General features: G+C 42.1%; 3 protein-coding genes across 7 annotated transcripts; all 3 read left to right on the top strand.

Moving 5' to 3' along the window:
- The first annotated feature begins 6,335 nt into the window (after positions 1-6,335).
- On the top strand, positions 6,336-70,030 carry ITCH (itchy E3 ubiquitin protein ligase). Of its 4 annotated transcripts, XM_076352490.1 has the most exons (25): positions 6,372-6,421; positions 11,791-11,923; positions 34,022-34,112; positions 36,633-36,771; positions 39,951-40,075; positions 41,329-41,466; positions 43,682-43,724; positions 45,806-45,975; positions 47,186-47,420; positions 48,719-48,814; positions 50,134-50,308; positions 51,293-51,359; positions 53,271-53,355; positions 54,750-54,878; positions 55,547-55,619; positions 56,589-56,660; positions 58,753-58,841; positions 59,512-59,671; positions 59,941-60,074; positions 62,165-62,305; positions 64,104-64,224; positions 64,996-65,100; positions 65,332-65,428; positions 65,801-65,873; positions 66,559-70,030. In XM_076352490.1, the coding sequence occupies exons 3-25, from the start codon at positions 34,043-34,045 to the stop codon at positions 66,656-66,658; spliced, it is 2,637 nt and encodes an 878-aa protein (XP_076208605.1). In that variant the 5' UTR covers positions 6,372-6,421; positions 11,791-11,923; positions 34,022-34,042; the 3' UTR covers positions 66,659-70,030. The 4 variants fall into 4 exon arrangements, with proteins under 4 accessions (XP_076208607.1, XP_076208606.1, XP_076208605.1 ...); XM_076352492.1 differs by lacking the exon at positions 11,791-11,923 and having other exon boundaries at positions 6,336-6,421; XM_076352491.1 differs by lacking the exon at positions 11,791-11,923 and having other exon boundaries at positions 6,368-6,421; positions 47,219-47,420.
- Positions 70,031-72,526: 2,496 nt separating this feature from the next.
- On the top strand, positions 72,527-77,733 carry DYNLRB1 (dynein light chain roadblock-type 1). The gene is made up of 4 exons (XM_076352434.1): positions 72,527-72,600; positions 74,433-74,508; positions 75,939-76,106; positions 77,224-77,733. The coding sequence occupies exons 1-4, from the start codon at positions 72,598-72,600 to the stop codon at positions 77,265-77,267; spliced, it is 291 nt and encodes a 96-aa protein (XP_076208549.1). The 5' UTR covers positions 72,527-72,597; the 3' UTR covers positions 77,268-77,733.
- Positions 77,734-83,426: 5,693 nt separating this feature from the next.
- MAP1LC3A (microtubule associated protein 1 light chain 3 alpha) lies at positions 83,427-102,870 on the top strand. 2 transcript variants are annotated; one of them, XM_076352433.1, is made up of 4 exons: positions 83,427-83,476; positions 94,695-94,750; positions 100,991-101,097; positions 101,643-102,870. In XM_076352433.1, the coding sequence occupies exons 1-4, from the start codon at positions 83,437-83,439 to the stop codon at positions 101,803-101,805; spliced, it is 366 nt and encodes a 121-aa protein (XP_076208548.1). In that variant the 5' UTR covers positions 83,427-83,436; the 3' UTR covers positions 101,806-102,870. The 2 variants fall into 2 exon arrangements, with proteins under 2 accessions (XP_076208548.1, XP_076208547.1); XM_076352432.1 differs by lacking the exon at positions 83,427-83,476 and adding an exon at positions 85,403-85,594.
- The last annotated feature ends 10,343 nt before the right edge of the window (positions 102,871-113,213 follow it).

Consider the following 113,213-nt stretch of genomic DNA (forward strand, 5'->3'; position numbering starts at 1 on the left):
TCTTCTCCTCCCTCTCACAGTTGTAGCAAGCATGAGCATAACATGAACTGAGAACCAAGCCCTGAGCCTTGTAGAGCAAGTTTAACCAAGTAAATTCTCCCTTAATCCAGTCTGGGAAATTATGAGCACTGCACCTGGTATGTTAATGGCATGCGATGGGACTGGTACAGCAACCTTCCTGCCCCTTGCTGTTAGTCACCTTAAGTTTGCAATTCAGCTGCCCAGTTACTTAGTGCACACTGAGCATGAGAAAGGCTGGATAAAATAAATAGAGTGAATGAGCAAGATTACTACTCAGCAAGGGATATTCAAAGCCTGGGCCTGTTAGCTTCCTCGCAGCCCAAGATGGGAGGTTTGGTTCAGAGTTCTTGTTCAGAAGTGTAATGCTGCAGCTCCAAGGGACAGACGGACTTAGTGAAACACACAACTTGACCTCTTACTCAACAGGATTGATAGCTTGGGTGGTTTTGTTCTTTTTAGTGGAGGGCATTGGGGTTTCCTGGTACGAGGGACTACATAAGGTGAAGAAGGTACAGACCCCCAAAGCTGATAAAGACTTTTAAAGAATTCACAATGGAAACCAATTCGTTAGCTTTATTTGGCTTTGGATCAAGCCCCAGGTATTTAAATCATACCTTCTCCCTTTTGTATTAGTTTTGACGTTACATAGCTTTTTATCAGCATCTGTTCTGCTCTGAAATGCAAGCTGATTTATACCAGAGCAATTTGCAAGGAGGTAAACCACTCAGGGGATGAGTCAGCCTTTCTGATGTAGATAATTTACAACCGTATAAATAAGGGAGGTTATCGGGGTAGGACAGGAATAAACCTGGGTCTAAACAAGATAAAGACTCCCTCTCTACTAGCATCTCCATTTCAAAAACTCTTCTCAAAGAGCCTGGCAGAAGCAGGCATCCAACTCACGCTGACACTGAGCAAATGCATGTGTTCCCGCTCTTTAAGAGTCCTAGATGCAGCATCCAGAGAGCAAAGCCGTAACTGGGATCCAAGTGGTGCCTGTGGGTACCCTGCGTATCTGCCATGCTGTCTCCCCATGGGCTCAGCTGGCCTGAAGGCTGCTTGCAAGGTCTCTGTGTGGACAAGAGCTGGGTGCATGGTGCATTTCACATATCTCAGCATCAGCATGTCATGTCTTTTTCTGAAAACTCCCCAGCAGATTTATGGTATCATGTTCTTCAGTCCCGGGGAAAAATAATGTTCAGCCTTTTGCGCAGGGAAGAGAGGAACAATTTTCCCAGTATCTTGTTCTTCCTTTAAAACATCTACACATCTTGGTTGTGTCATTTCCGTTCTCAAGACACCTAATCACTCCCTCTCAGTTCTCTGATTATGCACTGTAGAGCAATTGAGTAATAAAATACTTAATTAAATAGCCACATGTCTTTGTTTTACCCTTTAATTAGATTACTCGGAAACAATAATAGTTTCTCACCAACCTGAGGGTTTCCTTCATTCCTTCTCCAGATAACAGGAAGTAATTTATCTTTTCCTATGGATACTTTTGTAAACCCAAGTCAAATTAATCAATTCTGATTTTAAAGTCAATTAGAAATAGGTACACTCTGACACTGCACTGTTATGTTCATGAGTGAAATCATGAATTCAGACTCTGATAACAAGGCAGCACAAAGAAAATTCTCTTTTTAGGGATGACAATTTCAAGATAACAAGTCTGATTTTAAAATATAAAGCACTTGCTGCAACAATTACCTAGTTAACAAAAAGCTCCAGAAGACTTATTTATAAGAATACTTACTTTATAGTTTTTTATAAAGTACTTTGAAATCCAGTAATGAAAAATTATGTGAAAACAAAATATTCCTGCATTTATAAATCACCGATCTTACAAAGCCTTAAGTCAGACAGAAGTGTTAAGCCACTGTTAAAGATTTAAAATAGCTTAGCAGCTAATGGATGCTGATGACATCTGATGACTATTCAACAGTCATTGTGTGATATTTGCTTGGGGCTGTGTCTAACCCAAAGTGGGTAAGCATTCACACTATCAAAATTGCTTCCATGGAGAGATGGTCACTGTGGTCTCTTCAGTACCAGGACCAGCTTTATGTTGTCGACTTATATAGCGTTAGTGGACTGAGGTCCTAAATGAAGGTGGACAAAAACCTCAGGAAACTCAACAAAGACAAATGTGGGTGGCCAAAGATAGTTCTGTGTCTGGGAGGGGGTAACCCCAGTTCAGCAGGACATGGGGTCGGCTGCCTGGAAAGCAATTTGGTGGAAGAGGTGCTGGGATCCTGGTAAACAAGTTGAGTAGGAGTCCACCGAGTGCCCCTGTGATAAAGAAGGGCACCTGCATCCACGGCTGTGTCATCAAGAGTGCAGCCAGCAGGGTGAGATAAGGGAACCTTGCCCTTTACTCTGCAGTGGTAAGAACCCATCTGCTAGTGCTGGGTCCAGTTTGAGCTCCCTGGTGTAAGACAGGCACTGATGTACCAGAGTCCAGGGGAGGCCACCAAGATGACCAGGGATGGAGCACAGGACGTATGAGGAGATGCTGAGAGAGCTGGTTCTGTTCAGCCTGGAGAAGGCAAAGGGGGATCTTACTGCTGTCTACAACTGCCTGATGGGAGGGTGTAAAGAAGATGGAGCCATACTTTTTGCAGAGGTGCACAGGGACAGGATGAGGGACAAGAAGCAAAAGTTCCTACAAGTGAAATTCCAATTAGATATAAGGAAAAAAAAAAATTCACTATGCAGGACATCAAACACTCAACCAGGGCATGTAGAGGCTGTGGGATCTCCATCCTTGAAGATATTTATCTCTCAACTGGACAAGGCCCTGTGCAACCTTATCTAAGGACCAACCTTGGTCCTGGTTCAAGCAGGGGGTGAACCTAGAGGCCTCCAGAGGTTCCTTCCTACCTAAATTATTTTGTATTTATGTGATTGTGTCTGGATTTTTGTGTGCTTCACTAAAATTAAAAAAAAAGGTCATTAAACACTTGTCGAGCTAAGAGACCCAGTTCTGTTTCCAACTCTGACAGCAACTTGCTGTGCAACCTTTAGTAAACTATGTAATCTTGGAAAGAATAGGTTTGTGATATGCGAGGTCAATGGGGACCTGTCGGTTGAGAGTGGAAAAAGGAGGTGCATGAAGGCAGGGTCTGTTTCAGGAGAGGGGATCCCATACTCTAGGGACAGCAGAATAATAAGGGTGTTCAGCACCTCTGTTATGCAGTCTAGTCCCAGCCCTCTAGCTGAGGGAGCCTAGGGCTTTGAGGTATCAGAGAACAATCTCCATTTACAGACTCCTGCTCAAAAATCTAATACAATCGCAAGATTTAATGATCCTGCAGGATTTTTTTATTACCACATGAAAGATCCAAACATGGAAGTGATTTACACAACTCTGCCACACAGACCCTTATCCTCAGTGGTTTCCCAGTCAACTCCTGGCACCAACAGCACTAACTTAGTGTGCTAGTTCTGGCTGTAACAACACAGTTAAGACTGCATTAGTGATTTGAATATTGTTACTTACAATAGCCCAACTGAGAACAAATGCTATACATATTTTGCCACAAGAAACAATCTCTGTCCCAGTGACCTTTAAATCTGGATTGGACTGAGAAAGAATGGAAAAAATATTATTAATATTATTAAATATTATCTCTTGGAAATTAACTCCCAGAAGCACTGCTTGACCATATCAAACCTAGGAAACCTGAAAAGCTATAAAGTATACAGAGTTTTCCTAAAAAGCATTTGTACAAGATCATCCTGCACAGTTGTAGCAAACTTTGCTAATCTGTTGGGATTCTTGCTAGTCAAAAGAAAGTTATGACAGGGAATAGCAAGAAAATTCCATCCTGCCTGAGTATCTTGTAGTTATAGAAAGTCCAGGGAAAAAGAAAATAATCGAGTAGTCTCCTCCTTTCGCCAAATAAGCAAACAAAAGAAAGGTAACATCTTGGATACGTAGCTCTTCTGCCACTCAATTATATTCACCTGTGCTTGCTGCGTTGTTCTGGCATGAATTCATTATTTGTTTTTCCAGTTCACTGATAGGCCATGATTTTTAACAGGGAAAATGATCTCTGAAAGCATGTGAATGTGAAGATTGTTCATCTTGTCCTAGCAAGCATACACTAATCAGTAGTCTGTGCACCTGGAACGCATTCTTTTTCTCATGAATTTTACAGAGCAGATAGCGCCAGTGGAACTTGACTTGAGGCATCAGAAGCTGAAAAATAAAGAGATTGGGGTTGCTGGGGTTGAACAATCTCTTTTCTGAAATGCCAGTTACAAAAGGAGGAAAAAAATGATAACACAGAGGACAATTTATGTGGTGTCCTTGAAAAGAGACACTGAATGTTATTAATTCACATCTGCTTTAGCAACCTTTACCTTGGAAACCTAAAAACCATTAAGACCAAAACAGCGACTGCAAATGGCCACTAGGGATATATCCACATCTGTTGAATTCAATAGGAGTCACACGTATGTGTACTTGGGGTAGCATTCAGCTTCTTCCTGCAAGCACTAAACTTCTACTAGAGTTAAAATTAATTCAGACAGCTGGGGTAAAAGGTCATGGTACACCTAGCTGCAATGTTTCTACAGCTTTGGGAATCAAACCACAGGCAACCTGCAAATACAAGCCCAATGTCATATACCAGCTGGGAGACAGAACAAATATGCTGTAAAGGAAACCCAGCTATGCAGATGTGGAACTCCAGCTGAAGTCAGCCTGAGCCTTACTGTCCTGCCAGGACGGGAATCTGTACTGCAACAATGGATGACAGATGACTATTTATGTAGGTGATGCATGAGAGAGAAATTTCTGTTAAGTAAGGCTTGCAGAACTCATTTTTATTGTTATTCATCTGAATGGACTATTTAAATATGGAACTGTAAATATGGTCAATATGTGGTCAAATATCTGTAAAGGAACGTAAAGACTTAAAGGTGCACAGAAAAGCTTTAGAGGAAAAAAAACCCTCCAGAACTTATTTCAGCTGTTCAATTTGGTTGGTTCTTATACTGGGCTGTAACCTTGGCTTCAAACTTGCTTCCCAGAGACGCACACCTTTCTGACAAAGCCACACACTTCTGACTTTTCAGTACTCACAGGCTCTGACTGAGCAGCGTATATTGTTCTGTGTTGGAAGTAAAGTGGTTTCTGTGCTTGAAGATATGTGCATATATACCTTGGTCAATCGTAACTGCAGATGGCTAAGTGGCATTGAAACATGTATGTTATGCTCTTAGGGGAAAACAATCTGAGTTTTCTTGCTTAGGCCTCATCAACAGAAACGCTCACTTAATTGGAGCTGTGGGATCTTTCTTATTGGAGTTTACGTGTGAAACAGGGAAGACAAGATGGATTTTCACATCCCTACCAGTTGTAAGAAAATGCTAAACTTTGCACTTGTAAAGTATGTAATTTTCCTGGAAAATTAGTGAGGATATTCTCCTACTCTTTGAAAATTAAGGCGTCTTTTCTCTGGTTTCAGTGCATGGAAACTGAACTCTCTCAATCCTCACTGTCCAAAGAAGAGGTGTATTATGCAGTAGTGCATTCTGTTTAAGAAAAAAACACACTTGAAACAAGAAAGGTTTTATGTAAAGGTTAAGTAATATCAATAGCTTAAGTATCTGCAGTGGATACATTAAAACTGCAAAATTGTGTGTCACAAAGCCTGCACTACTACAGTGATGTCCCAGTTGCCTGACCGGCAGAAACTCGGGTTACCCTGAATGCCCCTTTGTGCCGTCAGAACTTGCCGGTTATCAGCGTTACCGTGGCAACCCAGCACCACGGATGGCCCTCGGCCCGTTAAGATATTCTTGTAACTTCAGAGGAGCACTAGCCTAGCCTGCAGGGTTGATTTGACAATCCGTGATTTTTACTGTAGTGTGTGTATACGTGTATACACACGCACACACACACACACATATATATATATACTCTGTGTGTGTATATACACAGTTCTTTCCAGGGACGCGGCCCGGAAGGTTGCTGTGGGAGGCGAGGGGCTGACCGGGCCCGAACGACTCCCTGCTGCTCCGGGCAACCTCAGCGCACGGGCAAAACCCCAGCTGCGGCCTGGGAACCGAGCGCTATTGCGAAGCGTCCGCCTGAGCTTAGCGCCAAAGGCGAGGCACACAAACCGCAGCCACGGGCGAACCGGAGGGGAAGCACCGCCGCGCCGCGCCGCGGCCCTCACGGCCAGGTGGCCCCTCAGGCCGCCGCGAGCATGCGCAGCGCCTGGCGCGGAGCACGCCGGGACTTGTAGTCACCGCGCCCCTGCGGCCGCTGAGCGACTCGGCGCGTGCGCAGATCCCGCCCGACTTTGTAAAGTCGCTGCCTCAGGTTGGGCCGGACCGGCTGCCATCTTGGCCGAGGGACGGAGGAGCTGCTACGCCGCCGTGCCCGGTGAGGGGAGCGGGGGTCCGCGCTGCGGGCGGGGCGGAAAGGAGCAGGCGAAGGCGGCGGTAGCGTGGGGACGGGACCCTGCGGGGCACGGCACGGCACGGCGGCCCCGCCGCTCTCCTCGGTTCCGGGCGGCCGTGGCGCGGAGGCAGGGGGGCGCGGGGGACCCCGGCGGGCGTAGGCCTGGCTTCTTGAGGGGCTTCTCGCCCCCGGGAGGGCCTCGCTGAGGGAGGCGCTCCCCGCGTGCTGCCTCCCCGGGCCCCGGGGGGGACAGTTCTTGGGCCGGGGGCCGGGCTGGGGTGGCAGCATCGTTCCTTCCCCGGCGCACGGGGCGGCGGTCCCGGGACGCCGGCGCTCCCCTGCGAGGACTGCCTGGCCCCGCCGCCCCTTCTCCGGCGCTGCCGGCCTGCGCTGCGGAGCCCTTTCTCTGCTCCGGCTGGCGGGGGCACCTGCCCGGACCCCGCGCTGGAGTGCCCGTTTCCCCCAGCTCTGCATCGCTCGCTGCAGTTGTCCCCAGCAGTATTTGCTTCCCCTCCCCGGTCGGACCCTGCCATCCTTTTCAGGCTCCTTGTCGCTGAGATCAGCCTCTAAACCTTCGCCCTCTTAAGGCCTTAGGGATTCGCTCCCGTCAGAGGCTTTGCTTTCCGGCAGTCGTTCCGTAGCACAGCCCTCTTTCCAGCCTCTGTATTCAGCCCACTCTAAGGAGCGCGTCCCCTCTGTCCTGGGGTCTCCTTCCAGATGAGGCTGCTGCTGCCGCTTTACGAGGGTTCGCTGCCTTTGTCTTGTCAGGGTACAGCCGTGCCTTGAAGTAATGTTTCCCAGCGATAAAGCATGACTATAGCTGGAGGTTTATGCTGAACTGTGTTCCCTCTTGTAAACACAAGAGAATGGCAACGCTAGTGCCACCCTTTATTTTGGAAACGCGGACAAGTTCTAGCTGTTAACCCTCCCGCTTCTAAATATGGTGTCTTTGACCTTGTGTGTCAATAGTATTCAGATAAAAGCAGAGGAGGGTGTTTGAGGATGCCTTTATCTAATTGGTTCTGATATCCAAGAATTCAGATTGTTTGAATAGCTGTAATTTGTGATGTTAAATTGACAAAAGAACTTCAGGTCTGTGTGTGATGCAGAGAGAAAGGCGAGTGTAGCATTTGGGATATCTGTTGTCATTTGTGTGGCATCCTTCACCCTTGAAGCTTCAGAAAATATCCCCAGCAAAACTTAACTTTATAGCTTAGTTAGAATTGAAGAAATCAGAAACCAGGGTATTTTAGACCATCTTTTCCCAATATATTATTGCTTATTTTAGTGAGTTTCTCATTGTTTTGTTTGGTCTCTGCTACCCTGCCACTCATCTTTGTCAAAGTGAAAAGGAGAGAAATCCGGACTGATATTTGTAAGAAGACAGTCTGTGTTGAGAGAATGACGGTAGATCCAGCTATTGCTTCCTTGTATTTACCTGAAAAAAGGCATAGATGTTTAAGAATGAAACATGAACTGCAAGCTGTCTTCAGTTCTGAGGATTTTAATGCTTAAAAAAAAAAAATCTTGTTTGAAAAAAACAAATTTAAATTATTTTCTCTCTTACAGCAAAAGTCCCAAGCAGTTCTAATTTAATTACAGTTACATTGTGCTTTGCTACAGCCGTTTTAATCTGAACTTGGTCTAGTGTGCATTCTTAGTTGTGGTTTGGCTGACAGTTTTAATTGCTACACCAAATGCATTCACCTCCAAGTGATCATCGGAATAATATGTAGCATTCTGATCCAAAGTGAATTTTTTCTCTTTAAAACAAAGAACCGATACAGTACATGTGAAAGATGATGTTACAGTGGAAAATAACTGAGACTTCTGAGTGCTAACTTTGAAAGCTTCTTACAGATTAAACAGTTATTTTGGGGCTTAAGAGAGATTAAGAGAAGATTATTTATATGAATTTATTAGTTAAGCAGCATCACCTCATTTTCTTCCCTCAGTTTTCTCTCCCTTCTTAAAGTTCTGTTTCTTCTGTGGTGAAACAGACCTGAAATATGAAGTTGTCTTGTTTCCTTGTTTCTAAGTTTCAAAATGGTTTGGGGAAGTTACCTACAGAATAAATAAGCTACTAGGATGGCACGTAGTAAAGTAGCATGATGTTTCTCTTGTAGAGTTTAAATTAATCATTGTTTATAAGAAAGCTTGCCTTAGGACTGCTTGAAAAATATGTTTCAGGAGAGATTTACAAAATAAATTAATTTTCTTCTATTTTACAGCATATGCAATAGATAAGTCGCTTCTCAACAGCATTATCAGTTAGTATCAATCGATGATAGCATCTGAACAAACATCTTTTGTAATTTTAAGCTTTTAAACAAAGTGGTAAAAGTATTCAACCATAGTGAAGTGCTTTTCATGTTGCAGCAAAAACAATTTGATTTCTGCTTAAAAGCAAAGAAAAGAGTCTGTAGGGTTAGAGCAGAAGAAAAACTCCTTGCAAATGGTAATGGTGAAGCTTCTGGGAGTGCTATCACTGATGCTGTTTATTTTTAAGCCTTTCTGTTTGGCTATCCAGTTATGTTCATGTAATGTTCTAATTTCTGCCAGTCTGCTGTACTTATATGTAACTGAAGGAACTACTTTGTGCCCTTACACCTAAGGAAAGCCAATATGTGTGCATAACCTAGAGGAGAGTATTTGCCTCAGCTGCTTACTGTAACCGTACTTTGCCCAACTATAGAAGCACTTTAAAGTGTGTGCTCACCTCAGAAGAGGACAGACAAGCCATGATTATGGTCTACTTTGGGAGTATTCTGTTTTTCTAGATATTTACTTTTCACTGTCTCATAAATTGAGTATTTTTAAAGGTTTTAGGCAATCCTTCTTGGGCTTGGTTTGACTGTTACCTGAGCTAATTCTGTGTCCACATTTTGGAGAGGGAAAGGTAGTTTTTCTTCTTCATCCCTCTCATCTGAAGAATAAAGCAGTATGGACTTGAGCATTTTCTGTAAGTGACTGGCATTCAAGTTTTACTTATTGTAGCGCAGAGTTGCTGCAGTTGAAGGATTGATCTTTTTCTATATAAGAATTGCAAGTTACACGTAATAGAAATGAAAGTATTGTAACAAACAGGGAAAGAGCATTTTAAAGAAACGAAGGCCCTGTTTCATATGACCAGCTCTTACGTTATGCCTCGAATTTCTAATTTTACTACAGTGGGACGTAGAACAAACTTCCTGGTAAAACATCAAGGGCAGATTTCCCCCCCATCCCTGCCCCATGTCGGGGTTTAACCCCAGCCAGCAACAGAGCACCACACAGCCGCTCGCTCACTCCCCTGCCCCTGCCGGGCTGGGGGAGAGAAACAGAAGAGTAGAAGTGAGCAAACTTGTGGGTTGATAAAGACAGTTTAATAATTGAAGTAAACTAAAATAATGATAATAGAATATGCAAAGCAAGTGATACACGATGCAATTGCTCACCACCTGCTGACCGATGCCCAGCCAGTTCCCGAGCAGCGGCCCCCCCGGCCAGCTTTCCCCCAGTTTCTGTACTGAGCATGACGTCCCATGGTATGGAATGTCCCTTTGGCCAGTTGGGGTCAGCTGTCCCGGCTGTGCCCCCTCCCAGCTTCTTGGGCACCTCCAGCCTGCTCAGTCGGTAGAGCATGGGAAGCTGAAAAGTCCTTGACTAGTGTAAGCACTGCTCAGCAACAACTAAACCATCGGTGTGTTATCAACATTGTTCTCATCCTAAATCCAAAACGCAGCACTGTACCAGCTACTAGGAAGAAAATTAACTCTGTCCCAGCCGAAGCCAGGACACCCTCTGAGGAAACACGATACTAGATCTTGTTACGCTGGTTATTCAAATCATTTTTTAAAACTTGGCAGTATGTTAATATACTGTTCTTTTTTTTAAAAAAAGTTTTATTACAGTCCTCCCATTTAGAAACTGATAATGCCTGCCTTCCACCCACCTGCCTGAGCTATTCTAAACTGTGCTGGTAGGAGAGGCCTGTTGTTTCAGTCATGAACAGAACTACTTACATGTTTGCATTTCGATCATTGATTTTGAAGTTCACAGCTTAGACTCAAATGGTATTGTTGTTGAGCAAGAAAAGGCCTATTCTTTTCAGGTGGATTGTTAAACTTTTATTGTATGGAACCCTGTTTCTAATAAAAAAGTGAAAGTTAAGTGACTTACCTTGTACCTGAAATGTGGAGATCTTGGGTTTTGGATTGGGTAGGTCGTGATATAGAAGCTGGAGCTTTGAAGAGGGGGTTAATATTGGCCTCTCTAAAATATTTATGCTCTGTTTTCTGTTCTTTATAAGTCTAGCGTTTTGTCAAGGGTAGCCTTTGGACATACTTTTTCTCTTTTAGTATTAGCTAGATACCTGGTAATGTTTTTAGAGTTTAATACTAAGGAAAAGAAAGATCAGTTAAGGTTTAAAGCGATCTTGAATAGAAAAAGACAAAGTAAAGACAAGTCTATAATCTGGTTTTGATTTATTCATTAATTCGTCAAATGGATAGCCATTTGCAGTGAAATATCCATCAAGAATATAAAATTTGTGACTGGGAGCGTGTTCATTTACTTAAAAATAAAACGGGCTCTTTGATTCCTTCAGTTTCACATGATTGTGATGGAACTTTTGCCTGTGCAAGTCATTTGTAAGTGGTTACTGCCCTTTTTAGCTTTGCCTCATCCAGTACAGTGAAAAAAGCTAAGGAAGACTAGATGCTGAGCAAGTTGAAGAGTATGTACTGAGACATAGAAGAGTGGATTGTGTTAATTTTTAACATGCTTTTGGTCAGTATCCATCCCTAGTGCCTGCTCCTATCCCCAGTGCTAGCTGTCTTTTAATTACATATTAATAATAGTTACTGTTGCTTGACAGCTAGAGTGGACAGATATCCACATTTTTATTTCTTCACTGCTGGTTTCATAAACATTTGAATGGATTAAGACCTGTTGCTCCAAATACTACATCTGTACTTTTCTGACACATTAATTTTTGCTCTGCCAGTGCCATGAGCTGTTCTTCTCTTGATTTATTTGCAAAGCAGCTAGATGGAGTGAGTTTGTTCTTTATAAGGATTCCTCAATTTTAAAGATATTTTACTTTGGCTTGTCAGAGCCTGAGTTAATTGACCTTTGGATCACTCTGATTAATTTCTTTTCATAGGGTTTGCCTCTACAAGTGCATGTGTGCCTTGCGTGTATAGGTATGCATGTATTTCCTACTGCTGTAAATATATCATTTCAGAGATTAGATAAAAAATGTGATGATTAATATATAGAAATGTTCATAAGGTTATAATGTGTTTGGTCTAATCTTTAACCAGGCTTGTTAACTTCTGTGAAAGTGATGAGCTGCATATTTTCACTAGATTTTACCTGAAGTTGAACACCCTTTCCTATCTATTAAGACAAGACCTCCCGGGGCGATCCTGCATATGAAGGGCACTTCACTCTACAAAGGAAGTGAGAAAAAAGAAAATACAGGAGCTTGGAAGATAAAAAGTAACAGTGTGACACTGACTTGTTTTTTGTATAAGGATAGCAAGGCTGCTTCTGTTCTTAAATGTATGCGATTCATCCAGTGCATGTGTTGTCATCAATGACGCAGTCTTCAAAGCAGCTTCTTATTCCAGCAGTTTGAAGGGGAATAATGTGTATAATGATAACAGGAAAGAGGAAGGAAATACTGAAGGTTCAGGAAAATGCTCTGACCACCTCAATCTACATTAAAAAAGTTTCTATAGCTATCCAAACTAAATAGCTGTCACCTGTGTTTTCAAGGTTTTTTTACATTGTGTTATTTAGTAAATACTGGCCATGTGTAACATTTCTAATTCCATTTAAAAGTGTTCATCACCTAAAGATACAGAGGAAAACTTACTATCAATGGGCAGTACTTCTGCAGATAATTGGCGTACTCCATTTTGTGCTTGTTAAATTGAGTTTACCAGTAAGATATTAGAATATCTTTTTTGTCTTTTGCAAACGCGGCATGTGCTGTGTATTAGAATGACCAATTTCCAGAGCAATGCTACATTTGTTAAACATTTGCCTGAACAAAATCTCGTTCAGGTCAATGAATAAGCTATCACAAGGCAATGGTGTTCTCATTGTTCTTTTTTTGCACCCATCGAATCAGTGTATTTAACCCCTGTTCTGAAATCTAATTTGGGCAAGTGGATTTGCTCTGTATGGAAACCTGTTGACATTGCTGGTGGTTTATTTAGGTATTCTCAATGGTTTAAAGGTTTTAAACATAGTCCTGTGAGGTGTGGCATATCATTACTTTTTTCTTTTCCCTTCCTTTCCACCCCTCATCAGGCCCTCAGAACTACAAGATGTTTATGGCATTAGTGACAATTTGAGTTATTAAGGCAAAAGACAACATTTAAGAAAAGTCTTGCTTTCATCTGGGATGTGAATGTCTGAACAAAATTAGAGGTAAAAATGCTTTCAGACTAATGTGTGTTCACTTCAAAGCTGTGAACTTCTCAGTGAACTGTATGTTTGAGCGTAGAAGATACCAACAAAATTAAATTCACAGTTAAGGGTGGACGATGTGGGAGTTGAGAGGGGAGAGACTTTGTTAGACGGTAATGATAGGGATGGGATCTATTATGAGAGAAAGCCTGTGCCACAGCTGGGATTTCTTTGGTTTTTGCAATTTCACTTCCTATTTTTGAAATAGTAAACTCTGTACTTTGTATTTTGTATTTCTGCCTTCATGACTTATAATCAAACACAGTTCTTATGCATTACAAACTAAATAAACAAAGTCTGAACAAAATTTAGAAGAACAATTGTCAGAACTCTTCATGTGACTTAGACTCAGGGTTTGTATCTGGAAGAATGCTTTGCTGATTAAGAAGGTCATTACATAGCATTGTAACCCTATGGGCCTATACTTTTACTTCAGTATGTGAGTACCTTTTTGGTTTGCCACATAGTGCGTGGACAGGTAAGCCGTGAAGGGGTGTATGTATGGTGTAATAAGTGTGTTCACACTGAATTACACTCCTTGTATAGAATACTTTGCCAGGGCATGCAAAGTATGCCTGTGTTACTAAAAAAATAAATAAATTGTTTTGTAGTTATCAGGGGCCCTAGGCTTTTTTTTTAATGAATTTAAACAGGTCAGTAAATGTCAATTTAGCACTAGAATTGGCACAAAGATAGGGAGGGACTCTGTGACTGGGAGGAGCGTAAAGGGGAAGGTGGGACCACCCCTTCAGCAATATACAAGCTGCCACAGTAGAGCTCACCATCTGCGCTCCCCTGATAGCTGCAGCAACTGTATTTCTGTCACTCTTACTGTACAGTTACCTCTGACTCACTGTCAAGTTTTAGTTTAGGAGACAGTTCTAAGCTTCTTCACAGACCTGCGGGCTTTAAGCTGTATCCCTGCAGTATGGCGATTCCCTTGAAATTGAAGGATGCAATTAATGTTTGTTGTTAGCAGATAATCCTGTTCTTTTTTTAAATGTGCAGTTGTCAGTACTTCATATAGAAGATCTAGGACGTAAAGACTGAAACTTTAATTCAAGGATTTTATTTATTACTACAGTCAGAAGTCTTGGGTAACCCAAGATTTCAGAAGAGAAGTCTACTTTATCTTCTGATAAAGGGTAAAAGGGCTTTAGGGCAGCCCCACAAAAAACAAGTTAAATGGAAGTGCTGAGAATATTGAAATAGTGGTGCAGTTCTAAGCCATCTTTTTCTTATAGTTTCTGTTTTCTTTTTCAGAGAGACATGAGCTGGAATGTAGCAAGCAGTTGCATTTTGCAAGGTTGGGATGGTTGTATTGTCCACTCCTGGCTATGCTTTCATGTTGCTGTCTGGTCACTTGCCAAAGATTCCTAGGAAGCAGGTGATGGACTTCTGTTGCAATTAGAAAACATGAAGATGATTCTTCTGGAACTGAAGATTTTGCTTGCAGCAGTTTGCAGTTTTAGAAAAGACAGCAACCCATAGTAGACTTTCAGATACCTCAGTGTTTACTTAAATAATCTCCTTTTTTTTTTTCAGAAATTCTCATTTCCATTACATCTTTTGGATTTGTGTGCTTTACTTTAATAATGCATAATTTAGGTTGGAAGGATGAAACCTTTATTTCTGGCTGGCATTGAGTTTAGCACACAGGAATATTACTTCATTTTGTTGCAAATACTGGATTCCAGTTCTAGTTTCTTTGTTTGTAATGCTTAAGAGCATTCAGAGAAGCAGCTTATTTTTCTTATGGGGCAACGTATGTATATTCATACCTTGGTAACTAGTTAACTGTAAGAATTTCAGTGCATTGGCTACAGTAGCTCTTTTCCTACAGCTGAGTTCAAAGTTAATCAAGAGGAACTGTGTTTTATACCATCTAATTTGCTAAAGCAAGTACAAGCAGCAAGTGACAAAGAACTTTCTTTTTCAAGAGATTTCAAATGATCTGCAGATTTGTGGTTGTCACTGGTAGTAGAGAACGATTCATCATTTCTTTGATGAGCCTTGCCAGGTTGAATTGCAGATCTGTGCAGTCTGTTTTGGATTATTGCTCAGGTACCTACAGTGGCAATCTGTTTAGCAAGATAGTTTTTGTCAGGCGAAATCACTTGCCAGTGTCTTTCTACGGATACCTCCATGGCCCTTTTATCTGTGTTCTTGGGAGCAAAGAAACGGAAGTGTATCTGGGGCTCTCTTCATTGTTATACCCCCAGAGGGAGGTACCTTTGTACATGTGTGAACCTTCATCAGTGCTATTGAACACTTAAACAAGGTGTGTTGTGTGCTGTACGGTTCTGTACAGAACATACTAAAGAATCATGTTTAGGTTAATGTAGATACCAGCTTTATTATGCTTTTGAAAAATGTATCTGCTAGATTTGAGTCTTCCGAGTGATAGGATCTGGTTTTGGTTCTGGGTTTATAGACTGCTGGTAAACAACAGCCTTTCAAAAGGCTACTTTTAAAAATGTTCTTTAAAACAACTGTAATAGTGGGTGAAGTCATTCTTAGTAATGAATACAGATAATAGTGTAATTTAACGGTCAAGCTTTCTGGTTTTTTTTCCATTCCCCCCAGAGTTAAAAACTCTATGTAGGTTTGTTTGAATAAGGGCGTGCATCAATAATGAAATGTAGCACTGAGAATGGAATGGGGAAATATGCTGAAGCAAGCATTGAGCTGTAAACAAGAAGAAAAACTAATGGCCGGAGATTACGAAATCCTCTGTAGATGCTGTCCTCTGTTAATAACTGAATACATAACTGCTTCTAAAGTGACTTGTTTAAAAGCTGCAAGGTGGATGGTGAAACAGAAGGTGGTAGCCTTGTATTTTGTTTTACTGTGAGAGTTTATAATATAGAAATTTTTTCTTATTGACACTTCAAAAATAATGCCTTTGAAATACATTTAAAAATAGCTGTAATACAAAAACGTTAGTTTTCTTCTGATGCCGAATCACAAAATAACCAGTCAAATTAGTTAAAGCTTAAGTGGTTCTCCAACATATCTACTAATATCAGTCTTTTATCTCTCTTCCTATGAGCATCAAATTAAGTTCTGCAGTTTCTGAAATTTGCTCGTGAAGGTTAATGATTTCCGCCTTTTTAATTGGAAAATAACATAAAACTGTAATCTGAACTGTGGTGCTATGTGAGTATTTCTATAATAATGAGATAGGGAAGCTAAATGTATGCACTGGGAGCTGTGAAATGAGTGAAAGTTAGTGGATATGTTAAAACCATAAGGCTAAAGTGGTAGAACAGCACATTGATGTGAATTTATCAGCTTGATATGCAGCTATATTATGCCTCCATGATCAATTTACCTGTACATATCATTGGGATTTTTGGCAGCATCATTGTTGTTTGGTTTTAGTATCAAAGTGAAACTCCATTGCCATTCTTTCCCACTGAGGTTTGGATTAATTTATATAGATATCTAGGAGAAACTTCTAGAAACTGTTAGAGGATCAACATCCTTTAAGTGACACTCCAGCCCAAATTTGTCACACATGGGATATTTTTAATGTAAAATAGAGTAATGAGTTTGATTGAAAGTGCTGCAGAGATTGGGACAGAGGCTTTATAGATGCGTGGGAGAGAGATGGAGCAACATACGGGTAACTGTCAGATTTGCTCTGGAAAGTTATCACCATATGAGTTAAAATGAAGGAAATTCTTAAAGGTATGAACAGTTGGACACCTGCCAATAGCAAAGTAAGATGTCTTTTTGAATAAACAGAATGTCAACCATGATATTCAATGATTTCCCCATCTCTGATGTTATATAAATAATGAAGGGATAACACAGGTTCCAAGGCAGTGATATGTGAATGTTTTATGAAGTTTCTTTTTATGAGAATTAAAATAAGCCAGGAAAGCAGTGTGCATATGAAGTGTACAATGGCATTCTTTCTGTTAGGACAGTTGAACTTGGCCTTGATTTTTGCATGTTTTCTAATTTCAAGTTACCTGATTGTCATTAATTGAAGTTAGCTAACACTTCAGTATGTACAGTCTTGGACATTTTGCAGAAGATTGAATCAAGCTGTGTTGCTTTGCTCTTTATAATAGAGAGCAGCAATAAGGTAAATGAAAGTAGTTTTTAAAAGTGAGAAAAAATATCTAGTGTAGGCTTGTGCATTGAATTTTAATATAGGACTTGGGAAAAGCTGTAGAAGTTAAAGTAGATGACACTCAAGATGAAGATTACTGAACCTGAAGAAGGTGCGTGCTGGCTTATGCAGTCTGTGCCTTTCTATTCACACTAGTAAAACTTAAGCTGCAATCAATAACTGGGCACTGAAAGGGAACCTCAGTTTGAAAAAAAAAAATTTAAATCTATATAACCGACTTGATAGATTTCTCTTTAGAGGAGGAATCTGCTACAAGACAGAGACCTAAAGAGAATAAGCAGGAAGAACAACAGGACAGGTACAACAGGAATTACTGACTTTGTTTTAGGGAAGTCAAAGAATCACAGAATAATTGAGGTTAGAAGAGACTTCTGGACATCGTCTAGTCCAAACCCATCTGCTTAAAGCGAGGCCAATTAAAGCAGTCAGTAAGGTGTTCAGTCAGGTTTGGAATATCTCCGAGGATGGCAACTTAACCTCTCTTGACAAGCTTCTCCACTGTTCAACCATCTCACAGTAAAATAAATAACTAAATCCCCTGTTTTTAAGTGGAATTTCCTGTATTTTCATTTGTGCCCACTGCCTATTGTCCCATCACTGAGCACTGCTGGGGAGAGTCTGCTTCATCTCTTTTAACCCTTTATACCCCCTTCAGGTATTTATACACACTGATGAGATCCTCCCAAGCTTTCTCTTTTCCAGGCTTAACAATTCTAGTTCTCTCAGCCTCTCCCCATATGTCATGTTCCAATCACTTTATCATCTCTATGGCCCTTTGCTGGTGTCACTCCAGTATGTCTGTGTCACCCTTGATTTGGGGAGCCCAGAACTAGACACACTAGCACACCAGATGTGGTCTCACCGGTGTTGAGTAGAGGGGAAGGACCACCTTCCTCATCCTGCTAGTGATGCTTTTCCTAATGCAGCCTAGGATGTTGGTGACCCTTTTTTTTTTTACTGCAAGGAAGCATTGCTAGTTCATGTTCAACAGGACCAGTGTTTTCTGCAAAGTTGCTTTCTGACCAGCTGCCCCCCAGACTTCACTGGTGCATGGGTTTATTCCTCCCCAGGTGCAGAACTTTACACTTCCCTTTGTGGAACTCTTGTTTCATCAGCATATTTGCTGAGAGTGAGCTTGGTCCCATTGTCCAGGTCATAAATGAAGAAGCTAAACAGTATCGGCCAAGTATGTACTCCTGGAGTACAGCTCTAATGACTGGCCCCTGACTGGACTGTGTACTGCTGATCACAACCCTTTGAGCCTCGCAGTTCAGCCAGGTTTTCAGTCCACCCCACAGTCCTCTGTCTGGCCCATACTTCATCATCTTGTCTATGAGGATGTTGTAGGAGACAGCGTCAAAGATAATCAGCATCCACTGCTGTCTTCTCAGTTACCAAGTCATCTTGTCATAGAAAGCTGTCAGGTTGGTCAAACATGATTTCCCCTTCATAAATCATAGAATCATTAAGGTTGGAAAAGACCTCTAAGATCATCGAGTCCAACTGTCAACACAACACCACCAGGCCCACTAAACCATGTCCCTAAGCGCCTCATCTACACGTCTTTTAAATACCTCCAGGGATGGGGACTCCACCACTTCCCTGGGCAGCCTGTTCCAATGTTTCACCACTCTTTCAGTAAAGAAATTTTTCCTCACGTCCAATCTAAACCTCCCCTGGCGCAACTTGAGGCCATTTCCTCTCGTCCTATCGCTTGTTACTTGGGAGAAGAGACCGACCCCCACCTCGCTACAACCTCCTTTCAGGTGGTTGTAGAGAGCGATGAGGTCTCCCCTCAGCCTCCTTTTCTGCAGGCTAAACAACCCCAGTGCCCTCAGCCGCTCCTCATCAGACTTGTTCTCCAGACCCCTCACCAGCCTCGTTGCCCTTCTCTGGACACGCTCCAGCACCTCGATGTCCTTCTTGTAGTGAGGGGCCCAAAACTGAACACAGTATTCGAGGTGCGGCCTCACCAGGGCCGAGTACAGGGGCACAATCACTTCCCTACTCCTGCTGGCCACACTATTTCTGATACAGGCCAGGATGCCATTGGCCTTCTTGGCCGCCTGGGCACACTGCCGGCTCATGTTCAGCCGGCTGTCGACCAGCACCCCCAGGTCCTTTTCTGCCAGGCAGCTTTCCAGCCACTCTTCCCCAAGCCTGTAGCGCTGCATGGGGTTGTTGTGGCCGAAGTGCAGGACCCGGCACTTGGCCTTGTTGAACCTCATACAGTTGGCCTGGGCCCATCGATCCAGCCTGTCCAGGTCCCTCTGCAGAGCCTTCCTACCCTCGAGCAGATCAACACTCCCGCCCAACATGGTGTCATCTGCAAACTTACTGAGGGTGCACTCAATCCCCTCATCCAGATCATTGATAAAGATATTAAACAAGACCGGCCCCAAAACTGAGCCCTGGGGAACACCGCTCGTGACCGGCCGCCAACTGGATGTAACTCCATTCACCACAACTCTCTGGGCCCGGCCGTCCAGCCAGTTTTTGACCCAGCGCAGAGTACACCTGTCTAAGCCGTGAGCTGCCAGCTTCTCTAGGAGAATGCTGTGGGAGACGGTGTCAAAGGCCTTACTGAAGTCCAGGTAGACCACATCCACAGCCTTTCCCTCATCCACTAGGTGGGTCACCTGGTCATAGAAGGAGATCAGGTTGATCAAGCAGGACCTGCCTCTCATGAACCCGTGCTGGCTGGGCCTGATCCCCTGGTTGTCCCGCTCATGCCTTGTGAGCGCCCTCAAGATGAACCGCTCCATAATCTTCCCCGGCACCGAGGTCAGGCTGACAGGCCTGTAGTTCCGCGGATCCTCCTTCCAGCCCTTCTTGTAGATGGGCGTCACATTGGCAAGCCTCCAGTCGTCCGGGACCTCCCCCGTTAACCAGGACTGCTGATAAATGATGGAGAGTGGCTTGGTGAGCACTTCTGCCAGCTCCCTCAGTACCCTTGGGTGGATCCCATCTGGCCCCATAGACTTGTGAGCGTCCAGGTGGCGTAGCAGGTCATTGACTGCTTCCTCTTGGATTATGGGGGGTTCATCCTGCTCGCCGTCCCTGTCTTCCAGCTCGGGGGGCCGAGTACCCTGAGGATAACTGGTCTGCCTGTTAAAGACTGAGGCAAAGAAGGCATTGAGTACCTCAGCCTTTTCCTCATCCTCGGTGACAATGTTCCCCCCCGCATCCAATAAAGGATGGAGATTCTCCTTGGCTCTCTTCTTGTCATTAATATATTTGTAAAAACATTTTTTGTTGTCTTTAATGACAGCGGCCAGATTGCGTTCTAGCTGGGCTTTTGCCTTTCTCATTTCCTCTCTGCACAACCCAACAAGATCCCTGTACTCTTCTAGAGTCGCCTGCCCCTTCTTCCACAAGCGGTAAACTCTCCTTTTTTTCCTGAGTCCCAGCAAGAGCTCCCTGTTCAGCCAGGCCGGTCGTCTTCCCCGCCCGTTCTTCTTACGGCGTACAGGGACAGCCTGCTCCTGCGCCTTTAAGACTTCCTTCTTGAAGATCGTCCAGCCTTCCTGGACCCCTTTGCCCTTCAGGACCATCTCCCAGGGGACTCTCAACCAGCGTCCTGAACAGGCCAAAGTCTGCCCTCTGGAAGTCCATGGTTGTGGTTTTGCTGCCCCCCCTCCTTACTTCACCAAGAAGCGAGAATTCTATCATTTCATGGTCGCTAAGCCCAAGACGGCCTCTGACCACCACATCTCCCACCAGTCCTTCTCTGTTAGTAAACAGCAGGTCGAGCGAGGCACCTCCCCTGGTAGGCTCACTTACCAGCTGTGTCAGGAAGTTGTCTTCCACACACTCCAGGAACCTCCTAGACTGCTTCCTCTCTGCCGTGTTGTATTTCCAGCAGACGTCCGGAAAGTTGAAGTCCCCCACAATCCATGCTGAGTAATCCAAATCACCTTCCTGACCATAATATGTCTGGAAATGGCTCCTATGAGAATTTGCTCCCTGACCTTCCCTGGGATTGAGATGAGACTGACCAGCCTGTAGTTTCTTGGATCATCCTTCTTGCTCTCTTGAAGAAGGGAGTGACATTTGCTTTTTTCAGTACCCAGGAATGTGGAGAGTTGAGTGACCTTTTCACTTTTACATGGCACAGTATGGGCTTCGCTGAGCTCAAACATGACTTCAGAGATTTATCAGAAATTTTAGTTTTGATGAATGATTTTCTCTAGTGCATAGAATGAATGGGAAAAGAAACTTCAGTTTTTCAGCATCTCTGTAGACGCTTAATACTTCTTGAAAATTATCTTCCTTGTGAAAAGAAACATTTGTATTTACACAGATAGCGGTACTCAGTTACTGGTCTTCCTTCCACATGAAACAAGTAGTTCTGTGGTCCAGCTCATTGCTTAGGCCTCAGAGAAGCACAATCTGTTACCCTATTTGAAGACACAAATACTTTGTTCTTTATGACAGAGCTTTTTTTTTTTTTTTTTTTTTACCTACAGCATTAATCGTTCAAGTTAAATAGATGTATGCTTTAAATGCAATCTTAATCTATTTAACTAAAAAGATCCTTATTATTTACTTAATTTTGACAGCTGTGGTCATGTATTTCCAGTAGTTTTGCAGAAACAATTTTCTAGCCTAGATGTTGTGCAGAAGAAGGGAGAAAGCAGATCTATCCCAGTGATGGAGAGTGGGAAACTTTGGGGTTTCCTTTTTATGTTTTTATAAAGGAAGATGTTCTGTGAAAGAATCTCCTCTGAAACTGTCAAAACAGAGTGAAAGGTAGAAGTCTTGAAACAAAATGACTAAGCATACTCATGCATGAAAATACCTATATCCGCATTCACAGAATTAGAGAGAACAGAGGTAATGCGAAAGAATGAGCTTGAGTCAGTGGACGTAACTTAGACCTGTGGAGGTTTTCCATATGGCCAGAATGCATACCAGAGGGGAATAGGTGAAGAGGAAAGAGGGAATGCATGTGTATTAATATTTTAATTGTTTTCATTTGGACAAGGGGTGCACTTTGGAAATGAATCCCCTGGTTGTTCTCACAGACTGCACTTTGATTTGACTTGTGAAATGAGCTTGGATCAAGGAAGCTGAATTGCTTTTGGATGAAACTAAACTGGAAGGTGCAGTCCAATTGGTGTGGGGCTGTGGTATCAGAGTAGAGCTGTTCCAAAATAAAACTCCAGAAGTGTATACAATGTCGGTACTGGGTCTACAGACCTATCGTACTTCCTAGCTCCACTTCTATCACATTGCATTGCTTGCCAATGTGGACATAGTACAGCAAATCAGATTACGGAAGGTAGAGTGAGAGTTCAAAGACTGTCATCGCTGGAAAAAGCTGTTGCCATTCTAAAAGATGCCATAATAAAAAAGAGACAGGTCAACTACTGTATTTCTGAAAGGTGTGTGCAAGGAGTTTTTAGAAAGATTAGAGTACAGGAGGTGAAAAAGGGGTCTGTCACAAAAGAGGAGTCTGTTTTGGCAAGTATTTCCCTCAGTGAAGCTTAGAAGCCATAAGACAAATGCAATAAGCTAATACAAGCTAAAAGGGAATAGACCTATTTTTAAATACAACTTTTAGAAAGGAATTATTTTAATTTTCCTTGAACGTGTACAATATGAACGAGTGTAGAAAATGAAGAAGCAGTAAAAGTCTTCAAGAAAAAAAAGAAACGAACCAAAAAAACCCCTAGATTGATAGAAAGGGAAGCATTTGTATGGATTTGTATTGATAAAAGGTGCAGGGAAACACACATCCTAAGGTGTTAAAGGAATAGCTATTACGTTCGCTAAACCCAGAGTTATTTTTGGAAAACAGTGAGATGGAGAATGCTTCAGAAGGAGTTAGCTTAGAAGCTCTTCTCAGTCTTTCAGTTGAGAGCCATATGAAATGAATGTACAAACATATATTGGAAAAATTATTACACTTCTAAGAATTAAATCGTAACAAAATAAATCTTGTCATATAAAATGTTTTTTTAGAACTATTAGATTTGGCCTCCAGTTTTAGTAAAGCAGTTTGATTTACGGTTTGCATGAAGTCCTGAAAGAAGTAAATTATCTTGACTGTGAGAAATCTCTTATGAAATGAAAGTTGGCTTGTAATTAAACTTGACTGGAAGGTGACTGCTTAGGGTAGAAGAGACAGTTGTCTTTGGACTTTACCTGTTTCACTTTATTCACTCTATTTCTCCATATTATTGCAAATATCAAGAGGAATAAAATTTATAAGGAATGCATCTTTAGGTTAACTTCATATTTTAACTTTTGTGTTAAATATGTTTTGTTTCTCTTGATACGTTTTAGTAGCAGTATGGCAGGGATATGTGAAAGGCCTGAAATGTTAGGAATGTAAGGCATTTGTGCACATTTATGCGTTAGGAAAATAGGATACACATTTGGGTAAAACCACAGAGCCACTCACTTTGTTGTTATTGTATCCGGAAACTTGAATATCTATTGAGATACCTTTATTACAACTTGTATCTTGCTACTAGTTTAGTGTACTGAACATTTTTATGAGACTCTGAGCAGCTTGGTCTAAATTTGAAGTTGGCCCTGTTCTGGGAGGGTTGGACAGGATGACCTCTAGAGGTCCTTTCCAGCATAAATTTTTGTGTGGTTCTATTAAAAAAAAACCCATTTGGGAGGAAATTAGAAAGTAATTCAAAGAAGTGTGTTCTCATTTTAAGATACCCTTGTTTCCTCATATGCTCTTTCAGTAACACATTTTCATTTGTTATTTTCAGATCATTTTTAGATAGTTTTTTTTAAATGCACAGCATAGGGGAGAACAAAAATATACGTAGGAAGGTTCTGAGAGATAAGATATAAATGCTGCTTCACAGTTGTTTAGACTATGTTAAGAAACATCTGAGAGTAAAACCAAGCAAACTTTTCTCATCCTGTGTGAAATTTTTCACAAGGCTTTGTACCACGGCTTTAAAGTCACTGACTGTTCTGTGTATTTTGTCTCCCTGTCCTTAATTTTCTAGGCACTTCGTAACAGGCAAAATTTTGTTTTTTATGGTGTATTATTTATCTTTCAAGTTTTGTTCATGTGTTTTATGTGAAATAACTTTTAATCCTTAAATATCATTGTTTTCAATATGGAAATGTTAATTTGTGTTTTTCCTGACTATTTCTACTAACTTCCTGCATTTCAGGAAAACTGTTAAAACTGCAAAAAGGTGGGTAAAAGGGAGGTGATTTGAAATATGTCTTAGTTAATAGATTACAAGTAAGAAAATTGCTTAAAGGGGAAAAAATAACTTGCAATTTTGACTTAATACTTTTGCTCTGGGTGATCACATTAAGATTATTTCATTGCCCTAATTAAAAATTAATTGAATAGCATGAATAAGTAGCTTATGGCTTGTGGATTTGTGTGAGAATCTCTTCTCACTACTGTGTCACGTAGCTGAAGCAGTGATAAGCGGAGGCCCCCAGGTAAATTCTTTCCTTTCTCTTCCGATAGCAACAGGCAGGAAGAGACTTTGGGTAAAGTTCTTCAGAAGATTTTTTTTTTTCATGCTTTCATGGTAAGGTCCGAAATAACCTGTTGCTAACATCAACATTAATATTTGACTGAGATGCTCAAGACTGGGATTTTTGCTTTGTAGGAACCTCTTAGCCTCAGAGCCAGCTGAAGTGTAAACATAGCTGTAGGGCTAAATGAGATTTTATAGGGCAGACAGAACAGAAAATATTGCTGCTTTTGGTAACTCTGTGTTTTGTAACTATCTTGGACTTCCTCTCTTCAAAGCTTCTTTGTGCTCAAAGTTGTCCTTTGTGATAAAATTTCAGTAGTGTTGATAAATATAATCTCTGAATTACAAAACAAATGCATGTATTTCTACAGTTAGGGTACAGTCTTACTTAGGTAAACCGTAACCATGGCTGCATGCTGTAGAATATTGTGTTTATGAAACAGCTGCAATTCAAAGAAAGCACTAATGCTTTTTGGATACTTGGTCAGCTTACTGTCAGTGCACCATTTAACAGTGACTGCTTGTAACTATCTGGCCACACTATCTGCTTTTCCCTTGAGAAAATTCTCTTCCAAGGTTACTACTGGAAAATGTTGTTTATACTTTCTAGGTACTTTCTTTTTAGAAACCTGGAAATGTAACAATGTTGGTTTTTAAAAGTGGAATGTAAAAAGGCTTTTTGCCTGTTAGGGCTCTGTCAATACATGTCTGTCGATTACATTGCTTCAGTCTTTGTGACTGTTTTGAATGTCCCTGAGGTTACAGCACAGATTTTTTTTTTTTTTTAACCTGTGTTTCCGCAAAGCTCCATATAGGACATGGTTCTCAGTGCAAGGAAGTGGAAGAATTAAGAGGGAAAGCTGTAATTAATTTCTGCAAGATGTGAGAGTTCTAATTGCTAGAACTTGATGCCTTTTTGTTAGAGATCTATAATAACAGTCTAACAGTCCTAATAACAGTAATTGTGTAAGGTCAGAGGAACTTTGGTATTTGGAGGTGCTAAAAGAATATTTCCCTAGGAGAGAAGAATATTGCTCATTCTGAGAAGTTGGTTCGCTATATAGTCATTCACCCCCAGTTCTGGAACCTCTTCAGGGCAGCAACTCCCTGATCATAATACTGTCAGCTGGTAGGTTTCAGATCATGAGTTTAATTTGTATGTTGGAAACTGAACTTCCTTTAAACCATCCTAAAAGAAATGGGATGCAGCTGAAATGTACTGGTCACAGTAGACTGGTGTGATGGGTTAACTGTGGCTGGCTGCTAGGTGCCCACCAAGCTGCTCTCTCACTCTCTTCAGCAGGAGGGGGGAGAGAATGAGATTGAAAAAGCTTGTTAGTTGAGATAAGGATGTGGAGATCGCTCAACCATTTACCCTCATGTGTAAAACAGGCTTGACTTGGGGAAGATTAATTTATTGCCAATTAAAAATAGAGTAGGATAGTAAGAAATAAAAACAAAACTAAAAACACTTTCCCCCCACTTCCCCCTTTTTTCCAGGCTCAACTTCACTCCTTCATTCCCAACTCTTCTACCTCCTCCCCACCCCGAGCAGCACAGGGGCGTAGGGAATGGAGGTCGCGGTCAGTTCATAACACTTTGTATTTGCCAGTCCTTTGTCCTCACGCTTTTCCTGTGCTCCAGCGTGGGGTCCCTCCCATGGGATACAATCCTTCACAGACTTCTCCAATGTGGGTCCTTCCCATAGGCTGAAGTTCTTCAAGAATTGCTCCAGCATGGGTCCCTTTCCATGGGGTGCAGTCCTTCAGGAACAGACTCCTCCAGCATGGGTCCCCCATGGGCCACAGGTCCTGCCAGAAAACCTGTTCCCATGTGGCCTCCTCTCCATGGACTGCAGCTCCTGCCAGGAGCCGGCTCCTGTGTGGGCTCTCCACAGGCTGCAGCTTCCTTCAGGACACATCCACCTGCTCCGGCGTGGGGTCCTCCACAGGCTGCAGGGTGGATATCTGCTCTAGCATGGTCCTATATGGGCTGCAGGGGGACAACCTACTTCTCCATGGGCTGTAGGGAAATCTCTTCTCTGTTGCCTGAAGCACCTTCTCCCTCTCTTTCTTCACTGACCTTGGTGTTTGCATAGTTGTTTCTCTCACATATTCTCACTCCTTTCTCATACAGCCGCTGCGCAGTGTTTTTTACCTTATATATGTTATCACAGAGACGCTACCAGCATCGCTGATGGGCTCAGCTTTGGCCAGCAGTGGGTCCATTTTGGAGCTGGCTCCGTTCAACATGGGCGCAGCCCCTGGTCACTTCTCACAGTGGCCACCCCTGCAGCTCCCCTGCTACCAAAACCTTGCCATGTAAATCCAATACAACCAACTACTATGAAGACAAGTTTGGGGCTAAATTTGATTAGTTGTCTTTGATAAGTTAAGTAAAAATGTTCTGTACTTATACCCTTAGGGATTTCTTACTCCATCAAGAAAAGGCAACCAACAGTGATTTAAAAATCTTGACCTATAGGGTAAGCTTCCAGAAGAGGGGGGCCTAGGAAAATAGTTTTGCCCATCATGAAATGGGTAAAAGAGCAAAAACCCTTATAAACAAACTTTTACTTTGCGAGTGTATTGTCAGCCCATGATAACACCTGGGTCCTTTCAGCCATAAAAGGAATAGGCTTGAATATCTGGTTTCTTGAATGAAAAGCAATTTGTCTTGCTCTGTGAGTAGCAAGGTAACTGCTTACCTTCCAGTCCGCAGATTGTAACATCATTCTGGTTGTGCACTACCACTGAAAAAATTTCCTGAAGCCTCATCACAGAAGTATTAAGATGAAACGTAGTTCTGAGTCAATGCAGTATTGTGTTGAAACTACATTATTACAAAAGATTTTTTTAAAAAAGAGTTTAAAAGGCCAAAATGAATTTCTAAAAGCAGTGGTTTGTAAAATGCAGGAGTTAATCCAGGTAATGTCCATTTAATACCAGTAAATCCAGAACTTTAAAAATCTGTTTGTGGTAGTTACAGCAATGCCAGTTTCACTGTCGTCTTGTCTGTCTTTCTAATACCAGTTTAATTCTCTCTACTGTGGGTTAACATGCATGCCAAGTTGAATATGTCCTGTTTTCCAACAGTGGTATTTAAGAACAGCCATTTTAAGTATTGCTCTATTTCTAAGATTACAGCAGTGAACGAGTTTTAGCTTACTGGTTTGCATATATGAATTGTTGTCCTCTTTGAAATGGATTGTATCATGAGAAGGAAATGGCTGAAATAAAAATAGACTATCTCTTTGTTTTCACAAATGGTTTTAATTATCTCGTGCAGCTCTGCAGTGGCTTTTCTTGCCAGGCTTTTTGGAATCAAGCAAAAGGCATATGATGTTCATGTACACTTTTGTCTTTTTTCCCCTCTTTGAGCATTCCTTAGAAGTTAGTAAAAGCTAACATCCTTTTAGTTAGGAAGGAAATTCATTGGCAAGTTATCTGAGTTGGTGGCAAAGCAACTTTTGTCCCTTTTGTCCTGCCTGCCACAGTTTTAGTCTAAGAACAGCTTGTGGTTGGGGAATTACTGATGTACTACTGAAAGGGGAAAAAACTGTCAAATTACATGATTTTTTTTTCTTTGAATTTTGTATATTGCAGTACTTTTTCTTTACACGTCTTTTTTCCAATTCTTTCATTTGGTATCAAATACTATATGTATGTAGAAAAAAGTCATATGAAATATTTCTGCTGAGGTGCAGGTTATACAAGCAGGCTTCTTGATGCATAGGAATGCTAATGAATGAATTATCTATAATTTTGATGTAAGTCTTTGGTTTGGGAGGCCTGGAGACATAGTTTAATTTTGATTGCAAGCAGTGTTGTTGGAAGCATTTTTCTCTGCAGGTTGAAGTTGATGGACCAGTTTTTCTAATCTGCGCAGTTTGCATAAGGAACACTAGTGATCCCTGGTATTGAGGTAAAAGTTACAGCGTGACTATGACTGGGTGTCTGGCCACGACATTTCCAGAGTTATTCTGTCTCTCCCTGGGCAATCTCTTTGTTTTGATAGTCAAGTTAAATGTTTTTCAGCTTTTCTGACTTAGAAACTTTGGATTCAGAAGAGCTTCCCATGTTCAGTTCTCTTTTGAAGTGGGTAGATAGGAAAAACAAGGAATCAGTGCTGAGGATTAGTGTTGCATAAATAATTGTCTGAGTGTTTTTAGGAAAGGTGTTTAGGGCTGTTAGTCTGTAGTTCCTTAGCCTTTGCTACTGTAATTTTAAATCTGTTCATGACACAGAATAGAGCCATCTTTTGATCCTATTGTAGAATATCAATATGGTGTCAGACTGATTATCATTCATGTTGTGTATGAGGTCGCAGGAAATTAGTATAACAAAACGCAGTGTGAGACTTTACAGGAAGGGAATGTGGTATTTACTTTTAAAATCTCAAATTAATTTTACCCACTCATACTCACTCTCATACATTTCATTTACTCTTTCTCTGACACTCGCGTACTCACAAGCACCAGGACGTTTCTGTGTGTTGAGGTGGTATGGCCAGTATCTCTTATGTGCAACATGGAGGATGGAACTAATGGTATCTGTCAACTGCTTTGGGTTCCTTTTGGTGACAACAAACTACTTTATAGATGGATATTTTATATCCTTTGGGAGTCAAGAGTTGTTTTACACTAGTCCTTTGCTTACTTCAGCCTCCACAAATCTTAAGTGAAGGCTAATGCTAGTTGTTTTTTCCTGATTTGGAATATCCATATCTTCATAGCCACAGTATGTTTTCCTGTTGGGCTAACAGGAAAAGGAATGACATGTGATGTGCCGTAACCCTGTTGGCACTCTCCTCGCTTTAAAGCACAGGCTCTTTTGCTGGCCAGTCATCTGTGCTGTAGTCTTATCAGAGTGAAGGCATCCTGATCCTCACAATTGTTCAAAAAACAATTTAGGCATCTGGCTTTTAAATTTCAACAGATGTATTATAGCAGAGACTACTTTGATTTTACTGCATTTTCAGTAAATAGATGTAGTGCTGCTCACCTGCAGTAATGGCCAAGGGAGCTAAGCTGCATTCTGCTGTTAAAACCCTCTTTGTTTCCATTCCTTATATAAATATCCCTTGATGCAAACCTCATAATTGCTTCCCTTTCCAGTGTGTACTCAACGCTCTTATAATCTGTGTCTATTCTTTTCTTCCTGGTTGATTACTCAGCAGTTTCTTCTGACTTCTTACTTGTTTGGGCAAAACTGACCATGGCCTTAAAACTTATTTTAGGGGGAAAAAACAATAAAAATATAAAACAATAAAAACAGCTTTGTCAAACCACTTTTTACTTTGAAGATGAAACTTGAACAGTTAAAGTAACTGCAAATTTGCTGAACAAGTAAGTTGCCAAACTAGCTGTCTCTGCCTGGGCTTACTGGGTAATTATATCTAACATTTAAGAGAAAAGAACTTTTCTGCAATATGCATGCCTTCAGTTACAAAGAGGCTTCAGTGTTTTGGGGGAAGGAGAGGAAGCATTTGTATTTAAATTCTCACACACAATACTGCACTCAAAGTGCAGTATTAATATAAACAGGTTACTTTGAACTTTCTCTGAAATATCTAGTCTAAATTCTTCTTAATTGTCTGTAACTCACATACCTGTTGACAAAAAAAAAACTGTTGTAAAGGGGATGTGTTACATCTTACATGCAGTTTTTTAAACAAAACTTTGTATGTTTTACACTTTTTCCAAAAGCCTGTATTCCTGTGTTACACAGTGAGGTTTTCAAAACCATTGTTAAAATTACTAGGTATGTTAAAGAAATTTTTTCATTATGTGATTTTTTTTTTTACTGGATTGTTGAAACAGCAAATACACTTTGAATTGGTATACCTGTAAAGAGCAGTTTAGCCTGTTCTTAAAATTAATTACTAAACATAAAGCTTACAGCAGCCAACAATGTGCAATTATTTATAATATTTATATTATAATTAAATTGTAAAGAGCATGTGCCAACATATTTTCAAAGTTATGCATGTATAATATACAGTCACAGGATTTCATTCTGACCTAGTTGTATCTTCTATTCTTTCGAATAAATATGAAACAAAATTACCTTCTTCAGTAAGTCAGTTTTTAACAGATGAATCCCATTACTGAATAAAGTCACCATAAGTTAAATCGGTGTGACACTCTAAAGGTATCTCAAGCCTTTGATAGCATTTTTCTTCTATTTATACTCCCTGATTTTATGGGGTAAGAAGCTCCTTCCCACCTCTTCCCTTACCTTGCTTTAACCAAGAAGCACTCAAAGCTGCTTTTCTCCCCACTCTTTGTCATGACTTGTTAAAAGAGAAATAAATGAGGATCCTCCCTCTCTGCCTTCCTTTTTCTGAAAGTGTTTGTAGCATCTGGGCTGCGCTTCTCTAGAATTTCTTCTTTCTTCCACACCACTCACACAAAAAAATGTGGTGATGAAGTTTGCTGTCTTGGATTAAAATGAAGATGATGCAGTTTGGCCTAACGGCATCAGGTCATGCCATAGGGGAGGCTTCTGAGAAAGCACTCTAGTTAGAGGTGGAATTCAAAGAACTGAATCCCAAAAGGATGCGTTGACCAAGTTTCCTGCTGTGAGGCGGATTTATTTTAAGCAATGTTTGTTGAAACCTGCCTGAGTACAAACAATGGCATATGCAATTATGAAGTTGAGCATAATTTATCTAGTAATTATGCATTACGGTAGCATGTTATAAAAACAAACCAACCTACCTGGGAGTGGGTATGCAGTCACCAAAGAAATTCAGACAAGCATTTGAATGATTTATTTTTAATGACAAGATATTAATTCTGTATTATTCTGTATTATATCTTTTTATATGCCAAATAATTTGTCTTGTTTTCTAAGAAAATTATACTTAGGTGATCATGCTCTGAGTGTCTGTTATGCTGCCCCACTCTCTCTGACACAGTTTTCAAACCTTTCAACTAATGTTCCTAAATTTCAAATTCTGGCAGGTTTCTTGGAAGTGGATAGCAGCATGTGAGGGAAAAAGTGGCAATATGAGCTTACTATAATTTAAAACAAAGCAAAACCAGAACAAAAAAAAAACCAAAACAAACCCCTAATTACTTATGAAGACGTCTGTAATTTTCTACTGCAGAAAAAAACTTGAGTATGCATTCTCAATTGTTTTGGAATGACAGTTTCAACTTGTAGAAGTACTTTTTGCATTGCAATGAATTGATAAAGCAGACATACCTAGTTTATAGTGATTTCTCAAATTATATTTTTGTTCATAAAATGATTATTTATAACATAGTTTGAAAGCAATCATTATAATCTTTTCCTCTGACAAGGGGTCCAAAGGTCTGGTACAGTTAAACTGCTTGTTGGTGTTCACACATGATAGCCTGTTCACATCCAGTTGGTGACAGAACTGCTTGTCTTAAAGACATTTGCTTTTCACAGAAATCTAAATATTGTTTCTATTGTAATAAAACTAAACGGAAATATTTTAATAGTGATTGAAGAGCGTATGTTGTCTTATTTTGCAATTAAGTTTATAAGTAGCCCTAAGCTGGTTTTGAGTTGAAATCATATGACGTGTTACCATTAAAAATAGCTGTTAATACAGTAGTTTCTTACCGAACAGATTTGTGTGTGTAGTTGTTATATAAGCAAAGAGGAGTTAAATGCTAAAAATTAAGTTTAAATGTAGAAATCAGCTGGATGTGTGTGACTTGTGGGGTTATTGTCTTTTGCAATCTCTTTGTGCTTCTTAAAAGTGTAGTTCATTTATCATCACGGATTCTTATTTGACTAATTAATGTATTTTAGCCTTGTTTCCTAAGAAAATGACGTGTATACAATTCCACCTGCCAATCCTGTTTTGCTCTCTTCTTCCCCTTTTCCTGTGTGTTGCACTACAAACTTTCTTAATTGCTGATCCATTCCAGCTAAAAATTGATGGCGATGGAGGTATCAAAGTTGATTAAATTTCTATGAGTTATGAAAAATCTGGATAGATTATATACATGCATGGTAGGGAAGAGACTTAAATTAGTGCCCAGCTGTGAGAAAAGCTGCAGTGTGAGTTCAGTGACTATTCCTTGCTGGGTGCCTGGCTTGGAACCAGCTATTCTGCTTGCTGAGTCTTTTTCAGCTGGCAGTTAAGGGGAGCCGAAGAGGCATCGGGGTCAAGGTGTTCCAAAACATGAAAAGAGAAATAGGGCTATTGAAGTGCAGGGCACAGATGAATTGTTGCTTGCTGCTTCTTCCTCTGGAACTCCTCTTCTTTTTCCTGGTTAGCTAATGGAGCTTGCTTTAAGTGAAGAGCCTCTGGATTTTAGCAAGTGTGCAATAAAATAAGACTCTTCAGTTTTATTGTTCAAAAATAATTAGAAACTTTATGGCAGCTGAGAGAACTAAACAATGTGTAATGTAGGGGGTTTTTTTAGAAGTATTGGGAGGCAATAGATTCTTGAAATTTTACTTAAGCTAGTTGTTAGTGAAAACTGTCTCACTACGTACATACTTGCACATATGCATGTACTAACTCAACAAATGTTTGCAGGACAGTCATTTCAGATGTGATTAAGCTGCTAGAATTTTTTCTGCATAGTCTCAATGAAAATGATCAAAAATTAATAAAATTGTTTTAATGAGTGTATTTTGCAGGCTTAAAAATGAAAGTTAGCTTTAACGTGCTTCTGAATGAATGTTGTATGCTGTATGTGCTTACTGTATGACTTCAATTGAAAATTATCACCTTCAGTAATTGTGTTTGTATTATGTGCAGTGTAATTTCTCTAGGTGGAAAATAGCAGCTCTTCTGTAAATGCAAATTCCTTTCGGCTATCCAGTATGTCTGTATTGGTCTAGACGCTATTCAACTGCTTTCCTAAAGCATAAAGCATACCTAGTGAGTTTGGTAGAACTAATCACAGGATCAGAATTAAGAATTATCCTCTAAATTTTTAAATTTAGACTACTTTTGGAATACTTATATTAAAAGCTTTTTCACTCTAGCAGGATTTAGGAAAACGAAAGACATACAGAAGCATACAGAAGCAGGTTTCTCTAAATTTTGAAATTCACTTTTTAATTTAATAATTCATTTTCAGCTTTTTTCCTATGCTTGTGGACTGTGGTTTTCTTTTTCTTTTTTTTAAACCAAGTAATACTTGACATGGGAAGATAAACTTCTTACCCAGGACTTACGACATCAGAATAGGCAGATATTTTCAGACATAAGAGGTACAGTAAACTTTGCAATTAGAACATCATTCACTCAGTTAATTGGCAAAACTGAAGGGATGAAATCAAAAGACCTCTTTTGCCTAGGACATGAATATTTACAGATCATGTAATATTAGAGACTAAGCCCTTTGTAAACCATTTTCTGTGCTTTGGGGAAATGGAAAGGAACTAGAAAGAAAACAAGCGTGGTGGGTTTGTTTGCAGTATAATGTATCTACATGTCAAAAACCAGATTATTTAATTTTTGAGTTTCTGAGGATTCAAATGTTTACATTGTCTCTTCATCCAGATTCAAGATCCAGCCCGTATTATGGCTGGCAGTGGGTCCAGATCAGGACCATCCAGTGGGTTTTCCATGAAATCACAGCTTCAAATCACTGGTAAGCCTTTTGCAAGGATATATCTTTTCTGGTTAGATATGTAAAAGTGTTTTTCCCACAATTAAATGGCAGTTACTAGTATGTTGCATTTCAGGAAGTTTTGAGTTATACAAAACCCAAGAGAAGTCGCACAATAAAATTGATGGTGTTATGCCATCATTACTTGGCAGAAATATAGCTATTTTATTCAGGATTTTATCTAAAATGCATTTTGAAATGACACATTTTTGTGTTAAAAAAAGGAAGGAATAATTCTTTTTGAATGCTGTTAAGTAAATTGTACAGAACAGTCCTCTTTGAAATGTTATAATGTAATACGATACTGCTTTCAGTTACTAACACTTGACATAATACCAAATCTAATACTTTCTCCTAACAATCTTTTTACATCTCAAGCTAAGTGAATCTGAACTGCTGTTCATTAAATTTCACTTATTGCTTCTCCCTTGTTACATGTTTTTATGGCCACCATTGTAAAGGAGCTTTAGTAAAAGTGTTGGTGAGAACTTTACTGTAATTGAGCACCTGTAGATTGCATAGGAGTGGATTTACATGACATGCTTTGCTTTTTGTAGTGCCCCACCAACAGAGCAGCTGTTGAAACTTAGTTACCAAGTTTTCCTCACTTTTGCTGTCTGACAAATTTTACTGAAGCATAAAAGCTGAAGCCTGGGAATGAGAGATATGTGGATGTATGCAGGTCTGTGTTTAGAAACATCCAGGGTAAATTTTGCATCCTCAATGTGGAAGATCTGTGGATACATGCAGAAGTTTCACAAAGTTGATATTGTGGGGATGAATAGAATTGTCAAAAATAGATGGGAAAGCTTTAGACTAGAAAGGAGGCTGGAACTGAGTAAGTTATACTGGCTCTATCTGTCACACTGAGGTCACAAGCTTGTTTTTTCTCAGTAGGCCGTGAGACTTGAAGAGAAATCTTGTCCCTACAGGTTGATATTGGAGAGAAAAATTGAAGAGGTTTGGAAGGAGATACATGCTACGTATAGCTATGGAGAGCAGAGCTAAGGATTGAAGTGGTGATTGCTGTCTAAGGCTTGCTCCGTTAAAGGCCTGTGACTTGCATAAAGAAAGTGAAGAAATGTCTCGGTGTTTAGAATTGAGACTATTAGGATGTTTGAATGGCTCTTAATTCCTGTAGAAGTTCACTCACAGTCTGCAAGCAAACTATTTCCTGTGCGAGCAGGTGTTACCTTTTTGTAGACATTTCTGTAAACAGCACCCCGCACCTGCCCTACCCTCACCTCCCTGTTCTGCTGCCTTCATTAGTTTTAAATGAACTTTCAGGTTGTCTGGGTAAGTAAGAACCTTGAAAGTAGGTGCAAGACTACTGATTTGTGCTGCCTCAAAGTAGGTCTTGATGCCTTTGAGATAGCTGGTGATGTTGAGGCATGAGATGTCTATAATATAGAGAGAAAGAGTTTCCCTTGGGAGCGGTTCAGAGCAGTTTATACTAAGCTACTTCTCTAAATCTCTGAAGGAGCATATACTATAAAGGGAATCTAGGTAGATTAGCCATGTGGGCTTGAATTAGTCATCTTTTTTTTAAGGATGTAGTGCAGCTGAGGTGGGTGATGAAAACACAGGAGACCAAGCTGTTATTTGTTAGAATGGAGTGGAGTTCATTGGCCAATTGGAAATGATAATATCTTTGTTTTAAGTACTGTTTTGTGAGTTTAGTGTTGCCAAGCAATCCAAGAACAGTCCTAATCTAAGAGTGAAATGTCGGGGGTAGACTTGTGCACATGCATGCTGCTTTGGTTAAATGGAGGCAACATAGCCATGGTGTTTGGAAAGACAGGAGCGTTGCAGTCAATGATGTTGAACGTTTAAAAAAAACCACCCAAAACCAAAACAAACAAACAAACCCAAACCAAACAAAAAACCAAAACACACACACACCTGCCCCCCCCCTCCCCAATTAAAGCTCTAGAGCTGCAAGTCCTCTCCAGGTTTTGTTTCTAGAACAGTAGGTAGTTATTGGAACTCAGTTTGCCTTTAGTTAGCTTTTCTGTAAGTTTGCTTTGATACAGAAAACTTAACACTAAGTTCTTTTTCTTTATGATGTTCTTTTCACCAGACATGGTGGCAGTTTTCCATGATTCCTTAATGAGCAAGACAGATCATGTTTTGAGCTTTTTAACAAGCAAGTGTAATAAACTCCAGGAATTCTCTTGGCTGGTTGTAGGAGGAGGTTGTACAGGCTATTTTCTACTTTCAACACCTAAGCGCTTTTGTGGATCATATACTGATTAGTATTAATTATAGTGTCTGATGTTATAGAAGTACTGTTGCATGTTTTAGGCATTTGTGTGAGCGATAGCATTGTGTAAAATGATCTGGAATACAAGAACTTTTTTGTCCATCTAATGTATTTTTTTCTTGAGTGTTATTGTCAGGCATCAATGACCTGGTACTTGAATACTGAAGCACACAACTGAAAAATATTATTTGCAATTGAAATCTTACTGAGTAAATTATTATTTTTCTCTTTCTTAACAGTTATTTCAGCAAAACTAAAAGAAAAAAATAAATGGTTTGGACCTAGCCCTTATGTGGAAGTCTCAGTAGATGGACAGTCAAAGAAGACAGAAAAATGCAACAATACAAATAGTCCAAAGTGGAAACAGCATCTTACAGTGTAGGTTTGATGGTTTTGTTTTCCAATTTATTTGAGCTAAATTAATGCAATTGACAGTGGAGTTAAGGGATGCATTTTTATTTTAAGCAAGGCATTCAGTGTTATGTGATGTGAAGACATTTGTGTAATTTTTGGAGCAAATATACTGCAGTCTGGAATATGTATTTACAAACTATTGCATTATGTCCTATGGAAAGGACCCAGTGCTTATGAAGGAATACATTATTCTGTATTAATGTATGTGGCATATCAAAGGAGCTTTAATTCTGTGGGTAGTAAGGAAAGTAAGGTAATTTGATATTAAAACTGACAGACCCATGCATGTTTTTATTGTTACGTTTAAGGTTACGGTGTTTCAGAAATACCGCCGCTGAAAAGTGTAGCTGTTCTTTGTGTACCACTTTGTTGTGTACCATGCCATAGCACAGGTAGTTAGCTGTCTTGCGCCCATCTAAATTCAGTCACAGGGACAAAATTCCTGATTAATTTGTGCCTTCAGAGTACAAAACTAACATTAGATTGAAGATGAACACAGCTGTTGACGTTTGCTTGGCCCAGTATTTGTGTTATGAGATGATAGGAAGTGTAAAGCACAGAAAAAAAATGATCTGTAGCTTCTATAAAATTTAGTTTTCTCTTAAGAATGTGTCACATGGAACGTTGGGATAAAGGTCAGTCTTGTGCTTGCACATTTGCTTATGCTTAAGTTCTAGATTATTATTCTTGAGGTACCTTGAACATTTCTGCCTGATGAAGACCTTTTTTGTGCCTGTTCTTTTCTTGTAATTCAGATTATTATGAAGTTTTAGTTACTACTATTTATCTTACTTTCCACTGCAAAGAAGTATTTTAAGAAAAAGAAAACCTTGTTCTTTACATGCATATCAATGTGCAAGAGCAGAATTTTCTTTTAGCTTTTAAAGCCTGCCTTTTTTTCTTCCTTTTTTTTTTTTAAATTGAAATGTTTGTGACTTGCGCTGTGCAAGTTCACATAATAATACGTGGCAATTTTTGCTCTTGTTCAGTAAGCACTGAACAGAGACACTCAATGCATATCAATTTCATTGAAGATTACACTAATGCTGCATGGAACTTAGTGGAGTAAGTTAATCGTTTTTTAGGAAACATTTTGACACAGCTGCTTACATTCAGATTCAGAATAAAAAGGAAAAATGTAATGGCTTCTGCAGATGGGAATGGACCATGGGCTCCTCTTCTAGGAGGCAATCTGTTAGGTGGAGCTGCATATTCTGAAGGGAGTGACTGACTGTGAACGTCTGGACTTACCAACTATATACAAGTGAAATTGTCCACTGAGAAAATAAACAGTCATTTGTAATACCTGTTTCTCACAATTAAAATAATTTAAAAATATATAAATGTTAGAATGTTCCTTATAGAATATCAGTATTAGAAATTACTTTGAAGTTGCTGTGACAGATTTAAAAAAAAAAAAACAAACCACAGAAATGTGTTCATACAATGTCAGTAACTGATACTAATGTAAATTTGTTTCTCTGTTGTAAGGCTTCTCAAAACTCAAGGGAGCATGAGGGGCAGGTGAATATTTTACCTCTAAGAGCAACTTTATAGGAAAAAAAAAGTTTTGTGAGTCCATTCTTAATTGTACTATCAGCTGCTTTGTGATGCTCATCTTTCTGCTGTTGTCAGAATACTTTTAAGAAGGAAGAGGAAACTCTAGGCTTTTAGGTTTTTCTTATCACTGGGAGAGTTTCTTTATTCTCCAAGATTTGCCTGATCACATACACTGTCTCAGCTGTCATCATCTTGCTGCAAAATGTTTGGTGAGATTTAGCAGTTTTGAAATGAGCATGGTTTGCTTCAGCTTGTTTTGGAGCTAGATGAAGGAGGACTAAGTAACTGCTGTGGTAGAAAATATTTCTGTTTGCATGTGTTTCTTCTCTAGTAAGGGGCTCTCCCAGTACGTAATTGCTGGCATAGATCTGGGAGTGGAGGGTCTTGCTGCGTAGGTAATCCTTGATCAAGAGCTTTCAGGTTTAGGGAGTGACTCTGCTGATGGCTTTTCTAGGAGCAGAGATGTACCTTCTCTGCCACAGGTTGACAAATTCAAACTGTGTGTTTGGCAGAGGTTACAGTATTGTGGTTTTATGACCTAACCAGCCCACAAGATTTTTCAGAGCGCGCTTTGGCTCTTGTTTGGACTATGTAGAGGCTTACATTGCCACTGTTTGTACTGTGCCTGCTCTCTGGAAGGCATCTTTCCAGGTTGTAGCACCATGCTTTGAATGAAGTTCAGATTTTTGTGTCACTAAAACAAGTAAAAATTTAAGAAAAGCCTCAGGGAAGTGAAAGGGGGGTAGAAATAAATGGTTGAATTCTTCTTTTAATTACTTGATTTGGAATGAAGAGACACTGTTGTGATAGTTGGGTCCATAAGGGACTTTTCTGGTAGTAAACCTGGAACCAATTCTCCAAGGAATAATCAAATTAGCACACTGTAGAAGTAATACATCCTACTTCTGGAAATGGTGAGGGAAGTTTGTGAATTGTTAAGCCATGGAAGATGTAGCGTGTTCTTCTGTTCTCAGTAAACGCATTGTGAAGTCAGAAGTATACTAGTAAAATGTTAAATAATTTTGTATATATTCCTGCTTCTTTGTCATAATATGATGTAAGTATGTGCCAGCTTATTAGGGGAACATTCATCTTCTAAAAATACTTGAAATAATTTTTAGTATTTCCGAGTACTTTCCTTTTCATGGGATATCCTAAAATTTTCTGATAACCTCTTCAGAAAGCAAATTTGCTGTCTTCCCTCTCTGTGTGCAAAATTCTCCCATCAAGGTATGCAAATGCTTAACACTCATGAAATGTGAACCTGTAAGAATCAGTCTTTTTTTCTAATCCTGGTTACACTCAGATGCTAATTGTGAGCTGGTAGTTTTTCTGTATTTCCCTTAAAATAGTGGTAATAAAAAATGTGCTCAGCCTAAGAACAGTCTTGCAGCAGTCTTGATTTACATGACGTGTAAACGTGACTGCATACTAGAATGTGATAATTAGAAATGGTTTGATGTTACCACCATTATTTATTTGTTTTTAAATAATTTTAAGTGATGCTTGAAGTAGATTGTTGGCAGGGGAAGTGGGTAAGCAGAGCAAATGCCCTTACAGAGTGCTCAACTTTTTCTTTTCAGAATTGTCACTCCTGTAAGTAAATTAAACTTTCGAGTCTGGAGCCATCAGACATTAAAATCTGATGTCCTTCTGGGAAGTGCTGCTCTGGATATTCATGAGACTTTGAAATCAAACAGTATGAAACGTAAGTATAAGATTAACAATACCTTGGAATGCTGCAGAATTTGTCAGGAATTGTCTGTTAATGAGTGCTGTGTGCAACTCTGTAGATGGCCCTTAAGAATTCCTTTTGTTGCTACAGATTGCATTTATGAGCTGCTTCCTACTTTTTCGGTGTAATCTTTTTTCATTATACACAGTCTGTTCTGGTGTCATTGAAAACATGGTATTTTTCACTTTGCTAGTATGTGCAAGAGTGAAAGTCTAATTAAAGACAAGAGTGTTTCCTTTTATATAGCTTAAAAATGAAAATTCTTATATGTTCCTGGTGCTAGACCAGGAAATGTGTAAATTTATTTTTGTTTTAAATAGTGTTATAGGGATATGTTGTATTGTTTCGTGCATCTTAGAACTAGTTAGCCTTTAGGCAGTATGTGCATCCTATGAAGCTTGAAAGAGAAATACAGAATTCTACACACCCGTTACAGAATTTATGTTGCTACAGTATATAGCTTTGTGCTATCATACTTATGTTCTGTCCTTTAAAGAAGTGTTTGCTTCTGGATTTTCAGATGTGGGCATTGTAAATGCAGCATGTTGATAGTGTAATAAGCTGTTCTCCTGACAGAATGTTACTGTCCTGCTGAATCTGGGTGAAAATTACCTTTGGTAACTACATTGTTCTGTATGACACCAGATGACCCTGCTGTAATTCACTGGGGTTTGTTTCAAACCATTTCATCAAGAACATTTATTAACAGTTCTGTTTCACTGAAAAAGTTATTTACCCTGAAAATACCTTTGGTCTGGGGATATGATGCAAAATCTTCACATTCTAAATGGGAATCTTGATGTCATTAGATAAATGTGAAGTATTTTAATCAGAAGATAGAATTGATATCTGTTCTGTATGAAGAATAAGGTGAATTACATTTCCTAACTATAGGTTTTTGAGGACAGGTGTATTAATTGCTTTAGAAGTGTGAGCAGAAACGTGAGACTCCATCTCTGCTGTAATTATAATCCTTTCTTTAGGCAGCAACAAGCTTATGCTCCAGTTTTGCCCTTTTGGAAGAAATAACTTTTTACTGGCATCTGGAATTTATTAGTTTTACCACACAAAACATAAAAAATTATGGAGAGACAGAGCTGTAGTTCTGGGTTTTGTTTTGTTTTTTTTTTCCCTTGATCACTGTGGTCTATGATTGGCTGCTTGAATAAAACGCACTTTTTTGTCATGTAGTAAGACAAACTCCCATTCTTTTCTGTACTTTTTAGTTGAGCAGGTAGTGGTGACATTGCATCTTGTTGGTGACAGAGAACCAGCAGAAGTGGTAGGAGATTTGTCTGTCTGTCTAGATGGGATGCAAGTAGATCCTGAGCTTCTAACCAACGGTGATGCCTCAAGTACAAGAAGTAAGTAACTTTCAATTCAAATGTGTCCTCTACATATATCTGGTATACAAAGCTAGCTTTTCTGGAAGTTTTAACACAATGTTCTAATCATCATAACAACAGCGGTTTCTGTAACTTCCTGTTTGTAGAGACCAGAACTCTTACGCATTTTTATTTGGGGTGGAGTCATAGTCCACAGTGAAGATTTTCAGCCTTACTGTAACGAAACTAAGATCAGTATCTTTATTTTCTGGACTTTGCTAACTTATATCTGGCAATCCCAAACTTTAATGAAAGCCTCTAGCTTCCCTGAATGTTTAATAACATCATAAACAGAAAAGACTATAAAATAAGTTAGTTTGATCTCATAATAATAATAATAATAATAATAAGTATTCTGCTCACTAGGAGACATGGGTTTATACTTGTTTTTCTTAAAATATCTCATTTAAATGAACATTTTCATAGATTTTGTTCCCTGTGGAGTGCTGCAGAGAGGGATCCACTATTTGTTTAGTTGGTGTCTTCAGTTTCAGATAACTAGTATGATTTTTAACTGAAAATCTTGAATACATGTAAAATGTGTAATTACACTAAAATAGAAAGTAAGGGGTTTTAATTCCGTTGGTGCAGGTCAGGCAACGGAGCATTTTTGAGGGTATTGTATATTGCAAAGTAGAAATAGATAAGAGGTTATTTCTCCAGAAAGCAGCATTGGAGAGACTGTCTGCTGTAGCAACTAGCTAGGCAGTTAAATGGCAATTTTTAGGATTCTGGGTTTTTTTTAAAGGACTAGAGGAAGTTGCTTTGAAATTCTGTCTAAGTATCGTAGGAAAATTGAATTAACACACTAGCTTTGTAACCATTATTTCTTAAAGCTTTTAGTCCATCTTTTTTTGCATCTTGTTAAAAGGATCAATCACATGATCTGATGGTGTGGGATTTTTTTGTAAATAAAAGCCAAATGCTGGGATTGTGTGGGGCTTGTAGAGCAGGGCTGAGGTGTGTTGATAGAAATACCTAGTGAAAGTAACAAATTTTCCTCTTATGCAATATTTGGTTTTCATCTGTGCTTTCTTCCATTTCCTGAAATTTGCCTACTGAGAAAAATGTTCTAGCAAGTAGAAAAAGGCATGCAGGTAGTGGAGTTGAGTACTATATACAGTTTTGGGCTCGACAGTAAAGACAGACATTGACATACCAAGCCGGAAGTTCAGCAGAGGGTTCCCAGATAATCAGGGGACTGGAGCACGTGAGGAAAGAGTTTAATCTTAAAGTAGTCTAATGCATTCTTATTGTACAGGCTAAAGGTACTTACAGGCAAATACATTGTTTATTGAGCAACTTTTTAAGTTAAGATTTCTGTTTCTGGGATTAAAATCACTTCTGTGCACAGCCCACTAACAGCACATTATCATAAGCCTTTACATGACTACATCCTTGTCTTTGGCTTAGATCCGTACATAGTTCCCATCAGAATTGATAACTGATTTCTTTGTTAATGACATTTGTTTAATTCTATGGAAATAAAGTATTTGTGCTGTCTACATGAATGAGCAGTTCTGTGCTGCATGTTCAAGTATTGCAAATGTTGGCACAAAAGGCAAATATTTCCAAGCTGGCTGAATAAGCAGTTGCAAAATGTTTGCAAATCTAGGTTGAGCTGCTATAATTCTGTTCGGAGTGCAGCCATATTTTGTACCTGCTTGAATGCCTTTATGCTAAATGATTTACAGAGAAAGGGAAGGGTCTGTGCTAGAGAGCCCTAGAAAACAAAGCCCCTGCAGTTGCTTGCTAGCCAACCAGAGAGAAGATTTTAGAGAAGCTGTTGCCCTTCCTGCTCTGCCTGTCGTCATTGAAAAGGGAGAGAATATGAAAAGCCAGCTCCACTTGAAGAATGGAGAACACTGTTCGATGTTGCTACAAAGACAGGAGACAATGTTATTGAACCGTGTGTGTTTGGGAATATTCATACAGTCAAATGATACCCTGTTATATCTTCCATAAGGTGGAATATTACTCACAGTGGCAGTGATTTAAAAAAATGTATACACACACACCCCTTTATAGACATGCAAAATGCATACAGTTTTGAAATAAGACAGTAGATAAGCAGCACATAGTATATCACCTCCACATTTGAAAGAAATGTGAGCATTAAAGACTGCTTCTTTTCTTGGAAATGATTCAGAATGTTGCTTCTACTTCTATTGTCTTTTTCTTTTTGGTATTTAAGGTCCTACACAGAATGATAGCTCCAAAGTAAGGAATGATACACGGTAAGACTTGTTTCCTCTTTTTGTTTATACTGCCTTTTAGTGTTTGCAGTTTTGAAAGAGTAATTGTATGTTTTATAAAGAAGACAATTGAAAAATTTAAGTATGCCCTGCAACGGTATCTGTTAAGATCTGAGCTTATCCTAAACAAAAACACTGTACCATTGTACATTCACATATTAAATTGTTTTCCATATGAGTCCCATCTTCTAGCTTCAGTTTGCTTCCATACCTGACTGATCTTTTGGTTTATTTCCCCTTTGTGTTCCTCATCCTTCTCCCAATGATTAACCAAAGTAAAATATATTAAAAAAAAAAACAACCCACCCACTGGTGAGTAAATGGTGCTGGTTATTTTTACACTGTTTTGCTTTATAGCATGGAGGTATCAGAATTGTATTTAGTTTTGTTAAGAAGATACCAAAAGCTGTCTAGCAGTTGCGGTGTTTTAAGGTTGATATCGGATTATGTACCCTGCTGCTTGGTAGGATAAAAGTGTGACCATACTTGATGGTGGATTAACCTGCAGTGAGCACCATGTCACTTTAATTAGTTCCCAGTACTACAAGTATTTTAAGGGTCTGTACAATGCACAACACCCTTGGATGACATCTGGAGTAGCTAAGTTAAATTTCACTTTTTTTTTAACAGATCATAACTCTCTTAGCTATGTTGTCTAAAGTCTTCCCATGAAAGTTTATTTTTGTTCTGTTTCCTTTTCATGCTCAGAAGAATGTTTCTGTGCTTGGGTATTCAGAATGCCTGAGTGTGTAATAATATCATAATAATAGTAATAATAGCTGATTCGGTTTTAGTACCAACCAGTGGGGGGTTTTGGTGTTCATTAAAGGTCCATTTTGAGGATCATGTAAATGATGTGGAATATGCCTAGCAGTGGTTATTGTTACATGTATAATAATGTTTTGATATGCATTGTTATACCTTAAGCCAACTGGTCAAATACACTAAAGATAAAAGGTTGCACTTTTGACTTCAACGTTCAAACAGCAGCACTATGCTCTCTGGGACTGAGGAAAACCTGGGCTATAGCTCTTACAAAGTTCAGATCATTAATGATTTGTACACGCTTTCAGTCATTTACTTTGGTGTGGTATGGTATGAATTATGTGCACCACACCTGGTACAGAGCAAAAGTGTGTTTGACAATGATATTGAGGTCAAGTGTCCATGATTCTACTTGATCCTCTATGACTTGTGATGTACTTAGGCTTACCTACTGGTTTTTATTTTGTGTACATTTAAAGGAATGTAATTTCAGAGGTACTGGGCTGAAACCATAACCTATGGTTTTATTACTGATGACCTATGTACTTGACCTGTCAATCCACTAGAATTTTAGTTGACAATCTTTTTATTTTGCTCAACATATTCTGAAAATGAAATGCTTTAGAAGTAAAGATGTAGATACCTGTAACTCTGCTTAAGGAGCTACAAATATATCAGAATAATACACTGCTAGGTGTAACTGAACAGTACAGAATGGGTGAGAACTGCTATTTAGTTTAATTCTTATAAAGTTGAGAAGCTTATATTCATAGCTGTTGGTCAAAACTTTAATGCTTAGTCCTAAATTCTCCAGTGCTTTCCAGAATTGAGTTTAGGGGGGAAATTGGTGTATGCGTAATTAAGTTTTCTAAAAATTCGAAGCATTCTGTGTGTTCTGAGCATATGCTAGCCCTGTGGAGCAAATGCACACAGGCTGTTTTCAGGTCTTAGCTTCCCATCTCATTAGAGACAAGTGGAATTCATGGGTGGAAATAGCTGAGCAGCAAAATCCAGAGCCTGGGCCTAAAGGCAGGTGTATCGAGTTGGGAAATGGAAGAGGAAATTTGAGTGACAGATGTTATATACATCTATTTCACAACCTTTTCATCAGTTGAGGTTTCATATACCTCAGGAGATAAACTCTTAGTATGTTTGTACAGATGTATAGTTTTTTGTAATTATGATGAATGTAAGAATCTCACCTAGTCATGACTGTTACATTCTAGTGTCTTCCATAAAGTTTGATGGCATCCATACACTATTAGAATAGTTCTCCTTTCTGTCTTTTCCTGCAAAAGGACTAACTCAAATGGCTTTGAAAGCTGTGAAGATGCTGTTCCCAATGAAAACAAGACTGTTAATGGCAGTGATTCTCCATTACTCACAAATGGAAACTGCAAACCTTCTAGACCTCCCAGGCCTTCTAGACCACCTCCACCCACTCCCCGTAGACCCACTTCAGTAGCTGGTACGTATTCTAGGGCCAGGCATTCATTTCAAAGCTGCACACTCTTTGAATGAATGTAGCTGTTTCTGATGCTGATTTTTAACTACATTTTTTCATGGTAAATTCTTTGGCAGATAACTTCGGAAGGACGATTTTTTAGCTTGCCTTCAGTACATGTTGTTTAATCATTGTTCCTGTTTTTAAAAATTTCTTGCTTCCATGTCTGCTAAGTAATGATTGCAGTGATACTGCTACATAGAGTGGAGCTGGGACCAAAAGAACACAAGTGAATGCTACTACTGCACTAAGACATCCGCTGAGTTTGAGGCTTGAGATGAAATCTGCTGAAGGACTCACAGAACTGTCTCAAGTCGATAATACTGGGTTTTGAAATACTAGTTATTTGTTTCTACAATTCCAGTTAAATTCTGTGAAGTAGCAGCACTTAAAACATTCATTACTCTTTTGCACTGAAATGGATAGAATTTTTTTTTTTTTAATTTTATCTGATTATTTAAAAACTACAAACCTTTAAGACTAATAGTCCTGAATAGTTAGTTGCTGTTTTTAAGGTAAATCCTTTACCCCTATACACTGCAATCTGTTTCAATAGTCTCATTATTACAATTGATAAATGCTGAGTCTGGATGGGAAACTGCGATACAGTAATTACTTTAAAAGATTAATCCAGTGTAGTTCAGTAATAACGCCTGACTTACATACAACTTTTAATCCCACCCACCAAATGACATTCAGAAAAAACTGAAAACGTTTAAAGAATGTATGTATTCCCCTCCCATTCTGATAATTTCTTTCCATGCATGTCAAATCTCTTCCTGAAAATTTTATGCTTATTATCTCTTAAATTATTCTTCCAAATAATAAATGGAAAATAATTAACTCATCAATGCAAGAAAGTAGTTTTTTGTTTATAATTGTTTAGTGTTTACAGAATGCAGACAACTTGCTTTGGTAAATGTGATTTATTCTATCAGAAATATCAAAATTGTGCTGTTGATGGCAGTTCTTGGATTAAAGCATTTTTACAAAGTGAGACAAAATTGCTTTTTAGTTTTTGTGCAAGTTGTAAAATGTGGCTCTATGCGTGCACTTTGAAATACCAGTTCTTGCATGTTTACTTTTGTGTTTTACAACTTCTAAAATAGATTGGTGATAAATATCAGTTAAAGGCTTTTTTTTTCTTCTGTCTTTGATATCTCTGACATCATAGCAAGTGTAAATGGTCCTTCATCCACATCCACAGAAAATGATGGGGCCAGTGCAGGATCACTGGCAGGTATAGCTGCAAACACATCTTCAGAACAGAGCCCTGAGGGGGCAACAGCTGTAACAACAGCTCCTGCAACTGCTGCACTCACCACACCTCCAGTATCAAGACAAGTCCAGCCGGTAAATCCTCCACCTCAGGCACTTACTACAGTCAGTCAAGGTCCTCTTCCACCTGGGTATGAGTTTAATGATTTTTTTTTTTTTTTTTTTTTGTGCTGACATTTCTGGTTTTACTTTATTTTGCTTACAGTAGGTGTAACTAAATATTCATAACATCTGCCTTTTGCTGCATAACACACCCACCCCACCCCGATATTAATTTGGAGGTTTTCATAACTGTTTTGTCTGGTAGGCCTTCAAGCATGGTTTATTCAAGCGAAGAATTAATCTTTCAGATATTTTTGATACTTGTCATACGTTCCCATGTCAGTGAAATACGGAAGTTTTAAATAGTGTGACAGCTTGCTGTCTTCAAATTAGAATGAAGTCAGGTAGTAAAATACTGGTATAGATAAGTAGAAGAAAAGCTGCTATTGCAGTACGTAATCTGTGATACGTCGTGAAGTTTTGGACGTCATACTGCAGCTCCTGGGAGTAGCATGGGCACACTGTTATGTTTCAGGCACATGTGGAATTTGCCAGGTGGTTGGTCTATTGCCTCAAAGCTCTCATTTAGATCCTAAACTTAAAAAAAAAAATTAAAAAAAAAAAAAAAAATTCTGGACTCTTTGAGTGAGGGAAAGCAAAAGCTTCCCAATGTGAATGGTGTAATTGGTGAAATATCTGCCTTACTTTGCAGGCAGTTGAACCAAAACGTAGGAGAGGTCTGAATTACCTTGCTTACTCACAGGATAACTGTGAAATCTAAAAGCAGTCTTGAAAACATAGGTTGTTGCTTTACCATTTTGATTTCAACAGAAATGGCAAATTAGCATGCTTTTTTCCCCTGTGATACTACATTTGATGCAAATACAGGGGTAAGTCAGTATCCCAAATGCTGCATATGCAGGAAATATGACCAGTGCCCTTATGATGAACTCTGCATATATGTGATCTGTGCAAAATTTGCATATTTTGAGGATTTAAATTGAATTAATGTTACTTTAAAAGGGGATTATGCTCTACAGATGATTCTGTTCAACATGTTATTGATATACTTGATATTGAATACAAAATTTTGCTTCACTGCTTGCTAAAATTGTACGCGTAGGCCTGAATTTTAGCTGCAGTTTTCCAGAAACTGAAGGTGGTCATGTAGAATACCTTTTGTATTCTCGTTGACATAGAATTACTGTTAATAAGAACGTTGTACCACTGTGTACAGCATTTTGGTGCATCTTGTGAACAAGTGTTAGCTTCAAGCATTTTATTTAGAAATAAGCATTTTATGAAAACAAACACTTCTCATCTTTATACTGTAGATGAATGGTTGGAGTAGTTTGATTGGAGGAAAATGAAAATGTTTTCTTTTCAGTTGGGAGCAAAGAGTAGACCAACATGGTCGAGTATACTATGTAGATCATGTTGAAAAAAGAACAACGTGGGATCGGCCAGAGCCTCTTCCTCCAAGGTGAGCCAGGATAAGTCATATGATTGTCTAGGATATGCCTGGATTTTCCAGAAGTTGACTGACAGTTTACTAAAGCTAGAAAGCATGTTTGTAAATAGAAATGTGAGCCCAGTGCAAACAATTGCTCCAGGTTGTCTCCAAGGAGTTCTGCAAAAATGCATAGCACATAGCATGGAAAAGAGTTGAATGTCAAAAACAGAATCTGAATTTCCTGCCAAAGATTAAGCAAGTGCATCTTTACTGAGAAATGGATTTAAGTTAAAGACAGCAGACACCCCCAACTGTAAGAGAGAACCAAACCCACAGAAAAGTATTTTGGGGTTGAGGTAACTATCAGCTTGAGCAGGAATGCCCTTGGTTATCTCTTTATCCTGAGGTTACTGTTTGCAGGCCTTTGATCTTGTCTCAGGGTTCCCAGCTGCTAATTTACTATGTTCTTATAAAACAGCTTTGGTTATTAGGCTTTTCCAGCTGCTAGCATCAGAACAGCCAGTGATGTTAGTCTCTACGTGGAAGCGATGTTCATATTTGTTCTATGTTTCTTATTTTTTAAAAAATGTAAGAAAAATGTAAGAATTATTCTGTTGCACTTCATTCATACTCAAGTGGTTCACACACTCCTCAGAATTACAAAGTAAAAACGTGGGACAGTAAAGAGAACTTGATGCTAAAGAACAAAAACTGGCAGATAGTCTCATAAAGGGAACACACCTGTCATACTCTATTTTGAACTCTTTGAGAGGATTGACTAGTGTATTAAACTTATTCAGAATGGTAGTGTTTTCACTCAAGTTTTGTAAATAGTACTGATTTAATATGAACTGAAAATAATAAAAAAAAACCCCAACCCAAAACCAAACCAAACCAAAAATCCAAACCAAAACCCAATGCCCACATCTTCCTTTTCTGCCAAATTAGGGTGTGAGGAAATCTTTTACAGCACAAACTGTCAGGGGTTTTGCTGTCTTTTTAGGAGAAACCAGCAGACTATTGTCTTACAGGTTGGGTGGCATAAATGCAGTAATGACAGTATAGTATTGACAGTGGTTTGTGTAGCTCTTAAACTATTTCAAAAAATCCTGAAAGTACAGTAAATGGAATGAGTCTGACTTGGTATAGTATGCAACAAAGCAAACGTGAGTCACCTAAAATAATTTTAGGTCTTACATAGTTTTAATGGAGGGTAAAAGGAGAAAAAAATGTCTGCAGATGAGCCTATGCTTTATATCCACTTCCAACGTACTGCCTGTTTGCCTAAAAGTGCTTCTGAGCCCTTAAAATTGTGTTACTGAGAACTGTTGCTTGTAATTTTTTTAAAGCTGGGAGCGACGAGTGGACAACATGGGGAGAATTTATTATGTTGACCACTTCACTAGAACAACAACATGGCAGAGACCAACATTAGAGTCTGTCCGAAATTATGAGCAGTGGCAGCTTCAGCGCAGTCAGCTTCAAGGAGCTATGCAGCAATTTAATCAGAGATTCATATATGGGGTAAGGAATGTAATGATGACTATAAAGATTAAGTAAGAGAGGTATCTTTTTCAAATTTTCAACTCTTTAATCTCTCTTCTGCATATTGAAAGTATATATGTATTTGGGTTTTGGGCATGCTTGTGGGTGACTTTTCCCATAAAGATACCAGACTTTGTATGGTTTATTCTTTATGATAATATAGTATCTTTGTGTGTGTAGCATGGCAGGAAGTAATAATTGGTAACCTCAGTTCATGTCCTTGCAATGACTGCAGGCAGCACATGCAATGTAATGGTTTTTTATTTGTCAGCTGAATATAGGTGGTGTTCTTTGATAAAATTTATGTACAATATTGATAAAAGCCATTGGTTCAAAACAAACTACAGCTTAGTAATAAGCTGGTTTATTTGTATTGCGTCTTGTATTGGCTTGGCCAAAGACCTGGAAGGTAAGCAAGCTCACAGGACATGTATTTCTGCTTTGGGTAGAACGAAATACGCACAATGAATGTTATAAAAGCAGGGAAATTGAAAATAATCTTTCCAGAATTTTAAATCCATTGTTTACCTCTGATGAATAGTAGACTTTAGATAACTCCAACTCATGCTACTAGTTTATCAAGAATGGTGTAGGTTCTAAATTTGCCATATGTGTAGAGAATAAAAATGGACCTCATAAATGGTGGTAGGGAGAACTGTACTGAATGCAGGAATGAAGTGGTTTGCTTTCTGATTGTTTTGAGTGCTACTGTACTAATTTTCCTTCTGCGTAGGCAGGGGCACTAAACAAAGAATAATTATTTTCTTGGCACTGTAGATAATTAAGCATGCCAAGGTCTGTAAAATAGGCCTTCTCTGTGGAGAAAAATAAATTGTTGGCATCTTTGCTTATATGTAACATTAACAAAAATACATTTACTTCAATAATTCATGATGGCTATGGTAGAACATCTGGAAAGCAAATGACTAGTCATTAATGCACCATTTGTTTTGTGACTTGCAGAACCAGGACTTTTCATCCACACAGAACAAAGAGTTTGATCCACTTGGCCCTCTGCCACATGGATGGGGTAAGACTGACTTGAAAGTGTTTCATAATGCAATGTAATTAAACATTAAAGTATACTTCTGACAAATTATTTTGTCAGCTGTTCTAGCCTATTTTTTTAAAAATGAAAATCTGGATTAAATATCTTTTAAAATTAAATCTTATCAAATGTGCTGCTAAAACAGAGTCCTGACAAGGATGTGCAGTTTCAAAGTAGATTAGAAACTACGAAGTATTCTGGTTTACTCCCTGTAACTATCACAATAGCTTCTTTCACACTGTCATCCTTTTTTTACCACTTTCATTAGGCAGGATTCCCCCCACCATGCCATTCCTGCCAAATCAGACTCCAAATCCCCTCTAAATCAGACTGCCAAATCCCTCCCCAAGCCAATTCTTGGAGAGTTTTGTTTGTCTGAAAATGTTTTTTTTATAATGACAACTAACCACTTCTTGACTTGCCCCTCTCCCCGGAATAAATTTGTTTTTGTACTTTACAGGGTTAACAATTTACAATTAATATAATTGGGGGGGATTACAAAAATGTAAGTGTAAAACTAATTGCTGGTGTGACTATCAAGCAGATACAAGAATTCAAGTTTCATGATACACAGGCAAAGTTCTCAGATTGTGTAATTTTAAAGCAAGTAATTACTTGGCAGAGTTAGACCTGGACTTTTGGCTCGTCTGTTTTTCAAACATAACTATTTGGATTTTTAGTTCTGGTATTGATGCAATTTCATGCCATAGAATTGTTGTTCCTCACACTTGTGCTTTGTTGCATTACATATATAACATTTCAAAGAAAGTTCTTTAGGCTTTCCATTGCCAAGGAAACAACAAAACTGAGTTTCCACATCGTGTTGAATTCTGCTATCAGTGTAACTCTCATAGACAAGTGTCTGCTTCCAGACTCCTCTTGTAAACTGAAGCTTTTTACCTGTGGTAGTTGGATTTTGGCCTGTTTTTATAATTTGTATTCTATATTCTGTATTTCTTTTGGAACACTAAATAAAAATTGCATAAAGGCTGCAAAATGGTACAGAAGACCAAGCCGGGGCATTTATCATAAGCTTTGTTCAATCATGGGCATACACTAAACTATCTGAGAGAAAATATAAATGTATTTTCTTGGAAACTGCATTGATCATTTTTTATTCCCTGCTCATAATTTGAATATGAAGCCCTTGTACTTTCTTGATAATTGTGTATACATCTGTTACCTATTTTGTGTTTACTGTCTGTATTGCTTGTAATGTATGTCACAATAATCAAAGCAGCTGGAATTTCCTGTGGAGAAAACAGCTTACACTGTATCTTCCTTCCAATTAATTTTTTCCTACAATTGAAAAATAAATAGCATAGTAAAGGATGTTAAGACGGAAATTTCAACTTCATCAATATTTTAATCCATACAAATTTTTAACTTGCAAAAATAATGAAAAAACTTTTTAAAAAAGTGCAAACAGTAGGCCAATAGATCTAATGAAGGTAAATCTCCTGTGATGAGCTACTTCCTTCACGCAAATGTTTATATTGCTGTTATGATGCCCAGAATCTCTCTTGTGGTCAGGATTGTTGGTATAAGCAGCGCAGGTAGAGATAGCTGAACTTTTCAGGGTAAGAATTGAGATACAAAGAACTTACCTATGAACACTATTAAGTGCAGCTTTTCACTGAGGATTGGTGATGGTGCAGTTTCGTCTGGCTATTAGCAGTCAGTAGTATTAAGACAGGTTCCTGTTTGTGAGTAGCCTATTAAGGAATAATGTCAATGAAAGTGAAAAGATACTAAGTCAAAGGAGGTACAGAGAAACCTGAAGACAGTAGAGGCTGTGGCGGGGTCTGTTGATTGATTTTATTTATTTTATTTGATGTAGTCTCAGCAATACATTAAGCAGGTACCGAAATTTTTCCTTTTGCATCTTTTCAGAAAAGAGAACTGACAGCAATGGCAGAGTGTATTTTGTCAATCACAACACACGAATCACTCAGTGGGAGGATCCCAGGAGTCAGGGGTAAGAAATCAGTTGCAGCTTCATGTAAGTCTGGAATGAAAATGTAACAAAGTAGTGAGACTGAGAGCTAGGAAATGCTGCTCACAGCTGAAACATGGACTGTCCTACACAAAGTTCAGACAGCCCATTAAAATATTAAAAGGTACTAGCCAAAATGGAAACTGTCAAAATACTACCTAGTAATAGTACAATTACCAGGAAAGTCTTGGTCAACAGCAGTAAGTTCATTCCCAGAACAGCTCCTACTCTTTTTATAAGACATGCATGTCTAAACATTTGTATCACTGGGGAAGGGAGGGATTTCTTTCACAGGGTGATGGGATAGTGCAGAGGATCCTGAATAAGAATTTGATTATTTCCTAGACAGTCAATAGGTAAGAGACAGAAAGAAGGCAAACTTGAAAAACTGCAGCACCCCTCCTCACACCTTTCAAAAAGGGGGGGGGGAGACAGAAAGAGAACTTGAGGCACTACTAAAAGTAATGGGAGTACTGTTTATTTCTGTCTCTGGTCACTGACTCTGAGGTAGGGAATGTAGGCAGGAAATTGAGGGTGAAGGGTGTTCAGTCCCAACTCCTCTTGTTTGAGCTGAAAATTTCCATTTGGTGAAGCAACTTCATCTGTCCTCTATAGAGCAGGAGTAAGAGGAGGGGGAGTGGAATAGTCTAGTATGTGTAGAGGGGTAATAGCTGTAGCCAGAGATGACTTTTCCATCCCAGTCACGTCTGCAGCAGCTGACTGTGTGGAGAACACTATTACTCTTAATACAACCCAACAACAAAATGTGCTGGCTTCACAGCTAGAAATGTGGTCCTACAATGTAGTTCTATGGTGGGAAGTCACTCTGAGAGCACTTTGGAGTGATACTACTCAGGTCTTCCAAATATATTGAGATCTCTTTTTGTTTATACCAAAATTGAGTTGGAAGTTGTCGAAAAATTATACAAGATCAGTATTTGCATTTTATTTTATTTTTGTCATTCTGAAACTCTTAAGTTTTTGGCTACTGTGATTATACGTGAGGTACCAAAAGCTACTTATTAAAATCATGTCAGTTTTCGAGTAAAAACCTAATAATTAGAAGATAAAATTCTGTTGTTTAAGTGGAGGAAACATCGATAAACTTCGCTTACATTTTTCCCTTAAGTTTCTATTAGCTGTCATTCCAGGTAGTGCAGCCAAATGAGCTAATGTTTATTAAAACAGTCATTTTGGTCTAATTGAGAGCTGATATGAAAATTTAAGAGGAAAAAAAGGCAGAATAAATACTGAATGTAAAGTTTCTCAAGCCATAGTTTTTCTAGATCTGCCAAAAATTTTACTGTCTCAGGTATTGTTCAATTGACTTAATACATTAAGTTGATCAGTTACCATATATTTTCTTGTCTCCATAGTCAATTAAATGAGAAACCCTTACCAGAGGGCTGGGAAATGCGATTTACTGTGGATGGTATTCCATATTTTGTGGATCACAATAGAAGAACCACTACATATATAGATCCCCGCACGGGCAAGTCTGCTCTGTAAGTGTTTTTAACATTATACTAAGTTTCCAAAAATGAAATTTAGCATGTGTCATTTTTGCAAGTTGTTTTTTTTCCTCTTCGCACATTTTTTTATGCAGAAAGTTTTACATGTAGTAATGCTTCTTAATTTTCTGTTTTTTTTAATCCACTGATAACTGTCCCTGAAGAAGGCAGTGTTTTGAACACCTCAGAATCCTTCTTGCCAAGTAGTATATAAGATTTGAGGGTAATGGAGGAGCTTCATCAGTACTGTTGATGACCAGATCCATTCCTTCCAGTTAGTAGTCTTTCTTTTTAAAACTACACTCAGACCTTTCTTTCTTTGATTTTTTAGGAACCAGAATGGAGTTAAAACCAGAATTTAACTCCCAACTTAAATTAACTGAATGTCATTCCATCCTTACTGTTAGAATCTTTTTTACAGTTAATAATCAGATACTGTTTAAAAAGTACTGTGTATGCACTCCACAATTTACAAAGGAAGATCTTTTTTCTTTGTTTAAAAACAAGAAAATTACACCCCAAAATAAAAAAATGTGAATAAGAATCTTCCAACTCAATAGCCAACTAAATCATACAACTATATAACTAATACATTTGCAGGCTTTTACTTAAATTACAAAAACACTTTTGAAATTCATTTTTTTTTTCTCCTTTGGTTCCAGAGACAATGGACCCCAGATAGCTTATGTGCGTGATTTCAAGGCAAAGGTCCATTATTTCAGATTCTGGTGTCAGGTACGGATTCATTTCTTGGGAATATTTGTTTGCATTTTTGGGTTTTGCTTACATGCTTTAAATGAACTCTTCAATGCCTTGCAAGTAAAGGTAATCAAACTACTTCAAGGTTAAATGTGAGTTAAATTAGGAGGGAGTAAATACAAGACTTGTATAAACTCAGTAAGCTTTAAAGCTATGGCTTTAAAACTTCTTAGAATAAAGGGAAACATCAGTATAGCTACTCTTTTTTTTTTAAGTGGTGGGTTTCAGAATAGTGTTTTCTGTCTGCTGTTAATAAGGGAATATATGGAGGCACAGTATTTTTATAGTTAATACAAGATCTACTTTCTGCACAAATACATACTTCTGGAAAAAAATGCAGGGTATTTGACACAAACATGCATGTCTAAACATTGAAGAATATACTGTGTTGCATGTTAGTGTGCTCTAACATAATACCAAATTCCGGTGTGTCAGTCTTGGTCCTCTAAACTCTTATATCAAAAGATTAAGTAACTTGGTGTTTAGGAAAAAGTCTTAGGTTTAAAAGTTCCAGTTTTCAAGAGTCAATGAATTATCCTTTGAAAAATAGCAGAGAGACTAGCCTAATTTTTCACTTTGAATTTTGTGCATGATAACCCAGATTTTCTAATTTTTTATTAAATTCTGGGGTAGAAAGCCTGGCTGACTTAGAATATGTTATTGATCTTAATGTTTTCCGATGTCTTATAAGAGTACAGTATTTGAACCTGTTCTAAGCAGGATCTGGAGGCATGTATAGCTCACTGTAGATATCAGTATTGGAAGCAATTTGTTCTTGGAGTAAATTACAATTCAAATATCTCGATTACTGGGGGTTTTTTATATGGATTACTGAAATTCAACTGTACCTCTTAAAACAATATATATATAACAAGTAACAGTCCAAACTCAGTATTAGAAACTTTAAGTGATTGTACACTTCACCTCTAAAAAATTTCATTTCAGCAACTGGCAATGCCCCAACACATAAAGATTACAGTCAGCAGAAAAACATTATTCGAGGACTCATTTCAACAGGTATTGTATTAAAACATGTTAGTAGTGGGCATGAAAAGTTGAGTTGATTAAATTTATTGTCATGTGTCATTCTTGATCCTTTGACGTCTTGCTAATGTTATTTTAAGTGAGACTTAACAAAAAAATACTAGTTTAATAGTTAGGATACATTCATACTTATATATTAAAAGATCATGCTAAAATGTGAAGTTCTGGCTCTAAAGACTGATTCATCTGACAGAGAAGGTGAATTTTATTTTTTATTTTTCCTCAGAGTTCTTTAAAATCTGAGTTAATTTTGAGGGGAGCGCTGTGGCAGAACAGCTGCCCATTCTCAGGAAGTTTTCATGTTGTGCTTATGTTTGTTGGCACATTTTTCCTAACAGTGTGTTATATAAGCATGGGCTATGTACCAAAATACATTAAGTTGATCTTAGTCTGGGTGTTATGTGTCTTTAAATAAGTAATGAAATGGTTAAAAAACCCCCAAAATTATTAATTCTATTTAGATTATTAGTAGCAAAATTCTTGTTAATGCCTATAGACCTAAACCATGGTTAAAAATTGTTCCTATACAATATTTTCAAGTGCTTTTGAATTTTACTTTTACTTTTTGAATGTTCATTGTGGCATTAAATCACTCCCATTGCTTGTTAAATTGAAGCCAAAAGCAGCTCTTCATCAGTCTAATAAGATACATAGAAACAGGCTTGGAAGTGCACGGAACAATTCCTCTTGGCAGATAGTCCTCTTGGCCACTTCTGTATTTTTCTGACTTAAAAGTAACTTAAGAAAACGCAGACCTTGTTGAAGAAGATAGGAACTTTTAGCTTCCTCTGTACCTAGCTGAATTTTTTTAATCTTCCTATATGTCTTCAGGCTTCATTTCTTGTAGGAACTATCACAGATGTGTCAAGTCAAGAAATTTGAACAAAAAGAATAGTATGTTTTGAGACAAATCTATTCTTAAATAAGGATTAATGCTTTCTTGTTCAAATTACTGTAAACTGGCTTAGCAGAGGCAACAAAGAGTGCAGTTGGCTAGTCTTTTCTTTTGGAACAGTGATGTCTTCAAATAAAAGGGGTTAGAAGGGACAAAATAAATCCTGTAACTGAAAGTTAGCTCCAGCCTTATTTCTGAAATTGCACTTGGTCCTTTTACAGTAACTGTAGAGGTAATAAAATTATACTGTACTGGAAAGAATCAAGAGATAGATTATGTAATTATGTACAAATCAGCAAACCTAGGTTTCCTTAGTAAAACAGCATGCCTTATCAATAATTTAGATGACATAATTGCAAAGACCTGAGTTAATTTTCTATACTTGTTAGTCATTCATCATTTTCAGATATCTCTGTTGGGGTTATAAAATTTTTTGTGATGATTACTACAGACATCTAGGAGAGAATTTAAGATGCAAATCTTGACCCAAATTCTGTGCCTCTCATTGCAAACAAAAACTTCAGGTTCTTGGACACACACAAGTGTTACGTGAAATTTCTTTATGTAAACCTCCGACAATTGACCAAATCAGCATAATTACAAATTTGGTCATTGTATTAAAACCAGCACTAGTAAAGTTCCTTAACATCTACTTCTTCCTAACTTTTAAAAAACAAACCAGCTAGATTTTTATTATCCTCTTTAGGAGATGAAGCAGTAAAATGAAAAAATATATAATGTATGTTTATTATTGTTTTGTTTCTAATTTATTTCTTTGAGTCCTTGATCATGTCTCTTCATTACTTGTAACTGGGATACCATTCAGTATGGTATTCAACAAATATCAAATTTACTCACTGTGGGCCCATTAACTATTTGCTGGATTTCTGTCATATACTTATAGACAGGCTGCTCACCTAAGTATCCCGAGTCTTTAATTTCAGAGTGACTATTTCTTTTTCTTTTACATCTTTTACTTTTTAATCTATGGAAATAGGTTTGCACTAACGCTTCAGATTCCATGAACATTCCATAAGCAGGTACTTCACATAGTTCATTTTATGGTCTGAATTACTAAATGCTACATTGCTTGATAGCAAATAGTAATAAGTCTAGCCAGTGCTTATAGCTGTTTTCTTAAAAAGAATTGATTGTTTTTCTTTTACTAAGATAATGAGCTTCAGCCCTCAGGATCTACGGAGACGTTTATGGGTTATTTTTCCTGGTGAAGAAGGCTTAGATTATGGAGGTGTTGCAAGGTAAACTAAACTGAAATGGCAATCTCTTTCTGCAAGTTGTTGGTGTGAAAACTTCCCCAAAGTAGATACTTAAACTGCAGTGCTTTCAAAATATTAGTGAAGTTTATTCCTTATCTTTCCTTGGAATATCTGAGGAAGACAGTTCCTTAAGATGTATGCATGTCTTAAAACTGTATAAAATTATTTTCAATTCGCATTAGGAATTACTTTCATCATCTCAGTGATTAAAGAGATTGCACAGTTTACTGAACTACAGTAAGCCTTTAGCACAACCGTTAATACCAAAGTAGAGGTTTATTGAAAAAGTGAATAGAAATCTACTTTCAAGTCAAAAGTCTTTACTGGAATGTAACAGAGAAGTGCATGTATTAATTAGCATTCCCTAAAACCCTAAAGTTTAAATCAGTGGTAGACTTTTAATCTGCTCATTTAGATAAGGGTGTTGTTTTATACAAACCACTGACAGTTGTGTATCATTGTAACTTTGCATATTAATTTGTAATTTGTGTTAGTTTCAATTTGGTTTCAGTTTGGTCTAGCATACTTTCTGGTAAAGAAGTCAGATTGACTACCTATGTGCCAACAAGTTCTGAAGTCAACATGAGTTAGCTAAAGTAATTTCTAATTTAATTTATTTTGAAATGTGTTTTTATTGTTTGTGTGATTTCAGGGAATGGTTCTTTCTGTTGTCACATGAAGTTTTGAACCCAATGTATTGCCTGTTTGAATATGCAGGGAAAGATAACTACTGCTTACAGATAAACCCAGCCTCTTATATTAATCCAGACCATCTGAAATACTTCCGATTTATTGGAAGATTCATTGCCATGGTAAGTTCAAAAGTAGAAGGAGGTTCTCTCGTGTAATTTTCCTATAAATAAATATTATGCCATCAGATGGATAATTAAACAATTCATTTTTGAGTTGAAACTATTATCAGGTGTTTGGATAGAACTACTGTTGGTATAAGTTAATTCAGCATATTAGCAGTTACTATATTTTTTGGCTGTCAAATTTCATTGGTACAAAGTACAGAATGTTGTCATATTAAGTATTCAATCATCCTTTGCATTATTTTGTCTGTTTTCATGTTCTTCAGGCTTTGTTCCATGGGAAATTCATTGACACTGGTTTCTCTCTGCCGTTCTATAAACGTATCCTAAACAAGCCAGTAGGACTCAAGGATTTAGAATCTGTTGACCCAGAGTTTTACAACTCTCTCATCTGGGTAAAGTGAGTTTGACTTGATCTTGTTCTTGAAGTAGCAATACAATGTTTTTGATTTTCACTTATGCCAGGAAGTAGGTGTAAATTTATTACTAAAAACCCCACTGGAAAGTATAATATATCAATTGCACAGCAGTACTGGAATTTTTACCTTAATTTTAGATACACAAATAATAATTTGATAATGCAGAAGCCTTTCTGGTTCATTGAATATTCCGCACAGCATCTTGCATTCCAGTTTTGCTGTTTTTTAATAAATCTAGCTAGACATTATACAGATGTGGCAGTCTTGAACACTGTTACAAATAAAATGGCTTGAGTAAATTCCACTGAAACTTTTCAGATAACTGATTAAAAGAAATCAATGTTTCTCTCTCTAGTACCTGGTTTAGTTAGAAAACATAAAAAGTTTAGTGCTACAATAACATGAATTTAACAAATGTAGTTTATTATTTACTACCACATAATTCTTCTGTTAGTCATACCTCAAATTTGACTTAAAGGTTAATATTGAAGGTTTAATGCTTTAAAGAAGTTAATGCTCATGTATTTTTCTAGCTGTCCTTGATTTTTTGCTCCAAGCTGAATGATTCAAGACCATTCCTACATATCGCCTTCCATGTATGCATTGTTAGTCCTCTGTCTATTCTACATTCACGCTCTTTTTGAGTCCTCCTTCTCCACTCCTTTGCAGATTCCTCTCCAGAGAGCAGCAAGTAAAAAGGATCTGGAGTTTGTAGACCATAATTATTTTGGAATTATGTGTTTAAAATATTTTAAGAAATAATTTTAAAAACCCCTTAGATGTAAAGCATTGTAATTCTGTACTTATTTTATAATAGCAGGGCTCCAGGATGTTGTAGTCCATGGTTGATGTGCACCATTTGTTTCAGTAACACAGGCGATTTTCCTTTCCCAGCAGTTTAAAAAAAAAAAAAATTGTTCCTCACCAAAAAAGCAAATTCCACAACTTTCAGGAAGCTTTCAGTAGTTTTGAATTTCTTGGCACTTCTATCAGGTGGCCATTTTTCTCATTCCCACAATTTTGAAAATTTCACACAATCATTGAGTTTGGAAGGGGACCTCTAGAGGTCATCTAGTCAAACCTCTCTGCTCAAACTGAGCTAGAGCATGAGTATCTTTCATTTTAAAAGGAAGGGGTGATTTTATTTCATCATCCATCTATCTGAAGCCTTCCCTCCTCATCTGAGATTTCATGCAATAGCATGTATTTTGGAAAGATCAAGTTCAGGAGCACTGTTGCATCACGGTGCTAGATAAACCACAGTGATGTTTTCAAGACTGACATTTCTGTGTTATGGTTCAGGACAAATATCTTGATTTTGCACTTTATTTTGGGGGAAAATTGTCATCAAAACTTCTGCATATGCAGGTGATTCTTCACTTTACAGAATCACATATCAACATATAAATTACAGTGTTGTACCTGTTAGTCTCCTGGCTATTAACGCCTATAAAGAGAACAGAGTTTATTTGAGCAACGTTTGTTGGCTACAGATTCTTCCTATGTTGAAATTTCCAAGAGAATTCCTCTTCAGCAGGAGTATTTGTACTTTGTTAACTTAGGAGCTTGGGACATTTTAGTATATGCTTGCAAGATAGTCCCATAAATTTACTGGAGTTGAAGATAATTCATTAAGCATGCAGTCATTCTTAATTGCTTCTTACCTGCTATTAGCTGACCAAGTGACAGCTACATTTTAACAGTCCTTACGTTACCTGTTAGAAGAAGCAATCATGCAGTGAAATATGCGAAAATGTCATTACTTGAAAAGTTTTGGTAGTCCATAGACATTCCGCAGATCATAGTCAGCAGGTAGTTTGTCAGCCTTGTGATTGGTAAATTTAAGGGTACTACTGATCAAAAATTTCTGATCAGGAGTACAATTCATGTATGCACATTGGTAAAATGAGTCAGTACTTCTTGCAAAACCATAATTATTGTGTAAGGAACATTTTCCTTATCTTGATTATTTAGCTCCAAACCTTTTTTCCTTAAGGTTCTTCATACCCATCTCCTCTACTGAGTACAAGGTCTTGACACAGTTATTTAAAATTATATTTTTTCCTTACAGAGAGAATGATATTGAAGAGTGTGGCTTGGAAATGTTTTTCTCAGTTGATAAAGAAATTCTAGGTGAAATCAAAAGCCATGATTTGAAGCCAAATGGTAGCAACATTCTGGTCACAGAAGAAAACAAAGAAGAATACATTAGGTGAGAATAAATGAAGATTTTAAAATGCTCTTATCTCTGTCATTTTCTTTCTTTAGTTCTAGTAAGAAAAGATTGCCAAACTGTGTAATCTGAATCCTTGTTGAAATTGTGTCTCTGAGTAATTGCTGATATTGGCAACAAGTGGCAATTGTTTGGATATCATATTTGAAAGAAGAATATTGATAGAAATCAGTTTTTAAAATCCACTTTTCCCAAAGATTACAGTTAGTAGAAGGTCCACTTTTTCCCTAGAGATATTTAAGTTTAGCAGAACATCATGACAACAAATGTGAATGTCAGGTATTTCATGAAATGGTTGCATGTGTTTATTATTGGAATTATATTGCTTTATAGCCTGCTGATATTCTACCCAGCCATTTATGTTTGGGGTTTTTTTTAAACATAAGAACATTTTTGGATGCTTTTGTGATGATTCTTATTTTTCAAAGATACTTGGGATTGCTACTAGCTTTATCTGAACTGGTCTTATGGTATAATTAGATCTTGGCATTTGTAACAGGACAGTGTTATGAATGATATCATAAGTTTTATTGCCATAAATGAAGGATTATGTTTGCAGTACCAGAATGTCTTAAAGCAATAGGTTAAGAGGGAAGAAGCCTAAGAGCGATTAAAGAATAAAAATGTGAACAGTGACCTGCTTCGTCCTGAAATATCCCCTTCTTCCTCAATGTGCAGCAGTACATAAGCTCTGCTCTAGGGTGTGAACTTCAACATACAAGCTTGGAGGATGTGCTTGCAAAAAAAAAAGTCACACATTGCAGGCACAAAATAAACTGAAGCACAGTAGAATTTTCCTCTCTTTCTTACAATGTGTTCTGTGAAGGCTTCTTTCACAGAAAGGGGTGAGGGAGAAGGGAATGGATTTTGTTTTCATTGCATGAGTAATCTGAAGACGTTTCAGTGATTCACAGAAAAGGTAGTATTTGCAGAAGAAACATACTGGCATTTTGCAGTTTTGCAAAGTGTTAATATTGGGGTTGAAAATAGGGAGGATCTGCAGAAAACCATTCTCTTCTAGTTTCTAGGAACCCAGGGAGAGCTCGGATTCCAGCTTCACTCATATTCTCTTGTCTTACTCCAAGTCCTGCTTTAAGTCCCCAAAGTTTCTAGGATTGAAATCAGAAAATAGCCATCTCTCCTTCAGACTCCAGTTCTCCTGACAGGTTAGGCTTGAATTCAGCATAATGTCTGCTTCTCCCTGGGTTCAGGTTCTTCGGGTCTCCTGCCTGCTTTTCACCCTTTTATTAATGGAGAGTGGAGTTTCTGCCACAGAGCAAAGTTTCATGATTAACAGAAACAAATAAGGAACTTTCCAAATGGACATAGTCGTTTCTTGGTAAGCTAGCAGTCCTACTTATCTTCACCAGTACAACTTGACCTAGTTTTTACCTTTTCATGGATAATGACTGAGATTTCTGGGGAGAATATTAGACAAATATAGCTCTGTATTTTTTTCTTTCTTCAAATACCTAGGGACTGCTGTGCTCTCATTAATATAATCAGTGAATAGATGCTGCCTCCTCTTTGAGTCTAAAATACTTTCCCGTAGCAGGATGTTGGAAACATAGGGTTTGAACTTAAAGAAAAAACAAAATCATTTGCACAGAGTAAAGGTTACTAATAAAATGATACAGTGCTCTATCCCCAGAACTTTCCAGATTTTCCATGGTTTTTTTTAACTTAGCTTACAGTTCATCTCAAAATAGGCTAACAAAGATGTGGACTTGGGTTAGCACAGGCCATTTAAATTATCTTTCTGTATCTTCTTTTACAGGCTAGTAGCAGAATGGAGACTTTCCCGAGGAGTTGAGGAGCAGACACAGGCTTTCTTTGAAGGCTTCAATGAAATTCTACCACAACAGTATCTGCAGTATTTTGATGCCAAGGAACTGGAGGTAAAGCATTGTTTGGCTATTGCTAGATCCAGGTTGTTACACATAAAATACTTAAACTCCAGTTATTATGTCTGAAGAGCAGAACTCACTAAGGTTGATAACTCTGTTTTATAAGGAGTATGAGGGAAACTTTATGGAGTAGTATTTGATCAGTGTGTTTCCCTTCGCTTTCCTCTTGGCAACCTACTTACGTGTTTCTAAAGGTTAAGATTCTGCCAGTAGAAATTTCTTATCAAATTGCTTTTTGTAATCCTCAGCAATTTGATTTGCCTGCGTTCAAAGAATTCTTTTCATTCAATGAAAAAATTTATCTCCCTTGACAGAAAGGGAGATAAAACCAGATATGTAATGGATGATCACATATAAACTGGACCAGGTTCTAGATGGTTTTGATCTCTCAAAATTACACTTTCTGAAGCATCTGTTCAATTTAAAAAGATAAAAACAAAACATCCTGTTCCTAGCAGAGAATTGTATGGCTGGCAATGATAAACTGTTCCTGGCTTGAATGTCTAAATGCAAGCAATTACTCAATTTTTCATGACACAGATGCTTTCTATTTTGTGGCCTCTCCCAATACACTTCATGAGCAGTCGTCGTTCTTTGTTGTAAAAGTTTTGGATGAAGTTTAAAATTAAAAACTAGCATACTGTAATTGCAGATGCTTCTAAGTATGGATGCAGTTGATGTTCTATTTTGCTATGTGGGAAGTCATAGAAGAAAAGTCATAACTTGTACTCGCATGTTTATTTCCCTTTTTCTCCCCTAAAGGTGCTTCTATGTGGAATGCAAGAAATTGATTTGAATGACTGGCAGAGGCATGCCATCTACCGGCACTACACCAGGACCAGCAGACAGATAGTATGGTTCTGGCAGGTTTGTAGACTTTGTTTTATTCTCAGACCAACAGAAGTTACAGAGCACAGCTACAGCTTAGTAAACAATAGTCAATTATTGAACAGATCTGTAGTGTGTAAATATAAATTGTTACTGCTGATCCAGCTATTCGTAACAGTCATGTAATTTGTTAATCTATGGATGATGATGATGTGAAAATCTGAATATCAAATCTATACCTAAATGTTTATTTCAATTACTATTTTTCAGTTTGTGAAAGAAATAGATAATGAGAAGAGAATGAGACTCTTGCAGTTTGTTACTGGAACATGCAGATTACCAGTGGGAGGATTTGCTGACCTCATGGGTATGCATTAATAATGTGTTAGATAATTTTTTTAAAAGAACGAAGTTATATGTTTATGGACATTTTTAATGAATTTTATATTGAATGCTATTTTGTAACTCCTGCATATACTTGAGCTATGATGGAAAAAGAGATGGAGGGAGTGTTTACACCTGTTGTATTGAGTTTAAAAATCACTTCAAATTTATGCATTTCACCACGTGCATACTTTGATCTAGACAGAGTTGTATAGTGAAAGACAGATGTCTTTTTTCTGTGTGAGTAGTGGTAATCTTGTCTTATGTTTAAGCCTTTCATACTTCCGTTGTAACGTATTACCTACTGATACAAAGGTAGCTAGACCTATGCCTTGTTTATTTGAATTTGTTACAGGGAGCAACGGACCCCAAAAATTTTGTATTGAAAAAGTTGGAAAGGAGAACTGGTTACCTAGAAGTCATACCTGGTGAGTATGTAACCAATCAGAATATTACTGTTGTTCTGTTTCTGCTGACAATGATCTACTTGGAGATTTTAGTAAATGGGTAATATACTTAAATGGTTGAGACTGTGTGAAAGCAAACACCAAGTTATACCAATAAACCTTGTTGTTGAATAATAGCTGAACTTCTGTAAAACTTGTGGCATGGAGTAGATTCCATTGTAAATTCCATGGATTTGTGTATTACTGAAAATTTGAAGTAATAAACAGTACTGTCTAAAGAGGTTGGGATTGATCTTTTGTTATCGCTACACTCCATCTTGATAGTGAAGTAACCACATTCACACTCCCTCTTCCCTACAGAAAAGGTAACTTCTACTCAGTTCCTCAGGTGTATTAGTGCTTAGTAAAAACACACAAATTTAAAATTTCAAATGCGAATGATGACTCTAGTTAACCAACTAGGAAAAGTTAGTGAAATTTCTTACCAAGTACACTGCATTTCTAGAAAATTGTCACTGTTCAAGCACTTGAACTCGTAACTTTTTCTCTCAGAAATATATAAATTTATGTCGGTAGTCAGCTTTTCACAGGGTATAAATCCAGGTATCCATCTACAAAGCAAAAAACTTAATTACCCATATTCATAATGGATTTTTTGTGATGGTTTAATTATTTTTCAGTACTTAAGTTTTTTCTTTATTTTCAGTTTCAATCGCTTAGACCTTCCACCCTATAAGAATTATGAGCAGTTGAAGGAAAAGCTGCTGTTTGCAATTGAAGAAACAGAAGGATTTGGGCAAGAATAGCTAAAATTTGCACCTTGAAGAATGTGAACTCAACACGATGTATGTTCTTCACTTCTGCTTGTTGCACACTTCATTGTAAAGTAGACTTGACTTGGATTTATTTAACAATACTAATGTGTAAGTAAATGGATGTTATCCTGAGGTTTTATCCACGTTAACTCTGGATTTCTACTGAGCACTTTCAGAAATCAAATGAGCAATCAGATATGGCTACAAATTAATTATGACCTAAGTAGAGGTTTAATACAGCTTTGGGCTCTGCTTTGTTTTACCATTCATTAATTAGAATGTGTCCTTAATGACTGACAGATTTTTAACGGTAGTTTTGTCTTTCCTTTTTAGTAGCATTTTTTGCTACTGATGCACTGGGAAGTTCATTGGTAGCTGCAATGCTGCAGCATCATCATAAGCCTCTTTACAGCAGTGTTATTAGAGCCAGCTTGTAACCATCCTCTGCGTACCGTGAGCAAATTCATTGCTTAAGCTCTTTTCTAATTCAAGTGTGGCCAGACTGTTTTTTCCCCGCCTGGAGTCTGCTCACATGCCAGCTGGACTCAAGCTGCTGTTAAGGGGATGTCAAACTGTGGCACAAATCCAGGGCATAGCTTTGCTTTGTTTTTTCCCCAATCTTGCTGATTTCAGCAAAATAGACACCTGCCCAAAGTTGTTGGAACATTTCTGCGTGCCCTCAGAAGAATTCTGATCTTTTTCTGTGTAACACATTTAACTTTTAAATCAATGTTAACACTGTGGTACTTCACTTGTTTTGCAAAAGACAAGACCACCTGGGATTGCACTGATTCCATTTAGATTCCTGTTTGCAGACTGATGTTTCTTGTCAAAAGTGTTAATGGACATTATTCTCAGTGTTATTCTTACATGTTGCAGTCAGTTTGCTCTGAAGACTTTATTGGGTTCTCAGGAAGAAGAACAAAACAACTGGATTCAGAAAATGATAATACTTATCATTTTTGCTAATGAACTGATACACGATACTGGCTAAGGCTAAGAGGATTAGAAAGTTCAGACACGGATTACAGATTTTTGAAAAGCTGGAGCATCAGTAAATAGTTCTACAAAAATTGAAACTAAAGTTTTTTGGGGAGGTTTCTAAGCTAATTCGCCCTAAGCTGCTTATAGCTAGTAACTTTTGTAGTGAGTTCCTATTGGATTAATAACATCTTTTACTTTCTTTTAGAATCTGATAATATTCAATTCTCTTCTGGTTTACAATAACATTTTGCATTTTACTGCTCCTTTGGACTGAATGCACTTTTTGGGTATGGTCAGCTCTTTCCCTATCTGAAGGGAGGAAAGCAAACCTCAATGAGATGAGCTGTTAGCCATAGTAAGAGACGACACATGAAATAGCATGTAGCACATATTAAAGCATAACCGCAGCTCAAAGCGTTGGGACAGGAGCTGTTTTTAAGAGGCTTCTAGATATTGGAGCTGAAACAGGACAGTGGGAAACTAAAACTGAACCTCCAGTGTTGAAAAGAATATTTCTTTCCTGCTGTCCCTTCTGTCTAAACTATATGAGGGAAAAACTGATTCAGGCCTAAGAAGAACTACGACGCTACAGTTTTTAACTGACTTCAAGAGTTTTTCAGGTCATACAAAGTGATACATGCTTATTGGAAGGCAGAATGATTAGACTTTAGAGTGAATAGCTCTTTTGTCATGCATATTCTAAGGCAGGCATGGAAAAGAGTTTCTGATGATATAGAAATGACCCTCTTTTACAGTTTTATTGATGGGGAGAACTAACCTGACTTCATGGTTTTACCAGGAGGAAAATCTGCCAACTTCAAAACATTTGATGGATATATTACAATATACAGCTCATGAGGAGGAAAAAAGCCTTATAAATACTTTCTGTTTATATTAATTCTTACGATGAAATGTAGTTATCTAACATATTTACAAGAGAGATTAAATTAAGCAAGATAATGCAAGATTAAGCTATGAAAAATAGTCTGTGTTCTGCATAATGCTTTATGATTCATGTAGGGAACCTAGAAATACTGTTAATGTATAAATATCACCCAGAAGGCTTTCAGCCCTATATTTTTAAAATAAAGAATAGTTATAATTGAAATAGCCTTAGCCCTAGTTCTATAGGGTATGGCTGTTTAATATTTTTATGGTTGAAATGTTTAGTTCAGGAAAAAGGTAAATGCTTGTATATATTTTTGCAGTCTGGGATTCCACTTATTCCATTTTTCTTTCTTTAATTTAAATGGCATGTTTATATGTCTTTTCTGCTGTATTAGGATGGGGGAAAGGGGGCTGGATATCCCAAGCACCAGATATGATTTTAAAATACTGCAAATAAAGAATTCATGGGGGGGGGGGGGGGAATCTGTGAAACATTGGATTTGGCCAAAATATAAAATATTTAAAGCAACTTTACTGTGTTAAATTGGCAATATTTCTGAAGTCAGAGGTTAAGATTACTTAGGCATTTTACTCTGTCAGCATTGTGAATGCTAACAAATTTGTTAAATTTTTACAGCATGTTGTGTAGAAATAAAAAGGAATTAATATAAGCCACTGGTGCACCTTTCTGTTCTTTATGGGGAATGTGGTGCAATCAACATGTGGATGAGCCCGCAGCATCTGGTATCCCAGATAATGAGTTGTTATGAATTGGACTTACAAGTAAGATTTTCAGCAGAGATTAATGAATTTGTCTCCCACTACTTCAGCTGATTTCGCAGGCTGAGCTGCATAAATTCATAGTATGTCACAAATGTATATTCATATGCAACTGTCAATTGATCCTAATTTTCAAGTATTAAAATAACATTTATTTAGAATTTTGCCTTATGAGAATGACATGAGAATATTAAATGCTGAGCCGCTGATCTAAGAATTAACAAAGCCTTATTGTTCTGGGTAGCTCAGGAGATGTTAATATACTAATGAAATGCACAGTAAATGCGTCATGTCTTCATCTGATCTAGTATGGAAGTTGTCTGGTTTTTTTTAATCCAGTTGCTTGTGTTTAAAAAATAAAAAAGCTTTTTTATGATTCTGAGAAAAGTAAAACAAAAAAAAAATGCTTGTTTAATTTTTTTTTGTTTGCATTTTTATTACATGCTGCACTGGATTTGTAATCTCAACTCTCTCTGTTACATTGGTATCTCCAGCCCCCTTTTTGTGGTGTCTTTTAATTTTCTTCAAGAATCACTGTGTGTATGTGCTCTAGTGAACTCGTATATAAACTGGGATCAGCAGCACTGGATTGTAAAATACTGTACTGAAATTCATTGTTGAAATTTCCTTGCATTGTAATTTCAAATACTCAGGTAACTGTAACAGTATCTCAGTAAGTCAAATACTTTTATAAAACTACTTAAAGAGCTGGTAGTCTCGTCGTTATTCCTTCTGTGTTATGAAGCATCCGTGTGCAAATAAATTGTCTGCCTGCTCTTTTGGGGGTGAGGGGTTAGGCTGGCTGAAGCTGTCCTTCTAGCAAAGTTCTTTCGGAACGGTTCTTTCCTGAGACCTCTCCTGCCATTGTTGACCGCATTGGAAATTCATTAGGAGATTTCAGACACAGCTGCCTCTGTGACTGGTTAGAAACTGCAGATAAAACAATTACTGAATTTTTAGTGCTCGTGGTCCTGGGGATGCTGCCCCAAGGAGACAGCGAGGCTGCTGGTCTGTTAGCGATGGTACTCTTGAGGGAGATGGTCTGGAGAAAGGTTCCGCAGGAGCCACAGCTTTAACATTTTCTTGTACCGCTACTGCAGTGATAACAAAAATGAGGTATGACTGTGCAAGTCTGTGTTTTCTTTTCTGTTTAGGAATGACAGGGTGACGGGAAGGAGGGGAAAAAAGCTCAAAGGAGACTGACCAGCCTTGTAGTTACCCTGATCCTCCTCCTTGAAGGGAGAAGTGGTATTTACATTCTTCCTGTCATCAGGAACCTCTCCTGATCGCCATGACCTTTCAAAGATAATTGAGATCAGCTTTGCAATGACATTGGCCAGCTCCCTCAGCACTCATGGGTACATCCCATCAGGTCTCATGAACTTGTTTATGTCCAGTTTGTTGAAATGTTCCCTAAGCTGATCCTCCTCCACTGAGGGTAATCTTCCTTGCTGCAGACCTTCCCACTGGGGTTTCGCTCTGCTTACTTTCCCAGATGTTCACACAGGCTCGGTTAATACAATTTTGTTAGTAAAACTAGCAGCAAATCCCAAGTATGCTTTTCTATGCCACGTAAATAGATGCAATAATAATTGCCTTTTTTCTGCAGCGGGGGAGGTTAGTTTTGAGTTGCTTCCTCCATGCTTTGGATGAAATCACTTAAAAGTGTGCTAGTAAGTTGTGTAAACCCAAAATTTGACACTGCTTTGGGTAGTTTTAAGTTAGTACAGCTATGAGGGTATTTCACATATATCTGAAGTTTTAAAAAAAAAAAAAGGGGCAAAAACCCCAAAATGGAATCATAATGCAATGCATGATGAATGTATGGTAGGATAAACGTACAACTCAGTTGCACCATTGCATTAGTTCCTTGCTGTTTTCTTCTGTGATGATGTTGCTACTGTCAGTACCAGCCCGGGGTGGGGGTTTTGATGGTTTTGTACATGGCAAGACGGGAGTGCTTGTTTAGTTTAAACAAAGCCTTGTTTGGTTTAGGTCTCTGATGGCAGCTGTGGGCTGCTTACCTAGTGACCAAATCTTACCATCACTGGTGGGACTAGAGGTTGAATCGATCTATGGGAAAATAACTTTCTGTAGCCAAGCTTTAAAACTTATTGCTGGACTGATAAGAGAGGTTAGGATTTAAATTAATTAGGTTGCAGAGCTGTTAATATCCTCCAAAAGAGAAGAAAGCCGTATCTCTTGGATCCTAAAGAAGGATTTGTTCCTGATCTCTGAAGATGCCTGATCCCACGTCCACTCCCAACCTATCAACTCCACAGCAGTGCACAAATGGCAGGCTTCGTTGGAGAAATCTTGTGTTTTCTCTGAGCAGAAAGTAGTCCCTGCCAGATTTGAAGGACTGGCGAGCTAATCTGCGATGTCAAATCCTGGTTTTCAGAGTGTCTTGGGAAAAAAAAAAGGAAACATGACCTAATGAAGTATTTTTCTACTTTTTACCCAACAACTATCTGCTTTCAGTAACTGTTGTGAGGAGCTGAGTGTTACCAGAATGCGAGTTTTCTGCTTGCCGTGTCGCAATGCTGAAAGAAGCAACATTCCATTCAAGCGGAGAGTGGATTCCAGATGGGGGGGGGAATACCAAATGCTATTATTACTGTGTATGTATAATACTGGCTAGGGTTATGTTTGATACAGTTCTTGAGGGTGTTATTTTGTTTTGCCTTCAGGACACCCCCGATCCTTTCCAAAGGCGGGCGGAGCTTCACCCTTTCCATGCTCCCGGGGGCAGAAGACTCCCTTACCCCTTTGCCGTGAATTCCCGGGGGGGGCAGCAGGTAGGTTCCTAGGGTTTTCACCAGCCCCGCTGTTTTAGGGGTGCACGATGCCTGCAAGGCATCACCGGGGCCTGGACTCAGCTTCTCCTTGTCTCGGGGGGCTTCAGGGGCAGCTGAGGCGTCTCGGCGCGGGGGGGGGCCAATGCTCCCCGCCCCCTTTATGTGGGGGATAAGGCTGTGAGGGTTTACACTACAGGCCCTTCACCCGAGATTAACGGCTCCACAGGCACCAAGCGACGGGTCCCCGGGCGCAGCGGCCGGGCCGCGCCTCGCCCCCACCGGGCCCTGAGGCGATCGGGGGCGGGGGGGAGCGTTTACCGCCGAGAGGCCGGTACTCGGCCCCGCCCCCGCCGTCGGACAAGTCCTTCCGGGGCAGGGCGTACGCCGTGGCGCCCGGCCCGCCGCTCCTCCCCGCGGATTGGCGGAGCGGGCGGCGCATGCGCGCGGTGCCGTGACTGGGCGGAGAGGCGGCGGCTCGAGATGGTGGGTGAGGCGGCGGCGGGCGCTGGGGCTGCCCGGGCCGGCGGGAGCGGGGCCGCCTCTGTCTCCACCGCGGGGTCCGGGCGGGGGCGGCGCGTCCCTCTGGCGCTGCCCCGCGGCCGGGCGGGGGGGGGGGCCCTGTGCCGCCTGGGGAGGTGCCGCCTCTCTCGCCCGGCCCTCGGGGGGCTCTGGCGCGGGAAACGCCCGCGTTCGCGCTGCCTCCGGAGAGGAGCGGCCCTAGGACCTCCTCGGCCTGAGGGGCCGCCCCCGCCCGGGCGGGTGTCCGGGCCGCCCGGTGTCCGGCACCGAGCAGAAGCTGTGGACGGTTGTTCGATCTCCCTCCGGATTCTGTCCGTCCCCCTGGGTTTGGTTTCTGTGCTCGGAACGCGCGGGTGCGGGCCGTCTCTCGTTCCGTGGGTGTTTTGCAGGAGGTTTCTGGTATCTCGCGGCTCGCCGGTGTTTCACACACCAGCGGCTGCGCCGGGCAGCTCGGGAGGCCCCTGCTTTGACACAGAGGGGCCGCGGTTCCGCTGCGGCCGCCGAGCCCAGCCTGCCTGGTAGCGCGGGCCGTGGACTTCTGTCCCGAAGTCATTGGGGTGGAAAGCGTCTCGTTCCCATAAACCTTCAGTTAATTCTGCCAAGCACTGGAATACGCCATGCGATGGCAGGCTGAAGATATGTTCGGAGGAAAATCTTTGTGTTTCTTACGGCTACCGGGTTACAATCCCTGAAGCTGAAAGCCATCAGGAAAGAAGACTGTTTTAAGGCAACCGGCTGTTTAGTAGTCTGTGGAACCTGGAACGTATTTATTTTATTGCAGTTGTATTAGAGATTGCTTCCTGTTCAAATGTATTGTTGGCTAGTGCATATTCATGAAATTGGGGATCAAAACGTGGAAAAATTTCTAGAGAAATAAATACTGACCTAAGCTGCAGATGGAAAATTGAAATGGTCTACTAAGACACATTTTTTAGGCGAACCTAGGAGTGTCTCTGTTTCCTTTAATGGGAATAGAAACTGTCAAATATTCATCCAGCTGTGGAAAACAGCTCAGGTGCTGAGGTTTTATCACCCTGTTAGAGAACCCATAGCTAATTTTTGATGGATGTCTTGTAGCAATGGAAGTTGTGCAGAAGGGTTTGAAAGCTTTTCTGAAGTTGATAGTGATTTTTACAGAGAAGGCAAAGGGACTACTGCCTTGGCCGTCAGTTTTCATTTTTCCTTTTTTTAAGTTGATTTTGCAAAGTTGTAAATTATTCTTAATGGTTCTAATCTTGTAGCTATCCTAGCGCAAATCATAATTATAAATAAATAGCATTTATTCATTGTTTTTCCCCTCACTTTTCTTATTTGTAATTGCTCTTAGCATTCATTTGATAAAAGGGAAGGTAGTCTTGCACCCAGAATGTATCTTTTTCTACTTTCTTCATAAATTCCGTGTATATTTTCATACATGATTTTTGTTCGACACCTAAATTGTAGCAGTCTGACTAAGCAGCCTTCCAGTTGCGAGCCTACAGTGAGGAACTGATGCATGAGGTTGTGGGAGGGTTGGGGAGGAGGAGAGAGGGAAAGATTAGAGGGGAGTTCCAAGTTTCCACAAGATTATAATCATAAATGAGCGAAGAGCAAAAGACAGATGGAAAACAACTGAAAAGGTCACGCAGAAAAGGTAGTACCAAAGTATGGACACTTTGCTGTATAGAACGGTGTAGGTGGTATCTGTTTGAATCGTCTTTCTGCAGCTTTATTTTTAGACACGTTACTAAAAACCTTTGGTGGAAGGCAAATAGCAGCTGTAATCTTCTATTGATTTGTGCTTTCTCTGTTTGCAGGCTGAGGTGGAAGAAACACTGAAGCGAATTCAGAGCCAAAAAGGAGTGCAAGGAATCATTGTTGTTAATTCTGAAGGTACTGTGTCAGTCTCGGTTTTCTGAGATGTAACTTATTCTAAACGTGCACTTTAAGGACTGCTGATTGCACTACTTGCATTTAGATTACAGTCTGTCTTTAGCAAAGGTTTTCCTGTAGCCAAAGCAGATAGACAATAGTTAGGCTACAAGAGAAAACTGGATTCCCATTTCTGCTTTTCTGAAAGCTCACTTTATTATTTTAGAAAATAAGTTAAATAAATTGTAAAAGCTTAGAAATATTTGAGTTATGCCAGTGTTTGAGACTGTTCGGTCAAAGCCTTTATCAGTAGCACTAAAAGCTCTTGTGACGTCTGAAATCTTGCTGCTGTCTCGGCAGACTCGAGTAGCTTAGCAGCTGTCTCAGGCGTATGGCCACATAAGACTCATAACCTAGTTGTCACTTTTTGGAGTCATTGAAGGGTCCAACAGAGCAGACTTGTTCAGAGCACTCTAAATACACTATGAGCAGCCCAGTTTCTTAAAATTGTGTGATTATCAATTTAAATTGACTATTTCCTAGAAATAATCCTTAGAAAAGATTATTTTTTTTCTAGTAGCAGCTATGTACGAATATACTGAAGACCAGATCATTGCGTACTTGTATGCAGCTTGTCTTCCTGCTCGCTGCTTGTTCGTGACAGTGAATAATGGATTGTGCTCTCTGGGCTGAAGCTGCGCTTATTTGAACATACACCTGCAGCAGTTTTTCTGCCATGCCAGTATTTGGTAGTTGGCTGCTGCATTGTTCTGACACGTGAGCTGAATTTTGGCTGGCTTTTTGTGGGAAAACATATGTAAGGGGTGGCAGAAGTATAAGGGAGGGAAAGCTCTGGCTAAACAGTATCAGTGTGTCTGCCCTCTTGGCTGGTGCACAGGAATTGCACCGGGGACCTCGCAAGAGTGCATCAACTGTTACGGCTAAATGGTGGAGCCTCAGCTTTGTAACTGTGTGATGCAGCAGCTGGTGTCCTCTATAATCAACACTGATCCCAGCCTAGCTTACTTGAGTATCATTTAACTGTGATGTTCAGGAGCCTTTCTGAAAGGAAAAGTTGTCCCCAGTCAGGAGAACAAAATTGAAACATTGGTATTTCCTCTCTGCCCCCAAGATATTTATTTTTGTTATTATTTATTTCTATTTATCAATCTCATAAATAAATAAGTGAAAAAGCAAAAGTAAAGCACTGATGCTACTAGAGGTAAACAGTTCTTCTCACCTACGCCTGTGGTTCCAGATCTTAGCCTTTCCACATCTTACTTCTATTCATGTTCTTCTTTTAAGCCTTTAAAAAGAACCCTCCTAATCCCTGGTGTAGCGACAACATCTGCTTAGGTTAAATAGCCACCCCAGTTGGACCTGATGATGCCCAAGGTGGAGTTAGTTCTGGAGTTTTGTCACTGACCCTTGCTGTCCCCTGTTTCTTGCAGGTATTCCTATCAAAAGTACTATGGACAACTCCGCAACGATTCAGTATGCGGGCCTCATGCACAGCTTCATCATGAAGGCAAGGAGCACTGTGCGAGACATTGATCCCCAGAATGACCTCACATTCCTGCGGATCCGCTCCAAGAAAAACGAAATCATGGTTGCACCAGGTAAAAGTGAGTGGGGTGAAAGCAGGCATCAGGGAATCCAGCAGAATTCTTTCCGCATGAGATTGACACTGTCAGCCTGAGAGAAAAGTTCTGCCTGCTGCTTTTATTCATATTGTATAATCTCTTCTCTTCCAAGAAGCTGTTTTGCTTCAGAGTTGAAAGCTTTTATCATTGACCTAAGTTTGCTTTTTCATGTTTGAATATGGGAAATCCCTTTCCTCATTTCACGTTGTTCAAAGTAGAAAGAGTTAAACAGTGTTTGAGAGAGTGTTGCAAGCCTCTCATGCTTTGTGTTTTTCAGTATAAAACCACAAGAGTTGGAAAGGAATGTGTTTTGAGAGCAATTTCAGTTCAGCACTGTAGACGAAGTGATAAAGCAAAACAGTCTAATAGATTTTCCAGTTCAGAGAAAAGTAATAGAGCATATTGCAGCTGTAATCATGAGTCGTGGAATATAGCAGCACCAACCTTCTTTTCAGGAAACGTCCTCAGTATTTCATCAAATTATGAAATGGGAAGCAATGAGATGAGTGCAGTTCACTAATGTGGCAGGAGCTCAGCTTTGTTCCTTCAAACTGCATCGGCTCCGCGGTGGGGTTGTGCTGATGGAGAGGCAAAGGAGGGGATTGGGCTTGCAGTAGACTGCTTCGCAGGGACCGGTCAAGGCAGATCTTAAGACAGGCTCTGGAGTTTATGCTGAGGCAGCCTCTGATTTCCATATGAAGGATGAAAAGAGAGGAATAATCATTGCTCCAGAAAAAATGCAGCTACAGCCACTGCAGCCCCGCAGTCTGCCTGCGAGATAAGGGAAATCACTGTCTTGCACCACCTGTTTTGATTCCATCATTGCATGTGCCAGTTACTGTTATTTCCTAGGCACAAACTGAGTTAAATTCAGTTGGCTCGGGAGCATGCAGTTTCTAAAGCTGAGACTTTTTCTCAGTAAGACTCAAACATAAGTGATCTGACATGCCGAGCCTGTTTTTCTCATTGAGAATGAATGTCAGGACTCTGTAGTTCCCACAGTGTATCGGTGAGATATGAAAAAATGTTGAAATTTACTATTGCTGTGAACAAATACCAGCAATGAAAGATTTTTTTTTTTTTTTCTCTACAGATAAAGACTACTTCCTGATTGTCATCCAGAATCCAACTGAATGATTACACTGACTTGGTCTGTTTTTTTCCCTTTGCCCAACTGTTTTTTTAATTTAATGGTAAAGAATAGAGCATTAGTGTTAACTCTGCTGTGCCACTTCAATAATGTCTGGAAAAACAAAAGCAGGTGTTTTTGTTGTTTACAAACAGAAAAAGTGGCTTTTTCTTTTGTATCACAAGTCGTTTTGAGGAGCAGTTGGTGAATTAGCATCAGGCAGTAAAAATGCAACAGATTCTTTTAATAGTTAAGAAGATAATATAATAAAATTCTAATAATGTTCTAAAAAAGATTATTCTTTGTATGTTTCCATGCTTCTGTCACCACTATTTAAGATGCTTTTACACTATTACTTTTGAATGACTGTAAATATGAAACTTGTCTATCCTCTAGTTCTGTCTTACTCTGTTGGTTTTACAAGTTACTTTGAAAAAGTCTGGCCATATCAAATTAAAAAGTGTCATCACTGACTGTTTTTGTCTTATGTTTTCCTTCTGAAGATTTTAATTATTCTTACGATTGATTGAGTTTTTCTTCAAAAAACAGAACCTTCCTAGGACTATTTTTACTCATCTATTGCTTTCTCTAAACAAGGATTTAGTCTAAGTGCACGTGCAGTGTACTCGTTATTGCCGTGTATGTTGGAGCATTTTCCTACCACTTCCTTTTTGTTTCAGACAGAGAAGTGGGGTGGCTAAGTAAGGCCATCAAGACTGCCTGTTGGAGCTCTCATGCTATCACAATTGAGTAGCCGATTTAATCTGGTATCTTCCTTTAGTAATTTTTTATTGATGGCCATTAAGGACAAAAAAAGGTCATCTGGTTCCTCCGAAATAATAAAGGGGTTATTTTTGTAGCCTTGAAAGAGCCTTGTAATTGCATGCAGAGCTCAAGAATTTGTGCAAAATGTCTGCATTGAAGGTGTTTGTCACGTGTGTGACAGACACAACTCTGGCGTGTGCTGGAGTCTTAGCAATGTGCTGAACGTCATAGCCCAGATTCAGAAATGATGCATATTGTCGTGCACTGCGTTTTCTTTGCATACTCAGGTAGCTCAATACAGCTAACTGCTGCTGCAGCGAGCGGTGCTCAGGGAGCCTGGTTCCTTCCCCAGTCTCGTTTGTCCCACAGAGAAGGGGGGGCTTGCAGGTAGTGTAGCTGCCGGCTTGTGCTGCGGCCTCCTCACACGTCTGGCCTCAGACTGCTTGTGATAGAAGTGTTTTACCAGCCTGAAAAGGAAATTTCTCCCAAAGTGCACCTGAGCAAAGAGGCACAGCCTACAGGCGTGAAACGTACTGAACAATTAAAGAAAGAACCTTGATGAGTAACTGCAGTTTTATTAGGGGTTGCTGTTTCTTGTGCTGGTGAGGGATCACTCCTGACTTGTGTATCTCTGTTAGCAGAAGTGTATAACCTGTGTTTAGCCCTGCTCTTTCCAAATTACAAGCAGTAGTAGGAACATGTGATACCGTCCAGTTCTACACTGAGGAACAGACTAAGAATTTATGGGTGATCTTAGCAGGTTAGGGGGTATTCCAGGCAACTGGCTGCAGTGCAGTTTTGGAGTCTTTAATAAGTGTCGGTGTTGCCTTGGACACTTTTCTGGATTTCAGAGCACAAAGTGATGGGGTGGATACGCAGCAACTCAAACAGCTAAGATAACCTGTATGTTCAGCATTTGTTCTCTGTGCATTTTCAGACTTGGGCATTGATTTACAGACTGTCTAATTTTTTAGGTAGTGTTTATGACCATGAAGGTCAGAAATGCTTTTTGCGATCTGTAAAGTGGTCAGTCCTGCAGCATCTGGGCGAGGGTGCTTTACAGTATTTTGGGTAGCAGCTGTCATCGTGACTCAGTGTTGGCTGTTACTCAGTTTATGAACTGTTTCTCCCATCAGCATGTGTCTGACCACACTAAATTGGTGTAGCCCTGGGATCATATTTTGTGCCAAGAAGTGACTGACGTAAACATCCGTCTCCTAGTCGTAGAGAACTGACAGGTAACTCACACAGCGTGTATTTGCTGGCCCTTTTATTATTGAATCTTGGTTTAAGCCATGCCATCAAACCAATGAATAGGGTCTGAAATCATGCTCTGCGTTTGGAGTAGTTCCTGGTACACAGCAGCTTGTATAATGCGTGAGATCTGTCATAATTTAATTGAATCCTGTCTCAGAAAAAACGATCTCCAGCAAGCTGAAATTTCTAGATAATAACTGAATAGTGAGGCAAGGCAGAATTAAAAATGGGACTTCAGTTATCTCCTCTGTCTTTTGTTGTTCATAGCCAGAGAAACGTTTCCTTGGAGGTGGTGACCTGCTTATGTATTTTGCCTTTCCCTAGTAGGTGGCAGTGTTACTCTTTTGAACAGTGAAGAATTTCTTTAGTGTCCTGCATTCTTTTGGACACTTCCATAAGGATAGCTCTCCTACCAGTGGTTTTGTGTCGTATCTGAGTTTGGGACAGAGAGTGTTGAGGTATTGGGTTTTTTTCTTTTAAAACAAGCTGTAATAAATAACCCTATTGCAAAACAAAGATCATGCCCATTTTCTGCATTGTGTTGAGACCATAAACTTGCAGTGAAATTACGGAGTTCCAGCTATATGCTGATTGATTGGAGTTTTGGAAGAGGTTTGGGGGTTGGTTCGGGGTTGTTTTTTGTTTTGGTTTTTGGTTTTTTTTTTTTTTCAAGGACTGTTAGCAGTCTGACTTGAAATATACTTAGGAATTTGAATAAAGGGGTCTTGAAGAAGCTGGTTTTGGAGTCTGGAGGAGCTTGTCAAATCCATCTGGTCAGGGCAGGGCCTTGCTTATGCCATGCTAGTGCTACCTTTACACTAGCATTCAAATTTTTTAAAAAGGGGAAGGGGTGGATGAAGCTGAAGAAAAACAACTTACATTTAGGTACTTACTATGGAGAAAAAGTGTCTTATTTGGATCAGGAGCATCAGACAGTCACAGAGATCTGACCGGAAGCAATTCTTCTGTATGCAAGTTAGGGGAGGATTTCACTTTTCCTAAGTTATCTTAAAGAGGGTCAAGAAAGAGATAGGATGAAGTTCTGCTTCTTGTCCTGTGTTTGCTGAATCTTGGCCAAGTCATTCGTATGGTAAAATTATTGTCAAATTGAGGAAGAACAGAAAAACAAGCATTATGGTTCTAGTCCTTTTTCTAGCCAGGAAGCATGATGAGGTGGTTCAAAGGAGGGCTTGAATAACCTTTGAGATCCGTGCCTTAGAGCTGCTTTGTGTCGTGGTTGGAGACTGGCCTAATTTGCTGTCTTGGGGAAGTCAGTTTGGATGGATCCCTCTCTGAGGGCAGAGGAAGCATCTGCTGCTGAGATGTGGGAAACAAACCCCCATATGCATTAACAAGCTAATGAAAGGAAGTTTGAGGTATGGCTCTGGGCTGTGAACAGCAGCACTTGAGGCCCAAGGACGCGCTCTCTTGTGCTGACTCTGCTCCGAGATAAGGCTCTGGCAGAGGAATGGAGGTGATAACGTATTAATACTGCAAAAGCTAGGCTTGTAGAAACTCATCTCCTATGGATCTTAAAGCAGCTCTTTTAAGCTGCTCCAGCTCGTGTTTGCTCCAGTGCCCTCCCAAGCAACTCTTTGTCTGCCCGAGATGGCTGAGCTCTGATTGTGAAGTGCTCCTCTTCACGTACGGGACATTTATGCTTGATCTTAACACTTTTGTTATGTATAGCTACGTCTATAGGGGATGAAAGTCTGGCATAGATAGTTACACCAAGATAGGCTGGCCTTACGTTGGTAGAGCTAGAGCAGCTCCTTGAAGCAGTATAATCTGTAGGAAGAGCTGTGGCAGCTGGGGTGTGCAGGGGCAGTGAGCTCCGACAAAGGCTGCCGTGTCAGCAGAAGCCTGAGCATCAACACGATTTCTGGCGACAAAAATACACTTCCTTTACCAGCACGACAGGATTCCTTTGGGGAGATTTCCCTCCGCTAGCATGGTTTTGCAAGCATCCAGGTCTGCTTATTATCAGTGGTGTTTACCCTGTAGGAATGCTGGCATGCGTAAAGCTTGTTGTCCCTAGGTCACGTTAGGACAGCTTGCTGGTGCTGGGTTGATACAGCTGGTTCCTCCCATCTTCTTTAAACCTTTGACTGATCCGGCGGTTTTTGGATCTCAAGTGCACCTCCTTAAATAAGGAGTTTTGCCAATGACATCAGCAAGAACAGGCGAGAGAGGTAGTAGTGTGTGCAAGATTTTTCAGGAAAGCTGAGGGCTGCAGGAAGAAGGGTATAAATGATACTCTGCTGTATTAGAAGTAAAACTTCCTTGATCCATGTCCCATTTTTGTAAGTACATTAACATGCTGAGAAGCTCCAGAGCTTCCATGAACCAGTGTCTTTTCTCCTACTCCGGGTGTATGAATACTCTTCTATGGAATTATGGCCCCAGTCTTGCAATGAGGTGTGCATGGATAAAATCAGGGATCAAATCACTAAATCGGAAAGAGTTCCTCATGCCTCTCATCAAAAAGGGGTTAACGCTTTATAACAGCAGTAATAAAATATCCTTTGCCTGAGGATGCAGTCTGTAAAGTTGATCAGCTTGCCATGTCTAATTCAACATTACTGCTTTGCCTTACGTATTTTCTGATTAAAAGGACCTATATTGGAAATGAATGCCTCTACCTGTATCTTAATTATAAAAGTGAATCTGATGAGTTTACACTTCATTACCGGCGTGGGTTTAATTAACTCTTGCTACTGCTTGGTCAAGAAAAATCCATGATGTTAGCCATGAAAGTAATTGTTTCCTTTCTGGGTAAACTCTACAAGGAGAGAAGAATCTGTTCGATTGTAGGTAAATACATTTTTCTTTTAATTGGTGACACTTTTAATAATTGGAGCAGTTTTTTAATAGATGCATTTTTCCTGTCCTTTTTTTACCAAGGTTGTACTTAATACTTTAAAGGTTTGTGTTCACTCGTGTTTCATGCCAATTCGCTGTAAACAATGAAACATTGCTTGGGCAGAATACAGCTGTTGTTGCCGCATACGTTGAGGAGAAATACTAAGCATGGTTCTTTGTGAAACATTGACATTCTGTTTGCAGTTGTTTTTTTGACTCATTTCCAGTAGTTCCAGAAATAGCCTGCTGTATTTGGAGTCGTGCTGCGGTCTTCAAAATATTCAGCACAGATGTGGCTCTGAATGCAGCAGGGAAAACAACAGACTCGTTAGTTGAGAAATGATAGAGGTAGCTGTGGGAATTGCAAATATCTGATTATCTCGGTGAGATTAGTTTGTGTCCGGGTTTGTTGACTGTAGAAGCTCACAGATACACCCATGGCCTGAACTGTCTCAGCAGGCGTCCCCGCATGGATGCTCCCCCCCCCCAGCCTCAACGGCATCACAGGAGCCAGCAGTAACACTCGGAAGACGTTTGAGCCGAGATCTCCGGGAGAAGCCGCTGCATGCCGGAGTCATCGACACCTCTGGCCTTCAAGCACCTCTGAAATCCCGGCCCAAGCGTGCTCCTGCTGCCGTTAAACAGGCCCTCTGCCTGCTCTCCTCTGGCCGAAGCGAGAGAACTGCTGACGTTTGGGGTCGGCCTCTGAGTAAATCACTGTGTCTTACTGGTAAACGGCCGTGCTCCGTCCTTGCATTCGTTATTGACTGGAAATGACCTTCCCGACGACGTCGACCTCTCCCTTCTATTTATAGCATTACAGGCCGTTGCAGTGGCTATGTGCTGACAGGAGGAAAATACCTGTCTGAGGGGAGCCCGTCTCAGGCCCCTGGGCGCCCGCGTCAGTGCTGACGAGCAGCGTTGGGGAAGAGGCTGTTCCTTATGACAGTCCGGCCCCTAGAGCGGGGGGGCAGAACGAAGCGAGCCGCGCTGTGACCGCCGGGGTCCCGCTTCCCTCCTCTGACGCTTCGCCCTCTCGGCGTAGCCGCTCCCGCCCGTTCCGCTCCCCCGGCAGAGCGGCCGGCGGGACTCCGGGGGGGCGGGCCACGCCCCCAGCCACACCCCTCATGGGGCCAAGCCCCGCCCCTGCCGGGCGTGCCGCGGTGACGCCACCGGCCCGCTCCGCCGCAGCCCCAGCGCAGGCCGCGCCGCCAGACGGAGCCGCCCGCCGGCACCCGCGCCCCGGCCCGGCTCGCCGCCGCCGCCCCCCCCCCCCCCCCCCCCGCGGCCGCCATGCCCTCGGACCGGCCCTTCAAGCAGCGCCGCGCCTTCGGTGAGCCGGGCGGGGAGGGGGGTTCCCCGCGCCCCCCCCGCCGTGCTGACCTTTGGGGCGACTCCCCCGCACCCGCCGCGGGGCGGCCGGAGGCTCGGCCGCCGTCGGGCTCCGCCGTGCGAAGCCGGGCCGCGGGAAGGGGGGGCCGGGGGGCGGCGGTGCCGCAGCCGCCGCGCGGTGACGTCATCCCGGCCGGCCGGGGCGCGGGAAGGGGGCCGCGGGGGTTGGGGGGGGGGGGGGTCCCCCGCCGGCGGGCCCCGGGGGCCGGCGCCGGAGCTGGAGGAGGGGTCGCGCCCGGCCGGGTCGGGAGGCGCTTGGAGCCTCCCCCCGCGTCCGCGCAGGGGGCCTGCGCCTGCTTTGTGGGGGTGGCCCCGAGCGCGCCGACCCGAATGCCTCCCCTCCGAGGCGTGAAGAGCGCTGCTCCTTGCCGAGGTATTGATACGTGCGCCGCCCGTCAGCCGCGGGTGGTCTCCCTCGGCAGGGGAGATGCTTGCTCAGTGAGCCGCCGTTTTTTTATGAAGCATGGAACACCAAATTTGCCCGGAGTGAGCGTGCTTGGAAGGGCAGCTGCTGTGGTCGAGCACAGGAAACCCGTGTGCGGTGTTTGCTGAGCAGTCGCCCACCCGTGTCACATCTTGCGTGTCCATCCGAGGAACTGGGGTGACTGGGGTGGGGCGACGACTGCAAGGGGCTCTGAAATCTGCAGGGCGAGGGTGGTGGTCGAGAGCCCCAAACAGTTCTTCTTCCACTCTTGCCCTGGGTCCGATCTTTATGCTTTTGACTGTCAGAGCACAATGACCTCTTCAAAAATTACCTTCCGTGCTCCCCATCTCGCTAGCGTTAGAGTAGTTGCTGTTCCAAGAATTTGATACACCCTCTCTAATTGTTCTCGAGACCCGGAAGGGTTAATGCTCGTGTCATACCCATCCCTTTGTTAAATGTCCATGGTGGGAAAACTCAAACGACAAGGAGGTTACCGTAGAAGGTGCCAGATTTGATTGCCAGACCTGATAGTGAAATCGGATGAAACATCAATTGCTGTTTCTCTTGACCTCTGCCAGCTGGCATTGGGAAAGGTGCATGTTTCTGGCAGGTTACATCCCGAGGGGGGTATCGGTTGAGCTTTACTGCCTGAATAATGCTGAAATCAGTATATTCATGCCAAACAAGGCCTCATGTTGTGTCATATACTGTCCAAATGCAGGTGAGGGTGTGCTTCCTACGTGAGTCTTAAAATTGGAGCTTTTTCCTACTGAATTGCTGATCCAACCCCTTGCTGCTCTCTTGGAAACTGTAAATATTTGGTAATTTATTGGTGCAACCCTTCTGGCCTTGAACGCTCACCCAGCCTTCTCCTGCCACAGCGAGAAAATTAACTCTATCCCAGCCAAAACCAGGACACCAAGCCAAGTGAACGTGCACAAACAAGAATAAAATGAAGTCTGGGTGCCCTGGGATACTTGCTTGGGACCCTGCTGTGTTCTCCTAAGCTATGTATTAAAAGCAGTAAAGGCCTAAATGAAACCCTTAGTAACTGCCTACTGTTAAACTGGTGAGAATCAGCTTCTTATGGTCAGGAGGAGTCTGGTTTGCCTTTGCAGATTGCTCACACTTTGTATGAGCCAGAAGGAAAACAAAATCCGAGGCTCAGAGTAGCTGAAAGAAAGCAGGATTAAAATAGCCCAGGAGGGAAGGAGGGGGGTGAGGGAATTTGGTGCCGGCAACTGCAAGTGCTCCTTGTTTCTGTGTACTTTCCTCTGCCCTTTTGCTCTCTCACCTGACTGGTCTGCAGAGCTCAGCCAGGAGGAGGGGAAGGAGGAGGAGGCCTGGCAGCCCATGCAGTTGCTTTGGGTCAGGGCTGGAATTGCTCGGTTGGAGAAAGTAAATACAGCTTGTTTTCGTCTTTGAATCATTACACAACAGGAGCAGGAAGCGATTGTTTACAATGCAGTTGGAGAGGGCTGATGGAAAACATCACCAGCGACACTGTACCCTCAGAATGGCTTGATTTTTAAGGCTTCAAAACTTTATAGAAGTGGAATGGTTCCAAAAACATGGAGAAAAGGCAGAGTCAGGGATATGACTGTTTGCAAAAGGCACCCAGGCTCCAGTTTCCCGGCAAGTGGCTTGCTTAGGTCTTGGTCTGTCACCCCTTGCTGAAGATTCTGCTTGCCCTAATGCATGTTTTCCCCCTTCTTGTATTTTTGAAACTTGTCTTTTCCATGAGTTTCTTCTGCTTGTTCATCTGCTTTGTCTTGAGTCTATCCTGAATAACATTTCTGGATTTCTATTCATCATTGTTGAGAACTTGAAAAAGGGACTGGCTGGGAAACGCCAGGGGTTTGAGCCAAGGTGTGTTGAGGGCACCGAGCACTGACTTCTGTGATCTGATGTGCCATTAGTGGTGAGAGTGTGATGCTCTGTGACCTGCTCCGGTCCTTGGCATGTCTGCGGCAGGGCATCTTTGTTCTGGGTGCATGGGGGTAAAATCTGACAGTAACCCTCTGGTTTCATGTGCTGAACCCGACTGTAGATGCTTGAGGCAGCTGTCTTCTGTGTAGTCAGATCCATTGTAGGAGTCCAAAACAATTCCCAGAACAAAGCTGTGGTCTGTGTCAAAGGAACAGGGTGTCCTGGCTATAGCGAGAGTGTGCGGCAGCCTGATGACACTGCTGCACTTCCCATAAAGAGCACGAGTCCTTCGGAGCATTGGGTAGCGCTCGCACCTCCCGCTATTCTTGAAGTGGTTGTTTTGAATTGGCTGCTCTGCTGTTGCAAGGCTGCCAACAGGCTTCAAGCTTTGTTTTCAATGCAGTGCATAACTGGTGTGGTTGTGGACGTGGACCTTAAACCTAGACCTTTCGGTCGGCTGACTGAAAGTAAGTTGGCCTCATGCCCCAGCATCCTACCAAAGTGGAGGCACTTCACAGTAAGAGACATACGTGTGTGTCCTGTTGGTCAGCTGGAGCCCCTGGCTAGGTGACAAACATAGAGGTTTGACCTCAGCCTCTCTGGACTCAGTATTCCCATCCCAGGTTCACTCCTCTGGGAGATCCGCCTTTATTTCTGGGAAGCTCTTTAGAGGAAAGGCAGCGGTAGATAAAGGCAGTGTGTGGAGCTGAATTCCCTCTCCTCTTGGCTCTGGGGAGAAGTGAAGCGTGGCCTTCTCTGGGGACTCTTCTAGCGTAAGCCAGCTGTGCTTGTACTAGTTGAAAGACCAGCAGTGGATGAATTGTCTGTCTCGTGCACAATCCTGTGCTTGTCATAACGGTTTGGTGGCTTGGAAAAGCATCTTGATCTTCATCTGAGGTTGGTTATTGAGTCAGCTTGTCCTCATACTCTGTGCTCGGGGTATTCATGCTCTAGCAGTTGTGCTTTAAGAGCTGGGATTCCTTGAAATGAGGCTGCTGTTGCAAGTTGATGCTTAGCTGCCTGTGTCTAGTTGTATTAATTACCGAGGACATTCTGTGACATGGTTTGATGTGGGGTTAATTATCAGGATTGAAGAAAATATTGGTACAAGAAGAACTGAACAAACATCCAGAACAAAAGCCAGCTAGACATGTAGACCACAAATACTGATTTTTTTATTATTATTCTTTTATATAACAAAAGGTCCTGACTGGCAGCCAGGAATAATAAAACCTGTATGTCCTTTGTTCGTTACTTAATACCTTCTTCACCATGAAAACTTCAGATATCCCCTTGAGCCAGAAGGGTGGAGCCTGATGAATCTAGGAGCTGTAAGACTGGTAGACTCTTGCTGCCTCTGTCATCGAGTAGCCATGAGCCACAGGCAGGTCATCTCCCTTGGCTTCTGCGTTCCTTCCTTGGTCAGTCCCAGTGGGGATCATGGCCAGGAGAGTCACTCAGGAGGTCTTCCAGTGTGTCACCCTGCCTTGTGTGACGTTCTGTGGTCGATCCGCAGTGTGTAAACACCTCCAACTCTGTGGTCGTGCAGTTGTTCGCTGCCTTTTGTCTTCAGAAGGCAGTTTGGAAATAGGCTGTAAGAGAAAATGAAGGAATAAATTCAAGACGCTTGTGTCTGACATGTCTCCCTAAATAGGCCCTGCAAATCCGTGCATGTCCAGGCATGTTTGTGCACAAACAGCAATGACCCAGGCTGTGCAAAGACTCTCTGTGCATGCACATGTGTGGTGTTCTGCATTAAAATACAGTTCTGTCAGGAGTGCCAGTTTTTTGTTAGAGCAGTATGAAGTGTCCTGAGTAGTTCTGAGAAATTTGAGTGCATTCCTGCTCCCTTGGAGGCTTATAATTTTGAAGGTTGTCAAGACGGAAGAAAAGGTCAAACAAAAGCTAGAGGGAAGCCCTTGCAGAGGACAGCCTCCTGACAGCTCGTATGGAGGGAACTTGCTGTTCTTTTTCCAAGGCTAGTGAAACTGTGATTAAACATTGAGAAAAAAAACCAGTTCCTTTTCTGGAACTCTGATGTAAATACTCCATATGCCATCCAAACATGGCACAGAAGGTATTACCCATTTTGCCCCCCATGCTCAGGAGGTGTAGTGGGTTGGAAGCCCTGTTTTAAGCCGTTTGAAAGATGGAGGTCCAGTGCTCACCCGCATGGCCCACGGCAGGGGTGACATGGTACTGTGCAACCAGAGAACAAGTGTCTTGGCATGAATTTAGACTTCACAGTTGTTGTGTGGCTCTGCTTGGTCACGAGCTGAGCCCTTATCATGGATTTGCCAGGTACAAATACTCATTCCTGGAGCCAGGGTCAAAATCATACTCAGTTAAATTTTGAAACTGCTAAAAAGAACGAAGGTGGTTCCTGTTTGTCTTTTAAAATCCATTTTCAGCCTCTACTCTGGAGCCAGGAAGATTGGGAACGCATGCAAAAGAACAAGACTGCTGAGATCCTTCTTCAGTCACAGGGCTCCAGGAGCTAGGCATTCAAAAATCCTTCCAGACATTACACCTCTTGTAATGAAGCTGTAACAACAAAATGGATGGTCAAGCAGACAGATCATCAGTTGCTCCACGTTCATGTTGGTAATACCTTCCTGTGACAGTGGAGCATCAGGCTCTACCTACACCATGTTGCAGAGACACACTTTCTATCAGACAGTAAGTCCAAAACAGTGTAGTTTTGGTCCTGAGTCATTTGTCCTGTCCAGAGCCCCCCAGCTTTGCAGACAGAAGTAGTGAAATATGACCAACAATCAGAATCACGGTCAAGTTTCTGCAACACTGCTGTCCTACGTAGCCTGGGACAACAACCCTTTCTTAGTAGTGAGGACAGCTTTCCCAGGGCACGGATGGCCTCGCAAGCTCTGCCCTCCCTTCCTGGATGTGGGAGTCTCCTCTTGCTCCTCCTGCAGTGCCACTGGCCTGATGAGAATGAGCTCTCCAGCATTGGGCAAGGACAGGTCAGGTCAGCTGTTGTGTGAGCCATGACACATGCATGGGGGTGTACTTCCTGGTGGTTAGAGGTGTCTGGCCTTAGGGTGGTGTGATTTTACAAAAACATTTATTGATGTTCATCTGGAATGACCTGCATAACTTGCCCGTGTCTTCAGCAGTTGCCAGCTCATCCCAGACATATATATCTTGATTTCAAACCATCCAATTCCTCCTCTCCTTGCAGAAAATCTCTTGGAGAGAGGACCATGTTCTAGCAACCCTTTGCCCCAGGACTGACCGCAGCAGCTTCTTGAAAAAACATGTTCGTTTTTGCATTTGCTTCACATCTGAGGCAGATCCACCCTCAAGCTGGCTGGCAGAGTGTCTTGTGTATGGCAGTGAGAAAGCCACAGGGCTGGCACGCTCCTGCAAGTGGCAGGGATGTCTGCACGATCCCTTTGTGCTGTGGGCAGCTGCACCTGGAGCCCTGGAACGTGGGACCACAGGGAGAGGCAGTAGCTCATGGCTGAATTTCTACTCTCTGTTTTGCTTTCCGCATGCAGCTCTTGCTCAGCTCAGGAGCTGTTGACCTGGTAGCACGCTGATGACGTTTCCAGGAGGTGTTTTTTATTCTTAATGGTGTTTTCTTAACAGCATTCCTGTTGGTCACAGGCAGCAGGGCTGGTCATAGAGTCCATCCGCTGCCCCAGGGCAGCACCAGTGCCTGACCAGTGTTTGTCTAGTGTCTCCTGAAAAATGCTGTCCCTTATGCAGCTGCACTGTTGAAGAACTTGCCATGTGTTTTCCTTCTGTTCCACCATCTGTATCTTTTGTCTGATTAAGCTCTTTTGCATCCAGGGCTGTCCTTTTGTTCTGTGTCTGCACAGCGCCCACCACAGTAGAGACCTGTCTCCTGTAGCCGGGGTTCCTGGGCACTGCTGATAAAAAAGGTTAATGCTCGGAAAGTCTGGCTTAAAATTTTCTACTGTTCTCCTTAACTGTCATAAGGATCTCATCCTACATTTCCATGGGATACGTTCTGTGCCCAAATCTTTGGGAGAAGAGCTTGGGAAGGACCTCAGTCAAGAAAACAGCTGGGATTCTGGTGTTTTGGGCAATTTGCAAGCTTTGCTGTTGGTACTTAACAGTTGAAACAGCAGTTGGAGGAGAAATAGGCAATTTTCCTGGCATATGCAATGCTACAAAAATACTCCTGTCTTTCAATAGGCCCTAGCAGCGAAATTTTTCTAGGAATAACCAATAAAATGTGTGTGTTTTTTATCTTGCTGCCATCTTGAGCTCTCACATCCTGGCACTGGGGAGAAGCCCGGCTTCCCTCGTGGCAGATGTGCGGTGCCCACACCTGGGAGCAGAGACGGTGCTCTTCCCTCTGTGTGCAGGTCATTAATCTTTGCTTAGCTCCTTCAAAACAGCAGCTGGCAGTAGCCCCTTCATCCCCTCTGGCTTGGAGTCCCTGAGCTGCTGAAATCAGGTGTGGTGTTTTGCTTCTCCTTGCAGCAAGGAGGGCCAGAGAAAAAAATGTAGATACAGACCGAGTTGTGTAAACAGTTCTGGTTCATTTTACATATAGGCTAAGGATTAACTATACCCAGGTGCTACAGAAAAGGGGAAAGTCTTAACATCAATTAGCACAGCTATAATTTGGGAGAGCTGTAGGAGAAGAACAAAGCTTGTAAAATCAGACCTGTCGTGTATGAAATGTGAGTGTGCAGACACTGCTAGTGAAAGGGTGGAGGGAGCGTACCTGTCTGCAGTGCCATACGTGGCGTGAGCTTGGGTCCTAGGCTGGCATCTCCATCAGTGTCTCTCTGAAGTGCCCTTCAATGGTTTTCTCTTTATTCCTGTGACTTAGATTAGACTACATACACATTAAATTAAAGGTGGTATTTATAGCCCTTCCTTGCTGTGTTATGTTGAAGATGCTTTCATGAGACACAGGATGAACCTCTAGCTCCCGCTCCAGGCTGAGGAGGGTGTGGGTGACCAGCACCTGTTTCTTGCGGGAGATCTCTAGCATCTGAACTATTGTGTGCACAGAAATTACTCTTGTGCAGGGTTTGATGCAGGATAGCTTCTCCTGATTCCCAAGCCTGCTTGGTTGGATCTCCAAGGCTAGGATGGGACTGAGTGTGCTCCTTAGCAGAGCTTCAGATGTCCTGGAAACTTCTGCCTGAATCTTCAGTCACCTGAACAGCTTAGGTGGGGTTGCTCCCAACTGCCTTCCTGAATGAAGTTTCTGAAATGGGAGTCTCCTGGGCAGAGGAAGAAGTGCAGTGCTTTAGGTGCTTGTAGTTGCAATCATATGTACCTGCAGAAGGGATCTGGCAGTCCCTGGAGCAAAGCAGCACCTACTGTCATTGCATTGTGGTAACCTGCGAATCAGCCACCTCCCACAGGGTCCTCTGAGATTAGAAAGGCTGCAAAAGCCTTGGCCCCATCTGACCAGAGGGACCAGGTCCTGGGCACAGGGCAGGTCGTAAAGAGTGGGACAGGGGAGCTGCCGCTGTGATACATCAGACTTGAGGCTAGTTGAGAGCTTTATCACTGGTGGCTCGTGTCCTTAATTCCTGCTGAGCGTGGAGTCAGCAAGACCTGGAAGAAACATGCTGCAGCAGCAGCCTGGCCTGCCTCTGTCCGAGGCACCTGCAGTCTGCACCTCCCGGGGGACAAAGGACTGTGGTTTCAGGGGTGGGATCCTGAGACACTGATGTGTAGCTGGATAGATGATGTACCATTTTATTATCTGTGTGGCATCTTTTTCAGTGTGATGGGCAGAGGCACCTCTGGCTCCTCTGTGGAAGCGAAGGTGGTAATGGTGATTTGTCGACAGCCGGCTGAACATGAGCCGGCAGTGTGCCCAGGCGGCCAAGAAGGCCAATGGCATCCTGGCCTGTATCAGAACTAGTGTGGCCAGCAGGAGTAGGGAAGTGATCGTGCCCCTGTACTCGGCCCTGGTGAGGCCGCACCTCGAATACTGTGTTCAGTTTTGGGCCCCTCACTACAAGAAGGACGTTGAGGTGCTGGAGCGTGTCCAGAGAAGGGCAACGAGGCTGGTGAGGGGTCTGGAGAACAAGTCTTCTGAGGAGCGGCTGCGGGCACTGGGGTTGTTTAGCCTGGAGAAAAGGAGGCTCAGGGGAGACCTCATCGCTCTCTACAACTACCTGAAAGGAGGTTGTAGCGAGGTGGGGGTCGGTCTCTTCTCCCAAGTAACAAGCGACAGGACGAGAGGCAATGGCCTCAAGTTGCGCCAGGGGAGGTTTAGATTGGACATGAGGAAAAATTTCTTTACTGAAAGAGTGGTGAAACATTGGAACAGGCTGCCCAGGGAAGTGGTGGAGTCCCCATCCCTGGAGGTATTTAAAAGACGAGTAGATGAGGCGCTTAGGGACATGGTTTAGTGGGCCTGGTGGTGTTGGGTCGACGGTTGGACTCGATGATCTTAGAGGTCTTTTCCAACCTCAATGATTCTATGATTCTATGGTTGCCAGCCTTGTGCTGGAGTTGGTGGTGATTCCAGGGAGCAAGAAGGGGTATCAGGCATGTTGCTGCCCTTTGGCGCATGCAGCCTAGGCTAGTTGGATGCTCTGAGATTATCTACATTACTAACCATGATAACATGCAAAGGCTGCAAATTTGCCTTCGGCGAATTGCTTCTCAGACCCTTCTCATAATTACCTGCATTGTTGGGGCTTCCTGTGCAAACAGTTCTGTGACCCTACAGGGAAATGCATGATGTCTAGGAAGTTCATCCACGTGGCCATCTGATAGTATGGAGAGAGATGCAGGATAGGGTGGATACTGAAGCTGGAAAAACTAGCCAGCCATGAGGACACACAGCTTTCTGCAGGCTCTGTTAATACCCAGCAAGTCTGAGTTGACTGCAGTCACGCTGCCTAAAGTACTTACACTGATAAGTGTTGTCAACTCGTGCTCTGGATCTCCAGCCTTTCAGATGCTCTGTCCTGCTGAAGCTTGTATACAGTGAACACGTGGAAGTGGAGCTCTGCAGAACGGGGGGTACGCGCTTCTGGCTGGCTGCTCAAGTTGGGTGCTGTGCGTTGGGTCCTTGTGTGCTGGGTGCTTCTGGTCACTGTGTCCTTCAGCATTCCTGAAGAGGCATTGCTGTACCAGCATCACGTGCAGTGCTGATTTCTGCGTAACTCCTTGCTGATTGGGACCTCAGGGGAAAATAGTCTGTATCACAAGGATAACTCTGGATACCCTGGAGCATTGGATACGGTGAAAAGGAAACATGAGGAACTACACCTTCAGTCATAAAACCCAAAACAAATATGCCCCAATTTTCCATTAAATCCAAATAATCTTGCTTTGTCTTGCTAGCCCATGGAGTCCTACAAAAGAAAGGTCTAGCAATTCCTAGCAGAGGGATATTTTCCTCTCAAAGGAGACAGAAATGGTGCTCAAAAGCTTCTGTGATCCAGTGATTTTGTAGTCTTGTGGCCTCTAAAGAAACTCCAGTCTCTTCCCAAAGTAGTATCTAGCCAAATTCAATTTATAAGCAATAAGGTTTTGTTGAGTGGTTAGAGAAGAAATGCTCAACGTTTGTGGGGAGAAAACACGCTCAAACGCATGCACTTATCCTGCCCTACATGATCCTGGTGGGTCGTGAGAAACTGGGGCTGTGTGAAGCAGGTAAGGGGAGTTGGGCTTGAAGCAGGTGCTGCGCCAGCGACTGTGTGTGTAGCAAGATGATCCCATTACAGATCCTGCGATACTCAGGTCTTGCGTTTGTAGGCAGTCCTTAGTTGTTGGCCTTCACCCCCCGGCTTACCTACTGTGATCCATGAAACTGCGTGTCCTGGGCACTTCAGATGGGCCGTTGTAGGCTATGAAGCACTTCCCAGAGTAACGGTAATGCAAGGAGGATCGTAGGTCTGTAGTGGCCCAGGAAGAACACACACAGAGCCATACTTGGCCCTGGTACGGCTTCTTCCCCTCCTTTCTGCTGCTTTGAATTGTGGAAAGTGGAGGGCCCTCTGGTAAAGCAGTGAGGGGACATTGACATTCTCCTGTAAGCTCGAAGAGCGTACGAGCTTTTATGTGCTGCCTGTTGTGTTGCCAGTAAACATGAACTCTGGAGGAAAATGGGTTAGAAAGTGTGAGAACAACTGCAGAAAGAATCTTTTAGTATGTGGGTCATCTCCTTGCTTAAGTTTTTCTTCCTGTTTCCACGATGGGTCTAGAAATACTTTCTGTCAGGCCAATAGCTGTTGTAGCGACTATGTAGATCTATGATAGTGAAGGAGTCCTCCTTGGCAAGGCGTATCTCTTTTGGACCGAGGCACTGTGCCAGATAGTGCTTGGAAGCATGCAACAGGCAGAAGGAAATGGCTAAAACCCAGCCCCAGTTGGAGAATCATCTCCTCTGGGGAAGCAGCCAGGAGACACAAAGAGCCTGAACTTCCAGAGCTGGGACTCTAAAGCTGTGCTGCTGCCCAGCACTGATGGTCATGAGTTGCATTTGCTTAAGGTAGATTTAGGATTACAGTTTTGTAATCCTTATGGTCTCGTTTAAGTCATTTGGTTTCCATGTGTATTGCCCAGTTGTACCGGGCAGGCTAGCATGTCCCTGCCTTGGGGGATGATTGGGGTGGTAGGAAGCCATGAAGGGTTGATCACTGAAGCTGACATCTGGCTGAGCATCTCACTGCTGCAAAATATTCAGAAAAGGCCTGGTGAACAGAATTTGCATTTCTTTTGCAGTGTCCCTCTTTGTCAGTTTGTGGCTTGCAAGGTGGTTACCTCGTTTTTGCCTGAACTAGCACAGCCAGGTGTTTCTAACTTCGTTTCTGTACTTCTTTCTTTCCAGCGGATCGTTGTAAAGAAGTACAGCAGATCCGAGAGCAGCATCCAAACAAAATCCCGGTAAGTTATCATTCTTGCTGTTCTGCATTAGACTTTGTTCTCATGACCCCTCTGTGCTGCTGGATAGCCTTCACCAGCCAGCCATGGAGGTTACAAAACTTTGCTCCCCAGAATCAACACAGGACGCTCTCCATAAGCCTCCAGTGCCTTGTGCATGCCAGCTGCTCAATAGTAGACCACATTCTCAGCAGTGCAAAATACAGTGTTTCTCTTAAGCTTCATGCCTGCCCTAGAGGCAAGGAACTGATTTGATCTCAAATCTGCTTCCAAGCTAGTGCAGCAGGAGAAAACTCTGAAATGGCCTCTTTTGTTGTTGTTGTTGCAGTAGCTACCTGACTTTTCCTGGATAACCTGTTAAGGATTTCTCTGCATCTGCCCACAGAAAGATGTGTGAGATGATCTTCGCTGTATTGAAAGCAAAGAGACTCTTGTTAGGATAATTCATACCACAGCCAAAGAGTCACACCTGTTCTGTGCTTTCCCAGCACCTGTTGTTGATATGCATAGGTGAGACTCCATGAATTGCCTCCAGTTCTTCCTGCCCATGTCAGAGCTAATATGCTGTCTTGCTCTTCGGCTGTGAGTGTGCTTTTGATATCCTAGCTGAGTATTTGCTTCTCTTCCTGAGAAGATGGAGAACTTAGAGAAATAACGTACTTGGGACTTGCTCGAGTTAGTATTTGCAATACCATAGCATGTATGACCAAAAAATGGGACGTGTTCCTAGTTCAGCTCACTCTCAGTGTTGGATGAACATCAGCCTTGTCTTAAAATTGCATACAATCTCTCAGTATTTAGCCTTCAAGGCTTAATGTCTCAGACTGCTCTTGGCACATACTAGTCCATTCCTGCTTTGCTCTTCTTTTGATTTTAGCACAGCATCTTCTAGCAAAAAGAATTCTTTCTCTTCCTTCTCTTCCACCACCACTGTGGCGTCCACGTGTTGTCAGCTCAGCAGAGCAGGACCTGCCCCTTGCAGCACACTGAATACCAGTATGCCATATCATCTACACATTTATTGACCATTGCTTTTAACATGGTTTTCATGGCATTAGGCTGGCTCTGCATTTCTCCAGAGTTGTGGCAGAGCTAATTACAATGCCTTAAGGCTCTAGCAATAAGGACAGGCTCGAAATAAGTTGCACATAAAATATACACACGTGCATATATCAAGTGCCTGTACACAAATGCGTGTTGCCTGGGAAATGAACAGAAGGAGCCAGAGCTCTGCATCCACATGCAGAATTTTACCAGCATTACTGAAAGGTGATGGGAGAGCTTCCATGCCTGGAGTGCTCTTTGTGTTGGGGTCAAACACCACGTGCCCCGGGAGAAGGCTTCTGTGTCATTAGGGCCTGGCCGCTGGTGTGGTTGTCTGGGGAGTTGTGTGTGTGCAGGGAGGTTTAGCCATGGCAGAGACCTGAGCCCTCCCACACCTGCTCCAGTGACCTCTTTGTTCAGTGCCTTATTGTCCTTGATAGTGTCCTGAGTGCCAGCATTGTGAGAGGATGAGGGACTCAGCTAAACGTTCAGCTGCTTTGCTTTCCTGGGCTGACTGACACGGCAGGGGAGGATACATTTAGCTGCAAGTTTTGCTGGAGCAGTAAAAAGAATCAGGACGAGAGAAGGGTGTTGAAGGCCTTGGGTGGTCCAGCTGTCTTTGTGTCATTGGTATCTCTAAAGGCCTGGTCCTGATTAGACCCTGACACCAAGTTTGGTGCTGTCTCTTCTCTTTTACATAGCAAAGTTCCTGCAAGTCACTGTATGTAGCTTTCAGTGCTGGGGCTGTGAGCAAAGCCTCATACTGCAAAACGGAGCTTGGTGTGGGGGATAGCTGTGGGTCTGAGCAGTGCAGTGCAGGCAAATTGGCTGTACAAAGGTCTTGGTCTTCTGTGAAAGGCAGGAGCTGTGTTTGCCAAGTGACTGGCTCCCCTCGTGAGGCACTTGGAATTAGCAAAGGGGTTTGAGCCCACAGCCCAGGGGGAGTTAGGGAGAAGATGGCCCAGGTCACACTCTTATTGCTAGCAGAAATCACAGCAAGCTGTGCTGCAGCTGCTGCCCTCTTCTTGCATCTCCAGTTTCTGCCCAGGAAAAGGCATTTCTCTCCTGTTTCCACGAGGGTACTTCCAGAGGAGGCTGAGGAAGGGGCTGTGCCACATACACATGGGGGGACTGCACGGGGAGAGAGCTGGTGGTGTGTCTGTCTGAGCCCACCAGAGACAAAGCAGTAGATAACCTGGACTCTGCCTGAGGCATGGAGTTCTCTGCTTGTGTTTGAAAGGAAATCACATCCCATCCTCACTGGCCCATGTAAAAAGGAGATAGGCAGAAGCTAGGGGCTCCCCAGTGTTGCCCTATCCACCTCATGCCAGGGGCTCCTTTGCTGTCTCTGCATTCCCCAAAGCTGGCTGCACTTCCATGGTAAAAACTGCTGACCACAGGAACATACAGCTCTTACTGAGAAGGGCACGGTTGTGTTGGCAGTGAGGTGCTGCTCACGCTTAGCTCTGCTGGGAAGGAGCCTCCAGCTGCCCCTTGCAGGCAGCTGCGGGGTGGCTCCTCCTCGGGTGGTCAGAGCAAGCAGAGAGTTTCCAGCCTTCTTGCTGGGACCTCCATCCACAGCCTCAGCAGATGCTTTAGAAATCATCTTCTGCCCTGTTAGAGGATAGACTGAGGTTATGCCTGTCCATCACCCTCGCCTGCTGTTGGCCCCCGTGCTCTCTTTCTGGAGCCCATTGAACTGGAGCCTGTTGAGGAGCAGCTGCAAGCTTTAAGCCAGCTCTGGTGAGCCTTGGAGAGTCTAAAATCACTAGGGAACAGCTTGTGCTGGGCAGCAACGGGAGCAAACCATGTCCCAAAGCACTGTAATGCTAAATTCAGCAAGGCCTGGTGAGTCACGGGCTCTACTGCTGCAGAGGGTGGGTTAGGGAAGAGCCACCTCTCATGCTGCTGGGAAGGCTGAGGGTGTGTTTGGGCCATGCAGAGAGGTCTCTGTTAGGTTATGTGATAAAAAGCTCATCTGCACACCCACAGAGGAGCATGGAGAGGCAATGGCAGGTGAGGGAGCCCAGATAATGCCCTGCCCCGGCACAGTGGTGGACAGAAACCCAAATTACGGACTTGGAGGAAGGGACAACCTTCTCTGGGCGCCTGCGAGGGCTGTTCCAGGCAGCTGCAGACCCATTGTCCAGGGCTGACATGACTGAAGGTGGATCAACACCAGAGCACCTTTTGGACTGAGGGCGGGTTACTGTATATATTCCCACTAAAGGACCTCCCCCCTGCTGCGCTGGAGGGGGACAGGATGAGGCTGTTGGTGCTGTCTGTGTTCGTGTGAGTGCTCTGCATGTCTGTGTTGATCTCTGTGGCTGGCCATGTATATAGGTATGTATGTTACATACACACATTTGTGTGTATGCCAACTGGGAATATATTCTCAGCGTTGCTGCTGGTTGGACCTGGGGGCATGGAGCGGTGGCAGCCTTGCCTCTGTCAGGCTGCCACGTCTGGCCCCATTCCCTACCAAAATCCCTTTCCACCTCTTCAGACTGGCCCCAGAACAAAGGTTGAGTTTATAAATGCTGCCCAAGCCCCTCTGCGATGGGACCAGGACCCCAGGCTCTGCCCTAAGCCTTTCCACCTGTGCCCCGCTCGTGTTATTTCTGCAGTGTGATCTGTGGTGGGTTCCCACTGCAAGAGCAGGTGTCCCACACTGAGGAACCCCGTGGCCAGAGGCAGCAGCTTGGAAGAGGATACGGGAGGGGAGGTGGCTTTGTATACAAGCCCTGTGGCCACAGGGATGTAATATTAGCATGTGATCATGCATTTCCCTTCAAAGCTAGACAAGAATGTTTTGTCCGTTGGCCACCTGTTCCCGTAGCTGGGTTACCCAAATAGCAGCTCCTGTTCTGGAAACAGAAACTCTTGGAGCTGTTCTACATGACAGGCCCTCTGTCTGCTCAGGGCACAAGGCAGCTGCTGCTTTAATAGCCAGGACATCCTTCTCGGCCCATTCTTGGACTAATTGAGAGGCTTTTCTTTGTGGGATGGAACCGGCTGGTAATTAGAGACATCTGCTTCTGTTCCTGCTAGATGTAAGTGAGAAATGAGGCATAGCCCAGGTGTACAGGGCCCTCTCTGCATGTAAAGGTATATGCACAAACAGTTGCTGCGTAGCTGCCCCTTTGTGAAAACTACTGTTAAAAACTCGAGGTCCCACTGTTGCCTCTGTGTTTTCCAGTGGCCAGAGCAGCATCCCTGTATATGGCTGTTGTGAGTGCCCAGCCCCTTGAGACTATTCATCTCCCTATAGCCAAAATACTCACCTGTCCAAGTAAGACTCAAATTAAATACAGTGGGATGGTTCTGCTTGTCTTTGTCCTTCCTCTGCCCTCCTCCTGGAGGAAGGAAGGGACGTTAGCAGGTTGGTAAGGGGCACCCTGATGCACGATTTAGTCTGTTGCAGAAAATTGTTCTTTCATCAGGTCCCCATCTTGCAAAAGGGGCTGAAGGAGCAATACCTGGCTTTTCCTGGTCTTTTTCTCTGGCACTCTTGCTCAGTATCAAGAGGAGACATGGCCAATGTGAGAATACATGGGTGGACTCATGGGGGCTTTCATGTGCTGCTTGTCCAGCCCTTGGGCTCCTGGGTTCCCCTTGTGTGAGCTTTGTCCAGGATGGGCTCTTCAGGGGGCATTTAGATGCAGAGCTCTTACCAAGGCGCCTCACACCCCTCCCTCATCCAGCAACTGCCTGCAGCGTAGCTTGGCCCATCCTGGTGGGCCTTGAGATAAGCCCTGCAGTTCTGAGGAACTCATCAGACATTCCCAGCTCACTGGTGGTACCGCAACATCCCAACCAGAGTGTCTGATTTGGCTTTGGTGTAGACAGGCAGCAGGAGTTACATTGCTGCTGCTGATAGAGGCTGGTGTGTCAACAAATGATTCAGGGAAAAGCAAATCAATGTTCCCAGAGGTTTGCCTGATCCTTTTGGCTCCACAGAGCCATCTTCTGGGGATGCTGATCTCTGCATGCTGTTCCATCCCTCCACTGTCCAAAGGCATTTGCAGTCTCCTGTGTATCTTTGGAAAAGACCTGGGAAAATGATTTATGGGAACTCCTTGCCTTATAGTGAAAAATAATGTTCAGTCTCAACTCGGAGAGAACGATGAACTGATTAGTATACAAGTGTCTTTCTGTGGAGAAAACAACTAGGTACTGGAGAGATGTGAGGGTCAGAGTATCACTGTAATGGGAACTTATTGAGCTTTATAAGTAATATCATTACTTATTTTAACTGTCTACCACCTTGTTTCTTAGAATACAAATAGTACATTTCCAAGCTGGTTTAGAATAGCAATTGTACTGGTCAGCAGATGCTCCTTAACAGAAAAAATTCATTAATTATAATAGCAGGAAAACTGAACAGAAATAATTGTTTAGCCGTTTCAGAATGTAGGTGTGGCAAGAGCTTTCCCAAGCGAGACCTCTTGCAGGGGGAGGACAGGTTGGGCTGTCCCTGTGGTGGCACTGTGCTGAAGTGCCCTGGAAGCTCACCGCACCGTTGTGGTGGCACATGGGAGAAGTGGCCATGGGTTTCTGATCCTTTTTGGAGTCAGTGTGTCTGAGTGTTAACATGAGGAGTGGGACTGGCGAAATCCAAACTCCCCCTTTCTGAAGGAATGCCTTGGGTGGCTTCGCAGTGATTTCTAAAAACTGCTTGTTTGGGAATAGCCGCAACTCTTCCTGAGCAAGCAGGGTGATGCTGAACGGCAGCAGCCCGAAGTTCTGGCACAAAAGGGAAAGAAAATGTCTCTTGCTGTGCACCATGAGTTCAGTCCTTAGCTCAAGCCAGCAAAACCTGTGGTTTTGGTCAGTCTGAAAGTGATGTTAGAATACACTTCACTCCTTTCAGATCTCCTACATGTCGGGGGAGGTAGCTAAATCAATCCACTAATGCCTACTGTTTCTCAGCCAGCCAGAGCAATTGATGCTTTAGTTCACTTATCACGGATGCTCTCCACTGTCTGGCTCAGGCAGACAGATGACTCTGCTGAAGAGCTGCCTGCAGCCAACCTGATGGTCACTGTGCGAGTCCTTTTTTTTGTTTTCCTGAGGTGAGGATGAAGCAAAGTGGGGCCTTATCTCAACTTTTCCATTTGTGCGAGTTTGTTTGACCTTGAGGCCAGTGCTTGGGGCACTGTAAACTGTGGCTAACCCTACCATTGACTTTCTCCCCAGGTCATAATCGAACGCTATAAAGGGGAGAAACAGCTGCCAGTGCTGGACAAGACCAAGTTCCTTGTCCCAGACCATGTCAACATGAGTGAATTGGTCAAAATAATCCGGTGAGTGGGGTGGCCCCAGCTGGCATGCTGTGAACTTGTCCTCACCCACAGGCCCTGAACACAGAGTGGTGGGGTGAGGATGAGGCAGAGGCAGCTGCTGAGGGTGGGGATGGGGACAGGACAACCACAGCATCCTTGCGTTGTGTTGTGGTACAGACTGTTTGGGGGAGTCGAGGGGGTGCAGGTTCTTAGCATCTGGTGAAGTACTGTGACCTCTCCCTCATAGGGACAGTCCATGAGCTGATGAGGGGGACTCCAATCCCCTTCTTTTATCCTTCAGCTCAGATGGAAGAGGCCCCTCTGCTTTGCACTTACCAGCAGCGCTTGGAGAAAGGGGCTTTTGCAGAGTCCCAACTCAGGAGGTCTTGGAGCCCCGAGCAGCTCAGCTGGGCTCATGGACACCATGTCCTGAGCGTGTGGGAGGAGGTCCTAGCCGTGCAGGCCTGGCCCCATGTGAACAGCATTGCTGAGGGGAGGTAGAACTTGCTGTCACAGTGCCTACCCCAGGTGGGTTGACCCAGACCCTTCTGCCCTTGCCCCCACAGGCGTCGCTTGCAGCTGAATCCCACGCAGGCTTTCTTCCTGCTGGTGAACCAACACAGCATGGTGAGTGTGTCTACCCCCATCTCGGAGATCTATGAGCAGGAGAAGGACGAGGATGGCTTCCTCTACATGGTCTATGCTTCCCAGGAGACCTTTGGCTACTGAGGCCTGCTGAGAGGTGGCATGTGGAGACAGATGAACTGTGGCGTGCAGGCCCCCGGCCTTGGAAGACAACACAACCGGAGGCTCACAAGAAGGGGACTGTGCTGACTCCCTTTTTCTCCCTCCCTCCCCTTCCCATCACCCTGTCACCAAAGAGGCTCGTGGCATGTGTTGGACTCGCACAACCCTTCACCTCTGTGTAGATTAGTTCTACTCCCTCCACACACACACATCCACGTGCGCACATATGTACAGATACCCATGCGCACCCATGGGGCCTCGGCTTCCCCTCCCCTTCGTGTAACCTGCAGCTGCTCTCACTGTGCTGTGTATGTGTGTGTGTGCGTGTTTGTAGCCTACTGCCAAAACAGTTCGGCTGGTGATGGAGAGAGGACAGGACACTGTCACCTTCACTTTCAGCACAGGGAGAGCCGCCTCTCCTCCAAGACACTAATGAAGTGCAGGAGGTCTGCAAAAGCAGCAAACAGATGTTACCATTGCTCCCTAGTGTTAATTGATTTTAATTACACCCATATCAGATTCTTGGTGCTACTGAGTAGATGTAGGCGTCTCTATAGGACTGTGGATAATGTATATCCTTTAGATTTATTTTATTGGTTTTTTTGTTTGGGTTTTGGTTTTTTTTTTTTAGGGATAGATTGGAATGGGGAGAGGGGGTAGTCTTTCCTGTATTCTGTAGGTAAATAAATCATGCTTTATTGCACTTTAAAGCATAGTAGATGTCAGAGTGGAATTTATTTTTAATTTATACAGGTTTGCCTTATATAGTGCTGCTCCTCTGTTGACAGTTGTACCTAGATTGTCTTTATTTCTTTTTTTTAAATAAAATTTATTTCCCTTCTCTCTGTCTCCCCATTGCATGCAATTTTTCAGTCTCAGTGTGGCAAAGAGTTTGCTCAAGGAATGTACTGATTTATATTTGCTATGTTCCTGTTCCTGTTTCTCATGTATTATACCAAAAAAATGTATATGATAAAATCCCACCCAGTTTAATCTATACAAAGGTATATATATAAAAATATATATATAAAATAAACATAAATTCAAGTTGTGTCTTGTAGGAATGTTCTGTTCCCATTTCATTTGTCTATGTTAATGTCCATAGTATCAAGTAAGAGTGATGCGTGTTCCCCCTGTTCGCTGGTGCACTGTATGCCTGCCCAGGCTTTGGAGCTGGTTAGTCCAAGCTGTGGCAAAAGCGGCTGGCTGGGGTTGAGGGGCTGAGGCAAAGGTGGAAGCTCGGTTTAGAGGACAGAGCACTGGATGGTGATAGGGGAAACATGATTATGCTTGCCCTACCTGTGACATAGTGTTAGGTAAGTCTTTTGTCCTGTGACCAAGTTTCCTCATCTGGGGAAAAAAAATTGAGATGGAGGGCATGTGCAAAGTCTCTGCTTTTAAAGGAAACTTTGAGCAGTGCAGGATATCTCCCTGAGCACTCGGTCAAAACTGTTTTCCAACCAAAGGCAGGGGCTGATGGCCATTTAGCATTTCGGTGTGTTTCCCTGCCCCTCGGCTCGCTCTACTTCCTTTGCACTGCCCAGCAGAGAAGGGTTTAGATACTGTTTGCCTGAGTTGCAGCTGACTGTCTTGTTTATGTCCTATGCCTGCAGGGAATCTTCTGTCCAGGGAAGGTGCTGGTGTAAGGGACAGATCCAGCAGAGTGCACACAGGTGGGTAAGTGCTGAAGAAAGATGGTGGGAAGCCAGCTGGAAGCACAGCACCCAGCAGAGTATAGGTGAGAACAGTTGCCCCACTGGTCCTGGCAGCTGGACTAGCAATGGGGGTTGCCCCTTGTTAGGCACCAACCTCACGGTATTTAAACTCTAGTCCCTGAGCTAAGGTCCTCTCCCAACCACCTCCCTGTAGGATGGGCTCCTGCAAGTGCTGGGGCTGTGCCTCGCTTCAGCGGCCCCACAGCAGCATCAGCCCAGCTGAGGCTTCTCCCTATGGGAGTTGGTAAAGGAGTAGCAGATGTGCTTAAACGCAGTGGGCTGGAGCCCTCGATGGGGTATCATAGTGGAGGTGAGGTGTCCCACTCTCTCCATCATGAATGCAGTCACCTGGAGACGTGCTGATTCCCTTCACCGCTATGGCTCTCTGCTATATGTGACCTCAGCCAGCGAAAGGATGCTTTCAAAAGGCAGAACTATGGGAGAGGCAAAACAGCACTGCCTGTGTCGGCATACCTTCATAGAATCATAGAATGGTTTGGGTTGGAAGGGATCTTTAAAGGTCATCTAGTCCAACCCCCCTGCAATGAGCAGGGACATCTTCAACGTTTTAGAGAACAAGTCTTCTGAGGAGCGGCTGAGGGCACTGGGGTCGTTTAGCCTGGAGAAAAGGAGGCTCAGGGGAGACCTTATCGCTCTCTACAACTACCTGAAAGGAGGTTGTAGCGAGGTGGGGGTCGGTCTTTTTTCCCAAGTAACAAGCAATAGGACGAGAGGAAACGGCCTCAAGTTGCGCCAGGGGAGGTTTAGACTGGATATTTGGAAATATTTCCTCACCAAAAGGCTTATCAAGCATTGGAACAGGCTGCCCAGGGAAGTGGTTGAGTCCCCATCCCTGGAGGTATTTAAAAGACGTGTAGATGTGGCGCTTAGGGACATGGTGGTGGACTTGGCAGTGTTAGGTTTACGGTTGGACTCGATGATCTTAAAGGTCTTTTCCAACCTAGATGATTCTATTCTATTTTATTCTAACTAGATCAGGTTGCTCAGAGCCCTGTCCAACCTGACCTTGAACGTTTCCAGGGATGGGGCATCCACCACCTCTCTGGGCAACCTGTGCCAGTGTTCCACCACCCTCAGCATAAAAAATTTCTTCCCTATATCTAGTCTAAATCTACCCTCTTTTAGTTTAAAGCCATTCCCCCTTGTCCTGTCGCAACAGGCCCTGCTAAAAAGTCTGTCCCCATCTTTTTTATAAGCCCCCTTTAAGTGCTGAAAGGCTGCAATAAGGTCTCCCCGGAGCCTGCTCTTCTCCAGGCTGAACAACCCCAACTCTCTCAGCCTTTCCTCATAGGAGAGGTGTTCCATCCCTCTGACCATGTTTGTGGCCTTCCCCTGGACCTGATCGAATAGGTCCATGTCTTTCATGTGCTGAGGACCCCAGAGCTGGACGCAGTACTCCAGGTGGGGTCTCACCAGAGCGGAGTCAAGGGGCAGAATCCCCTCCCTCGACCTGCTGGCCACGCTGCTTTGGATGCAGCCCAGGATACGGTTGGCCTTCTGGGCTGCGAGTGCACATTGCCAGGTCATGTCCAGCTTTTCATCCACCATCTTTGTCCTTCTTCCACGCCCTGCCTTGAGAAAGGCATCTGGGATGGCTGCGGCTGTCTGTTAGAGAGATTTCCCCGGGGAAGCTCCAGGATTTTGGAATATTTGCAGCTAGAGTCTCGCTCAAACTGAGAAGCTACAAAGGATTCCAAGGTGCAGCAAACACTGTCAACAATTTCTCTGGTGAGTTTGTCAAGGGAAGCCTGTGAAGATGCTCTGTTGGAAGCTGCTAGTTCAGTTTGCCCTGATTTCTCTTCCTCGGATTTGCCCGCTTGGGTGGCTCCTCCAGCAACAGGCTGCTCCTTCTGCCTGGCTGCCAGCCCTGGCTCAGACACTTTGGATTTGCTGGATGCCAAACGCTTCCCCAAGCTCTCCAACACGGTCACTACAAGCTCTTTGGCCACCAGTCCAATTTCCTGCTGGAAATCAGGAGGAGAAGTCTCTGAAGGCTCTGCTCTTCCAGCGCTGCCATACAATCTTCCTCTGATCCCCAGGGCAGCCCTCCTTAAAACGCAGACAGACTGATCCCGAGGAGCCTTCTGCCTCTCCAACACTTCCTGCACCACAGTCTCAGCCACATCTTCAAGCTTCTGGGCTTCTGTTGCAGTTTGTTGTTCAAATGCAGCTTGATTTCAGGGATATCTTTCTGCTCTTGGGTGGAGGTGGGCAAGATGGTTTTCGAGGCTGCAGCAGCCGCTCTGCCAGGCAGGAAGCGTCAATTGCTCCCGGCAGTTTGGGGGCATCCTTTAATTTGGGCAGGTGTTGCTGAAGCCTTTCCTGAAAGGTGACCCCAGGTTGTGGCTCGATGTTGCCTGGACAAGTGCTCATGCCCCTGTGTGCTGAGGCTTCACGCAGGCCCAGGCCAGTGCCCTGCTTCAGCCACATGACGAGGGCAGAAGAGAAGGGCTTCCCTCAGTACTCCACATGCTTGCACATGACCTTCCTGCCCACCCCCACCTCAGCACCCTGTGCTAGCTCAGCTCCAAGCCGGGTAGTCCTTCCCCTGCCACAATGCCCGGCCCAGCAGCACAGCCCTCACCTCTTCTGCACTGACCGCCTCCCCAAGATGCACCTCAGCACCGTGCCGCTGACAGGTGTCCGCGAACACTCTGCTTTGCCTACCTCTTCTCGCCTGAACATTTTCTCTGCCTCCAGCTTCAGCCTGGTCAGATACTGCCTGTACTCATTGAACTCCTTCAGAGTGCAAGCCACCTATGGAGAGAGGAGGGGAGAAATCACCCAAGAACTGTGAAGTCAGCTACGCAGACTGCCTTCCCCGAAACAGCCCAAACCCAGCAGGAGGGGAGCTGCTCCTCTGCACACACTTCCTCTGCACTCGGGGAACCCTGCTCGGAGGGAACCGTTTTTCATCAGCCCGACGACATCCAAACCTACTTTGCCATCACTGCTGACGTAACCCCCTCTCTTCTGCCTCCGGATGTTGCCTTCGCATTTGTGGTACGCCTGCAGATGCGGGTCATGCAGGCTGTTGTACTCTGTGCACATTAGGTGACAGTAGGGATCTCCCAGGTCAAAATAGCATGAGGGCTGGTAAAGCTGTGAGAGATGTTCCAGAGTATGAACAGGGCAGGAGAGAGCAGCAGGGACGAACGCACTTCCCGAGCTCCTCACGCACACATGGTGGCATTTCCAAACCTCCGAGGTATAGACTAATTCCTGGCTTACTTTCCACCCAGAGGAAAGATCTCTCTACTTCAGAGATCTACTTCTTCTCTCCAATGGAGAAGAAACCCTGTGCCTACATCCTCCGTCTGGTGGCTACCTACTGTTGCTGTAGGAATACAAGGAGCTGTTTACTGCAGGGGTGAGGGTTATGCCCAGTGCTGCACCTGTAAGGAGCTAAGCTGAAATGCTGCCTACAGCCATGTCTTTCCCTCTGGCAATTCACTCTGATTGCAACATGGGATTGCGCTCCCCAGAGGTGCCAAGCTGTCCTTGTGGAAAGGTAAAGGGAGTCTGAAGACCTGACACCAACTCTCTTCTCCATCCAGCTCTGGCCAGCCTGGAGCACTGCTATGGGCAAGTTCTCCTTTCTCTCGGCACCACAGAGCCAGGAGCTTCCCTCAGCTCCCCAGCCCTGTCCAATTGAAGGGCTGCAGCTCCTGCTGTAGAGCAGGTGGCCACAAGGACTTCTCTGAATGCTGGGGACCCCGTAAAAGAGGAGAGCTTTTCTACTCCTTTCTACTTCCTTTTCCCCCAGCTTTGTCCAGCAGAAGACAGGCTTGGAGCCGGGCAGCAGAGGGATCTTGACCCCGAGTGGGGTCAAAGCATCTATAATTTTATGGTGTCATCATCCATCTGCTTCTTTCTTGATCTAAATGTCCCTAGAGTCAGTCTTGCTACAGTTATTTATCTGTGATGCCAGATAAGGGGAGGATTTCAGAGAGGAGTTGGAGGGGCTGGGATGCTGGCGTCACCTCAGTAGACCGGGGGTATCCCTTCTTCTTCATGGCGGGGGCTGTCCTTCTCCTTGCAATGAGCTGGGGTCCTTTAGTCATGCTTACTTAACCATGAATATGCAGTATACAATGTAAACTATTTATATCTTAAGAAAGTTTTCATACAATTTCATAGTATAAAGACTAATTGGTACAGTAGTTAGGGAATGAGGTTTTTCCTAACAGTCCCTCCTTTTCTTTTGACCGTCAGGATCACACCACACTATTCATTAATTTAGTAGTTAATTGAGTTCATAAAGTTATACAATAATGTAAACATACATATATAATTATGATGCAAAATAAGATAGTGAATACAAAACCAAAATCCTCTTAGCTCACAGTCCTATACCTAGGTCTGGGAGTCAAGAGGTTAACTACCCAAATAGATTTAGGGGAGATCCCTGTCTTTTTTCATGTAATATTTTTAAATGTGTCTTTATCTTGGTTTTATCAGTTTCATTTTTCTGGTCTGGATTTACATAAACCCAGCAGCCGTTATTCAATAATGCACATACTCCGTCCTGTGCTGCTAATAGGTAGTCTATGGCTAATCGATTCTGTATTAACCATTTGTGATAATAATTTGATTTCTTCCTGTAGGGCTATAATACTATTTGCGATTTCATTAATGGCTTTTTCTAAGTCTTTTGACACATTTGCAATTGCTCTTTCTAGTTTTGCAACCCCTAACCATGGGATAAAAGCTCTTACAAACAGGTGGAACTCAGTGCCACATTCTGTCAGAGGGTTGTAACGCTTTTTCTCATATATACCGGTAGCTAAGAGCTACAGAGGCAGAATAGATACTGCTTCTAACCTGTGCGGATGGTATTAATGCACCTAGCATACACTTTCCAGCTCAGGTTGCGGGTAAATACTTGAATGCCCTTTCTCTGCATATCCAGTATTACCCAGGTAGTTGTGTCAATAGGGTACTACAATCTTCAAATAAATCTGAGTCATGTAAACTATGTCCTGCAAAACAGTTATCATGTGCCAGGTTTGGTTGTGTAAGTAAACCAGTAAGGTTCAGACCAGATTAGATGACTCAGAGCAATCAGGATCCTATAGGCCCGTAGTGGAAACCAAAATTTTATAATTGTCTTTAGTTTGATTATGGCTTCCTACAGAATATCAGGTTAATCTGTCTGTGAATATCCACATTGTCTCGGAGTCTGCAGGGCCTGATAAACTCCATCCAGGAACAAATCTACAGCGTGATGTCTTATTATAATAGGTTTTATGTAAGGGCTTTTGGAGAATTTCCCTTTTACACTCAGTGGATGTAGTATATAGTAAGGTTTTGGAAAAATATATGGGGGAATACTGATTGCCTTTAGGCATAGGAATAGATCTATGGAACATTCCAGGCATAAGAATCCCCTTTTCATCTATATGGACCCAAGACCTGAATTGTCCCTTTCCATTAATTCTATTAATTTTAAAGATATATTGGCATTTTCAATTCCCAGCCCTTACAAAGTGAGTATGCTCCTCAATAGGTTTGCTCTCCAAGCGTACTCAGGGGTCTCCTTTCAAACTAGTGACAAACCCTTCTTGGGTTTCTCCTTCCTTTTTTTAGTGAAAATCCATCATGTATATGCCCGTCCTTGTACCGCTGAGAATTCAATGGGGCTGAAATCCAGGAGAGTTGATTTCCAGCAGCGGATAGGCTTTTAGTGCATTTCCAACAGTCAGGCTTATTCGCAACAGTATGGACTGTTGCTACGGCCGAATTATGGAATGAATACATATAATCAATATTCCACCACAGGCTTATAAGAAAGGCTATCCTATCAAAATCTAGGCTTCCAAATCACTATTAATAGGAAAAACAAACAGACAAAAATAATTATACCTTGGTCGCACTCTTAAGTAAGGGTATGGTTCAGCCCATGTACAATTCATAAGTATCAGATTACTTTCCACTTTCCTGTTGAATTCTTACGCAGGATCAGTGGTTTCACAGCCAATCCGCTGGCTCTGTGTAAGTTCCCAGCTGCGGGTGAATCAGTCTCTGTGGTGGTGGATGTTCCACCACTGTGGATGTTCCATTCACACCTGGATGTTTCGTGGTTCCACTTCCAGAGTGGCTGCAGCTTTTAAGTGGCAGTCATGGATTCAAGTCGATTTTTCCTCCACCTTTACTGCTGAGAAAGGTTAGCCATAACAAAAATGGTCCCTCCCACCAAGGAGATAAGTTATCCTTTCTTTTGTGTACTTTTACCCAAACGCTAATTCCCTAGATTGAAGGGGTGCAGAGCCCCTTCTGGAGGTACTGGTTGTATTAGCTGTGCCCGGGCCTGATTGTATTTTAATAATTTCTAAACCTGTAAAATATACTGGGTCACATTTTCATTTCCTGCTAATAAAATTATATGAGTGGGTACATCAGTTCCAGGGAGTTGTATCAGTCTTTCAAATAGTATTTCATAGGGAGGCAGTTTGGTCTTTTGTTGAGGTCTTTGTTAAATATTCATTAAGGCTAAAGGTAGTGCGTGCAAGACACAGTTACCTATTTGGCTGCAGCATAAATTCCTGGTGCGAACCAATTTTTAGCACTGTCTGGGCTAGTGCAGCAGTCCCAAAATGCCCTAGATGGTGATGCATTTTTGCTATGGGAATTGGGTACTGCTTAGGTAAAATAGGAAGGTTTTCCATACCTGCTTTCCATATTCCCTGGGAATCTTTGGTCACTTCATACCTTTTCCTAGCATCAATTTCTTCAGCAGGAACAGTCAAACATATCTTTTCAGGAGCAGGCAACACCGGGTTGGACCATTGGACTGTTTGTGAGCCCGGTGGTTCGTACAGCTGTTGTGCTGCGGCTATAGTGGCAATCTCTGTTAGACTATTTCTTTTATCTTCTTTTGTCCTTCTGCTGGTATGGGCTGGCTGATGAATGATAGCAAGTTTCTCTGGAATTGTATAGCTTTTAACAGTTCAGTAGTTTGAGGAGCATTTGATGTTTTACTTCTGCTATAAGTATAAACCCACACAGCTTCCGTAATTGTCCAATAGCATGGCATACTCCAAATGCATATCGAGAATCAGTCTTTTCTTTGGCCAGCTGACAGGCCTTTGTTAATGCAATTAATTCTGCTGCTTGTGCACTCAGCTTCTGACCGAGTGGTGAAGTCTCTACTACTCCATTCACTGTAGTTATTGAATAACCCGTAACACAGCTGCCGTTCAGATAATACGAGGACCTGTCTACAAATAGTTCCAGATTGGGATCTAGAAATGGCACATCCATTAAATCTCCTCAAGCCTTTTCAGCTTTACAGGTTGTTACTACACAACCATGATATGGAGTTCCTTCCCCAGGTAAAAGGAGTAGAATAGCAGGGTTCAGCGTATTACACTGCTTAAGTGTTATGTTTTCCATTGTTAGGAGAATCAGCTCATAGTGATGTATTTGCTGTGGTGACATTGCCTGCATAACTTGTGCCATCGGAGGATGTCCAAGCACTAGATTTTTTTACTCCGTTCAACTAGGATTGCTATGGCAGCGATTGCACAGATGCAGGCAACAGATCCTTGAACTACTGGATCTGGCTGAGTTGAATAATATGCACTTAGATGTTGTTATTCCCCAAAGGCTTTGATTTAACATCCCTGAGGATGGGGAGATGTTTTTCTGGGGTTTAGTAAGGCTTTTGATACTGTCCCTCACAGCATCCTACTGGACAAGTTGTCCAGCTGTGGGATGAGCAGGTACATGGTGCACTAGGTGAAGAACTTGCTGAATGGCAGGGCCCAAAAGGTTGTAGTGAATGGGGCTACATGTAGCTGGCGACCGGTCGCCAGCGGTGTTCCTCAGGGTTCAATTCCAGGGCCAGTTCTGTTCAATATATTTATCAATGATCTGGATGCAGGAGTTGAATGCACCATTAGCAAGTTTGCCGACAATACCAAACTGGGAGGTGCTGTCCACTCTCTTGAGGGACAAGATGCCTTGCAGAGGAACCTAGATAGGCTGGAGCATGGGGCAATCATTAATGGGATGAAATTTAACAAGAACAAATGCCAGATTCTGCACCTGGGATGGAATAACACTGAGCACAAGTATAAACTGGGAGAGGAGTGGCTGGAGAGCAGCCGTGCAGAAAGGGATCTGGGGGTGCTGGTCGGCAGCAGGCTCAGTACGAGTCAGCGGTGTGCCAAGAGGGCAAACCGCATCCTGGGGTCCATCAAACACAGTAAAACCAGCCGGTCAAAAGAGGTGATTATCCCACTGTATTCAGCGTCGGTGTGGCCTCACCTTGAGTGCTGTGTGCAGTTCTGGGCCCCACAATTTAAGAAGGATGTGAAGGTCCCTGAATGCGTCCAGAGGAGGGCAACAAAGCTGGTGAAGGGGCTGGAACGAATGTCCTATAAGGAGCGGCTAAGGACTCTGGGTATGTCTAGTTTGGAGAAAAGGAGGCTGAGGGGTGACCTTGTTGAGCAGGGGAAGTGGAGAGGGAGATGCTGATCTCTTCTCCCTGGGATGCAGTGACAGGACACGTGGGAATGGTTCAAAGCTGCATCAGAGGAGGTTCAGACTGGACATTTGGAAGCATTTCTTTACCAAGAGGGCGGTCAAACACTGGAGCAGGTGGTCAATGTCCCATGCCTGTTAGTGTTTAAGAGGCATTTGGACAATGCCCTTAATACCATGCTTTAAGTTTTGGTCAGCCCTGAAGTGGTCAGACAGTTGGACTAGATGATCATTGTAGGTCCCTTCCAACCGAAAATATTCTCTTCTCTTCTAATTGTATGCAAAAAGCACCGCAATTGCTCCAGTTCCCAAAGAGATGCAGTGTGATGGTGAACGGGATGGTCTGACAAAGTAGCAGTGGTGGGGGAGAAGGAGGATTGCTACAGCAAGCTAGAATTGCTACATGGGCTAGAAATGGGAGCCTGAGCTGTGTCCTCGGTAGAAATGGCAGCCTGAGCTCTCCTTGGGCAAAAAACAAGAGGCCTGACACCAGCAGCGTTGAGGAGAGTGGGGGAGATCCGCTGGCTTGTCTTGGCAAGAGTTTCCCTCCAGCTTCTGCAGGCAGGGCAAAGAGGCTATCCTGAGCACAGCTGCTGCCTCAGCAGCATGTGAGCTGAGCTGCCGTCAGCTTGAGTCAGCAGGGAAAAGGCCAGCACTGGCTGTTCACACAGCAGAGCATGTTCATAAAGCTGCTTTGACAAAAAGATGAAATCCCTGTCCTGCATTTCTAAAACCCAATGTCCTCCTCCACAGGGGAGCAGCAGCACCTTCTGGCCTGGGATTCCCAGGCACGGCGACCCCTCCAGCTCCAAGCACATCACCGGTGTGCTGACGCCTGTTGCACAGCTCAGATTTGCCAGCCAAACTGCCCTGTGCGCCAGGCTGGCTGTGGGCACGGTGCTTCAAGATTCCCTTCCCAGCAGATAGGAATTCAAACCTCTGGTGTCAGTATGGTTACGCCAATGCCAGAGCAAGAGATTTGCCTGGTGGCGCAGCATCTCCCCCTGCCCAAAATCCCTGATAAAAATAATTTATTAAACACATGTGAAAGTGCAGGCTGCTGACTGCTCTTTCAGACCCTCTGAACTCAATGAGGCTGGGCCAAGGGGGCTGCCATCCATAACCTCCTCCTTCAACCTGTCACCACGAGGCATCGTTTTTGGTCCC

The sequence above is a fragment of the Aptenodytes patagonicus genome, chromosome 14 (assembly GCF_965638725.1).
Source record: "Aptenodytes patagonicus chromosome 14, bAptPat1.pri.cur, whole genome shotgun sequence".
NCBI lineage: Eukaryota > Metazoa > Chordata > Aves > Sphenisciformes > Spheniscidae > Aptenodytes > Aptenodytes patagonicus.

Bases quoted from the DNA above. Each gene is read 5' to 3' on its own strand.
- ITCH (XM_076352492.1), top strand. From the start codon at position 34,043: ATGGCTGGCAGTGGGTCCAGATCAGGACCATCCAGTGGGTTTTCCATG. The intron at 36,772-39,950 runs GTAGGTTTGATG...TTTTCTTTTCAG, and splicing joins TGGAAACAGCATCTTACAGT to AATTGTCACTCCTGTAAGTA. The intron at 56,661-58,752 runs GTATTGTATTAA...TCTTTTACTAAG, and splicing joins TCGAGGACTCATTTCAACAG to ATAATGAGCTTCAGCCCTCA.
- DYNLRB1 (XM_076352434.1), top strand. The intron at 74,509-75,938 runs GTACTGTGTCAG...TGTTTCTTGCAG, and splicing joins CATTGTTGTTAATTCTGAAG to GTATTCCTATCAAAAGTACT. The intron at 76,107-77,223 runs GTAAAAGTGAGT...TTTTCTCTACAG, and splicing joins CGAAATCATGGTTGCACCAG to ATAAAGACTACTTCCTGATT.
- MAP1LC3A (XM_076352432.1), top strand. From the start codon at position 85,531: ATGGAGAAAAGGCAGAGTCAGGGATATGACTGTTTGCAAAAGGCACCC. The intron at 85,595-94,694 runs GCAAGTGGCTTG...CTTTCTTTCCAG, and splicing joins ACCCAGGCTCCAGTTTCCCG to CGGATCGTTGTAAAGAAGTA. The intron at 101,098-101,642 runs GTGAGTGGGGTG...TTGCCCCCACAG, and splicing joins GAATTGGTCAAAATAATCCG to GCGTCGCTTGCAGCTGAATC.